This window comes from Heteronotia binoei, chromosome 14 (genome assembly GCF_032191835.1).
Source record: "Heteronotia binoei isolate CCM8104 ecotype False Entrance Well chromosome 14, APGP_CSIRO_Hbin_v1, whole genome shotgun sequence".
Classification (NCBI taxonomy): domain Eukaryota; kingdom Metazoa; phylum Chordata; class Lepidosauria; order Squamata; family Gekkonidae; genus Heteronotia; species Heteronotia binoei.
The window spans coordinates 67207273-67346975 of NC_083236.1; the positions used below are offsets into that span (position 1 = coordinate 67207273).

The 139703-nt window shown below is 47.9% G+C and overlaps 3 protein-coding genes and 1 non-coding gene across 7 annotated transcripts in view; 1 reads left to right on the plus strand and 3 right to left on the minus strand.

Moving 5' to 3' along the window:
* The window catches only part of FBXO31 (F-box protein 31), a 196873-nt gene extending 147670 nt beyond the window's left edge, over window positions 1–49203 (minus strand). Inside the window, exons 1-10 of one of the 3 annotated variants that reach the window (XM_060254213.1) lie at window positions 48852–49203; window positions 28131–28202; window positions 25717–25803; window positions 20431–20507; window positions 17405–17572; window positions 14406–14480; window positions 6991–7100; window positions 5107–5260; window positions 3374–3723; window positions 255–491 (exon numbers count right to left, since the gene is read on the minus strand). In XM_060254213.1, coding sequence (XP_060110196.1) covers window positions 269–491; window positions 3374–3723; window positions 5107–5260; window positions 6991–7100; window positions 14406–14480; window positions 17405–17572; window positions 20431–20507; window positions 25717–25803; window positions 28131–28202; window positions 48852–49197 — 1662 coding nt within the window. In that variant the 5' untranslated portion in view covers window positions 49198–49203 and the 3' untranslated portion in view covers window positions 255–268. Of the gene's footprint in view, window positions 1–52; window positions 492–3373; window positions 3724–5106; window positions 5261–6990; window positions 7101–14405; window positions 14481–17404; window positions 17573–20430; window positions 20508–25716; window positions 25804–28130; window positions 28203–48851 lie in introns of those variants that run through there. The other 2 variants (XM_060254211.1, XM_060254214.1) reach the window with 2 other exon arrangements.
* A 4041-nt stretch (window positions 49204–53244) lies between these two features.
* TRNAM-CAU (transfer RNA methionine (anticodon CAU)) lies at window positions 53245–53317 on the minus strand. Its single transcript has one exon. It is a non-coding gene; the product is annotated as a tRNA-Met (tRNA).
* An 8816-nt stretch (window positions 53318–62133) lies between these two features.
* Window positions 62134–75980, plus strand: MAP1LC3B (microtubule associated protein 1 light chain 3 beta). The gene is made up of 4 exons (XM_060253999.1): window positions 62134–62396; window positions 66241–66296; window positions 70112–70218; window positions 74721–75980. The coding sequence occupies exons 1-4, from the start codon at window positions 62357–62359 to the stop codon at window positions 74893–74895; spliced, it is 378 nt and encodes a 125-aa protein (XP_060109982.1). The 5' UTR covers window positions 62134–62356; the 3' UTR covers window positions 74896–75980.
* A 1056-nt stretch (window positions 75981–77036) lies between these two features.
* On the minus strand, window positions 77037–120188 carry ZCCHC14 (zinc finger CCHC-type containing 14). Of its 2 annotated transcripts, XR_009556183.1 has the most exons (14): window positions 119511–120188; window positions 111686–111809; window positions 95087–95160; window positions 91407–91478; window positions 91074–91183; window positions 89382–89476; window positions 89217–89271; window positions 87976–88258; window positions 86153–86244; window positions 84159–84286; window positions 83114–83254; window positions 81593–83032; window positions 79423–80411; window positions 79221–79392 (listed from the first exon to the last, which is right to left on the minus strand). XR_009556183.1 is itself a non-coding variant. In XM_060253780.1 (13 exons), the coding sequence occupies exons 1-13, from the start codon at window positions 120072–120074 to the stop codon at window positions 80356–80358; spliced, it is 3234 nt and encodes a 1077-aa protein (XP_060109763.1). In that variant the 5' UTR covers window positions 120075–120188; the 3' UTR covers window positions 77037–80355. The 2 variants fall into 2 exon arrangements, 1 of the variants encoding a protein (XP_060109763.1); XM_060253780.1 differs by having other exon boundaries at window positions 77037–80411.
* Window positions 120189–139703: the final 19515 nt, after the last annotated feature.

The window sequence follows — 139703 nt, forward strand, 5'->3', positions numbered from 1 at the left end:
TCCCCACTCAAAACACCAGCCTTTAAAAACAAAAAAAGACACTGCACAAACATGCTCGCCAGCCCTTCGACGGGCCGCCTCTCAAATATACAGAGCTATATTACAAACTATACAGAACAGGCTGGGGGAAATATAGTTAATGCTCGAAGGGGTGTGTACACGTCGGTAAAAAGGCTCTGTGGGCAAGGGAGTGCATGCGGCGTGCCGATCGGAGGGGGGGGGTTGTGGGAAAGCGGCCTCTCTTCCTCCGGCACCCCCGCAGCCCCCATCAGGACGTCAGCAGCTGAATGTTTTTCAACATGTCGTCAAAAGCCTCCCGGGACGGGGCTTCCGCGTTCTGGAAGGCGACCTTGATGCGGCTGTAGAGGCTGAAGGACTGCAGCTCGAGCCAGATGAAGCCGAAGCGGTCGTCGTCGAACAGGACGAAGACGCCGGGGGTTTTCTCGGGGCTGGTGAAGCCGTGGCCCGCGATGAGCCCGGTGCCGTAGAAGCTGAGCGGAGAAGCACACGAAGAAGGCAGTGAGAGACCCTTCCCTGGGGGACTGCGACCTCAGCCTGACAAACGAGAGCGCTCTGATACCTGCCCTTCTCTAGCAATGCTCAGAGACGGGGCCTCTTTCCACCACACCTCATCAGATCCACTGGTCCAGTCCCACTGCATGCAAATTCCACCACTTTTGGCTTTCCCTTCAGTTCTAAAGTCTCTTCTATTCATATGACCTCAGGTTGTTAATCATAGAGTTGGAAGGGAACCTCTAGGGTCGAGTCCAACCCCCTGCACAATGCAGGAAACTCACAAACATCTCCCCCTCAATTCACACGATCTTCATTGCTGTCAGAGGGCCATCTAGCCTCTGTTGAAAAACCTCCAAGGAAGGAGAGCCCACCACCTCATCACCACCATAATGGCTGATAGGAACATCCCCCCACCCGGCCTGAGCCTACTTTGACAGGGAGGGCGAGATATAAATCGAAGAAGAGATTAAATAAAAAGCAGAGAGAGTCCCACCAGGCCATTGCACTTGTCTTAGAAGAGCAATAAAACATTTTTGGCCTACTGGACCAGACCCTCGGTCCAGCAAGGTCAGCCTTGTCTACTCAGACTGGCAGCAGCTCTCCAGGGTCTCAGGCAGAGGTCTTTCCCATCACCATCATCTGGTCCTTTTAAACTGGAGATGCCAAGGATTGAACCTGGGACCTTCTGCATGCCAGGCAGAGGATCTGCCACTGAGCCACGGCCCTACTTCATGGCTCTCCAGGGTCTCAGGCAGAGGTCTTTCCCATCACCCACTATCTGGTCCTTTTAACTGGAGATGCCGGGAATTGAACCTGGGAGCTTCTGCATGCCAAGCAGATGCTCTGCCACTGAGCTACGGCCTCTCTCCATGGCTCTCAGGCTGAGGTCTTTCCCATCACCTCCTGCCTGGTTCTTTTAACTGGAGATGCCGGGGATTGAACCTGGGACCTTCTGCATGCCAGGCAGAGGATCTGCCACCGAGCCACAGCCGCACTTCATGGCTCTCCAGGGTCTCAGGCGGAGGTCTTTCCCGTCACCTCCTGCCAGATCCTTTTCAACTGGAGATGGCGGGGATTGAACCTGGGACCTTCAGCATATGCCAGGCAGATGCTCTCCCACTGAGCTACGGCCCCTTCCACTGTTGGCCCGTCACTGTCAGTGTTGCCTCTTCAAACAGGCAGCAGCTTTCCAGGGTCTTAGGCAGAGGTCTTTTAGGTCCCAGGTTCAATCCCTGGCATCTCCAAAAAAGGGTCCAGGCAAATAGGTGTGAAAAACCTCAGCTTGAGACCCTGGAGAGCCGCTGCCAGTCTGAGTAGACAAGACTGACTTTGATGGACTGAGGGTCTGATTCAGTATAAGGCAGCTTCATATGTTCATCACCTACCACTTGACCCTTTTAACTGGAGATGCCAGGGAAAGAACTTGAGATCTTCTGCCTCCCAAGCAGAGGCTGTCCCACTGAGACATGGCCCCTTCCCCTAATGCAGGGGTGGCCAAACTTGCTTAATGCAAGAGCCATACGAAAGAAATGCCAGATGTTTGAGAGCCGCAAAACAGAGAGCGAGGGAGGAAAGGAGGAAAATAGAGGGGGAGGAAGGAAGAGATGGAAAGAAAGCAACTTTAAATACATTTGCCAAGCGGCCAGCTGGCTTGGTGAAGTGATTTAAAGAGACAAATGCCTTCTCCAAGCCAGCCAGCGGGGTGGTGGGGGCTTTGAGAGCCACAAAATATTTGTGAAAGAACATATGAAGCTGCCTTATACTGAATCAGACCCTTGGTCCATCAAAGTCAGTATTGTCTACTCAGACTGGCAGCGGCTCTCCAGGGTCTCCAGCTGAGGTTTTTCACACCTATTTGCCTGGACCCTTTTTTGGAGATGCCGGGGATTGAACCTGGGACCTTCTGCTTCCCAAGCAGATGCTCTACCGCTGAGCCACCGTCCCTCCCCCAAGAGCCACAGCTTGGCCACCCCTGCCCTAATGTCACATTTTCATATTACCCATGAGAAAAACGCAGCATTTTAAAACGACTGGTACCCTTTCCTCCTTCCTATTTTTACTTAAAGCGCATCTCATGGGTTTGCCACAAGAAGGCCCAGGACGATCGTCTCTCTACGCACCCAAAACAGCCCAAGGTCATCTCCTTGAATGCAAGAAGAAGATGATGATATTGGATTTCTAGCCCGCCCTATACTCCGAATCGCAGAGTCTCAGAGCGGCTCACAATCTCCTTTGCCTTCCTCCCCGACAACAGACACCATGAGGCGGGTGGGGCTGAGAGAGCACTTGCAGCAGCTGCCATTTCAAAGACAACTCCTGCAAGAGCTATGGCTGACCCAAGGCCATTCCAGCAGCTGCAAGTGGAGAAGTGAGGAATCAAATCCAGTTATCCCAGATATACATCCTGCCCTCCACTTTGAATTTCAGAGTCTCAGAGCGGTCACAATCTCCTTTCCCTTCCTCCCCCACAACAGACAACCTGTGAGGTGGGTGGGACTGAGAGAGCACTCCCAGAAGCTGCCCTTTCAAGCACAACTCCTACGAAAGCTGTAGCTAACCCAAGGCCATTCCAGCAGCTGCAGGTGGAGGAGTGGGGAATTAAACCCGGTTCTCCCAGATAAGAGTCCACATACTTAACCACTACACCGAACTGGCTATTTATTTATTTAGAGCCCCAGATCAAGCAAGAGACTCCCAGCGAATCGTGCACCAAAGCACAAGGATATTTTTGGGGGGGTGGCGGAGAGTTGAAGTCTGGCAAGCCTGAGCAGCCCCATCCTAAGCAAGAGACATTTCCAGAGAACACAGACTGAGGCTGGAACGCACCAACAACTGGCCGGGGGGGGGGGGCGCTTACCACGCTCTGCAGGTCCGCGGGTAGTCCTCTTTCCTCGACGCGATCCCCCCTGGGAGGACGAAGGGCTGCGGAGGCTGCGGGGGCCCTTCTCCGGAGGCAGAGGCCTCCGCCCCGACTTCTTCCGCCGGGGAGGATGCAGCCGGCTGGGGCCGCCCCTCTTCCTCCGGCTCCCTGCCCTCCGGGGCGCCCTCCTCTTGCCACTGCTGCTCCCGCCTCACTTGCTCTTGCACCTCCAGGACGATCCGGGAGAGCTCGCTGAGGTTGCTCAGGCTTTCGATGTCGGGCAGGCGGATGGGATGAGCCAGCTCTATCTCCACGGTCTGCTGGCCGGCTGGGATGTTGGGGTCGCCCTGGAGTGGAGACGGGCAGGGAAGAAGGCAGAGCGATTGTGCTATGAATGGGAGGCCTTCGTACCAATGGTTGCCCTCTCCAGTGCTTGACTGGCTCTGGTAAGGAAGGCAGATCATTTCCACCTCTTGCTTCACTGCTGCTTTTGTCCTTTCCGTTCCGGAGCTCGTTGAGTAGTTTCTCTTATTTCTTTCCCTTTCCTTTCTCTCCTTCCCTTCTCAGAGGAGCCCCATCTTGAACCATAAAGGCCTTTCCTATACTTCTTTTGCCCCCCGACATTCATAGAATCATAGACTTGGAAGGGATCTCCAGGGTCATCTAGTCCAACCCCCTGCACAATGCAGGAAACTCACAAACCCCTCCCCCGAAATTCACAGGATCCTCATTGCTGTCAGATGGCCATCTAGCCTCTGTTTCAAAACCTCCAAGGAAGGAGAGCCCACCACCTCACGAGGAGGAAGCCTGTTCCACTAAGAAACCGCTCTTAACAGTCATAGAATCATAGAATTGGAAGAGACCTCCAGGGCCATCTAGTCCAACCCCCTGCACAGTGCAGGAAACTCACAAATACCTGCCCCTAAATTCACAGGATCCTCATTGCTGTCAGATGGCCATCTAGCCTCTGTTTCAAAAGCTCCAAGGAAGGAGAGCCCACCACCTCCCGAGGAGGAAGCCTGTTCCACTGAGGAACCGCTCTAAACTTACAAACGCCTCCCCCTAAATTCACAGGATCTTCATTGCTGTCAGATGGCCATCCAGCCTCTGTTTAAAAACCTCCAAGGAAGGAGAGCCCACCACCTCCCAAGGAGGAAGCCTGTGGAAACTTAGAATTACAGAATTTAGAGTGGTAGGGACCTCCAGGGTCATCCAGTCCAACCCTCTGCACAAGGCAGAGAACTCACAAACCCCTCTCCCTAAATTCACAGGATTTTCATTGCTGCCAGATGGCCACCTAGCCTCTGTTCAAAAACCTCCAAGGAAGGATAGCCCACCACCTCCCGAGGAGGAAGCCTGTCCCACTGAGGAACCGCTCTAACAATCAGGAAGTTCCTCTTGTTGAGCCGGAAACTCTTCTGATTTAATTTCAACCCATTAGTTCTGGTCCTACCTTCTGAGGCCGCAGACAACAATTCCGTATCATCCTTTATAGGACAGCCCTTCAAGTACTTTAAGAAGGTGATCCTATCACCTCTGAGCCGCCTCCTCTCCAGGCTAAACATTCGCTCCTTTCCCTTCATCCTCCCCGCCTAAAGTAGCCAGACTACTGGCTTCCTCTTCCACCGCTCTCTCCTCTGGGCCACACAATCCATCCGGTTCAACCCCACCTCCCCTCCCAGCAAGCAATCAGCCTGGGACCCCAGGAAATAGGGAGACTCGACACTCACTGTTATTTTAGTCCCTTTGGCCTTTTTCCCATGGAAACTAAGCATCACTATTTCAAGGCCGTGGCTCCCATAGGTGCCCTTGAAAAGCCCTGGCTTGATTAGGTCGTCGGGGCTACACGGAGGTAGGTAGATGCGCCTGTATGTCAAACAGTTGCTGAAATGTAAAAACAAAACCACAGGTCTATGTATACAGGCCATTTCAGAATCCACTACATTACTTAAAACAATACATACACACACCTGGGTTTCTGTTATTCCACAAACTATGTAAAACTGAGTTGTTCAGGAGAGCTTTTCTTCTCTAAGCCAGGGGTGTCAAACATGTGGCCCTGGGACCGAATCAGGCCCCTGGAGGGCTCCTATCAGGCCCCCGAGTGACTATCATCTGCTTCCTTCCCCCTCTCTCTTGCTTCCTTCTGCATAACAGCTTGCTTTGCCAGGCTTGCTCAATTGTACAGGCGCTACAGAGCAAAGCCTCTATTTTCTCCATTGGCTGAGGCTCCTCCCTTGGGGAGGAAGGTGGGGGTGGTCAGAGATTGCTTTGCCAGACTCATTCAATCACACGGCAGATCTACTGAGTCAAGCCTCTCTTTCTTCTATTGGCTAAGGCTCCTCTCCCTCCTGGTTCCCTGGAGAAAGAAGGAAAGAGCCAGAGTTTCCTTTGCCCAGTTCCCTGGATCCCATGGAAGAAATACAAAGAAAGCACCTTTAAGACCAAGGAGTGCTAAAGTTTTAAGCATGTTTTTTTTAAAAAAATAATCTTAAATTGTGTTTGTCTGTGTCCTTTATAAAGTTTATATCTCTGCTACTAATAATAAGTACACACAAGGCCTGGCCTGACATGGCCTAGCCAGGTCTCATTTAGGTCAGATTCAGCCCTCATAACAAAATGAGTTCGACACCCCTGCTCTAAGCTGTGGAGTCTCGAGAGCAAAAATTCTACTTCGTGAGCTCCTGGCATTAAAGCTGTGAGCTCCTGCATCAATGAGTGTGCTCTGGGGCCAGCCTTCCTGAGCAAAGACAAACATGTGTGAGCCGGAGGCTAAAAAATTGTGAGCTAGTTCACACTAATTCAGCTTAGAAGAAGAAGATATTGGATTTATATCCCGCCCTCCACTCCGAAGAGTTTCACAGCAGCTCACAATCTCCTTTTCCTTCCTCCCCCACAACAGACCCCCTGTGAGGTGGGTGGGGCTGGAGAGGGCTCTCACAGCAGCTGCCCTTTCAACCTCTGCCAGAGCTCTGGCTGACCCAAGGCCATTCCAGCAGCTGCAAGTGGAGGAGTGGGGAATCAAACCCAGTTCTCCCAGATAAGAGAGCTATGGCTGACCCAAGGCCATTCCAGCAGCTGCCCTTTCAAGGACAACCTTTGCCAGAGTTATGGCTGACCCAAGGCCATTCCAGCAGCTGCAAGTGGAGGAGTGGAGAATCAAACCCGGTTCTCCCAGATAAGAGTCCGCACACTTCACCACTACACCAAACTGGCTCTTTCAACCACCCTTTCAAGGACAACCTCTGCAAGAGCTCTGGCTGACCCAAGGCCATTCCAGCAGGTGCAAGTGGAGGAGAGGGGAATCAAACCCGGTTCTCCCAGATAAGAGTCCGCACACTTCACCACTACACCAAACTGGCTCTCCTTAGAGAAAGCTTAGAGGGAACACTCTTGTCAGCCACCAGCGAGCCTGCAGCAAACGTGGACTATTGCACCCTTCTTAAATCTTCGTTCGCGAAGCCAAGCCGAGAGAGAGAGAGAGGGAACACTGCCTGCAACAGAACTGTCCGGGAAGATGCTTTATCAAGGGGGAAGTTCTGTGGACTGTACTGGTGAGTACAGGATACGTACAGGATCCGGCATCCCCAAAACTGTCCCTCTCACCCGCTTACTCATATTGACTGGTGTAGATGAACTTCATCAAGATGAGCTCTTGCATGTGCTCGTGAAAGATGTCTTCCAGAGTCCGCCCCCATTCCTCCCGCAGCCACGTCCGGAATTCCTGCGGGCACCAAATTGCAAGAAGCAGAGCCGATCAATCACAGCTGCTCTGGCACCAAAGAGCCCTCTGACGGCACTCCAGGAACGCCTCGGTGCACTGCCCTATTCATTCAGCAAGGCCTGGCCTCCCACCTCCTCGCCAATCCCGTTCGCGGAACTACAAACTTCCGAATTCTGTGGGAGAAGACAGGCCAGCTTACAAAGCGACACGAACGCAGCCAGCAGCCTATTGTGACACGTAACTATGTAATGAACAATACAATAAGGTCCCATACAAAACCACAGTCTCTTCTCCTTATTCAAAATTGATAAGGAAGTCCACGCTGTTCTTGTTCTCGAAGGACTTGCAACCACTGATGCGATAAAACTCGATCACAAAAGGAGCTTGCCAACGGATAACTTCATGCAATGAGAAGGAAAAAGATCCCGTATCGCCAGAGATATTCACAGCTTCGAATGATCCTTACAATATCGTGGGCTCTATACAGTAATGAGGCGAGGTGGTAGTGAACATAACTGTTTTATTGAATACAGCATGGTATAGCACTGCCTACGAAGACTGAAAACTTGGGCCGCAGGGCCCTCTCTATATACACACACCCAAAGTTCCCACGCTGCCTGTGAGTGGACCATTCAAACCAGTCGGGGGCTCTTGATTGGAGCAGAGCAGCAGGGTTTGGATCCTGCTGCCTCCTGCTCCCGAGTCTCCCAAGCTCTGTCCTTCAAGGCCCCAGTGAGCCAGGCAAGAACTCCAGCTTATAGATACAATTCTAACCACATATACAACAATCCTCAATATCCAAATCTCTAGAAACGACTTCTTAGGGACACAAAGTCTCCAATAAGTTTTCCCTATGGTGGCACATGCTCACCATGAGAGAGACAGTTTGGTGTAGTGGTTAAGTGTGCAGACTCTTATCTGGGAGAACCGGGTTTGATTCCCCACTCCTCCACTTGCAGCTGCTGGAATGGCCTTGGGTCAGCCAGAGCTCTGGCAGAGGCTGTCCTTGAAAGGGTGGTTGAAAGAGCCAGTTTGGTGTAGTGGTTAAGTCTTATCTGGGAGAACTGGGGTTTGATTCCCCACTCCTCCACTTGCAGCTGCTGGAATGGCCTTGGGTCAGCCATAACTTTGGTAGAGGTTGTCCTTGAAAGGGTGGTTGAAAGAGCCAGTTTGGTGTAGTGGTTAAGTGTGCGGACTCTTATCTGGGAGAACCGGGTTTGATTCCCCACTCCTCCACTTGCAGCTGCTGGAATGGCCTTGGGTCAGCCATAGCTCTGGCAGAGGTTGTCCTTGAAAGGGCAGCTGCTGTGAGAGCCCTCTCCTGCCCCACCCACCTCACAGGGTGTCTGTTGTGGGGGAGGGAGATAAAGGAGATTGTGAGCCACTCCGAGACTCCTGAGTGGAGGGCAGAATATAAATCCAATGTCGTCGTCGTCTTCTTCACCAATGGCTTTGAGAGTGTGCCAGCATAGAGATTTTATGCTGTGAGCCACCTTGAGCCTGCTTCGGTGGGGAGGGCGAGATATAAATCAAATCGAATCAAATCAAATCAATAAATAAAACGTATTGGAGACTTTGTGTCCCTAAGAATTGGTTTCTAGAGCTTTGGATATTGAGGATCATTCGAAGCTGTGAAATATCCCTCGTTGATAAAGGAATTGAAACAGGTGTGGTGGAAGTCCACAACTTGTCCAGGGAATTTCATTACACAGTGGATACGGTGATATCGAATTTTTACAGGTTGCAAGTCCTTCGAGAACAAGAATAGCGTGGACTTCCTTATGAATTCTGAATAAGGAGAAGAGACTGTGGTTTTGTATGGGACTTTATTGTATCATTTCTTACACAGTTATTTGTCACTGTAACTTGTGTTTGTATTGCATACTCCACAGTGGCTTCTCTCTTGGTATTCTTATACTGTTTACAAAGCAGCCGTGCTTGTCTCACCATTCACTCTCTTTATATCTAGTCACACTCTCACAGACGCCAGCGGTTCCCAAAGTTTGTTTTTTTTCCAACGCTGTTAATTGAAGATGGAGTAATATAAAAGACAACGGTTTTAGGAGACTTAAGAACATAAGAACATAAGAGAAGCCATGTTAGATCAGGCCAATGGCCCATCCAGTCCAACACTCTGTGTCACACAGTGGCAAAAAAAATTATATACACACACACACACACACTGTGGCTAATAGCCACTGATGGACCTCTGCTCCATATTTTTATCTAAACCCCTCTTGAAGGTGGCTATGCTTGTGGCCGCCACTACCTCCTGTGGCAGTGAATCCCACATGTCAATCACCCTTTGGGTGAAGAAGTACTTCCTTTTATCCGTTTTAACCTGTCTGCTCAGCAATTTCATCGAATGCCCACGAGTTCTTGTATTGTGAGAAAGGGAGAAAAGTACTTCTTTCTCTACTTTCTCCATCCCATGCATTATCTTGTAAACCTCTATCATGTCACCCCGCAGTCGACGTTTCTCCAAGCTAAAGAGTCCCAAGCGTTTCAACCTTTCTTCATAGGGAAAGTGTTCCAGCCCTTAAATCATTCTAGTTGCCCTTTTCTGGACTTTCTCCAATGCTATAATAAGCTGTTGTTGATTAAGTTGTTGATTCCGCACTACAATGAACCCCGGCTGCTCCGAGATGCGAGTCAACGATTTCATTCCAACGAGATTTCCCTGGTGAGCCACGCTTTCCCGCCTCCACTGCCAGAGAGAGGACCTCCTCCTCCGTCTGCCCCTTAACAATGAGCAGCTCTTTCAGCAACAGGGCCGGCGCGTGGGGTTCTGTCACCCGAGGCAGAACCCCAACATGCGCCCACACCCCTCCCATGGGGGGGGGGAGATTTTCGCACATGCGCAGCATGATGATGTCATCCAGAGGTGACGTCATCACGTCAGTCACTGAAGCGCCGCTGTTTCTGGGCCCTGAGGGGCAGGGGAGTTCCTCCGACCCTTCAGCATCCAGAAACAATGAGTGGCGCTTTCAGGCCTTGCCGAAGCCTGAAAGCGCCGTTGTTTCTGGGCCGTGAGGGGCAGGGGAGTTCCTCTGACCCCTCAGCGTCCAGTCGCAGGCTCAGGGACGATGCGAGCGAGGAGGGGCACCCGCCCTCCGCCCCTGCGGGGAGCTGGCGCCCTAGGCAATTCCCTAGGTCGCCTACTCCCACGCGCTAGCCCTGTCCAGCAAGCACCTGCCACCTGAGCGTAGCAGCCCTGTAGCATTAATCCTGCATCTTCAGTCCCTCCTGGCCCTCCTCCCAAGCCGAGTCCTCAGGCACAGCCGGCAGGCATTTTGATCCCCCCTGTAGTGGGCATGCATCTGTTTCAGCGGGCAGTGGAAGACAGCAGCCTGGCATGAGCCCGGAGGGGGTAGGCGGATGTCAACAGACCCAGAAATGCAGCTTCGGTTCCAGCATGGGTGCCAGGGAGGGGTGGGGAGAAACACTTTCAAAAAGAGAATGTATAAAGTCCTCCCTGGAGTCTCAGAAGTGGTTTGCTAGAGATGGACATATGAACATATGAAGCTGCCTTCTACTGAATCAGACCCTCGGTCCATCAAAGTCAGTATTATCTTCTCAGACTGGCAGCGGCTCTCCAGGTTCTCAAGCTGAGGTTTTTCACACCATTTTGCCTGGACCCTTTTTTGGAGATGCCGGGGATTGAACCTGGGACCTTCTGCTTCCCAAGCAGATGCTCTACCACTGAGCCACTGTCCCTCCCCTAGTAATAGAACATATGAAGCTGCCTTCTACTGAATCAGACCCTCCTTGGTCCATCAAAGTCAGTATCATCTTCTCAGACTGGCAGCGGCTCTCCAGGTTCTCAAGCTGAGGTTTTTCACACCTATTTGCCTGGACCCTTTTTTGGAGATGCCGGGGATTGAACCTGGGACCTTCTGCTTCCCAAACAGATGCTCTACCGCTGAGCCACCGTCCCTCCCCTGGGGGGGACAGGGGGCCCAAGTTCACGGTGAGACGAGAACATGGGAATTATGTATTTTAACTAAAACAGTTGGACCAATTTCCCACTACCCTTGCTCCGCCCCAGGTTTCTGTTTTCCTCAGAGCAAGCGATGGATTTCCCACTAGCTGCTCTGCAGGCACATTCTTGTGTTGTTGTACAACAACAGCCTCCAACTGCAGCAACCTCCAGTTCTCCGTGTGGCAACGTGATCCTCAAGAGAGAGCATCTCAAAACAGCCCAGGGAGCTGGAAGTTGCCAAGGCTCAGGGGTATAAACAAGTTTTATTAAGTTTTAACAGGGAAGATTAGGGAATTGAGGGAAGGATCAGGGATAAGGTACAGAAAATAAAAGAGCAGAGTACATTTATTACTACATCAAGAACGAAAAAAAAATATATAATTCATTATACCTGCAAGTATCCAAAAGTAGCACATGTTACCTTTAAAGTCTACACACTTTTTGATATACTACAAAATCCTACTATTTAGTGGGAAATTCTGGATTTTTAATATCTGTGTTCATACAAAACCACATCTATATATTTTTAATCTACACCAAACAGTATCATAATGCCCCTGTAAAAAACGATGGTGCGGTCTCATTTGGAGTACTGTGTGCAATTCTAGTCACCGCACCTCAAAAAGGATATTATAACAATGGGAAAAGTCCAGAAAAGGGCAACTAGAATGATTAAAGGTTTGGAACACTTTCCCTACGAAGAAAGGTTAAAAAGCTTGGGGCTCTTTAGCTTGGAGAAAGGTCGACTGCGGGGTGACATGATAGAGGTTGACAAGATTATGCATGGGATGGAGAAAGTAGAGAAAGAAGTCCTTTTCTCCCTTTCTCACAATACAAGAACTCATGGGCATTCAATGAAATTGCTGAGCAGTCGGGTTAAAACGGATAAAAGGAAGTCCTTCTTCACCCAAAGGGTGATTAACATGCGGAATTCACTGCCACAGGAGGTGCTGGTGGCTACAAGCATAGCCAGATTCAAGAAGGGATTAGATAAAAATATGGAGCAGAGGTCCATCAGTGGCTATTAGCATGTGTGTGTGTGTGTATGTGTGTATATATACACACACACACATATATTGGCCACTGTGTGACACAGAGTGTTGGACTGGATGGGCCATTGGCCTGATCCAACATGGCTTCTCTTATGTTCTTATGTGACACAGAGTGTTGGACTGGATGAGCCATTGGCCTGATCCAACATGGCTTCTCTTATGTTCTTATGTGACACAGAGTGTTGGACTGGATGAGCCATTGGCCTGATCCAACATGGCTTCTCTTATGTTCTTCTGTGACACAGAGTGTTGGACTGGATGGGCCATTGGCCTGATCCAACATGGCTTCTCTTATGTTCTTCTGTGACACAGAGTGTTGGACTGGATGGGCCATTGGCCTGATCCAACAGGGCTTCTCTGATGTTCTTATGTGACACAGAGTGTTGGACTGGATGGGCCATTGGCCTGACCCAACATGGCTTCTCTGATGTTCTTCTGTGACACAGAGTGTTGGACTGGATGGGCCATTGGCCTGATCCAACATGGCTTCTCTTATGTTCTTCTGTGACACAGAGTGTTGGACTGGATGGGCCATTGGCCTGACCCAACATGGCTTCTCTGATGTTCTTATGTGACACAGAGTGTTGGACTGGATGGGCCATTGGCCTGACCCAACATGGCTTCTCTGATGTTCTTCTGTGACACAGAGTGTTGGACTGGATGGGCCATTGGCCTGATCCAACATGGCTTCTCTTATGTTCTTCTGTGACACAGAGTGTTGGACTGGATGGGCCATTGGCCTGACCCAACATGGCTTCTCTGATGTTCTTATGTGACACAGAGTGTTGGACTGGATGGGCCATTGGCCTGACCCAACATGGCTTCTCTGATGTTCTTATGTGACACAGAGTGTTGGACTGGATGGGCCATTGGCCTGATCCAACAGGGCTTCTCTGATGTTCTTATGAGACAAAGAGTGTTGGACTGGATGGGCCATTGGCCTGATCCAACATGGCTTCTCTTATGTTCTTATGTTCTTAAAGGAAGAAGAAAAAGAAAAGAGAGAAGGAAGTTGCCACGGCTCAATATGCACCCGCGGATCAACTGGTGGGAAATTGATCACTTGAGCTGGGGGGAAAACAGAAGCAGGGCCGGCGCTTTATGGGAAAGGGCGGAATATAAGCCTACTAAATAAATAAAATAAATAGGCAGCTGCTTCGGGCACCACTTGGCCTAGGAGCGCCACGAGGCACCCCCTTCTCCCCATGCCTGGCACCGCTGCCAGACTTTGCCAAAGTCTCCCGAAGCTCGGGCGGACACAGCAAAGTGTATGTGGGGGGGAGGCAGGGCAGCAAGCATGCTGTAAGCGTGCCCACTGCCCTGCCAGACTTTGCCGAGGTCTCCTAAGGCTCGGGAGGCCACGGCAAAGTCAGGGTGGGGGGGTGACAGTGACGTCATTGTGACATCATCGGTGCATCCGCACACTTTGCCCGCACGGAAAATAACAATGGGGGGCGGAGAAGCTGGTTCGGTTTAGGAGCGCAGGCACCCCTAGCCCTGGGCCTGGAAAGAAGCCTAGGGGGAGGAGCAACGCTAGTGGGAAATCGGTCTTGATTTTACTCGATATTACTTGTTCTAACTCTTTATAAAATTTGAAAATTGATGAATTTATCCTTCCCCCTTGCCCTTTTCTCCTTCTGTACCTCTCTTTTTCTTTTGAAAGAAATAAAATTTTAAGGAGGAGATGAGATGCATGGCTCTCTCGTTTCTGGCTACCCACTCACCCTTCAACCCACACAGAAAGGGAGCATCGAGCCGCGCCCTGCTTAGCCGCACTCCGTCCCGCCTGGTGATTCACAGAGCAGCTTACACCGTAGAGAGCACCTGGAGAGCGGCCAAGACCTGAATATAGAATCTGCAACTGACCTTTGGCTTGCAAATACAGGTGCCCGGAAAATCCAAGCTCGGAGCACTGTGCACAACTCAAGCTTGCAAGTGTTTTCTACTCAAAGCCAAAAAAGTGCTAGCTGTTCCTGAATGTGCATTTGATATGTGGTTTCAGAGAGCTGTCATGACGTCTTATGGTGTCCCCCTAGCAACCAGAAAACTACAGTGCCTTGAAAGATAACTTTCCCCCAAGCCACACTTATGAATACTTAATTCACATGCAGGGATTATTAGAAGGGCCATCTGATGCTCAGCCTAGGGTGGGGGCAGGGGGGGGGACACGGTTTTATCTCTGCCGTACTAAGTGCCTCCTAACAGTCTGAACTGATAAACACTGCAGCCCTCAGGGTTTACGGCACAAACTCCTGCCAAAAGCAGGCTTACTTCTTGCCTTCCTCCTGCCATGCGGTGATAATCCGTCTGGTTGCACTTCGTCGAAAACTCATCTTTTTTCACAATCTGTAAAATATCAAAGAACAAGGGAGCGATGTCGTTAAGTCTCCGGAAAACACAGAAAGTGGGAACTCAAGGATTACGTGACTTGTGCCACCCAACCCCTCCCCCCCTTCAATTTTACCGCTGGCCTGTAAATATCTGAAAATGTTTCAAATAGCTAAACTTCAGAAGACCTTCAGACCAGAGCCGGTGCATGGGAGTAAGCAAAATAGGCAGTCGTCTAGGGCGCACCACTGGGCACCCCTTCTCCGACACAGGACTCTGGCTCCTGACCACTGTCCCCTTGTCCTCTCCCGTCACCAAAATGCCCTCAGCAAAGCCAAGCCACCCCCTCTCCCCGATGTGTGACTTGGCCTCCCACCTCATCCTGTCCCACCACCCTCCTTCCCAGCATGGCCGGCAAGCGCTTCTGCTCACTGTTTTTTAAATAACATCACATTTTTTTGAAAAATTAAAATTAAAAATCAGTAAATTAAAAATGTGAAAAGTTTCAAGTTTGGCGCTCTTCAATTTCCCAGCACCAGCCCTGCTTCAGACTTTCAGAAAACTGAATTCATGCAAAGAGATGAGTCTAGGCACACCGTAGAGACGAACAAGATTTGCGGGGGGTGGGGCGGGGTTCAGAAAGATATACATGCAAAGATTCAAAAAGTTTTAAAATTAATTTTGGAATGAAACCAGAGACTACGCTAGCGGGAATTTTACCAGATAAAACTGAAAGAATACTTCGTGAATAGTTCAGATACATGCTGATGGCAGCCAGAATAATATGGGCAACCAAATGGAAAGCCGAGGAATGTCCAAACAATGAAAACTGGAGAGAGAAAATGGCAGAATATGCCATTATGGCCAAAATAACCAATTATATTAGTAGAAGACCAGTCAAAGAATTTGAGAAAAATGGGGAAATTACCATGCTTACCATAAGCAAAGATGAAAAATAAATGATTTGCATTAGCTGCTGAAATGCTTTCTATAGTTTCAATAAGTATAAGGTTAACACAGGCATTAATATAGCTGTAGTAATATAATTCAGGTTGTTACAGATAACATTATAATGGCATAAGTATAGGTATTTTTAAACAACGTTATACTTTATGAAATAATGATACACTTAAGATTACAAAAGTTAACTTTGATATTCGTATGAACTTACTATATCGTTACATTTTTAGAAATGCTTTTATAATACTCTCAAATTTAAATCTGACTATGATAACTGTGATAGTACTAGGATGTATTAGAATACATAAAGAAATAATGAATGTTAACAACTGTGGAGAAACGCCATTTTAGTCAGTGGTGGTGCTTCATTTGGCAGGGGTCAGTAAATCCCTCAGCAGGCTTTGTAGCCTTCCCCTCACTCCCCCCCCTCCCTTCCAGAGCCAAACCAACAACGCTAGGGGGAAAATCTCCTAGAGAGGCAGGAAGTGCTTTTGTTCTTGGCATGTGTGTTAGCAGGAAGAGAAGGGCAGTTGGAAGCCAGCGCTCGAGCGAGCATGTGGTGAGCAATGGAGGCTCCTGCCTGGGAGGCCCCAGGCAGGCAGACTAAGTAAGTAATTCACAAGACAGGGCAAGTTTAGATCAGGGCCAGCAGGACGCGTTTATAACACCTTTTGTTTGTCAGGCTGTTTGCTGTGCGTGTGCTGTGCGGTGCTAACCTTTTAAACGCAACTGTTTTTGTTTTGTTTTTCTTTTCCTATCTTTTTCTCTTTTTAAATAAATATATTTTTACTGTTTAAATGCTGGCAGTCAATCTCTGTACCACCTAGATCCCCAGACCGCTTTAGACCATGCTGTGTCCAGAAGGGGGCCCCGGGGAAGGGGGAAGGCATGCAGTTGGATAAGGTGCCAATCCTCCAGGGGTGCCCCAAAGAAGCGCTGAGGTCTCTGTGAAACCCAAGTGCAGGGTGGCAGAGGACCTTGAGGCCTGGCCTCACAGCTGGAGAGGGGGATTGGGAGTCCTGTTCCTCTCAATCTGAACCCCGGGACTGAGCAGGTGGTGGCAGCGCGCCCAAGGGGCAGGAGGAGAAATAGCTCCCTCCAGGAGTTGGCGACTCAATAGGGAGCTGACGGGACCGGGTCTGAAGGCAGAATCGGGCCGGTTCCGTCACAACAATAGTAACTTTTGATGATAAATGTTAGGTTTTAGTAACAAGCATAGTATGTAAAAATTAAACGCTTATGTTTTATACTTAAAAAGATATAGGCAGTCCCCTGTGCAAGCACCATTCATTTTTTACTCTGGGGTGACGTCGCTTTCACAACATCTTCACGGCAGACTTTTTACAGGGTGGTTTGCCATTGCCTTCCCCAGTCATCCACGCTTTCCCCCCAGCAAGCTGGGGACTAATTTGACCAACTGCGGAAGGATGGAAGGCTGAGTCAACCTGGAGCCGGCTACCTGAACTCAACTTTCACCCGGATCGAACTCAGGTCCTGAGCAGAGATCTCGGACTGCGGTACTGCAGCTTTACCACTCTGCACCACAGGACTGCTTTGTTTTATACTTACTCCGACGCTATTTGTCCTTATGACGAACAAATAACAGATAAATACGATACTTATAATTCCCCCCCTTCCTTCTTTCTTTTCTGTAACCCCATCTCAATTTATTATAATAATATATTTTTTAAAAAATTAAGGTTTTGGGGTGTATGAGCTTTTGAGTCCCTCCCCCCTCCCCAAAGAAACCTTTCTGGGTCTCTCAGATCTTCATCCGTTTGGCCTCTAAGATGCTACTGGGCTTGAATGTAGTGGTTCTGCCTCTGAATCGATCTGGATTTATACAGCTTTCCGGGACAACAGTGCAAGAGCCTCCAGTTGACAACCGGGGTTAAAGTGACCAACGCGCAGGTCAGAAGACCGGTATTCTCTTGACACCTGTGGCCCCCCGGGCAGGCTGTCAGACAAAGCGGGCCGCTCACCTGAATGTGTCCATTGTGGGGGCCCTTGTGGCCATACATGCACTCGACTGTGGCGCTCCTCCTCTCCATCAAGTGGATCCTGAAGAGGGGCTTGAACCTCATGGGGTCATCCACGTGAGGGTCGTGGGGAGGCAGATACATCCAGCCGATGATGAAAAAGCCGTCTACCTGTCACGAGCGCGATAAGGAGAGAATCAAGACCAGGGATGGCCAAACTTGCTTAACGCAAGAGTTGCATAAAATAAATGTCAGGCATTTGAGAGCCACAAGACATAAACATCAAGGCATAAACATTGGAAGGGAGGGAGAGAAGGAGGGAGGAAGGAAGAAAGGGAGGGAGGGAGGGAGGGAGGGAGGGAGGGAGGAAGGAAGGAAGGAAGGAAGGAAGGAAGGAAGGAAGGAAGGAAGGAAGGAAGGAAGGAAGGAAGGAAGGAAGGAAGGGAGAGAGGAAGGAAGGGAGAGAGGAAGGAAGGGAGAGAGGAAGGAAGGAAGGAGGGAGAGGGGAGGGAGGGAGGGAGGGAGGGAGGGAGGAAGGAAGGAAGGAAGGAAGGGAGGGAGGGAGGGAGGAAGGAAGAGGGAGGGAGGGAGGGAGGAGGAAGGAAGGGAGGGAGGGAGGCAGGGAGAGAGAGGGAGGCAGGGAGAGAGAGGGAGGCAGGAAGGAGGGAGGGAAAAAGGGAGAGAGGGAGGAAGGGAGGGAGGGAGAGAGGGAGGAAGAGAGAGAGAGAGAGGGAGGGAGGCAGGAAGGGAGGGAGGAACTTTAACTTTAAATTCTCATTCTCCAAGCTGCCAGCTGGCTTGGCAAAAAAATTTAAAGAAAGAAACCCCGCCGGGGCAGTGGGGACTTTGAGAGCCACACAATAGGTGTGAAAGAGCCACATGTGGCTCCCAAGCCGCAATTTGGCCACCAACAGCCTTCATAGGCTGCATACCATGCTTCCAAAATGGCAGCTCTGTTCCAAGGCATGCGCAGGCCCCTCTCTTAGTGTTTTCTATCTCCGGAGGGGGATAATTGCCCTCCAAGAATATGGTTCCTTCCCAGCTGTTCATTACGCATCCCTCCTTGTGGGAAGGGGAGGTCACACAAAGGGCTTTTGGGGTCTCGGCTCTTCCTGCAAAGCAATCAGCCCCCCTGGCTCTTTACACCGCAAAGCGCAGCTGTGCTGATGCGAGTGTCTCGGGCTAATTAGGCGGAAGGCACCTCACGTTGGCAGCTCCTGTGTCAGGAGGAGGGGGATCTGTTCCCCAGCTAGCTGTGAGCAACACACAACTCCCTCGGCTCTCTTGAAAAAAAGGGAAGGAGCCAGCCAGCCGCTTGGAAGGGCAGGCCTAAGGAATATGTTCTGAAGCCTGCGGCTGGAAACTCAACTGGCTCATGCTACTCAGATCAAGAGGAAAGGAAAGGTCCCCCATGCAAGCGCCAGTCGTTTCCGACTCTGGGGTGATGTTGCTTTCACAACTTTTCACGGCAGACTTTTTTTTTTTATGGGGTGGTTTGCTATCGCCTTCCTCAGTCCTCTACGCTTTCCCCCCAGCAAGCTGGGTACTCATTTTACCGACCTCGGAAGGATGGAAGGCTGAGTCAACCTCGAGCTGGCTACCAGAAAACCCAGCTTCCGCTGGGGATCGAATTCTGGTTGTGAGCAGAGCTTAGGACTGTAGTAATGCAGCTTTAACACTCTGCGCCACGGGGCTCTTGTACTCAGATCAAAGGTGTGCTCAATTTGTTAATTTTACTACTCTGTCATTGGACCTTATATTTGTACTATTTTGCATTCTAAACCACTCCCTACCAGATAATTTTACTATTCTGTCATTGGATCTTAAATTTGTACCATTTTTGCATTCTGAGCCACTGTCTATCAGCTATATGTGGCTCTGCACGCTGTACTGGATTCCTCGTCTGATAAGGGTGCTTAGAGCACACGACAGCTTACGTCCTGAATAAAACGAAGTTGGTCTTAGAGGTGCGACTTGACTCCTATTTTGTTCTACTACTTCAGACCAACACGGCTGCCCGCTTGGCTCCATCCCTTCCCCTGCAATCAGCATGGGGTGGAATCAGTGGGGGAAGTTCTCCTGCAGAGGCTCGGTTGAAACAAAGGGGATGTGAACAGGAAAGAACTTTTCAGTGCCTCCGTCCAGTTTCTGTTCTTTTTTATGGGGACTGGACCCCTTCAGCAGCGGGCCAGATCCATTTGTTCCCCCGCCCTATGCCCCGTTAGAGGGCCCCCAATTCTCCACCTCGGGGTGCATCTCAACACATGAAGCCACCTTCTACTGAATCAGACCCTTGGTCCAGGGGTTGCCAAACTTGCTTAACGTAAGAGCCACATAGAATAAACGTCAGATGTTTGAGAGCCGCAAGACAGAAAGGGAGGGAGGGAGGGAGCGTGGAAAGAGACTAAACGGAGGGAGGGAGGGAGAGGTGAAAAGAAAGCAACATTAACTTTAAATGCATTCTCCAAGCTGCCAGCTGGCTTGGGTTGCGGAAGTGATTTAAAGAGAGAAATGCCTTCTTCTCCAAGCCAGCCGACGGGTTAGTGGGGGCTGCGAGAGCCACAGAATATGTGTGAAAGAGCTACCTGTGGCTCCCGAGCTGCAGTTTGGCCATCCCTGCCCTTGACCAATCCAGGTGAGTCTTGTCTACTCAGACTGGCAGCAGCTCTCCAGGGTCTCAGGCAGAGAGGGGTCTTTCACCTCACCTGCCCCCTGATCCTTTTAACTGGAGATGCTGGGGATTGAACCGGGAACCTTCTGCATCGCCCCACCTAAACCACCTGAGGCCTTTCACCATGCACCCAGTTGTTCCTCTTCACTCCTGCCTCTTCTTCAAGGAGGCTGAAGCTTGCAGCTAACCCACCCAAGCCCAAAGGGGAAAGGTCCCTGCTCGAAGCCAGATTTGGTGCCCAACTTTAGCCCGAGCTCTTCCGGAAGAGAGGGAGAAACAGCGGCTTATGTGCAAGCAACACAGATGGGACCAGCATCAAGACGCGGCAGCCCAACATTCAGGAACCCTCCGTACTCACCACCACATTCAACAGTCCCCCATAAGGTCCAATGTCTGGTTGCCACAGCCCCAAGATGTGTCGGTATCTGTGCAGAACTAGAGAATCAAGGGAGGGGGGAAAGCAGAAGATCTCTAATGGGATGAGGAGAACACCACAAGAAAGGGAAATCCAAAGCAGCAAGGAAGGAGAGGCACACACAAGGTGTCCTAATGCTACAGTGAAGCTGACCTGGGTGTATTCCCTGCTGCACGTGGCAGGGCTGTGCCAAATAATTTGAAAGCCTCCACGAACCACCATCTTCAAGTGCTTAAAGGGCTGTCATACAGAGGATGGAGCAGAGTTGTTTTCTGTTATCCCAGAAGGTCGGATCAAAACCAACCGTTTGAAATTAAATCAGAAGAGTTTTTGACCAAACGTTAGGGAGAATGTCCTGACAGTTAGAGCGGTTCCTCAGTGGAACAGGCTTCCTTGGAGAGGTGGTAGGCTCTCCTTTGGAGGTTTTTAAACAGAGGCTAGGTGGCCATCTGACAGCAATGCTGGTTCAATGAACTTAGGGAAAGGAATCTGTGAATCTCCTGCATTATGCAGGGGGTTGGACTAGATGACCCTGGAGGTACCTTCCAACTCTATAATTCTATGTATTATGCAAATCAACTTGCATAGTATTATAATTCTCTTACATAAGGACTGCAGGTTACCGCACGCACGTGGCTAGTTCAGTCGCATTCTCTCCCGGCTTCAGAAGCATCACCAGGCATTCATTGCTCAAACGCATCTTCTGAGCCGTACGGGCTAGAAGCTTGCTTTTAGAAGCAAAAACATTCTCCATTCTCAAGACTCTGTACCTAATATGCATTCTAATGCGAGATTTGGGCACTGCGTTTGTAGAATACACCCAGCTCCCTACAGAACAGTTAACATTCCACAGCACTCCCAGAAAGATCTGTTTGGCCTTACAGGGGAAGGTGGAAGAAGAAAACTGCAGATATATACCCCGCCCTTCTCTCTGAATCAGAGTCTCAGAGCGGCTTACAATCTCCTCTATCTTCTCCCCCCACAACAGACACCCTGTGAGGTGGGTAGGGCTGAGAGAGCTCTTCCAGAAGCTGCCCTTTCAAGGACAGAGGCTCAGAGTGGCCTACAATCTCCTCTATCTTTTCCCCCATGACAGACACCATGTGAAGTGGGTGGGGCTGAGAGGGCTCTCACAGCAGCTGCCCTTTCAAGGACAACCTCTGCCAGAGCTCTGGCTGCCCCAAGGCCATTCCAGCAGGTGCAGGTGGAGGAGTGGGGAATCAAACCCGGTTCTCCTGGATAAGAGTCCGCACACTTAACCACTACACCAAACTGGCTCTGTTACCGAGAACAGCTGGAACACAACTTTAGTCACAACTGAACAAAAATCACACCTGATTGTGAACATTTTATGAAGTACCGCTCTGCTCAACTGGCAGTCATGGTGAAGTGAGAGACCAGCTGGAACTACAGATTATGAGCAGTTTGCCTTTCCATACTGATTTTTATTAGTAAGCTCAGAATGCAGCCACCAAGGCAGTTATTGAGAGGGGGAAAGGAGGGCAATGCAGCTTTCCTGTAGGCTGCGTTTATCTACCCAGGAGAAACACTACGAGCATCTGAATATCTTCTCCAGCGGGGGCCGAAAGCAGCTTTGGGGCAGTGATTCAGCATGCAAAGGACAGAAAGAGAGGGAGAGTTAATTAGCTCTTCTCCCTCTGTGCCCATCTCTACCTCTGCACAGCTGTCTCGGCAACTATGCTGTGTTCTACAAAAAGAAACACCCCTCGGAAAAACAACTGTGGACTGAAGTAGTACGTAGTTCCCTTGCAGCTGTACCACTGCAGGCAGAGCTGGGACAGAAAGGGAAAGAATCCTGGGGTGCTCTGGAAGTCCAAACTGTTCCTGCCATAGCAAAGAGAGCCTTTTATTTAACTGTGCAAGCCTTAATCCAAGTAGACCGAAGCCCACAAGAGAGGGGGACACCGAGAACAAATCAGACAGCAACCCAAAACGCCCCCTGAGAAACCGAAGACTCCTTTCCCTTCCTCTCCTTGCTAGATGCACCGCTGACAAAGTCCGGCAGCTGCTCTTTATAGATCTAATACAGAATTTTAAAGCTGGGGAAGTCTCCCCTTAGCCTGCCAACTGTGCTTAGAACACCTCCTGTGTTATAGGTGCTAGACTACCAGCAAACAAAACATCCAAACAGACATGTGATGTCCTAATACCCATGGTGCATTTCATGCCTTTCAGAGGCACTGTTGACCTAAGGCGGCCACAGCACAGCCTTCTAGAAAGGCCCAGCTGCTCCACTCAGTCCGGTCCCCAGGCTTTCGCTAAGCCAGCAGGCAGGTTCCTCTTTTAAAGGCATTAGTCCAGGTTTTCTCCCAACCCCCAAAATGGCAGTTTACTCCGTGCCATGAAAATCCCATGCAATCTGGACCTCGGCTTCGCACAGCCATCCCAAAGGACACTTCCACACACCCGAAGACCACAAGAAACAGCTTTGTATGAACCTAGCGAGCCAGGCAAACCCAGCTTCACAGGCTACTTTAGGACAAAGTAGGAGTCAAGACTCACCTTTAAGACCAACAAAGTTTTATTCAGAAGGTCAGCTTTCGTACGCATGCAGACTTCTTCAGACGAGGGGTTGGGGTACAGCGGGCTGAAATACATGTAGTCGGTGGGTTAAGAGTGTAAACTGATTTGTTGTTGTTGTTCAGTCGCACTGTCGATTCCGACTCTTTGCGACCCCATGGACCAAGTCACGCCAGGCCCTCCTGTCTTCTACTGTCCTCTGAAGTCTGCTTTAATTCATGTTCGTTACATCAGTAATGCTGTCCAGCCATCTCCTCTTTTGCCGTCCCCTTCTTCTTTTGCATTCTGAATAAAACGCTGTCTTTCCCAGCATCAGGGTCTTCTCCAGGGAGTGCTCCCTTCTCATTGGGTGGCCAAAGTATTTGAGCTTCAGCTTCAGCCTCTGACCTTCCAGGGAACAGTCTGGGTTGATTTCCCTTAGGTCTTCCAATTTATTACACTATTTTGCCATTTGATCCTTTGTATTTGTATGTCGGCCCACTGTACCCTATCCCCTCGTCTGAAGAAGCATGCATGCATACGAACGCTTGCATTCTGAAGAAAACATTGTTGGTCTTAAAGGTGCAACTTGACTCCTACTTTGTTCTACCACTTCAGACCAACACGGCCGCCCACTTGGATCAGGCTACTTTAGGGTTAGTGTGAGAGACCTTAAAGGGCAGGGTCCAGGGAAGCTGGTGCAAAACCCCACTTCATTGCACTTGTGCTCCACACGCCTGCCCCCTTGCACGGCTTTCCAGACAGCTGTGTGATGTGCAGACGCCCCCTTCCACTATCTCTGCATCTCCATGCTGGGGAAACCGGTGATCAAGGTGTCTCCCCTGCCAGGTTAAGTATAGGGAAATCTGTGCGGGTTGAAGTCTGCCCATCGCACAACTCATAAGAAGCTCAGAGCCAGCCCCCGAGAAGACCACAACCACCACAGCCCCACACTGCAGATTCCAAGTGAGCTGCCTGCTCCCCGGGACCTTCCTCTACTGCTCTCACCCCCTCCCCTTCATAACCCTGCTCCACAGCCTCTTGAACCTCCCTCTGGAGGGAGCAAGGACATCGTCACTGGAACCCGGCATCAGCCAGCAGCTCAAAGCCCTCTTCTCCGTGTTTCTTGATGAAATCCCTCAGACCTAAACTTTCCCATAGTACCTTTTGTCCAAGCAATCATTTGCTTGTGGACATGGAACCTCTCTAGGATTCTGTCTTCCTCCTAGGGTGTAGGTGGAGAGCTTTTTTGGGTAGCAGGAAGAAGATGATGATGATATTGGATTTATATCCCGCCCTCCACTCTGAAGAGTCTCAGAGCGGCTCACAATCTCCTTTACCTTCCTCCCCCACAACAGACACCCTGTGAGGTAGATGAAGATATTGGATTTATATCCCGCCCTCCACTCCAAAGAGTCTCAGAACGGCTCACAATCTCCTTTACCTTCCTCCCCCACAACAGACACCCTGTGAGGTAGATGAAGTTATTGGATTTATATCCCGCCCTCCACTCCGAAGAGTCTCAGAGCGGCTCACAATCGCCTTTACCTTCCTCCCCCACAACAGACACCCTGTGAGGTGGGTGGGGCTGAAGAGGGCTCTCACAGCAGCTGCCCTTTCAAGGACAACCTTTGCCAGAGCGATGGCTGACCCAAGGCCATTCCAGCAGCTGTAAGTGGAGGAGTGGGGAATCAAACCCAGTTCTCCCAGATAAGAGTCCGCACACTTAACCACTACACCAAACTGGCTCTCCTTTGCATATTAGGCCACACAGCCCTGATGTAGCCAATCCTCTCAAGAGCTTACAGGGCTCTTTTTACAGGGCCTACTGTAAGTTTGGTGTAGTGGTTAAGTGCCAGTTTGGTGTAATGCTTAAGTGAATGGGCTCTCATCAGGGAGAACCGGGTTTGATTCCCCACTCCTCCACTTGCAGCTGCTGGAATGGCCTTGGGTCAGTCACAGCTTTCACAGGAGTTGTCCTTGAAAGGGCAGCTACTGTAAGAGCCCTCTCAGCCCCACCTACCTCACAGGGTGTCTGTTGTGGGTGGGGGGAGGTAAAGGAGATTGTGACCAGTGTTCCCTCTGAGCTGAGTTAGCGTGAGCTAGCTCAGTTTTTTAGCCTCCAGCTCACAGATTTTTGTCTTAGCTCAGGACAGATGACCAAAAATACAATAATTTATGCAGCAGCTCACAACTTTAGTGTCAGTAGTTCACAATTTTAATGCCATTTGCTCACAAAGTAGAATTTTTGCTCCCAAGATTCTGCAGCTTAGAGGGAACACTGATTGTGACCACTCTGAGATTCAGAGTACAGTGCGGGATATAAATCCAACATCATCTTCTAATTTACAATGGAGTTCCTGCTACAAAAAAAGCCCTATGTAGGTGTGAAACGCCCAATGTCCTTTGCCTAATTCCAGATGTATAGCTCCAGAGATCCACAGCCACCCCTACATTCTTGATCTTCCAGCAACTCATCCTCTCGACTCCTGGCACAAGAAAGATTCAAGCACCTGAGAAAGGGGTCAACGGAACTGTTACTCAGCTGCAGCCGATTCCCTCTAACATGACCTGGATGCTGAGACAAGGACATTCGGCACCCCAAAGGGGGCAGGAAAGCTTTGCTTGCCATTTCAGTGGTCGGGAACACACTCCATGCAGGTTCTCGTACGTGTGCAGGGGCAGAAAGCATTCACAGAAGGTACATACGGCAGGTGTACACATCTCTGTATTCCATGTGCTCGTAGTCGGGAAGGATTTTCATAAAACGCCCCGACTTCACTCGTGGGTTTATACCTGAGCAGATACAGCAGGGCAAGTGTGAGAACGGTGGCCTCCTTTCTTAGCATTTCACACCTGCTGCTTCCACCTGGCAACACTGATGCTGAGACTGAACGCATGTTGTAGGCATTTCAGAGGTATGGCAGCGTTCTGAAATAAGGGAGAATTCTTTAAAACAGGGGTGTCAAATATGCGGCCCAGGGACCAAATCAGGCCCCCAGAGGGCTCCTATTAGGCCCCCAAGCAACTGGTTGTCATCTGCTTCCTTCTCCCTCTCTCTCGCTTCCTTCTGCATCACAGCTTGCTTTGCCAGGCTTGCTCAATCGCACAGTAGCTACAGAGCAAAACCTGTTTTCTCCATTGGCTGAGGCTCCTCCCTTGGGGAGGAAGGAGGGGATAGCTTGCTTTGCCAGGTTCTCTCAATTGCTACTGAGCCAAGTCTCTCTTCCTTCTATTGGCTGAGCCTCCTCCCCCATCCTGGTCCCCTGGGGAAGGAAGGAAAGAGTCAGAGCTTCCTTTGCCCAGGGGAGAAATACAAAGAAAGCACCTTTAAGATTGAACATAAGAACATAAGAGAAGCCATGTTGGATCAGGCCAACGGCCCATCAAGTCCAACCCTCTGTGTCACACAGTGGCAAAAAATGTTATATACACACATACACTGTGGCTAATAGCCACTGATGGACCTGTGCTCCATATTTTTATCTAAACCCCTCTTGAAGGTGGCTATACTTGTGGCCGCCACCACCTCCTGTGGCAGTGAATTCCACATGTTAATCACCCTTTGGGTGAAGAAGTACTTCCTTTTATCCGTTTTAACCTGTCTGCTCAGCAATTTCATCGAATGCCCACGAGTTCTTGTATTGTGAGAAAGGGAGAAAAGGACTTCTTTCTCTACTTTCTCCATCCCATGCATTATCTTGTAAACCTCTATCATGTCACCCCGCAGTCGACGTTTCTCCAAGCTAAAGAGCCCCAAGCGTTTCAACCTTTCTTCATAGGGAAAGTGCTCCAGCCCTTTAATCATTCTAGTTGCCCTTCTCTGCACCTTCTCTAATGCTATAATATCCTTTTTGAGTGCTAATGTTCTAAGGATGTTTTAAGGTGTTTTTTTTTTAAAAAATCTTTGTGTTTTTCTGTATCCTTTATTAAGTTTGTATCTCTGCTACCTCGTCATAATTAGGTACACACACGGCCCGGCCCAACATGGTCTCATTTATGTCAAATTCGTCCCTCATAACAAATGAGTTTGACACCCCTGCTTTAAAAGCTTCTGTTTACATCTGACAGGAGTCTATGTGCCACCCAGATCCCTTCAGACCAAAAGGGAACCCGGGGAGTCCAGTGCAAGCTCAAATTTACTGGTTTATAGATCTCATCCGCAGGCCTTTCTTGTCTGCTTCATCACAGCAGCAAATCAGCCAAGACATCTCAAGTCTGTAAATCCTGCTAGAACCACTGTCACGATCTGTGCTGTGCTGTGAGACAGAGGCTAGTGGGCCTAGGAAGCCTGTGAGGCCTGTGTCTCAGTAGAAAGAGACAGCCTTCAATCCCCAGAATGCTTGGCGCTGGTTTCAGCCAATCAGCATCCAAGTAGGCTCTGAGGGGAACTGCTTAAAAGCTCTCTCAGGAGACCAGCGCTGTTCTTTCCTCCTGAGAGGCAAAGCGGGCAGGATGGCTGCTGTTTAGGAGGAAGACCCTCACTCTGAGGGAGAGAGTGAGCAGGCCGAGGCCTGGGGCCTAACAGATTAGGAACAGTGACGTTTAGTCGCGCTAGGGACTTTATGTTTGTTTCCCTTCACCCACGTTACTATAGTTGAAAGCAGGTTATCCGTTCACTTCCCCTTTACTGATTTCCTGTTTTAAATAAACCGTTTTGTTGTTCTTCGTCACTCTGCCTGGTCTACACGCCTATTTCCTAAGCCAAAGGAAGGGATCTGAAGTGCTTGGGAGGGGACTCTGTGCCTTCCCAAGGGACCCTCATTCCAGAGTGGTGGCAGCATCAGGTGACACCCCCCATCTGGGTCATGGCAGCCACCAAAGAAAGGGGCAGCTGCTATCCGCTGAGCAACCTCCTATCTGCCGTGGATGGTCTTCAGCACAGCATTTATGTGGTTCCTGCCTGCCCAAAGAGAAGGGAGGCAGAGCGGCTCCTTATCTTGATGTTGCTGGAAGTGCCCTAAACTGTTAAAATGAGCCACGCTCATTATGACTTCACAGATAAAAAAGTCACAGCTGTTAAAGAGAGCAAGGCCGAGAATCGAGACGCTTGATTTATTCAAGTTAAAAGATTCAGTGCAATCAGTGGAATGAGAACGGAACGTAAAAAGCTCAGCACGTACGTTTGGCATACACGTCTCGGCAGGACACTCCCGTGATCTCCAGCTTCCGCAGGTTCTCGCAGACGCCGTACTCTGCAATTACACAGAGAACTTTTACTGACAAGTCGTAACAGCACATCTCGATCTTTTCTGTAACGGCATCTGCTGCCCAGAGACTTTCAGGGTTTTATGCTGCCTTTCAATAAAGAGTCCCCACAAGCTCCTACTTTTGGAAATACTGATGTACTCTTCCCAGCAGTTCCAGGAGGAGGTCAGCAAATTACGGCTTTAATAAAAAAAAAAAAATCTAAAACGTTTTTATGCCGCTTCCCATCCGATCAGGATCCCTAAAGTGGCGAACGGAACATTAAAGCTTTTCAACAGTTTAAAACAAAATTATAAAACAATTCAATAAAAGGATACAAAATATCAGAGCCGGGAAGGAGGGCCAACAACCATTGTTAGAGGTATGCCAAATGAAACAAACAAACAAAAAAACTTCATTCCTGTGTTGAACATTGATAGAGAGAGCCAGTGTGGTGTAGTGGTTAAGAGCAGTGGACTCCAATCTGGAAAACCAGGTTCGATTCCCCACTCCTTCTCCACACAAAGCCAGCCGGGTGACCTTGGGCCAGTCACAGTATTCTTTGAACTAAATCAGACCCACCAACCTCACGAGGTGACTGTTGTGGGGAGAGGAAGGGAAAAAAGCAATTGTAAGCTGCTCTGAGAATCCTTAGGGGAGAGAAAAAGTGAGGTACTATCACAGAATCACAGAGTTGGAAGGGACCCCTAGGGTTGGAAGGAACCGCCTTTCCCCACATGTTCCCCAGAGAGCCCTTCGGTCTGGATCGCAAAATCTGCTCTCAATCTCCGGCCCTAAGGAGGCCAGGCTGATGGCAACTAGAGCCAGGGCCTTCTCTGTAGTGGCCCCACGCTGGTGGAATGAGTTGCCGGAAGAACTTAGGGCCCTGCGAGAGCTCATGCAGTTCCGCAGGGCCTGTAAGACAGCACTCTTCCACCAGGCATTTGCAAACTAGATTGCGGGTCACTACAGTTCTTAGGAAACAGCTGGACCACCTCTCACAAGCTGATCTATAGCAGCAGCAGAAAGGACCTTCTAAGGTCTGCCTACTGAGAACATAAACTTCAAAACTGAGATCATGGCATCAATGTTTTTTTCTACGTTTTTAACTGTTTTTATGGTTTTATGTCCATTGTATGTTTTATACTCATGCATATCACCATGTGAGCCGCCTTGAGCCCGATTCGGCGGGGAGGGCAGGATATAAATGGAATTAAATAAAACAATTAATTAAATAAACCCCCTGCACAATGCAGGGAACTCCCAAATACCTGCCCCTAAATTCACAGGACCTGCAATGCTGCTTCTTCTACAGATGACTATCGCCAGGGATGGAATGCAGATGTTTTGTTTCCATAGACGCTCGACCTCCCTTCTACCAATATCATGGTCTTTGCTGATGATTCTAAGCTGTGAGCTTTGTACGCATGTAAAAAAAACCCCCAGACTGAACAGTTCCTTTGCTGTATCGGTAATAGTGGTACACTGATGTTGGTGTGCTTTGAACACAGACACAATGGGTACATGCTGCAGGCATACACAAATTGTGAGTTACAACTTTTATTTTATTTTTTTACAAAACTGCTTTTGGGGTAGGGTTGCCAATCCCCAGGTGGGGGCAGGGGATCTCCCAAATTGGAGGCCCTCCCCCCGCTTCAGGGTCATCAGAAAGCGGGGGGAGGGGAGGGAAATGTCTGCTGGGAACTTTGTTATTCCCTATGGAGACTTATTCCCATAGGGAATAATGGAGAATTGATCTGCGGGTATATGGGGCTCTGAAGGGGCTGTATTTTGCGGTAGAGGCACCAAAATTGCAGCCTAGCATCCAGTGCCTCTCCCCAAAATACCCCCCAAGTTTCAAAAATATTGGACCAGGGGGGTCCAATTCTATGAGCCCCAAAAGAAGGTGCCCCTATCCTTCATCATTTCCAATGGAAGGAAGGCATTTAAAAGGTGTGCAGTCCCTTTTATATGTGATGGCCAGAACCCCCTTCTGAGTTCAAATATGCTTGTCGCACCCTTGCTCCTGGCTCCACCCCCAAAGTCTCCCGGCTCTACCCCCAAAGTCCCCAGATATTTCTTGAATTGGACTTGGCAACCCTATTTTGGAGGGCCTGCCTTAGTCTGCAAATGTGGTGGTAGGCAGGGGGAGATGTTGTGCTGCCCAAACCGCTGACAGGTCACAGCACACGCCTGCTAAGCTGCATTTGGCTACGTCAGTCAACAGGACTAGAAAACATATTTCCATATTTTAGTTTTTAGCATCAAAGTTCTAACTATCCAACAGTGTTCTCCTGTATGAACCAGCCCTTCCACTCTGGTCATCTTTGGAGGCCTTGCCATCTGAAGCCAGACAGATGGACCATTGGATACTTAACATGAAGGGTCCTTCTCCTCTGGGGAAAGGAGGATATCTTGATTGGATGACAGGAACTATTTTTTCCAGTTTCCTATCTCCAGACTTGTGCCTCGCTTGGTGGGAATCACCCAAGCAAAATGTCCTCCACCTCAGAGGGATTACAGCCTTCTTGGTCCTGGCACCAAAACTCTGGAATATCCTCCACAGGGAGAGTCATTTGTCTACCTCTTCAGCCAGCAAAAAACACTTCTTTTTCTTAATGTAGAGCCAGTTTGGTGCAGTGGTTATGTGTGCAAACTCTAATCCAGGAGAACCGGGTTTGATTCCCCACTCCTCCACTTGCAGCTGCTGGAATGGCCCTGGGTCAGCCATAGCTCTTGCAGAGATTGTCCTTGAAAGGGTGGTTGAAAGAGCCAGTCTGGTGTAGTGGTGAAGTGTGCGGACTCTTCTCTGGGAGAACCGAGTTTGATTCCCCACTCCTCCACTTGCAGCTGCTGGAAAGGCCTTGGGTCAGCCGCAAGCTCTCAGCAGACCTGTTCTCTCACAGCTCTCTCAGTCCCACCTACTTCACAGGGTGTCTGTTGTGGGGAGGGGAAGGGAAAGGAGATTGTAAGCCGCTCTGAGATGCAAAGTGAAGGGCGGGCATAAATCCAATCTCCTTCTTCCTCTTCCTTTCATTCAGCATGCCATAATAACAGATATTGGCTTCCTCGTTGGTTCTGGTGCTATAAATTTGTGTGTTTTTATTACAATATTTTATAATTTAAAATGTTTTTAATTGTTCAAATGTTTGCCACCTTGGGGACCTTGATTGGTTTCCAGTCCATTAGTCAATCAATCTGTTTTCCACTCCACTTATATAATAAGGGGCTTTGGAGTCATAAGAACATAAGAGAAGCCATATTAGATCAGGCCAATGGCCCATCCAGTCCAACACTCTGTGTCGCACAGTGGCAAAAAATGTTATATACACACACACACACACACACACACACTGTGGCAAATAGCCACTGAGGACCTCTGCTCCATATTTTTATCTAACCCCCTCTTGAAGCTGGCTATGCTTATAGCCGCCGCCACCTCCTGTGACAGTGAATTCCACATGTTAAACACCCTTTGGGTGAAGAAGTACTTCCTTTTATCCGTTTTAACCCGACTGCTCAGCAATTTCATCGAATGCCCACGAGTTCTTGTATTGTGAGAAAGGGAGAAAAGTACTTCTTTATCTACTTTCTCCATCCCATGCATAATCCTGTAAACCTCTACCATGTCACCCCACAGTCGACGTTTCTCCAAGCTAAAGAGCCCCAAGCGTTTCAACCTTTCTTCATAGGGAAAGTGTTCCAACCCTTTAATCATTCTAGTTGCCCTTTTCTGGACTTTTTCCAATGCTATAATATCCTTTTTGAGGTGCGGTGACCAGAATTGTACACAGTATTCCAAATGAGACCGCACCATCGATTTATACAGGGGCATTATGATACTGGCTGATTTGTTTTCAGTTCCCTTCCTAATAATTCCCAGCATGGCGTTGCCCTTTTTTATTGCAAACGCACACTGTCTTGACATTTTCAGTGAATTATCTACCACGACCCCAAGATCTCTCTCTTGGTCAGTCTCTGCCAGTTCACACCCCATCAACTTGTATTTGTAGCTGGGATTCTTGGCCCCAATGTGCATTACTTTGCCCACCAATGTTCCCTCTAAGCTGCAGAGTCTTATGAGCAAAATTTCTACTTTGTGAGCTCCTGGCATTAAAGTTGTGAGCTACTGCATACATTATTGTGTTCTGGGGTCATCTTTCCTGAGCTAAGACAAAAAGGTGTGAGCTGAAAAACTCTTACACTAACTCACACTAACTCAGCTTAGAGGGGACACTGATGCCCACTGGCCTTTCCCTTGTACCAAATCCACTGGACAACAGCAAGGGGAACCTGCAGAAGTCGACCGCACAAAGTTCTGCTTCAAACAGACACAGAGCAAAACTGCTTGCGCTGTAGTTCTGAAAAGAAATGACGTTAACGGATCAATAGAAATGCCGCAACATTAAGGGGTGGGTGTGTATGTGTAGGAAATAAATTACAATGGAATATGTGCCGCTTCAAACAGATCAGATAAGTTGCCTTCCAACGTCGAAACCAGCCAGTCGTGTTTGTCCCAACCTTTGGTGTTCTGGGTAAGGCAAGAGTAGATTAAAGAGGCAGATTTACACTTGGAGCACCTGCCAGATATCAGACACCAAAGAATCATCTGACCTGAAGCTCGTGAGCCCACGTGCACGAGGCGAATTGGACTGCAGCCTGCCAAATTCAAAATGAGCTCTGATTGGCTCTTCTTGCAGAGTCTGACTGAGTTACACATTTAACTGTGGCACACACAAAGGAGACCAAGCCATTTTTTAAAATAACAATATAGCTGCTTGCAAGTTTCATTCTGCTTTAGGGAATGAAAACACACCTATGCACTGGCTGTGGCTCATACACTTAGAAGAAGAAGAAGAAGGTGATTTTGGATTTATATCTGCCCTCCACTCCATAGAGTCTTAGAGTGGCTCACAATCTCCTTTATCTTCCTCCCCCACAACAGACACCCTGTGAGGCAGGTGGGGCTGAGAGAACTCTCACAGCAGCTGCCCTTTCAAGGACAACCTCTGCCAGAGCTCTGGCTGACCCAAGGCCATTCCAGCAGCTGCAAGTGGAGGAATGGGGAATCAAACCCGGTTCTCTCAGATAAGAGTCCGCAGACTTAACCACTACACCAAACTGGCTCTACACCAAACTCAGCACTACACCAAACTTAGCATTAATGGGTGGATTTATTTCGTCAGTACATTTTTATCCTGCCTTCCACCCAGGGAAGGAACTCACAGCAGCAGAGACAGTTCTTCTCTCCTCCGTTTTATCCTCACGATGTCCCCGTGAGATGTTAGGCTGAGAATGAATGACTGGTCTCAAGCCACCCAGCGAGTAGGGATTCAAAACCAGTCTCCTTCTCTTGGGCGCAAGTTCAGAATCTGAACTGCAGCTTTCCCCAAGAAACCCCTCCTTGGCCAGAAAATGCTGGGGGGACACACAGAGGTTTCCCATCCGCTGAGCAACGTATGCCAGTGAACAGAGTTCTCAGTTGGGAAGACGCCCACTGCACCAAGCAAAGTGCTGAAGATCTGCGGACGGAGGAATTGCAGGAGAATCTGTTTCTCGGCAACAAAGGAGATTCCCATCCCCATTCTCCAGGTGCCGTCCCCGCAGCTTAACTGCACGTCATGTCATTTCTTGGGAAGCGCACAGCTCAGTTTATAAACCACATGAGAACAACACGCGCTCTCAACTCTTCAGGGCTTTGTTGGCTTTGCTTTTCCTCGCGAGAGGCAAAACGCGAGAGGATGCCTTATCGGATCGCTGTTAAAGAAATGCAAGGAAGTTTCCCTAGATTACACCCCTTCAGGATGGTGGCGAAGGAAAGGGCTGCCAAGTCGCAGCTGGAACTACGGCAACCGCTAATGGGGTTTTCAAGGCATGGGAAGACCAAGGGTGGTTTGCCTCTGCATAGCAACCCAGGACTTCCGCTAATGGGGTTTTCAAGGCATGGGAAGACCAAGGGTGGCCTGCCTCTGCATAGCAACCCAGGACTTCCCTGGAAGTCTTCCCTCTCTGTATTAACTAGGGTTGACCCTGCTGAGCTTCAGCTAGCCAGGGCCCATCCGTGTCAGGGGTTGCTTCCAACGGGGCCACAAAAATCTTTAAAAATCATTCATGTTTTTGCTTCCTTCAGCAACCAGGAGGGACTCTTCTGGGAAACACGGTCTCTCTTGCCTTTATTTTTTAAAAAGCTTTTGCTGCTGCAATTCACCAGATGCATTAAACGCTGAAACTGAGTCGGTCTTAAAGGTGCAATCGACTCCTGTTTTGTTCTATAGAGTTCGTGTGAGTGGAAACCACACCCCTGGTGAGAGATAAGGCTTTGCATGTTAGATTGCAGAAGAGAATGAACTCTCTGGCCGAAGATCGTAACCTGGAAGATTCCCGATTCCGGAAGCAACTGGGAAACTTTGTGGAATCAGAAGCACACAACACACACAAATGCAAACACACCGGAAGCCTGGAAAAGCAGCCATGCCGAAGCCATTGCTAACTGGAATGTCTTTCAGCAAGGCAAGACTCTCCACCACCAGTCCACTGCAGGCTGCCGGTGGAAAGCGCTATCAAGTTGTAGAGACACACGGCAGCCCTGTAGGGTTTTCAAGGCAAGAGACTTTCGTGAGTAGTTTGCCATTGCCTACCTCTGTGTAGCAACCCTGGTATTCCTTGGTGGTCTTCCATCCAAATACTAACCAGGGCTCAACCCTGCTCAGATTCCAAGAACAAACGAGATCAGGTTAGTCTGGGCCATCCAGGGCAGGACAGCAACAAACAGAGGGGGCTTGCCATTGCCTGCCTCTGCATAGTGACCCCTGACTTCCTTGGTGGTCTTCCATCCCAATACTAACCAGGGCCCACTCTGCTTAGCTTCCGAGGTCTAACGAGATCAGGCTAGTCTGGGTCATCCAGGTCAAGCCAAGAGACTAATAACGGTGGTTGGCCATTGCCTGCCTCTGCATAATGACCCTTGACTTCCTTGGTGGGCTCCCATTCCAATACTAACCAGGGCCCACTCTGCTTAGCTTCCGAGGTCTAACGAGACCAGGCTAGCCTGGGTCATCCAGGTCAAGCCAAGGAGATGAACTGAGAGGTCCAGGGCAGGCCAGTCACCAAATCAGGACAGCTTTGGACTTTCAGGACTCAATCAAGCAAACCAGTCTCTCAATATTAACAGGCTCTCCAACAGGAAAAAACAAGTTAAGGACTGGCCAAGCACTCCAAACACTGTAGTATCTAATGAGACGATATGCCACAAAGAGAAATATTAAAACCAATTCACATTGCATGCAAAATGGGAACTGGGTACATGTTGGGAGATGGGAAAAGAAATGTCAAGAACTTGCTTTTAAATAGACACAGCGCCAACAACTATTCATAACTTCCAGCAGGGCTTTTTTGAGCAGGGACGCCGTTCCAGTTGGCTCTGCATCTCGGGGTATAGCCTAATATGCTAATGAGTTCCTGCTGGGCTTTTTCTACAAACCACCACCACCCCGACTTCTAGTACATATCTGAGGAAACGCAGAGGACAAAGGAGGACATAATATGATGCTGGTGGTTTGGGAATGGACTGTGGAAAAAATAACACAGCAATCCAGGGATGACTGTTTTTTGTGCACCAGGAGAACAGAAAGTATTAACTGCCAACTCCCCTCCCACTTGAGGCACACAGAATATACACAACTATTTGCATCTCACACTTGCAAATGCGAATACTAGGCTTCAAAGGCAGCATTACTATCATGGATCTGGGTTTGTAGTGCATTCCCATAAATTCATTTTGAGGAAGACTAGACTATCTCCGTCTGAAGAAGTGTGCATGCACGCAAAAGCTTACACCCAGAATTAAACTTGGTTGGTCCTAATGGTGCCACTGGACTCAAACTTGGTTCCGTGGCTTCAGACCAACACGGCGACTCACCTGAATCTATCCCCATGACATGTTGCAACAGCTTAAGCCACTCAAATTAGTGTAGGAAGGCAGTAGCATAAATAATGTCTATGGTTACCCTACACTCAAAGAAGAGTTCCTTAAATTTAAAAAAAAGACACTCTTTCTGGTGTTTATCTGCTTGCAGCACTTTGCATGCCTGTGGCCCCAAGTCTACTATCTTGCATGTCAAGCACTGCAGCTCAACCATCCACCTAAACTAGAAGTCTAAAAGTACACTCTTGTGTACTCGCACACACAGTGGACCAAACAGCTACAAAGCTGTTTCTGTAGTCTTGTATTACCTAGCCATACTTGACAGGGTTAGAGTTCTACGACCCTAATTCTACTGCACTGTTTACTGAATGCTCTATCCTGTCAATTATATTGACTCACTTTATGTGTTTCTGTAGTCTTATATTACCTAGCCATGTTTAGAAGAAGATGATATTGGATTTATATCCCGCCCTCCACTCTGAAGAGTCTCAGAGTGGCTCACAATCTCCTTCACCTTCCTCCTCCACAACAGGCACCCTGTGAGGTGGGTGGGGCTGGAGAGGGCTCTCACAGCAGCTGCCCTTTCAAGGACAACCTCTGCCAGAGCTCTGGCTGACTCAAGGCCATCCCAGCAGGTGCAAGTGGAGGAGGGGGGAATCAAACCTGGTTCTCCCAGATAAGAGTCTGCACACTTAACCACTACACCAAACTGGCTCTCTACACAAAACTGGCTTTCTACATGCATTTCACACAACATTTGCTCCAAGAGAGAGCCTTCTCTCTGCATTGTGAAAAACAAGCATCTTTCCCACCCTGCTACAACAAAACAAAGTACTCTAAGTGGGAAACAATATGATGTATATATGCAAGACTGTCTCTCCCTTTATGCACCACCACAACAGTTTCACTCATCTGAGCAAGGTCTTCTGCAGGTGGCAACCTGCAAATGGGCAAAATCAACAACTGTGTGGACACGTGCCTTCTCTGTTGTGGCCCCCACCTTACGGAGCAGCCTGCCTGAAGAGGTCAATAAGGCCCCCGCTCTCTTGGCTTTCCACAAACTATACAAAACTGATTTCTTCAAGAGGGCTTTTCTATACAGGCAACAGACTAAATGATCCACAAAGTTACTGGGATAAATTATTAGGGACTACGGTCTCTATTACAGTGTTTAGCTTGCTGAAACGAGGACCCTACTGTGTAATTTTTGCTTCACTTAATGTGTCATGTTAATAGCTACGTTTTGCCTCAGTTCTGTTTTTAGACTTCTGGTTGATTCTACAACCCTAATTCTACTGCACTGTTCACTGCTCTACCCTGTCAATTATATTGACTCACTTTATGGGTCATCTGCCTTGAGACAATGAGAAAGAAGGACTATAAATCTAAGTAAAACAGAGAGACTCTTAGCACCTACTGAAGAGAAGGCTAAAAGGATGGGCAGGCCCGCCGCGTGGGAGTAGGCAAACTAGGCGATTGCCTAGGGTGCCAGATCGCGGCAGGGGCGGGCATCCCCTCCCCGCTTGCACTGTCCCTGAGCCCTGCTCTGCCTTCCTGCGCTGCCGGAAGGTTGGGGGGGGGGCATTTGCACAGAGGGCTCCTCTGGCCCCGCTCAGAACTTTTTGCATTGCAGGAAGGTTGAGCGGGGGGGGGGGGGGCGTTTGCGTGGAGGGCTCCTCTCAAGGGCCCAATTTGGTCTCATGCTGGGGGCCCTCCCCCACGGGAGGGAGGGGGGGGCAGAGCCTGCCTGAGGCAGCAAAAACCCCAGCCCCGGCCCTGAGGATGGCATGACAAGAAGAAGACTTTAAAAGGGCCTCATAAAAAAAAATAGAGGACACGACAAAAAAGCAGGCATTTATGCACACAGCCACGTTTCATTTGAGGTTCTGCCCACAGAATCATAGAGTTGGAAGGGACCTCCAGGGTCATCGAGTCCAACTCCCTGCACAATGCAGGAAACTCACAAATGCCTCCCCCTAAATTCGCAGGATCCTCATTGCTGTCAGATGGCCATCTAGCCTCTGTTCAAAAACCTCCAAGGAAGGAGAGCCCAATTTCATAAAATCATAGAGTTGGAAGGGAGCTCCAGGGTCATCGAGTCCAACTCCCTGTTCAATGCAGGAAACTCACAAATGCCTCCCCCTAAATTCGCAGGATCCTCATTGCTGTCAGATGGCCATCTAGCCTCTGTTCAAAAACCTCCAAGGAAGGAGAGCCCAATTTCATAGAATCACAGAGTTGGAAGGGACCTCCAGGGTCATCGAGTCCAACTCCCTGCACAATGCAGGAAACTCACAAATGCCTCCCCCTAAATTCACAGGATCCTCATTGCTGTCAGATGGCCATCTAGCCTCTGTTCAAAAACCTCCAAGGAAGGAGAGCCCAATTTCATAAAATCATAGAGTTGGAAGGGAGCTCCAGGGTCATCGAGTCCAACTCCCTGTTCAATGCAGGAAACTCACAAACGCCTCCCCCTAAATTCACAGGATCTCCCCCCCACCCCGTTCCCCCCCCAACTCCAAGCAAGCCATTCTCTGTCTTGGGAGGCCAACGAATCTCAGCCTTGAAGAGTTAAGAATATCTAAAGCAGCTTGCTGGCTGAGTTGAGCTGAGTGTACACTGTCAGAGGGGTGCCCTAGACAGGGGTCTCCAACCTTTCTGAGCCTGCAGGCACCTTCGGAATTCTGACACAGTGTGGTGGATGCAGCCACAAAATGGCAGTTGCAGGAGGTGGAGCCAGCTAGAAAATGGTTACTTCAGGAGTTGAAGCCAGATGCACGCAAAGGACTAAGCACAGGGGAGAAGAGGGATGACTTAAAAAAAAAATACACTGGGAAAGAGGAGTGAATGAGAATAAAACCAAGACTGCGGTGGCAACAGCAGCTGCTGCTGCTGGAAAAATGATATTTTAATCTGCCCAGTCAATCAGATCTGGCCACGGTTAAGCAAAAGCCCTACCTTGTCCCGTCCACTTTCTAAAAACACTTGGTGGGAACCAGGAAAGGTACTGGTGGGCACGGGTCATTTTATAGAAAAATAGGTGGTGGAGCTCATTAGCATATGCCCCCCCCAGCCAAAAGCAACCCGATGCAAGAAAGGAGAGCCCCAGGTGAGCGAGGCCTGCTTGGGCTGGCTAGAGATCCAGCCAGCTTAAGTAGGCCTCACTCACCTGGGGCTCTCCTGGGCCACACACACCCCCAGTCAAAAGGCCAGCAAGCAACCCGCCTCCCAAAATCACATGTGGAGAAAGGGTGGCGTGGGCTTCTCCAGGGGTTAATGAGGGCTGCTGGGGGCTTGGCAAAGCCCCTGGTGGCTGGCTGGCTGCCCGCTCTCCTAATCCAGGGATTGTTATGCAGCTGCACCTACTATTCAATGGACAAGGTAGGTGGGGAGGAAGAGGGGGAACTCTCAGAAAGATTCAGGAGCTTAGCTCCTGTGAGCTTTTGCTGAATCTGAGGCCTGCTGGTGGGCATCGTGTCACCCCCAAGCTACAGGTTGGGGACCCGCCCCAGACTGAACAAGTAGATTCCTCCAATAGTGTGTGTGTGTGTATGGGGGGGGGGGAAGCTTTGGAAAGAACACAGCTTGCTGTGAAGCCGAGAACACTTGAGAGGGCTGCTGGTAGAACTACCATGAATTCAAGAGCCTACGCAGGGACCCTTTCTGGACTTAAGAAGATGGCATCTGTCCAAAAGGCAAGGACAAACTGCAGCAGGCAGAGGAGACTTATGAAACGAAACCTATTTAGAGTGTTCCAAGCATCATCCTGTCTATAAGGATGAGTCAATCCTGGCAAATACCCCAAACAGAACTCATTTGTACGACAGAAATCAGACCTCGCAGCCGCAGACTGTGCCCTCGGGGCGCCCAGAGAGTGTCTCTCTGCAAATGCAGTCGTTGGCTGCGCTTGCACAATGAACTTCAAAAGCTTTCTCTGGTATGTCCAAAACCTACGACTTCATAGCTGGCAGCAGATGTGGCTGGCACGGGGCTAGGAGGAGAGAATGGCACGGGCCCTCACTGACGGGCCACAGGGCGTGAATTCATGTCTGGCGCAGGAGAAAACGGAACACCACAAAGCAGAATATGTCTATGTTAGGAAATGTTCAGGAGTCACACACTGCAACGGACAGGTGCCCCGAAGAACCTCTTGTATGACTTGTTCATGGTTCCTAATTTAGCAACAAGAGTATGAATTGGAGAAACAAGACCAGTGGCTACTGGTCAGCATCAATATATCGTTCCTCTCCGACTTTTGCACTCAAGCCCTCCGCTTGGGTCTATCAGCTCTGGAATGCATCCCCACCAACGTTCCCTCTAAGCTGCAAAGTCTTGTGAGCAAAAATTCTACTTTGTGAGCTGCTGGCATTAAAGTTGTGAGCTCCTGCATAAATCAGCGTGCTTTGGGGACAAAAAATGTGTGAGCTGGAGGCTAAAAATCTGTGAGCTAGCTCACGCTAACTCAGCTTAGAGGGGACACTGATTCCCCACGTATGTTTCCGACAACTGCCTATCAGTGACAGTATCACCTTTTTATGCCCAAGGATGAAGATCAAAAAGCAAGAGTCAAGTCGCACCTTTAAGACCAACACGCTTTTATTCAGAATGTCAGCTTCCGTGTGCATGCACACTTCTTCAGACGAGGAATGAGGTACAGTAAGCAGAGCTACATATAGCTGGTGGGGTTTAGAATGCAAAGTGGTACAAAGTTAAAAGCCAATAGCAGAAGAGCAAAATTAAAATTAACGAATTCAGAAAAACCTTTGATCCGGGTTGCATTAGTGTGGGTTGCCTGAATGTGTTAATTTTACTATTCTGCCATTGGATTTTAACTTTGTACCACTTTACATTCCGAAACCACCAGCTATACGTAGCTCTGCTTACTATACCTCATTCCTCGTCTGAAGAAGTGCGCATGCGCACGGAAGCCGACATTCTGAATAAAAGTTTGTTGGTCTTAAAGGCGCGACAGGACTCTTGCTTTGCTCTACTGCTTCAGGCCGCCCACCTGGATAGATCAAAACGGAGAGCCATGCTAGTCTCTCCGGAGCAACAGAAAAGAGCCAGAGTCCAGTAGCACCTTAAAGACTAACAGAATCTGTGGCAGAGGATGAGCTCTTGCGACGTCACTGCCCTGGAAAAAGTGAGCAGTGACTCATAAAAGCTCATCGCCTGCAGCCACAATTTTTGTTAGTCTTTAAGATGCTCCTGAGCTCTGGCTTTTTTTCTATTCCAGCCATTCCAGGCACTGATGGATGGGGGAGACTTGTCTTAGCAGTAGTGTGTGCGAAAAGGATCTAGGGGTCTTAGTGGATCATACGCTGAACATGAGTCAACAGTGTGATGCGGTGGCTAAAAAGGCAAATGTAATTTTGGGCTGTATCAACAGAAGTCTAGTGTCCAGATCACGTGATGTGATGGTGTCGCTTTACTCTGCTCTGGTAAGACCTCACCTGGAGTCTTGTGTTCAGGTTTGGGCACCACATTTTAAGAAGGATATAGACAAGCTGGAACAGGTCCAGAGGAGGGCAATGAAGATGGTGAGGGGTCTGGAGACCAAGTCCTATGAGGAAAGGCTGAAGGAGCTGGGCATGTTTAGCCTGGAGAGGAGATGGCTGAGATGTGATATGATTACCATTTTCAAGTACTTGAAGGGCTGTCATAGAGAGGATGGTGTGGAATTGTTTTCTGTGTCCCCGGAAGGTAGGACCAGAACCAGTGGGTTGAAATTAAATCAAAAGACTTTCCAGCTCAACATCAGGAAGAACTTCCTGACCGTTGAAATTAAATCAAAAGACTTTCCGGCTCAACAGCAGGAAGAACTTCCTGACCGTTAGAGCAATTCCTCAGTAGAACAGGCTTCCTCGGGAGGTGGTGGGCTCTCCTTCCTTGGAGGTTTTTAAACAGAGGCTAGATGGCCATCTGACAGCAATGAAGATCCTGTGAATTTAGGGGAGAGGTGTTTGTGAGTTTCCTGCATTGTGCAGGGGGTTGAACTAGATGACCCTAGAGGTCCCTTCCAACTCTATGATTCTATTATGTGATGAGGACACCCCCTGAAGTTGTTAAAGGAGAAACCCGCCACGCCTGGGACGTTCTGTCTCATTCAACTGAGAAAGTAAGGTTGTTCTATAACCACGGCGCGAGCAAATGCACACTGGATGGAAACTTGACAGACACCTGCACATTGCAGCCTATGTGGTCCCCTCAAGAGCTTAGTGGACTACTGTTGCCACCTAGCATTGCAAAAACTGCAGGGGAGTTACAAAACACCCCCCAGTACCTGCCTGTGGGGTTTGTGGGGGGGGGGGGCCAAGTCACAGAGGCATGTGTCATGCATTAAAGGTATTTCTACCTCATTCTATGATTGGCTACGTAACCACAGCCGAGCTCTTGTTTTCTGGCCTATCAGATGAAAAACAAGAAAAAGCTGTTTATAAAAGGGCCACTGAGTGTAACTGCACTGAACTTGGACTAATCACTGCACACTTTACTCCTACATCAAGAGCTCTCAATACCCAGCATCCTCTGACCAACAGCTGCATGCTACAGTTTGTTTGTTTTCTGCTTCTCCAGTTACAAGTTGGACACAGCCAAGCCCTCACTGAAGGCCCACTTTCTTGTTCCTGAGCTGGAAACTCAAGTCCGACTGACGGTTTTTCCCCTTGGAAAGTTCATTTTTGTACAGCAGAGTCCGTGCGGAATCACCTAAGCCAGGGGTGTCGAACTCATTTGTTATAAGGGCCAGATTGGACATAAATGAGACGATGCTGGGCCGGGTCACGTCGGGTTGGGCCGAGACATGTTGGACTGGGCCATGTGTATACCTATTTAAGTTTAGGTAGCAGAGATATAAATTTTATAAAGAACACAGACAAAATCAAATATATATATATATTTTTAAACTTAAAACATTAGCATTCATTGGTCTTAAAGGTGCTTTCTTTGTATTTCTCCCATGGGATCCAGGGAACTGGGCAAAGGAAGCTCTGCCTCTTTCCTTCCTTCCCCAAGAACTGGGTGGGAGGGGGAGCCTCAGCCAGTAGAAGGAAGAAAGGTTTGGCTCAGTAGCTCTGCTGTGATGCAAACCAAGTTGTGATGCAGAAGGAAGCAAGAGAGAGGGAGTAGGAGGCAGATGACAGCCAGTTGCTCGGGGGCCTGATTCGGCCCCCAAACTGGATGTTTGACACCCCTGACCTAAGCCTTGTACCTTTACAGCCAGTCTCTTACACCTTGCCTGGTTTGTCTGTTCCTGACTTCTCCTGTCTAACATACGCCATCCACTCTTGGGGCAGGAAGCAGAATACTTCTATGCTCCTGGTATGCTGACAGCATTAAATTTGTAGTCATAATGCCCATTATAGAACTGAAAGGAGATCACCAAGTCCAACCCAGAACACTCCACACATCAACACCACAGCTAAAAAACCAAAAAAGTGCAAGAAAAGAAAGGAGCAAAAAGTGGAACACATCACGAAGAAGAAGAGTTTGATTTTATACTCTACCCTTCACTACCTGAAAGAGTCTCAGAGCGACTTATAATCGCCTTCCCTTCCTCTCCCCCACAACAGACACCCTAGGAGGTAGGTGGGGCTGAGAGAGCTCTGAGAGAACTGTGGCTGGCCCAAGGTCATACCAGCAGTTGCATGTGGAAGTGGAGGGGGGAATCAAGCCCGGTTCTCCAGATTACAATTCGTTGCTCTTAACCACTACACCACACCGGTTCTCAGGGCATATACGCAGCACACAGCTGCAAATGATTCAAGAGAATGCAAAGCCATAAGGAACAAGAAGAACTCTTCACACAACAATCCTCTTTGTTGCTCGTGTCAGTGCTCAACACAAAGACCGTCATCTTCTTCCTCATCTATGGCCTACTTTTAAAAGATCACATCTCTTTTCCCCATTGGATGTATTTGATTATACTCTCATTCATTAAAAGGACTCCCATACTCTTTTCCGTTTTGGTCTTCTGAAAAAGGTTACACTTCTGAAAAAGATTATCATTAACTTGTCACAATAGGCAGGATTTGGCTGTGGTTTCCCGTACACTTATTGTTATGTATTGGACTTGATGCATGGCGGGAAACTTCCACGTGCAACCGCGGGAATGCTAACAATGCGATATTTCTGTCTGAGATCTGGATTCTTTTAAAGAAACCAATGAGCGGTCAGGGCGCGAAACTTGACTGCTGTGATTTGGTAGGGAAAGTTTGGGGGGGGGTCTTTTTGCATGCATATAAGCGGGGGCGCAGCCCTGCCATGTTGTCTTAGTATGTAGTTACCAATAAAGCCAGTTCTGCGTGAACTCCAAATGTATCGAACCCAGTATTTAACACTTATCATAGGAAGGTCTGATGACTCTATGTGGGACCGCCTCCAAAGCTTCAGTTGGTACAGAATGCGGCTACAAAATTATTACATGGGATGGGACCAACCACAAGCAACACACCTTGCTTATGTGAGCACTACTTTCCCAGCTTCTGGGACCAGTTCAAAGTACTTGCCAATCTCTTTAAAGCCCAAAATGTATTGGAACCAAGATATCCAAAAAGGGATTATCTTTCTCCTGCCCATCCACTGATACTCCGTCTCCCTCCCTTTTGGGAAATAAGTTGGCCAGCAGCTAGACATTATGTCCTTTCAGAGAGCCAGTTTGGTGTAGTGGTTAAGTGTGCGGACTCTTATCTGGGAGAACCGGGTTTGATTCCCCACTCCTCCACTTGCACCTGCTGGGATGGCCTTGGGTCAGCCATAGCTCTGGAAGAGGCTGTCCTGGAAAGGGCAGCTGCTGTGAGAGCCCTCTCCAGCCCCACCCATCTCACAGGGTGTCTGTTGTGGGGGAGGAAGGGAAAGGAGATTGTGAGCCGCTCTGAGATTCTTCGGAGTGGAGGGTGGGATATAAATCCAATATCTTCTTTTTCTTCTTCTTCGGTTGCGGCACCTTAACTTTGAAATTCTTGGTGCCTGAAAACCCTCCAGGCACTAGATTTGCCACTTTCTTGCCTCAAGCAAAGACTTATTTATTCTCACAGGCTTTTAGTTATATTCAGGGTGATAGCTGTGTTGGACTGAAGCAATAGAACAAAGTCTGAGTCCAAAGGCAAAGTTTAATTAGACTTTGTTGGTCTTAAAGGTGCCCCTGGGCTCAAACTCGACCACTTGAATTCTTTTAGCTCTCTGTTATTATTGTTTTATCAGCCTAAGAACTTGTTTCTAGTACCAGATGCATGAAGAAATAGAACAAACACTTAAAATAAGTTTTAAAAGCCTGAACAGCAGAACTCAGAAGGCAGGCAGCTACATTAAGAGCTCACCCATCCCAGTCTTCTAGTTACACCATGTACCCATTTGGCGCCACTGCACACCTCAGCTCTTTTATGTTCTCCTCTCCACCCCCCACTGACATAAATCTTTTTGCATCTGAAGAAATAAACTCCTGCTTATACACAGGCACAATCCACGCCACAGTGCAACTGAGTGTTGTTTGCAGGGTGCCCTCCAGCCTCTGTCCCTTGCAGACACACTGCTGCTGGGCGTGGCTCAGCTTCTAACTCGCAGGTCACCCCGTCCAAACATTTGAAGCGATTCATGTACATTGCATTGTAGGCATTACAAACAACCCTGCAAAAACATAAGAACATAAGAGAAGCCATGTTGGATCAGGCCAACGGCCCATCAAGTCCAACACTCTGTGTCACACAGTGGCAAAAAATTTTATATACACACATACACTGTGGCTAATAGCCACTGATGGACCTGTGCTCCATATTTTTATCTAAACCCTTCTTGAAGGTGGCTATACTTGTGGCCGCCACCACCTCCTGTGGCAGTGAATTCCACATGTTAATCACCCTTTGGGTGAAGAAGGACTTCCTTTTATCCGTTTTAACCTTTCTGCTCAGCAATTTCATCGAATGCCCACGAGTTCTTGTATTGTGAGAAAGGGAGAAAAGGACTTCTTTCTCTACTTTCTCCATCCCATGCATTATCTTGTAAACCTCTATCATGTCACCCCGCAGGCGATGTTTCTCCAAGCTAAAGAGTCCCAAGCGTTTCAACCTTTCTTCATAGGGAAAGTGTTCCAGCCCTTTAATCATTCTAGTTGCCCTTTTCTGGACTTTCTCCAATGCTATAATATCCTTTTTGAGGTGCGGCGACCAGAACTGCACACAGTACTCCAAATGAGACCGCACCATCGATTTATACAGGGGCATTATGATACTGGCTGATTTGTTTTCAATTCCCTTCCTAATAATTCCCAGCATGGCGTTGGCCTTTTTTATTGCAAACGCACACTGTCTTGACATTTTCAGTGAGTTATCTACCACGACCCCAAGATCTCTCTCTTGGTCAGTCTCTGCCAGTTCACACCCCATCAACTTGTATTTGTAGCTGGGATTCTTGGCCCCAATGTGCATTACTTTGCACTTGGCCACATTGAACCGCATCTGCCACGTTGACACCCACTCACCCAGCCTCAACAGATCCCTTTGGAGTTCCTCACAATCCTCTCTGGTTCTCACCACCCTGAACAATTTAGTGTCATCCGCAAACTTGGCCACTTCACTGCTCACTCCCAACTCTAAATCATTTATGAACAAGTTAAAGAGCATGGGACCCAGTACCGAGCCCTGCGGCACCCCACTGCTGGCCAGCATTTTTATTCCTTGTGTCATCTTGCCAATAAGTTATCTACTCTGGGTTTTTTTAAGTTTTCCTTTTCTTTGGAGGGGAAGGTGGGGGTCCCTCATAGAGATCAATGACTTTTGTTTAAAAGGGCTTCTGCCCTTCCACATACCCTTCTTTGGCCCAAAAGCCTCTTCTCTCTACAGCCCGCTGACTGGAAGGGGCCGAAGGCAGGATTCTGCAGTCCACTCCCCAATGAATCACGGCCTCTAAACTGCAGAATCTTGTGAGCAAAAATTCTACTTGGTGAGCTACTGGCATTCAAGTTGCGAAAAGGTAAAAGTAGACCCCTGTGCAAGCACCAGTCCTTTCCGACTCTGGGGTTATGTTGCTTTCACAACGCTTTCACGGCAGACTTTTTTTACGGGGTGGTTTGCTATTGCCTTCCCCAGTCATCAAGTTGTGAGCTACTGCATAAATTAGCGCACTCTGGGGTCATTCTTTCTGAGCTACGACAAAAATGCATGAGCCAGAGGCTGCAAAACTGTGAGCTAGCTCACGCTAACTCAGCTTAGAGGAAATACTGGTCACAAATGTGATGGCCAGAACTCCCTTTGGAGCTCTCTTATTTGTCACACCCCTGCTCCTGGCTCCACCCCCAAAGTTTCCAGGTAGTTCTTGAATTGGACTTGGCAACCGTAATTATTTCCAAAGGAGGGACAGCATCTAAAAGATGTGCAGTCCCTTCAAATGTGATGGCCAGAACTCCCTTTGGAGTTCACTCATATTTGTCACACCCTTGCTCCTGGCTCCACCCCCAGTGTCTCTTAGCCCCACCCCCAGTGTCTCCTGGATCCACCCCCAAAATCCCCAAATATTTCTTGAATTGGACTTGGCAACCCTAATTATTTCCAGTGGAGGGAAGGCATCTAAAAGGTACGCAGTCCCTTCAAATGTGATGGCCAGAACTCCCCTTGGAGTTCAATTATGCTTGTCACAACCTTACTCCTGGCCCCACCCCAGGGTCTCCTAGCCCCACCCCAAAGTCTCCCACCCCCACAGTCTCCTGGCCCCACCCCCAGTGTCCCCTGGGTCCGTTCCAGTGACTCCCATCCCCATCCCCAAAGTCTCCCAGCTCCACCCCCATGTCTCCCGACTCCACTCTCAGTGTCTCTCGGCCCCACCCCCAAAGTCTCCTGGCTCCACCCCCCGTGTCTCCTGGCCTCACCCCCAAAGTCTCCCGCCCCAGTGGGAGACTTGCAAGGTGCCCTCCAGCCTCTGTCCCTTGCAGACACGCTGCTGCTGGCGTGGCTCAGCTTCTAGCTCGCAGGTCACAACCTTACTCCTGGCCCCACCCCAGGGTCTCCTAGCCCCACCCCAAAGTCTCCCACCCCCACAGTCTCCTGGCTCCACCCACCGTGTCTCCTGGCCGCACCCCCAAAGTCTCCCGCCCCAGTGTCTCCTTGCCCCACCCCCAAGGTCTCCTGGCCCCACCCCCAAAGTCTCCCGCCCCAGTGTTTCCTTACCCCACCCCAAGGTCTCCTGGCTCCACCCCCCTGTCTTCCGCCCCCACCCCCAAAGTCTCCCGCCCCAGTGTCTCCTTGCCCCACCCCCAAGGTCTCCTGGCCCCACCCCCGAAGTCTCCCGCCCCAGTGTTTCCTTACCCCACCCCAAGGTCTCCTGGCTCCACCCCCCCTGTGTCTCCCGCCCCACCCCCAAAGTCTCCACCACCCCCCCGTGTCTCCCGGCCCCAGTGTCTCCCACCCCCAGTGTCTCCCGCCCCGCCCCACAGTCTCCTGGCTGCACCCACCGTGTCTCCTGGCCCCACCCCCAAAGTCTCCCGCCCCAGTGTCTCCTTGCCCCACCCCCAAGGTCTCCTGGCCCCACCCCCCGTGTCTCCCGGCCCCACCCCCAAAGTCTCCCGCCCCAGTGTCTCCTTGCCCCACCCCCAAGGTCTCCTGGCCCCACCCCCAAAGTCTCCACCCCCCATGTCTCCCGGCTCCGCCCCAGTGTCCCCCGACTCCACTCCCAGTGCCTCCCGGCCCCACCCCGAGTGTCTCCCGCCCCCGCCCCAAAGTCTCCCGTCCCCCCCCCGCCCTCCTACCTTCCCTGCAGCGCCGCCGCCAGATGGTGTCGGTGCGGAGGATGCGTCGGAAGGCGCTGCAGACGAGGGCCAGGCTGGGCAGGTCGGCGCCGGGCAGCGAGCCGAAGATCTGCACGAGGAGCTCCGGGGGCAGCTGCAGGAGGGAGAGCGGCGCGCGCGGCTGCGGGGGCGAGGGGGAGGGGGAGGCCGCCACCGCCTCCAGCCCCGCCTCCGCCTCGCTGCCGCCGCCCTCCTCCGGGTCCGTGTCCGGCCCGCTGCTGTCGCCGCCGGCCCCCTTCCGCTGAGAGCCCCGCCGCCGGCAGCCCCGCGCCGGGCCTACCCCGCACAGCCGAGCGCACACCGCCATGGCCGCCTCCGCCTCAGCCGCCGACTCCGCCGCTGACAGACCCGCCGCCCCGCCCAATCGCCGCGAGGCGCCCGCCCCCCGCGCGCCGCCGCTGGCCAATCGCAGGCCGCCTCTGCCCCGCTCCGCCTCCGCACCTGCTGCGGCTTCTCCGGCTCGCGTCCTCGCCCCGCCCCTCACGTGGTCGACTGTCACCTTCCCCGCGCCGCTATTGGCCGCCGCGTATCCCGCCCCTCTCCTAGGGCCACGCCCTCCCCCGCCTCGGGTACGTTACCCTAAGGAGGGCTTGAAGGCCACGCCCTCTCCCCAGCTCCGCCTTCGGAAAGGGTCCTGCCCCGAAGAGGCTACAACGTGAGAGCCGCAGAGATTAAACGTCAGATGGCTGAGAGCCGGAAGACATGAACTTCAGATGTTTGAGAGCTGCCAGACAAAAGCCTCAGGCGTTTGAGAGCCGAGGAAGGAAGGAAAGCAAATAGATGGGGGAGGGAGAAGTGGAAAGAAAGCAACTTCAAATGTGTTCTCCAAACCACCAGCTGGCTTGGCTTGGAGAAGTGATCTGAAGAGACAAATGCCTTCTCTAAGCTGACGAACAGGCCCGGTGGGGGCTTTGGGAGCCACACAATATGTGTGAAAGAGCCACATGTGGCTCCCGAGCCACAGTTTGGCCACCCTTGGGCTACAGGGACAAGTAGGGAAAGTCTCCAAAGGGACCCAGAAGAGTCGTAGGGTGACCAATTCAATTCAATGACCTTTATTGGCATGATATTGAACATAACGGGGAACCCATCCATCCATCAAAGGGCAATTTGCAAATACATTAAGAACCTCCTAGATGCTAGATATAAAAAAATTTCAACAGTTTCAACTACCAGTTGGTTCCGAGTTGACAACAGGAAGACAATTTTATATTTGTCAGGCTTCGCTCACTCAAACAGGGGTCAATGAGTATGGAGCACAGGTCGGAGTCAAGACTGGATCTACATGTTTTTTTGAGGGGGGGGGGAGTATTTAAAAATGGTGCCCCCTTATGGGCCCATAGAATAGAATGGACTCCATACCCAATTTGGCACACACACCCCTCTGGTGGCTCCCAGGGCAAGCGCCCCCCCTCTGCTCCCCCCTAGATCCAGCCCTGGTCAGAGTAAAAAGTACAGTTTAAGAACACACGTTCTAAAGTTTCTATCTCTGGACATGCACAAGTGCACAATCCATTAGCATAGGGAGTTTTATGGAATCTTCCAAGAAATATGGCAGATGGTAGCACATTGAACCTAGCTTGCGAATAGGCTCTGCATTGCCAAGTGGCCCTTAGGCAGGTTTGATATTCAGCCCTAGGGTGACCATATTTTGACCAGCAAAAAAGGGGACTTATATCTCCTTCAAACAAAATAGTAAAGAGTCCAGTCACACCTTGAAGACTAACACATTTTATTGTAGCTTTCAAGAAACACAGCTCTCTTTGTCAGATGCATGTAGAAACTGGCCAAAGATATATAGGTGGTAAGGGGAGGAGGAGAGGATGCAGGACACATATTTCCTGTGATCTTTGTGATACCTCTTCTATTTAAGCCATGAGCATGGCTACTAAAACTAGGAATATTTATTCCTAACTTTCCAATCCAACAAGAGGACCTTTTCACCAGTTTTTTGGGTTTTTTTTTTTTAAAGAGCTCAAAAGAGAATCACAGAATCATAGAGTTGGAAGGGATCTCCAGGGGTCATCTAGTCCAACCGCTGCAGGGCCTGCACAGTGCAGGAAATTCACAAATACCTCCTCCTCCCACACACTCACACACACACACAGTGACCCCTTCTCCATGCCCAGAAGATGGCAAAAACCTCCAGGATTCCTTGCCAAACTGGCCTGGAGAAAAATCGCTGTCTGACCGCAAAGTGGCAATCAGCATTTCCCTGGGTGTGAAAGGGCATTAAAAAAAAAGGCCATACATCTGGTAACCCTAGAACTGATCTAACCCTGGCAAAAATGACACCAATGGAATGGCATTGGGCTGCTTTGCAGGGTTGTTGTAGGACTGCAATGACATAATGAAGCGTTTTTGAGCACACCAGGAGGGGCTGTGGCTCAGCCTCTTCCTTGCATGCCAGACTTTCCAGGTTCAGTCCCTGGCATCTCCAGCTAAAAAGGGCAATATGAAAAACCTCCAACTGAGTCCCTGGACAGCAGCGCAGCCAGTTGGAATAAACAGATGGAGGAGAGAGAGGTGGAAAGAAAGTAATTTTAACTTTATATGCATTCTCCAAGCCACCAGCTAGCTTGGCTTGGATAAGTGATTTAAAGAGACAAATGTCTTCTCTTTGGAGAATGTGGAATTTATTGTACCATCATCACATAAAATTGTGTCAAGATGAGTAACATCAAGATTGTAGCACCGAATTACATAATTTATTGGTTTTAAATCTGATGGTTTTAATTAGGTGGTTTTAATAATAATAATAATAATAATAATAACTTTATTTTTGTATCCCGCCCTCCCCCGCCAAAGGCGGGCTCAGGGCGGCTCACAGACATGGAATTCCATGATTCAATAAAACAATATAAACAACAATTTTAAATACAATCAATTACATAAATAAATTAGTTAAAAATAGATAAAATAGGTGCTATAAATACTGTACGTCATAATCATACATAAGATGGCTAGATGGCTACAAATCAGTTTAGCCAGGTTCTGTCTTAAAAGCAAGCTGAAAAAGAAATGTTTTGCAAGCCCTGCGGAATTGGTTCAGGTCCCGCAGGGCTCGCACCATCTCTGGAAGTTGATTCCACCATCGAGGGGCCATTGCTGAGAAGGCTTGCTCCCTGGTTGTCTTCAATCTAGCCTCTCTTGGCCCAGGGATTTACTGTCACAGTACATTTAATTGAGTAATATATGATTGCTATGTAATTAGTGCATTTTTATTATTGTATTATTGTAATGGTTGCATTTTATGCCATGTAAGCCGCCCTGAGCCTGCTTCGGCGGGGAGGGCGAGATATAAATTAAAATTTATTATTATTATTATTATCATCATCCAAGCTTGCTGACAGGGTGGTGGGGGCTTCTGAGCCACACAACATCTATGAAAGAGCCAGTTTGGTCACCCCTGGTTTGTTAACTGGCCTGAAACAGTTGGGGTCTGGTGTTTGTTAGTTTATGTTAACTGGGCTGAAACAGCAACAATTAAGTTGGAATAGCAGATTGACGTCCATGTACTAAATCCATTCATATCCTGGGTGTGAAGTGCAAATAAATGAGAGTCTGTTGTGAAGTTAGCTCTGGGTTAAAATAAGGGCACAGGTTTCTCAAGGGTTTGATTTAAACATGTCACACACCCAGAAACACAATTCTAGTTTGCTATTAGAAAAAAAGAATACATTAAAATATAGAGGAAGGTGGGCTTAGTATATGTAACGAGATAAGCTGCCAATATCCCTTATTTGAGTATGTCAATACAAAAAGCATTATTCTGATAAAGTATTCTTAAAGAGAAATACATCGGAATACTGTGGGTATATAGCTATACTTGGTGAAAGTGGGTTTATTACAGGGGTGACCAAACTTGCTTAAGGTAAGAGCTACACAGAATAAACATCAGATGTTTGAGAGCCGCATATATGCCAGATGTCAGAGCTGCAAGGAAGGAAAGCAAATAGATGGAGGAGGAAGAGAGCGGTGGAAAGAAAGCAACTTTAACTTTAAACGTATTCTCCAAGCCACCAGCTAGCTTGGCTTGGAGAAGTGATTTAAAGAGACTTTTAATTACCTTTTAAATTAAATTACCTTTAAATTGCCTTCTCCAAGCCGGCCAACAGAGTGATGGGGCTCCGAGCGCCACACAATATGTGTGAAAGAGCCACAGTTTGGCCACTCCTGGCTTAGTATATGTAATGAGATTTTTAAAAACCCAACATCCCTGTTCACAAACATCTCCCCCGGCTCCCCACCCGCCACCCTCTTCGGTTCAGCAGGAGTGGAAGAAGCGAGGCGCAAACTGCAGAGTGCAGAACAAAAACGAAGAGGAGAGAAGGCAAAGAAAAAGAACTGAGCCTGCCCCGTGTGAGGCTCGAACTCACGACCTTCAGATTATGAGACTGACGCGCTGCCTACTGCGCCAACGAGGCTCCCGTTCGCAAGCTCCCGGAGATGGTTCTTTATACCCGTCAGCATAACACGCACGCTTGCAAAAGCACGAAGCAGGATTTTTCATTTGTTTCTGAATCTTTTGCTTTTCGCCTGAGCTGCTTCCTGCAAAGCGAAAGAAGACAGAAATGCTTCGGACTTCAGAGCTCTGTGCTATTGCAAATCCGGCGACAAATCATTCTTTTTTTTTTTTTTAATCTTGGGTGTTTTGTTTTTAAAGGAAAAACGGAATAAAATCCGAGGCTAAATTTAATTTAAATTTAAAAGGTAATATTGAAAAGGTAATATCTAAATTCAAAAGGTAACATCGGGTGTTTCTAATCATACTTGATCTCAAGGCAACTGCAGACTCCAAACCACATCTGGAAAAAAATGGCTGCTTTGGAGGGCAGCCTATGCTGCGTTGATTGGACCCTGCTGAAGCTCCGCCCCTCCCCAAGCCCCTCCTTCCCCAGGCTCCACCCCCTCGCAAAAAAATCTCCAGGGGAAGATTTTTCGCATCCCGAAGCTAGGAAGCCCCTTTAGACACATACATCAAAATAAAAACCTGATTCTTTCTGCACACAAGCAAAAATCCTTCTAACTTTAGGATTATGACATTTTTTTTTAAATCACTGATTACATTGTCTAGCCCAGGGGTGGCCACACTTGTTTAATGTTATGTAAGAGCCACATTGTTCCAGAGCCGCAAGACGTGAACATCAGATGAGGAAGGAAGGAAGGAAGGAAGGAAGGAAGGAAGGAAGGAAGGAAGGAAGGAAGGAAGGAAGGAAGGAAGGAAGGAAGGAAGGAAGGAAGGAAGGAGAATATATGGGCAAGGAGGAGGGAGGGAGAGGTAGAAAGAAAGCAACTTCAAATGCACTGAAAATGTCAAGACAGTGTGCGATTGCAATAAAAAAGGTAAACGCCATGCTGGGAATTATTAGGAAGGGAATTGAAAACAAATCAGCCAGTATCATAATGCCGTTGTATAAATCGATGGTGTGGTCTCATTTGGAATACTGGAATACAGATTACAATTCTGGTCACCGCACCTCAAAAAGGATATTATAGCATTGGGAAAAGTGCAGAAAGGGGCAACTGGAATGATTAAAGGTTTGGAACACTCTCCCTATGAAGAAAGGTTAAAACGCTTGGGGCTCTTTAGCTTGGAGAAACTTCGACTGGGGGTGACATGTTAGAGGTTGACAAGATTATGCATGGGATGGAGAAAGTAGAGAAAGAAGTACCGGTACTTTTCTCCCTTTCTCACAATACAAGAACTCATGGGCATTCAATTAAATTGCGGAGCAGTCGGGTTAAAACAGATAAAAGGAAGTACTTCTTCACCCAAAGGGTGATTAACATGTGGAATTCACTGCCACAGGAGGTGGTGGCGGCCACAAGTATAGCCACCTTCAAGAGGGGTTTAAATAAAAATATAGAGCAGAGGTCCATCAGTGGCTATTAGCCACAGTGTGTGTGTATTTTGCTTCTACGAGCTTCCAAAGGCATTTTACAGTTTAAATACTAAAAAGTCTTTTGAAGCTCGTAGAAGCAAATGCGAAATGTGGGACAAAGTACGACTGCGTCGCATATGAATTCTGTGTGCCTATCTGTACTGAAGAAGTCGTTTGGAGCAGTGGTCTCCGTGGAGAACTCTAGCATTGGAAAAGTCACCTGTACCCATCTAAAAAGAATACACAGACATTTATCTGCATTTTAAGAGACTCTGGGTGCGGGGGTTGATGTTCCTTGGTTTGTCTCCAGGGGTAGGGAACGTTGGCTCTCCAGATGTTTTTTGCCTACCACTCCCATCAGCCCCAGCCATTGGCCATGCACGAGGCACCTAGGGTTGACAATCCCCAGGTGGGGGCAGGGGATCCCCCGGTGTGGAGGCCCTCCCACCTGCTTCAGGGTCATCAGAAAGCGGGAGGGGGGAGGGAAATATCTGCTGGCAACTCTTATTCCCTATGGAGACTGATTCCCATAGGGTATAATGAGAATTGATCTGCGGGTATCTAGGGCTCTGGGGGAGCTGTTTTTTGAGGTAGAGGCACCAAATTTTCAGTATAGCATCCAGTGCCTCTCCTCAAACTACCCTCCAAGTTTCCAAAAGATTGGACCAGGGAGTCCAATTCTATAATCCCCAAAAGAAGGTGCCCCCACCTCCCAGTATTTACAATGGAGGGAAGGCACTGAAAAGGAACATGGTCTCTTTAAATGTGAGGGCCAGGACTCCAGAGTTCAATCGTGCTTGTCACATCCTTGCTCCTGCCTCCACCCCCCATAGCCTCCTGGCTCCACCCCCAAAGTCCCCAGATATTTCCTGAGTCAGACCTGGCAACCACTCAGGCTTCTAGCCCAGGGCCTTATTCCAGTCTAAAGTAGGGCCATAACGGGGGGGGGGGGGGCGGGGAAATGGGGGCAGCGCCCCCCCAAATCTGCCAGACATACCCTCTCCTGGTCCTCCAACCCCCATCTCCTATTGCAGGGGTGTCAAACATACAGTTTGGGGGCCAAATCAGGCCCCCGGAGGGCTTGTATCAGGCCCCTGAGCAACTGGCTGTCATCTGCTTCTTTCTCCCTCTCTCTTGCTTCCTTCTGCATCACAGCTTGCTTTGCCAGGCTTCCTCAATCGCACAGCAGAGCTACTGAGCCAAACCTCTCTTCCTTCTATTGACTGAGGCTCCCCTTCCCCCAGTCCCTGGGGAAGGAAGGAAAGAGCCAGAGCTTCCTTTGCCCAGTTCCTTGGATCCCATCGGAGAGATACAAAGAAAGCACCTTTAAGACCAATGAGTGCTAATGTTTTAAGCATGTTTTAAGTTTTTTTTTTTAAGTATTTGTGTTTGTGTTCCTTATAACATTTATATCTCTGCTACCTAATCTTAAATAGGTACACACATGGCCCAGCCCGACATGGCCCGTCCCCTCAAGGTCGCATTTCTGTCAGATCCAGCCCTCATAACAAATGAGTTTGACACCCCGGTCCTCTGCTTCTCTAATTAAATTAGCTTCCTCCAGCGCCCCCTGCAGGGGGAAAAAACCCCCTAGATTCAAGCCTGCTGAATTGTCTTCCTAAATTCTGCACCCACTTCCAAAGCTCAGCTAAGCCTAACCTTAGCCCTAAACCTAACCCCAGGCGTATCGAATGAAGTGTGTGTCCAGAATTAAATGTTAGTCTTCGAGGTGCCGCTGTTGCATCAGGCCAATACGGCTTCCCACTTGGATCTATTTGCTTAAGGAGTTACAGTGGATATCGATTTGGGGACCTTGCAGACAAAGAATAAAGAATACAATTAGTGCTGCTGCGAATGATCTCCATATTTTGTTCATTACATCTGGCGTTTATCTAGTTGGATCTCACCCTATGGCTCTTGCCTTTCATGGCCTTTTAACCCAGCTTCTTGCAGTTGTTTTCCTTCATATATATGTGTGTGCGTCTGTCTGCCTAGTGAGGACGCTGTCAAACGTGTCTGATGAAGTTGGCTCTAGTCCAGGGCCGTAGTCAGGATTTTACAAGTCAGGGGGCTTTTTAAAAAGTCAGGGGGGCCCCTTTCCCATCCACTAGAGGTCTTGCCACTTCTCAGAAGCTTTGTAGGGTAGGGGCAAAAGCTGGAGGCTCTGAAAGTGGCCAAGTTGAGGCTGAAAACCCTAAAACTTTGGGCTCCGGAAGGGAGTGCATCTTGCGTGCAAGCAGGGGGGTGGGTTTCTTCCACCTCCCTCTCCCCCACCCCAACGCTTTGCAGCCAGCAGCTCCATCTGTCCCCCTCCCGCCCTGGCCCATTCCAGGTGGCTTCCTCTGTCTCCTGCTCCTCTACCTCCCTCCTCTACACCTGCTGCTTCTGCAGTGCACTGTGCCCTGCTCGGCTCTCCCGGGACTGGCTGTCGCTGATGGTGCTTTGCTGGCTCAGTAGGCTTCCCAATCCCCAGGTCCCAGCAGGGGATCCCCCGGTTTTACAGGCTTTCCCCCTCCCCAGCCAGCTGGCCAGCGGGGGAAACCCCACCCCCACAGCCATCACGCACCTCCATGAACAATTCCCATAAGGAATGATGGGGAATTGATCCGCGGGTATTGGGGGCTCGGGGGGGGGGCTGTTTTTTGAGGTAGAGGTGCCACATTTTCAGTATAGCATCTAGTGCCTCTTCCCCAAATACCCCCCAAGTTTCAAAAGTATTGGACCAGGGGGTCCAATTCTACGAGCCCCAAAAGAAGGTGCCCCTATCCTTCATTATTTTCTATGGAAGGAAGGCATTTTAAAAGGTGTGCTGTCTCTTTAAATGTGATGGCCAGAACTCCGTTGGAGTTCAATTCTGCTTGTCACACCTGTGCTCCTGGCTCCGCCCCAATGTCTCCTGGCCCCACCCCCAAAGTCCCCAGATATTTCTTGAATTGGACTTGGCAACCCTAATCTCATAACAAATGCGTTCGGCCATCACTGATTAAATCTCCCCTGACTTCTTGTTCCACTTAACGCTTTGATTGTTGATGCGCAAGTGAAACTTCCAAATGCAGGCAATGTCAGTTGTCCTTTGCTGGGTGTCTAGTAACGATGCCCAGACTTCGAAACCCTGGCACTTATGTCCTTGACTCGATGAACATCTACTCAGAAGTAACGCCCACTTTTTTTTAGTGGGACTCGCATTTTAACTCTCTCGACCAACTGTGTCCAGGACGTCCTTCCTTTTCTAATTTTGAGCTTAGTTGTGAGCCATCCCAGCCGCTATGGAATCCACAGGGCAGGAGAAAACAGGTTCCGCTGGTGATGAAATGGATGCCAAGATAGACCTTATTAGACCTTGAGGATGTCTCTCTCTAACACAAGCAACCATCACGTAATTCTATGATTATACCCTTACCGGAAATACTTGGTTTTTGACTAATCACCAATTAAATGTCTGGTGATCTTTTGCTGCAGACTGAGACCGGAGCATTCTGCAGTCGGCCTCGAGCTCTCTTCTTATCCACAAATGCAATCTTGCTGCTATCCATGCCAGAGAGCCTAGAGACGGAAATTTAGGATTCCCCAAGGTACATTAGCATGCGCTCATCTTAGGAATGCACAATGCAGAGCTTTTTTAGATGTTGATTTGGCTCTTTCAACAAACTCAGAATGACTTCATCAAAGGGTCTCAAGACAGAAGATCTAGGCTCACGGCTGTCAAACTCATTTTGTTATAAGGGCCGAATCTGACATAAATGAGACCTTGTCGGGCTGCGCCAGGAACCAGGAAATTACTATGAAGGCAGCAACATTTGCTGTACAAGCCATAAAAAGGTAAAGGTAGTCCCCTGTGCAAGCATCAGTCGTTTTCAACTCTGGGGTGATGTTACGGTTGCCAATCCCCAGGTGGGGGCAGGGGATCCCCCGGTTTGGAGGCCCTCCCCCCGCTTCAGGGGCATCAGAAAGCGGGGGGAGGGGAGGGAAATGTCTGCTGGGCACTCCATTATTCCCTATGGAGACTGATTCCCATAGGAAATAATGGAGAATTGATCCGCGGGTATCTGGGGCTCTGTGGGCCCTGTTTGTTGAGGTAGAGGCACCAAATTTTCAGTATAGCATCCAGTGTCACTCCCCAAATACCCCCCAGGTTTCAAAGTGATTGGACCAGGGGGTCTAATTCTATGGGCCCCCAAAGAAGGTGCCCCTATCCTTCATTATTTCCTATAGAAGGAAGGCATTGAAAAGGTGTGCGGTCCCTTGAAATGTGATGACCAGAACTCCCTTTGGAGTTCAATTAGGATTGTCACACTCTTGCTCCTGGCTCCACCCCAATGTCTCCTGGCTCCACCCCCAATGTCTCCCAGCTCCACCCCCAAAGTCCCCAGATATTTCTTGAATTGGACTTGGCAACCCTAGGTGATGTTGCTTTCACAACGTTTTCACGGCAGACTTTTTATGGGGTGGTTTGCCATTGCCTTCCCCAGTCATCTACACTTCCCCCCCAGCAAGCTGGGGACTCCTTTGACCGACCTCAGAAGGATGGAAGGCTGAGTCAACCTGGAGCCGGCTACCTGAAGCAGCTTCCGCTGGGATCGAACTCAGGTCGTGAGCAGAGGACTCCAACTGCAGGACTGCAGCTTTACCACTCTGCACCACGGGGCTCTTTGTACAAGCCATAAGACTCCGTAAACAACTAATTGATAAAAATATTTAAACGTTTATGAAATATTTTATTTTACCTTTTATAACTAGAAATTGAAACTGGATTTTTTATGTATAATATTTTATATTGTATCCAGCTTAGTTGTATACCTTGTTTTTCCCCCCCCTAATGTCACTTGTTAATTTTCTTTCTTTCTGGATGGGTCTCTGAACATATTCAACTTGACTTTACACAGACAAGCACTATTTAAGATTTATTTTAAAAAAAAACAGGCTTAAAACTTTAGCACTCATTGCTAAAGGTCTTAAAGGTGTTTTCTTTGTATTTCTCCCACCATGGAATCCAGGGAACTGGGTAAAAGAAGTCTGCTGTGAAAACATCGTGATGCGGCTTCACTCCAGAGTCGGAAACAACTAGTACTTGCACAGGGAACTACCTTTTTTTTAACCATGCTTCAACCTGTATTTTTATTAGCAGACCTAGGCTGCAATCACACACACTAAATAATGCACTTTCGTTCCACTTTCAAATTGGATTTTACTGCGTGAACTGGCAAAATCCAGTTGGAAAGTGAACTATTTCGTGTGTGTGTGTGATCACAGCCCTACTGTCGGTTGGTCTACTCAGATGTGTTCAAACCCACTTTCTCCAAGGAAAGTATTCTGACTTTCTACAGGTTGTCCTGTAGATCCAATTTTTCCGTTAATCTAACCTTTCCAGTCTATCAAGAGCTGGGCATCCATCCTCACTCTAATAGTTCGATTACCCTTTTGACTGGATTCTGCTTTAAACTGGATTCTCTTTGTAACATTTCCCCCGTCAAAGGTTTTGTTTTGCAGCTGTAAGGAACGCTGTCTGCCTGGAGAATGGACGACTTAATGCATCCGAGGAAGTCAGCAATGACTAATACTTTTTGCTGAAATAAGTTTTACTGATATTTAATGCACCCCTGACTTGGCTCCCGCTCAGTTTAGCTGAGCTAACGTCTCTCGGAAACCATAGGGGTCGCACTGGGCCTTTAAAGGACTGGGGCAGCAGGGAAACCTGGCAGTCCTCATATGGAGGAAACTGGAGGCTGGGTTTTGTGATGGCACTAGACTTAGGGTTGCCAACACCAGGTTGGGACGTTCCTGGAAATCTGGTGTGGGGGGTTGAAGTCTGGGGAGGATGGAAGTTTGGGGAAGGGAGATATTTCAGCAGGTGTTGAAGTCATTTATTTTGAGGGCCACAACTGATATGTGGCCTTGTTGGGCCAAACCATATTGGGCTGCGCCATCTGTGTACCTATTTAAGATTAGGTAGCAGAGATATAAACTTTATAAAGGACACAGACAAACACAATTAAATATATATTTTTAAAAAACGTAAAACATGCTTAAAACATTAGCACTCCTTGGTCTTAAAAGTGCTTTCTTTGTATCTCTCCCCTGGGATCCAGAGAACTGGGCAAAGGAAGCTCTGGCTCTTTCCTTCCTTCCCCAGGGGACTGATGAGGAGCCTCAGAAAGGCCTTTTTCTTTTGAGCAGGTATGCACAGGAACGCATTGGCATTATGGGGTGTGGCCTAATATGCAAATGAATCCATTGAGCTTTTTGTACAAAAAAAGCTCTGTATGAAACAATGGTGATGTCAGGGTGTGTGCTCTAATATACAAACGAGTTCCTGCTGGACTTTTTCTACAAAAACAGCCCTGAGCCTCAGCCAATAGAAGGAAGAAAGGGTTGGCTCAGTAGCTCTGCTGTGTGATTGAGAGACAGGGCCGGATCTACATGTTTTTTGGGGGGGGCAAAATTAAAAAAATGATGCCCCCTTTTGGGCCATTCTGTCTTATGGTCCCATAGACTACAATGGTCTCCATGTCCAATTTGGCGCCCCCCCCCCCGGGGCAAGCACCCCCCTCTGCCCTCCCTCGATCCGGCCCTGTTGAGAGAGTCTGGCAAAACAAGCTCTCCCTCCCTTCCTTCCTCCCCAATGGAGGAGCCTCAGGCATTGGAGAAAACAGAGGCTTTGCTCTGTAGCTCCTGTGCGATTGAGCAAGCCTTGCAAAGCAAGCTGTGCTGCAGAGGGAAGCAAGAAACAGGGAGAAGGAAGCAGATGACAGCCAGTTGCTTGGGGTGGTAATTATAATTATACCCTGATAGAATGCTTCCAAATTCGCCAGGGGGGAAAAACCCCCTTAATCTTTGTCATTCCAGAGCTCCAGGCCCCTCCTGGAGGTTTGCAACATTATCTAGAGTCAATCAACAGCGCCAACGAAGAAGATATCTCAAAACTGGTGCTGCGAAAGAAACTCGTGAGATTTACATTCACACGAGCCCCGCCCCAAGGTGCCGGGGTTGGGGGCGAAGAAATGTTCCAAACAACGCCGTCTAGGGCAGCGGTAGGCCCCGACCAAGGTCTCCCGTGGGTCACCATGGAGACGGGTCCGGCGCCGTTTGTGCGCTTGCGCCAGCCCCGCTCGTTGACCAGCAGCGCGGCCCTGCAGCACTTCGACGTCTCCGCTTTCCCCCGCCCAACCCGGGGCCTAGGCCTGTTCTGCGCAGGCGCACTTTACCCGCTCCTGGCGTTGCTCCCCCCCCGCCTCTCCTTGTTTTACGCAGGCGCACTTCACCTGCTCCTGGCGTTGCTCTCCCCGTCTCTCCTTGTTCTACGCAGGCGCACTTCACCCGCTCCTTGCATTGTTTTTATTTCCCCCGCGCCTCTCCTCCCCGCGGCTTCCGTCACGCAGGCGCAGTGGCGCGCGGGGAGGCGGCCGCCGAAGGCACGCCCCCTTCCTTCCGCCCTCCCCCTCTCGCGCCCCCCGGTGTGACGCAAGAATCCCGGAGGAGGCGGGGCCGCGGCGGGTCAGCTGATCGGCGACGGGGCTGCGGGGTGGATGGTCCGCGCCGCCGAGGAAGGAGAGACTCGGAGGAGGAGCCGCCGCCGCCGCCGCGATGCCGTCGGAGAAGAGCTTCAAGCAGCGACGCACCTTCGGTGGGGCTGGGGGAGGGGCCTCATCGGCGGGGGGGGGAGGCGACCTTGAGGGGAGCCGGAGGGGGGCGACGAGCTTGATGGGGGCCCCCGGGGAGGGGGGGGAGACAGGCTGGATATAGGGGGAGGTGGGGGGAGACGAGCTTGGGGCTATGGGGATAGGTGGGGGGAGACAGGCTGGATAAGTGGGGGGCTATGGGGGGAGGTGGGGGAGACTAGCTTCATGTGGGGGCTATGGGAATAGGTGGGGGGAGATGAGTTTCATGTGGGGGCTATGGGGTAGGTGTGGGGAGACAGGCTGGATAGGTGTGGGGGTTATGGGGGAGGTGGGGGGAGATGAGCTTCATGTGGGGGCTATGGGGATAGGTGTGGGGAGACAGGCTGGATAGGTGTGGGGGCTATGGGGGGAGATGAGCTTCATGTGAGGGATATGGGGATAGGTGGGGGGAGATGAGCTTCATGTGGGGGCTATGGGGATAGGTGTGGGGGCTATGGGGGGAGGTGGGGGGAGATGAGCTTCATGTGAGGGATATGGGGATAGGTGGGGGGAGATGAGCTTCATGTGGGGGCTATGGGGATAGGTGTGGGGAGACAGGCTGGATAGGTGTGGGGGCTATGGGGGGAGGTGGGGGGAGATGAGCTTCATGTGAGGGATATGGGGATAGGTGGGGGGAGATGAGCTTCATGTGGGGGCTATGGGGATAGGTGTGGGGAGACAGGCTGGATAGGTGTGGGGGCTGTGGGGGGAGACGAGCTTCATGTGGGGGCTATGGGAATAGGTGGGGGAGATGAGTTTCATGTGGGGGCTATGGGGATAAGTGTGGGGAGACAGGCTGGATAGGTGTGGGGGCTATGGGGGGAGGTGGGGGGAGATGAGCTTTGGGCTATGGGGATAGGTAGGGGGCGATGAGCTTCATGTGAGGGCCATGGAGATAGGTGGGGGGAGACGAGCTTCATATGGAGGCTATGGGGATAGGTGGGGAGAGACGAGCTTCATGGGGCTATGGGGATAGGTGGGGAGAGACGAGCTTCATGTGGGGGCTATGGGGATAGGTGGGGAGAGACGAGCTTCATGTGGGGGCTATGGGGATAGGTGGGGAGAGACGAGCTTCATATGGGGGCTATGGGGATAGGTGGGGAGAGACGAGCTTCATGTGGGGGCTATGGGGATAGGTGTGAGGAGACATGCTTGAGGGAGGCTGATCCAGGGCCATTGGAGGGGGAGACGACCTTGAGGGGAGCCATGGGGGGAAGGGGGTGGGGGGAGAGACAGACTTGGGTGGCCATGGGCTAGAGGAAACAGGCTTGAGGGGGGGGGCCCACGGGGATAGGTGTGGGGAGACGGGCTTGAGGGGGTCTTTATGGCTGGGGAAGGGGCCTGGTGGTGGGGGAAGCCCTGTGGCTGGGGACTTTGGCCCGGAAGGGTGAGGGACGTGCACAGATGGGAAAGATTTTCCTTTGGTGGAGGGGGCTTTTCCAGAGGAGAGGGGGATGACTGTGAGGAATGAGAAGTGTCCTGGCTGGGGGGAAAGGTGTGGGGGTGGGAGGAGACAGCCTCCTGATTTCCAGGTGAGTTCTTCCCTACCTGGGCTTCTTCTCTCTTCTTTGGTGCCCCAATTAGAGGAGGGCTGGCATCTATGGAGCAGTGCGCAGGGCATTACGCTTTATGCCTCTCTTGGCTTTGGGCAGGACCAAGAGCTAGAAGAGGAACAGACAGACCCTTTGGGGCCTGTGCTCTCCTCCCTGGCTGGGAATGTGCCCTTGGGGGGCTGGCAATGGCGCCCTTCCCTTGGCATCCCGAGGGAGCCAGTTCAATGGCCGTCCCTTCCCAGGCCTGTGGTGCTTTCGTCTTTGTTGAGCATCCTTGTCTCTTTTTGGGGAGGGGCTGGGAGGTGGCCTGCAACTTCACCCCCAGCTGCTCCACTCAGGTTCCTGTCTATGGCTGTGCCCTTCTGAGCCAAATGTTTTCTGGGTTTGTCTGACTGACTGGCTCAGCTGTGTCAGTTGGCTGGGCCGAAGAGGCAGATGTGAATCATTGGGCGACAATTTTCCTAATGTCCTTAATGAGCAGATCTGCTCTGGAGAGTGACCTGAGCAGGAAGAATGGAAGAAAACACTGGAGGCCCCAATTGCACAGAAGTGTGGAGTGGCTAGGCAGCAAAAAACGTTTCATTTTGCAGAAAGCAGGCCCAGCTGCAATCCAGGAAGCCTGATGTCACAGGCCCTGGAGAAGTTTAAAGGTTATTATTTTAAAAAAAAATCAATATCCTGCTTTTCTCCTTGATCAGGGACTCATAGTTCCCTCCCTCACTGTGAAGTTCTCTTTGTGGGGCTCTCTGTCCCTTTAAAAAAAGAACTCCGAAATAATCTGGCTGAATGTTTTGTTGCTGGTTTTCTTTGCGGCCTGAACTGGTTCTCCGGCTTGGGTGCTGGAGAGGAACAAGAATCATGGCTTTGTTGTGCTGCAGAAAACGAAAGTAAAGGTCAGGCTGGCTGTTTGTTTTCCTTCACAAAGCCGTGTCGGGCGCTAGAACTCGCCTGAGCTAGCTAGACGGAAATTCTCAAACCGAGCTCTTGGCTTACCTTTAAAAAGGCAGGTAACTCTCTCAAGAGACTTATGCAAATTCTTCGAAGTTAACGTTGGATTTTTCCCATGCACTGCTGCTGACCCCTCCCTCTGAAGTCAGGTTGATGTTCCAGGGAAAAGCTTTTGACTGGATCCCAAACATAGTTAACTTCAGGAAGGTGGCCATATTTTGCCTTTGGTCTTTGCAAGCCTGGGAAATCTTTCTCAGTTGTACTTCTGAGTCCAAGCGCCTACGTTCCAATGATGTTTGTTTAGCACCTCACTTCCTAGATGCTGAGGGTACGGTTACAAGGTCCATGATGCCACCCCCAAAGTCTCCAGGTATTTTCCAACACAGACCTAGCAACCCTAGCGCTTGGACGGGAGCTGGTTTGGTGTGGTGGTTAAATGCACAGACTCTTATCTGGGAAAACCAGGTTTGATTCCTCCATTTGCAGCTGCTGGAATGGCCTTGGGTCAGCCATAGCTCCCGCAGAGCTGTCCTTGAAAGGGCAGCTTCTGTGAAAGTTCTCTCAGCCCCACCCACCTCACAGGGCTTCTGTTGTGGGGGAGGAAGAAAAAGGAGATTGTGAGCCACTCTGAGATTCAAAGTGGAGGGCAGAATACAAATCCAATGTCGTAGTCATCTTCTGGGAATCCTCCCCTACCTACCTTGAATTCCATAGTGGAAGAAAGGTGGGATGTACGTGTAACAACAGGTACAGGAGCTAGAAACTTCTTTACCTTGCCTTCAGAATAAAAAAAGGATAGCAGGTGAAAGAGAGACCTTTCTAAATGGGAGGTGCAGCACTTGGGTTTTATATGTGAACGGCTTTCAATGGAGAATGCACCAATTGATTTCAGTATCTCTTGCGGAAGCAGTATAAGACTTGGCAGCCCCAGCTATTTAATGAGAAGCATCAAATCCTCCTTCTGATGCAGAGGCAAATGGCTTCCATTAACTAAGAAGACAGCAGCAAAGTCTGTCTGAGTGATGCTCTTTCTTTGCCTATGTACGTTATGCTGTTAACGAAAGGGTTAGGTTGCGCTTTGGCATGCCAGCCCCAGATATCAGCGTTTATTTATGTCGCCAGTGGGCTCATTTCTCTCCCTGCCCGGCCTGATAACAAACTTCACCGCAGGTCTAGTTCTGCTAGAAAAGCAGCCTGTGAACTATACAGCTGCAAAGGTTGTTAAACCCTGCCTCAGGTTGTCTGTAGGGCGATTTGAACATTTCCCATTCTAGATTGCTTAGCCATTTTCTTTTTTTCTCCTCTGCAGAACAGAGAGTAGAAGACGTCAGACTTATTCGAGAGCAGCATCCAACGAAGATACCAGTGAGTAGATTTTGAAAGGCTGATCTTATCATGCTGAGATTAAATCAAGGAGGAAACCTCCTGGTAGATAAAGACAATCTCTTCCAAGAGTAACAGTCAATTGGGCTAGTTTATATGGTCGATTCTGGCAGAATATTCCTTTTGCTGCCCCCTTTGTTCCTTTTCTTCCCCCACTCCCAGAAATAAAAGGATGGGGTGGGGGGGGGAGACACTCCCCTATTCTCTACCTTCAGGGGAAAATGGTGTTATCCTCCTCAGAGAGGGGTGGAGTTCAAGGTGAGCCTAGGTGTGGCCTGCCTTTATTTTGATTTTCAAAGGTGAGCCCCGGGAGCAGCTTAATTGCTGTTTTCTTGTGGGTTTTGTTGAATCGCTCACTTGTGTGAGGTTAACAGAAAGCAGTAGAAACGCTCAGGGAATTAAATCCATTTCAATTCATTTCTAAAAATCTTATTTTGATCCTTCCTGTTTTATGCTTGCACACCCTGTGCTAGTTTGGTCAAGATGGGTAACCGTGCGTGGAAGATACCAAAAGGACTTAAAAGTATTAAAATTCATGCCCTTGTGTAAGACCCCTGGTTTTCAGCAGGGTTTGGACAAGGGGTTTGTGATGCTTCGTGCCCCTTGCTAGACATCAAGAGGGTAAAAAGAGCCAGTTTGGTGTAGCGGTGAAGTGCGCGGACTCTTATCTGGGAGAACCAGTTTGATTCCCCACTCCTCCACTTGCAGCTGCTGGAATGGCCTTCGGTCAGCCATAGCTCTGGCAGAGGTTGTCCTTGAAAGGGTGGTTGAAAGAGCCAGTTTGGTGCAGTGGTGAAGTGCGCGGACTCTTATCTGGGAGAACCGGGTTTGATTCCCCACTCCTCCGCTTGCAGCTGCTGGAATGGCCTTGGGTCAGCCATAGCTCTTGCAGAGGTTGTCCTTGAAAGGGTGGTTGAAAGAGCCAGTTTGGTGCAGTGGTGAAGTGCGCGGACTCTTATCTGGGAGAACCGGGTTTGATTCCCCACTCCTCCACTTGCAGCTGCTGGAATGGCCTTGGGTCAGCCATAGCTCTTGCAGAGGTTGTCCTTGAAAGGGTGGTTGAAAGAGCCAGTTTGGTGCAGTGGTGAAGTGCGCGGACTCTTATCTGGGAGAACCGGGTTTGATTCCCCACTCCTCCACTTGCAGCTGCTGGAATGGCCTTGGGTCAGCCATAGCTCTGGCAGAGGTTGTCCTTGAAAGGGTGGTTGAAAGAGCCAGTTTGGTGCAGTGGTGAAGTGCGCGGACTCTTATCTGGGAGAACCGGGTTTGATTCCCCACTCCTCCGCTTGCAGCTGCTGGAATGGCCTTGGGTCAGCCATAGCTCTTGCAGAGGTTGTCCTTGAAAGGGTGGTTGAAAGAGCCAGTTTGGTGCAGTGGTGAAGTGCGCGGACTCTTATCTGGGAGAACCGGGTTTGATTCCCCACTCCTCCGCTTGCAGCTGCTGGAATGGCCTTGGGTCAGCCATAGCTCTTGCAGAGGTTGTCCTTGAAAGGGTGGTTGAAAGAGCCAGTTTGGTGCAGTGGTGAAGTGCGCGGACTCTTATCTGGGAGAACCGGGTTTGATTCCCCACTCCTCCACTTGCAGCTGCTGGAATGGCCTTGGGTCAGCCATAGCTCTTGCAGAGGTTGTCCTTGAAAGGGTGGTTGAAAGAGCCAGTTTGGTGCAGTGGTGAAGTGCGCGGACTCTTATCTGGGAGAACCGGGTTTGATTCCCCACTCCTCCACTTGCAGCTGCTGGAATGGCCTTGGGTCAGCCATAGCTCTAGCAGAGGTTGTCCTTGAAAGGGTGGCTGAAAGAGCCAGTTTGGTGTAGTGGTTAAGTGTGCAGAAGTTGTCTTTGAAAGAGCAGCTTGTGGGAGAGCTCTCTCAGCCCCACCCTTGGGTCAGCCACAGCTTTCTTATCTGGGAGAACCGGGTTTGATTCCCCACTCCTCTACTTGCAGCTGCTGGAATGGCCTTGGGTCAGCCCATAGCTCTTGCAGGAGTTGTCCTTGAAAGAGCAGCTTGTGGGAGAGCTCTCTCAGCCCCACCCAGGGTGTCAGTTCGGGGGTGGGGAGAAGATATAGGAGATTGTAAGCCTCTCTGAGTCTCTGATTCAGAGAGAAGGGTAGGGTATAAATCTGCAATTCTTCTTCTAAAAACTGAAATGGTTGTCGAAGGCCTTTAAATATTCACAGAAGGGAAAGACTTGACAAGTGGTTCCTGTAGTGAAAAGTGACATTATGGCTTCTAAAGCAGAAGCAAATGGAATATTAAACATTAGAGAGAATTCTTTTTGGCGCCAACATATTTCCTCAGCAGCTAGACTATGGTTAGGAAAGATGGATATGGCTCCTGGTTTATGCAAAAAGTGCTGTGTTTGATGTATAATTTCATATATTTTCGAGAAGAAAGTTTGAGTCTAGTGGCACCTTTAAGACCAGGGGTGTCAAACATGCAGCCTGGGGGACAAACATGCATCAGGCTCCTGGAGGGCTCTTATCAGACCCTCAAGCAACTGGCTGTCATCTGCTTCCTTCTGCATCACAGCTTGCTTTGCCAGGCTTGCTCAATTGCACAGGAACTACAGAGCAAAGCCTCTGTTTTCTCCATTGCCTGAGGCTCCTCCCTTAGGAAGGGGAGAGAGGAGGAATAGCTTGTTTTTCCAGGCTCTCTCAATTGCACAGTAGAGCTACTGAGCCAAGCCTCTCTTCCTTCTCTTGGCTGAGGTTCCTCCCCTTCCTGGTCCCTTGGGGAAGGAAGGAAAGAGCCGGAGCTTCCTTTGCCCAGTTCCCTGGGTCCCATGGGTGAATTACAAAGCAAACATCTTTAAGACCAACGAGTGCCAATATTTTAAGCATGTTTTAAGGTTTTTGGGTTTTTTTTGATGATGATGATATCGGATTTATATCCCGCCCTCCACTCCGAAGAGTCTCAGAGCAGCTCACAATCTCCTTTCCCTTCCTCCCCCACAGCAGACACCCTGTGAGGTAGATGAAAATATTGGATTTATATCCCGCCCTCCACTCCGAAGAGTCTCAGAGCGGCTCACAATCTCCTTTCCCTTCCTCCCCCACAACAGACACCCTGTGAGGTGGGCGGGGCTGGAGAGGGGTCTCACAGCAGCTGCCCTTTCAAGGACAACCTCTGCCAGAGCTATGGCTGACCCAAGGCCATGCCAGCAGGTGCAAGGGGAGGAGTGGGGAATCAAACCCGGTTCTCCCAGATAAGAGTCTGCACATTTAACCACTACACCATTACTGGGGCTAAAAAGCCAGGGGAAGGAGAGAACGTGAATCCCCAACTCCCTGAGCAGAAAAGAGTAAGTGGGAGGGTATACCCAGTTTTTTTCCAGGATGCTCTCTTTTAATCTTTAGTTGTGTTTGTCTGTTCCCTTTACAAAGTTTCAGTCTCTGCTACCTAATCTTAAATAGGTCCACACACGGCCCGGCCTGACAAAGTCTCATTTATGTCAGATTCGGCTTTCATAACAAATGCGTTTGACACCCATTGAAGACCAATGAAGTTTCATCCCTGGTATAAGCTTTTACATGCATGCACACTTCATCAGATGCAGTGAAAACCGTTTCCTCAACCCTTACGAATAGGGGGTGGGATGTGGGGTTGCTGCCAGCAAGGGCCACTTAGAATCAAGACGCATCAAGCGCTGGTTGATTACAGCTGAGACTGGATGCAAGAAAGATCCGTGAATGGAAATAAATTAGCGTGCAAATACAAGCGAGAAGATGCCACTGGACTCAGACTGTTCCGCTGCTTCAGACCAACACAGCTATCCCACCCGAATTTTATCTTTTCTAGGTAATTATTGAAAGGTATAAAGGAGAGAAGCAACTTCCTGTTCTGGATAAGACCAAGTTCCTGGTCCCAGATCATGTCAACATGAGCGAGCTGATCAAAATTATCAGGTACCTAATGTATTTGCAATGTCCAACTCTTTATTTCTTCTGGGAGGGTCGGTGGCTCAGTGGTAGAGCATCTGCTTGGTAAGCAAGACCCAGGTTCAATCCCCAGCATCTCCAACTAAAAAGGGTCCAGGTAAATAGGTGTGAAAAACCTCAGCTTGAGACTCTGGAGAGCCGCTGCCAGTCTGAGTAGACAAGACTGACTTGGATGGACCCAGGAGGGTCTGATTCAGTAGAAGGCAGCTTCATATGTTCATATTTGGAGAGGGACGGTGACTCAGTGGTAGAGCATCTGCTTGGGAAGCAGAAGGTCCCAGGTTCAATCCTCAGCATCTCCAACTATAAAGTGTCCAGGCAAATAGGTGTGAAAAACCTCAGCTTGAGACCCTGGAGAGCTGCTGCCAGTCTGAGTAGACAAGACTGACTTTGATGGACCCAGGGTCTGATTCAGTAGAAGGCCGCTTCATGTTTATTTCAGTTGTTATAATTTATTACAGTTCAGATATTATTTATTTTGAATATGTACTGGCTGCTCTCACCCTTAAAAATATAAAAAATATTATATACATCATGAAATGCCAGTGAGTGTTAAAAAAATTAACTAGTGGTATATAATCTCAGAAATGGAAATCCTGAGTGATACCTACAGCAGAGGAATGGGCGGTGAAGATGATGGAACTTGTGGAGATGGCTAAATTGACTTCTTTGATCAGAGAAAAGACGTTAACTACATTTATAGCAGGAAACACGAGGGGCTTTTTGCACAAAATGGGGAAAAAATGAACATCATCTATGGGTTTGAAAATTAGGACAAGAAAATAATTATAGATAAAAGGGAAAGTTTCTTTTTATTCATGCACATATAGCGAGAACGAACAGAGAATTAAGTTGTACTAGCCGTAGATGAAAGTTGAAACATATTCCCTTTATTTTCCAAATTCCTTTTTGGGGGGAGCGGGGTGTGTTCGTATATTCTTTTATGAATTGCTTGAAACTTTAATAAAGTTTTAAATGGTTGAAAAGAATTAACCAGGCAAGTACTGGGCACGCCGTGAGGAGGGCATTCTGGTATTGCGGCGCCACCCACAGAAAAAGCCGTCTGCCGATGATGCCCATCTTAAGTTGAAAGGCAGACACGCTTTCGGAACAGTCCCCAGTGGTGTTCTGAACTGGTGGGGAGTGTCATTACGGCAGTAGGTGGTGGTTCTTCAGCCAAAAAATTGGCTCCCAGAGCAGCTTACAGCAATGTGAACTGCCAATAAGGATAAGCTTATCATGAAGGGTTTGGGGGAGGGGGGGGATACAATGAGACTGGATCCAGGCAGGATTAATCTGCCGGGGTTGGCAGCAGTGCCTGGCTGCTTCCCAGGTGCTGAACCTGAGGCGTGGTGCACAGGCCTGTCTGCCACAGATCTGTGACCTCGTAACAAAAAGGAAAAAGCGGTATAAAAGTAACCACTGTGATAAAAGTAACTGCAGAGTGTCTTAATGCCCATCACCCTTGCTAGACTTACAGAGTTTGCTCACTTGGAAGCCTTTTCCATCTGCTTGACACAAGGCGCTATTAACCCTGGCCAGAGGGAGCAGCCAGGTCACAGCCCCACCCACCCTCTCAGCCCCACCCACCTCACAGGGTGTCTGTTGTGGGGGGAGAAGATAGAGGAGATTGTGAGCTGCTCTGAGTCTCTGATTCAGAGAGAAGGGCGGGGTATAAATCTGCAATTCTTCTTCTTTGGGTCAGCCATGGCTCTTGCAGAGTCGTCCTTGAAAGGGCAGCTTCTGGGAGAGCTCTCTCAGCCCCACCTACCTCACAGGCTGTCTGTTGTGGGGGGAGAAGATAGAGGAGATTGTAAGCCGCTCTGACACTCTGTCCTTGAAAGGGCAGTTGCTGTGAGAGCCCTCTCAGCCCCACTCACCTCACAGGGTGCCTGTTGGGGGAGAGGAAGATAAAGGGGATTGTGAGCCGCTCTGAGATTTTATTTATTTATTTAACTTATTTTATATCCTGCCCTCCCCGCCGAAGCAGGCTCAGGGCGGCTCACAGTATAAAACCACAACAATTAAAATCCATGCATATTATAAAATTACACATTCCATAGTTAGAACAATCAGAGTAGTTGGGTGCTAATCTCTTTGATATTATGTTCGGAGTGGAAGGCGGGATATAAATTCGATATCATCTTTTTCTTCGACAGAAAGAGATGGCTATACAGAAAAGTGATATTGTAATAAAAGGAAAAAAACTGTATAGAAGTAACCACTGTTGATACAAGTCTTGGCTTGCTACTCTATATTTTGAAACAAACGATTTATTATCAATAGTATTGACAGGAAAACACTACACACTAGATGCCACATTTTAGCAACATTGGCAAAATGACTATAGAGGGTGGATGTTACAGCAGCAGCAATGGATTGCCTCTAGCTTTTACAATTGTATAGACTGCTGCAGTTGTGCTAAGCACAGAGACATTTTGAATCTGACAGAGGGTAACCCCTAATGAAAGACTGTGGCTCTCTGAGGCTCCAGCTGGAACTGTCTATACAACAAATGTCAAAAGCTGGAGAGTGTCTAAATATAAATTTGAAGGAAATCCTGGGCGTTCCATTATTGAATTCAAGGCTTTACCTACTGTACTACTGAAGGGCGGATGAAATGGATAGTTACCTAGGCAATCCATTGCTGCTGCTGTAACATCAACCTTCTATTGTAATTCTGCCAATGTTGTTAAAAACTGGCATCCAGTGTTTTCCTGTCAATAATATTGATAATAAATTGTTTTTCAAAATATAGAGTAGCGAGCCAAGACTTGTATCGACAGTTATTACTTTTATAGTTTTTTTTCCTTTTGTTACAAGACCACTTTTCTGTATAGCCATTTCTTTCGGTATAAGATGATACTGGATTTATATCCCGCCCTCCACTCCGAAGAGTCTCAGAGCAGCTCACAATCTCCTTTACCTCCCCCCCCCCCCCACAACAGACACCCTGTGAGGTAGATGAAGATATTGGATTTATATCCCGCCCTCGACTCCGAAGAGTCTCAGAGCGGCTCACAATCTCCTTTCCCTTCCTCCCCCACAACAGACACCCTGTGAGGTAGATGAAGAGATTGGATTTATATCCCGCCCTCCACTCCGAAGAGTCTCAGAGAGGCTCACAATCTCCTTTCCCTTCCTCCCCCACGACAGACACCCTGTGAGGTAGATGAAGATATTGGATTTATATCCCGCCCTCCACTCAAGAGTCTCAGAGCGGCTCACAATCTCCTTTCCCTTCCTCCCCCACAACAGACACCCTGTGAGGTAGATGAAGATACTGGATTTATATCCCGCCCTCCACTCCAAAGAATCTCAGAGCAGCTCAAAATCTCCTTTTCCTTCCTCCCCCACAACAGACACCCTGTGAGGTAGATGAAGATATTGGATTTATATCCCGCCCTCCACTCAAGAGTCTCAGAGCGGTTCACAATCTCCTTTACTTTCCTCCCCCACAACAGACACCTTGTGAGGTAGATGAAGATATTGGATTTATATCCCGCCCTCCACTCCGAAGAGTCTCAGAGCGGCTCACAATCTCCTTCCCCTTCCTCCCCCACAACAGGCACCCTGTGAGGTGGGTGGGGCAAGAGAGGGCTCTCACAGCAGCTGCCCTTTCAAGGACAGAGTCTCAGAGCGGCTCACAATCTCCTTCCCCTTCCTCCCCCACAACAGGCACCCTGTGAGGAGGGTGGGGCTGTGACGGCTGCTCCCTCTGGCCAGGGCTAATAGCGCCTTGTGTCAAGCCGATGGAAAAGGCTTCCAAGTGAACAAACTCTGTGAGCCTAGCAATGGTGACGGGCATTAAGACACTCTGGGCAACCTACCCCAACTTGCTGGTATGTTGTGGTGGAAAACGCCGCCTAGTCGTGGCCGACTTCTGGGTTTTTTTCACGGTCTGGGACTGACAGGTGGTTTGCCCTTGCCTGCTTCTGCGTAGCAACCCTGACCTTTCTTGCTGGCCTCTCTTCCGAGTACTTGCCAGTTTAGCCTTGCTTAGCTGATGAGAGATCCAGCAAGAACAGGATCCACGTCAAGGCCAGGATTCAGTGGCTGTTTTTGGCAGCTTCTCAGTGCCCCTCCCCCCCCAAGACTTCTGTGGAGCGTGATTATTTGGGGTGCAGAAGAAGTTGGGCAGGAAGTTAGAAATGGAGTAAACCAAGGTGCCTTGCAGTCGGCATGGGCTGACTGATGCTTGAGTTCACATAAAGGCTAATGGACAGGCTAATGTCCTTCTGCCGTAGGGCCAGAAGCACAAAGTGCACACAGCCTTCACCGCTTCCTTTTGTCTCATTTGCATCATTTCGAGGGCACCAACATGCTGGAAGACCATCTGAGTGGCCCTCACTCCTCTCTGCTGCTACCTTCCAAGGGTCCCCATATAACTTAACATTGTGCACTAAAGTACTTAGCTTTCAGCGCGACGGGGGTCCAGCCGCTTCCCTGAAGACTTTTCTATCTTACAGGCGCCGCCTGCAGCTGAATTCCAACCAAGCTTTCTTCTTACTGGTGAACGGACACAGCATGGTGAGCGTTTCGACGCCCATCTCGGAGGTGTACGAAAGCGAGAAGGATGAAGATGGCTTCCTGTACATGGTGTATGCCTCGCAGGAAACGTTTGGCACGCTGCCCTCCATGTAAATCATAACCCGTGGCTTGTAGCCTAGGATAGTTTTGACCCCTCCCTCCCACAGGAAAAAGAAAGGGACGTCCTCCACCTGCTCACCGTAGTCGTGCTTAGCGGGTGTTCCCATCGTACCTTTGTTTTGTTTGTGAATATTGGAACAGAGGAGTGCCAGGACGGACAGACGGGGCCCAGCTTTGTCGGCCTGCTCCAAGTTCTCACGGGCAGGCTTGCTTTGCAGTCTCTGGAATCAGATGGAAATCATACCACGTGTATTAAAGTTGCCAATAAAAAAGGGATGTTTAAGTTACTGTAATCCTAGGAGCTGGGCTAGCACTTAATAGCAAACTGAAACGCTTCGGCGTGACATCTCCTTCTGTTAAGTCCTACTCAGATCTCCCAACTTTTTGTTGTCGTTCTCCCAGAGAGGGAAGGAGTCAGGGTCTCTCTGCCTGGCCTTCTTTGCCAAGCTTTATGAGAACAGAACAGAAAGGAGGCTAGTGTGGCACCCTTCCTGGAAGACGCTGGTTTCCAGCAGCATGAATCCCAAACTCGACCACAGAGTTCATCCTGATTAGTTGCATGACATTTGATTTTAATGGGAGGGTGAGTTTCCCCTTGCCTAACCATGAAGGAAACCTAAACTTGCGTGAGAGCAGGTGACCGGTTGGTCACTGAAGCTTCCTGGTGGTTGTATGGGGGGGTGGGGTGGGGGGGCTAACCATTAACGTTGCTGCGAGCAGGATTTTATGTCCTATGCAAAAGGGAAGATACTTCAGCTCAATGTCCTGCTTCCAGCTGATTGTACAGTGAAATGTAGCAGGGTGACTAAAACTGAACTCTTGTATATTACTGTGTGTGAATTTAAATGCATCTGTAATAGAAACCTAATTTTTTGCTAAGTGGGTGGGGCAGGGAGAGCAACGCTACATCTTGGCACACTGCTGGACATCAGTTATGTCTACAGGTTGTACCACTTGCATGCATCTGTTTAGTGCTCGCTTCTGATTTTTAAAGCATTCACTGTGAGCTTTCAAATTGACTGTAAAATTTTATGAATAGCTTGTCTTCTGTTCAGTTAAACAGTTTCTTGATAGACAAACGTGCATACATGATCAATTTCTTAAAGCGCTGATCCGGATTATTCCAATTCAAACCGGTGGCCCTTTCACTGTCCTGTCTTTAGAAAAGCTGTCTATTTTGGCAGCAAGGAGGATTCCAAATTCAGATCCTGTGCGGCTAGAACGAAAATCACCTGCGTTCCGAGTGGAGGGAGTCCCCCTGGCGCTGGCCACCGTTGCAAAAGAAGCAAGCTTTGAGAGAGGTTTACAAGATTATGCAGGGGGTAGAGAAAGTAGATAAAGAAGTCCTTTTCTCCCTTTCTCACAATACAAGAACTTGTGGGCATTCAATGAAATTGCTGAGCAGTCCGGTTAGAACGGATAAAAGGAAGTACTTCACCCAAAAGGTGATTGACATGTGGAATTCGCTGCCGCAGGAGGTGGCGGCGGCTACAAGCATAGCCAGCTTCAAGAGGCGATTGGATAAAAATAATGGAGCAGAGGTCCATCAGTGGCTATTAGCCACAGTATATTGTTGGAACGCTGTCTGGGGCAGTGGTGCTCTGTATTCTTGGTGCTGGGGGGGGGGGTGGGCAAAGTGGAAGGGCTTCTAGCCCCACTTGTGAACCTCCTGATGGCACTTGGGGTTTTTTTTTTTTTTTTTGGCCACTGTGTGACACAGAGTGTTGGATTGGATAGGCCATTGGCCTGATCCATCATGGCTTCTCTTATGTTCTTATGTAAGCTTGTTCAAGGATTGGATTCAAAATGGCTACAGGTAGCCTAACATTAAGAGCTTCGCAAAAAAGAAGAGATTCAATTTATATTCCACCCTTCTCTTGGAGTGGCTTACAATCTTGCCTTCCCTTCCTCTCGCCACAGTAGGCACCTTGCAAGGTAGATGGGGTTGGGCTGCCCTCATGAGGCGAATTCAGGCTGGAAGTCCCTGCAGATAAGCAGTCCAAGCTTTTGCATAATCCCTTCGGCCACCTCCGCCATTTTTTTTTTTTGCGAAAACGACTCTGGTGAAAATGGTGGTGGTGGAAATACTAATCATTGCGGATGTCTGAAAAGACACTACAATGGCCTTTAATTGCTTTTTTCAGTACATTAAATCTTTACTCAGATAAAAACATCCTAAAAATGTACAATTTTTACCTTTAACAAAGTATAATAAAACATAAAAATCCCAATACCAGAATACTTGACATTTACAATTCCAAATCAAATTAAGTGGATATTAAATATTTACAAAACTTTTTATTTATAAAGTTACATGCACATTCCCCCCCCCCCCCAACCCCCACATAATACTAGATGTAAAAAGAAATGGCTCAAAATGGGCTGAGGAATTTCCTTCATTCCTAGAGGGAAGTTATGACCTAAAAGAAATATGCCCACCTGCCCTATGAAGCAGGTTTCTCTCTGTGTGTAAGAAATGTGGAAATAGTCCCAAGGGTTGGGTACAACACTGACAATTATTTGGATGTTGATAGCATTTTGAATTAGTGCTGCTTTTACTCCTACCTTTGGCCACATCCAGCAAAGCAGTTTAGGCTGGTATAAATATGGTTTTTTTAAAAAGTTCTTTACCAACTTTACAGCAAATTGGAGACGAGAGCTGCAGCATGTGGTATTGGGGCGGGGCGGGGGGGGGGGGAGATGCTCTGCGATGGCCTGACATACAGAATGGCCCTCCCTTCATCAGGCGGACCTAAGACAGCTTGTAGACGAGTTGCAACGTTTCCCAGGAGTCGCACGGTGCAACCACAGACCTCTGCGTCGGTAGGCTCTGAACTACTTCTAATGAAGTTTGCCATGCCACAGTTAGGTTTATAAGTAAAAGCCGTTATTTCATCCCATCTAGGCCAGGACTGCTGGTGGTTTTGCATGCTGTTTCATATTTTTTCACAAAAGGAGCCAAACTGCCTCTTCCTAGATCCTTTTCGTACACACAGATTCAAATCAGACAGTATCATTTTTAAAATGTTCATTTCTTTATATGCTTGAGGTCCTATGTATGTTCCTCCTTGGTAATTTTTGTTTAAAAAAAAAACAGCTCTTAGGCATGCCTTATACAGCTTCAAAGAAATATTTTTGGGAATGAACAACGCTTAAAAAAGTTTTCCTAGGGGTATGGTTCACTTGCCCAAGACAGTTTCTTCTGAAAGAAGGGGTAGTTAAGAAAATGACTATTTTTAGATGAAGGAATAATCTCAAATTTCTAAAGCCCTGATTGTAAGACATTTTAGCCAGTTTTCCCAGTTACAGATGCCCAGTCAAGTTCATGATGAATATTCATACACCACCGTTTCCAAGAAAAGTGCCACAGGTTTTTGCTGCTCTAGAAAAAAAAAAGAATGCTCATTTGTTTTCATATGGGAACATCTGGCTTTCAGTACATAATTCCATGCCTTCCAGAAAAGCTAACCCTTCCGTGGAAGGTGCAAAACAGAGTGGCAATGTGTTCCTACTATTAAGGCAAAAGTAAATTGCTCTGTCAGGTTTTATCCACCCCACCCCACCCCTTGTGACAAGATATTACATGTCTCCTCCTGGCCACCGTATTTCACATTCAGTCATTCATGGCAAGTGGTTGCTTAGATGTACCTTGCTTAAGCCAAACTCTGGGTGCAAACTTGCATAGAAGTGACAAAACGTTATTGTGGGCTACTAGAAACCAGATGATACAGCTTTGGACTCGGTTTCCGTTAAGCCAGGAAACTGCATGAATCTCATGCGACGCTTCCTCCCAGAGATATTTTTTAAAAAAAAAAATTGGATGCCTCTGAGCAAAGGAATACACCAGGTTGTTTTTCAAAGGCAACAAGGTAAGACATGCTGCCCTGAAGAATATGCTAGAGCTCACCCCTGCATTACGGAAGGAAACAAAAATCCTGGCCCCTGCTGCTACACCACCACATCTACCGCCATCCGCATTGCTGTGTCCAGAGCCCCTACCATACCTGGCCACAGCAAAGGAGCATTTATTACCACATGTACTTGCAGAAAGGAGGCGTGGCCAAGGCCCCGGCACCTGTCGTTGCTATCAACAATACCCATTTGCCATAACCACACCAGCTTATGTGACATGACCTGGGGGGTCACAGCAGTTTTAAGTTTCAGCTCCATCGCCGACCCAACACAGCGCGTGGCATTTGCACATGAGATTTCCCTCCTTTTTGTAAGGAAGGTCCATATTGTTTCTAGGCTGCTGTATGCACCAGGCTGACTTCAGCCGAAAGCTAATTTAAAGTGAGTGGAGATGCACACGCAGTAGCTAACGTCGAAAGCTTTGTAGTGTGTTTTGATCAAGGAAGATGGGTGGGAACCCGTCATGAGAAGGACAGCAACACAGCTGCCGCCTCTTTCCTGTAGTGACTTCTGCTTCCTGTAGTGAAAGGCGATGCAAGTTCTGCTGTGTCCACTAAAGCAACAGGTTGCAAACTACAGCTACAGTCTGAAAAGCTTAAAATTTGTTACTAAGGCAGAGTACTGTTTCCAGCAAAGGAAACCCGAGATATGAGCGACACGATTTTAGAAGTCCGAGAGGAATAACTTTTGAAAAGGAAAGGGGGGGGGGGGGACTTTACAATTTTCAGCTCTGGCCACAGACCCTTGGAAACTACATTGAAGCTGCTGCTGGTTAACAAGAGTTCTGTTTAGGAATAAATGCTGACAAGCACAGCATAACCGTTTCCAGTGTTAACTGAAACTTCCACCATCGTTCTTTTGGGAGAGAGGGGAGAGAGAGGATTAAGATTTCTTTATTAGAAGTTCACATTGTCTGCTGGTGCCCGTTTTGCAACGGTTGGAAATGTGTCTCTCCCACTCTGATCTCCGCATATCCGCCTGCTAAAAATGCAGACATTCAGAACAGAATCATACATTCTTCTGTAGTGCAATCCTTTAAAATCCCAGAGTTTAGTGCCTGATTTGCGTGGAGGAAAAAAGTAGGCATTTTTAAAACCTAGCCTTGGTGTGTCAGCGTTCAGCCCACAAACGGCTACTGTGCCATCCACCTCTTCCTCTCCCTCCAGCTTCCAACATAGCTGCCCAGGAGTTTTTGAGTTTTCAGCCCTGGAGGTCCAAGTATGGCAACATTCTTCAGCGAAAAAAAGTGCAGGAGCTTGTTTACATCAGAAAAGGGTGGTAATTGGCCAGTTTCACCTGCCACCTGGAAGGCCCAACATTTAAGATCCATATTACAATTTGGCAATCAGTAAAAATGGGTTGGAGAAGCCCCTAAACTTCAATCCCTTCCTATTGTAGTGAAGTAGAGCACCTTTGGATTAAAAAAAAACACAAAAAAATATTACGCTCAGCAAAACGGACTTTTCGGATTCCAATATGAAGCTTCCTAACGAGCCCAGGGGTTTTTTGCCACCACAAAGTATGAAGTCTGTGGAGTCAAGGTCAGTCTGTGGAATCTAGACTTTCAGCGGGCGGAGCATATTTTAACCTAAATGTACCTGTGGGAAGAAGAAAGAGAAGTCAGCACCGCCCACGTTCATATGGGGAAGATCGCACAGCAGTTCAGACCCAACTAAAGTGGCAGACAGATATATGACACAGGCATTCCTAAAAAGAAACTGAAAAAAGATGGCTTATTGGTTTGGAAGCCTCCAATGCCGAACCCTCCAGGGCCAAGAGCCAAAATTAACCCCTTCCAAACCCACAAGGCTAGCTGAGCTGTGAATCCTCCTCTCCCACCATTCAGAACTCTCAAGTTTACTTCTGGGCTCTTACTGCTGATGCTTAGGAAGGACAAGAGCACAAACAGGAAGCCACTTGCAGAACTCTAGTGACTGCCAATGAGTGTTCCCTCTAAGCTGAGTTAGTGTGAGCCAGCTCACCGTTTTTTAGCCTCTGGCTCACACGTTTTTGCTTAGCCCAGGAAAAATGGCCCCAGAGAAAACTAATTGATGCAGGAGCTCACAGTTTTCATGCCAGTAGCTCACAAAGTAGGATTTTTCCTCACAAGACTGCACAGCTTAGACAGGGAAGTTGAACTCATTTGTTATGAGGGCGGGATCTGACGTAAATGAGACCTTGTTGGGCCGGGTCATGTCAGGTTGGACCGAGCCATGTTGGGCTGGGCCATGTGTGTACCTATTTAAGATTAGGTAGCAGAGATATAAATTTTATAAAGAACAGAAACACAAATATATATTTTTAAAAACTTAAAACATGCTTAAAATGTTAGCACTCATTGGTCTTAAAGATGCTTTCTTTGTATTTCTCCCATGGAATCCAGGGAACTGGGCAAAGGAAGCTCTGGCTCTTTCCTTCCTTCCTCAGGGGACTTGGGGGGGGAGCCTCAGCCAATAGAAGAAAAGGCTTGGCTCAGTAGCTCTGCTGTGCAACTGAGAGAGCCTAGCAAAGCAAGCTATTATGCAGAAGGAAGCAAGATATAGGGAGAAGGAAGCAGATGCCAGCCAGTAGTTCGGGGGGCTGATAGAAGCCCTCCAGGGGCCTGATTCAGCCCCCAAACTGCACGTTCGACACTCCTGGCTTAGAGGGAAGCTTCTGCAGACCTGTCCTGTGTTTGAATTACCAGCAGACATTCCCCTGCCCACTTCCCCCCCTTCCCCAAACAGGGAGATGTGGATGTTCTGAACAGCCTCCCAGCCCTGCTAAGCATAAGCCTCACCTTGTCTGTTGAAGTCCATCGGGGGCTGTTTACAGTCTTGAGCTCTGTGCCCGCTGGCTCCACAGTTGTAACAGGACAGGTGTCCATTTTTTTTGTGGCTTGAACCGCTGTTGTTGCCCATCATCCCCTGCGCCTGATACACCCCTGCCGTCCCCGCCATGAAGCTCTGCATGGGCGGCACCGCGAACGTGGACTGCCCGCTCATGACTGAGTCCGGGGTGATGCCGCTGCTGTAAGGAGAGGGGGCCACGGGGAAAGCGGAGCTGCTGTTGTACTGCTGCGTGTTGATGTAGCCGTTACTGCACAGCGGGCTGAAGGGCAGGAAGGGGAAAGGGAACATGGACGGGCCGGGGAAGGGGTGCTGGAAGTAGTTGGCGTAACTGACCGTCAGGCCGCTTGAGCCGCAGTTGCCGCTGCAGCCGCAGGAGCTGCAGACCATGCAGCTGGGGGGCTGCTGCTGATGGTGGTGGTGATGGTGGTGCGTCTGGCTGGGCACCGGGATGCTGCCTGGCGAGCCGCCGCCCCCGTTGTAGTAACTGTTCTCGGCAGGAGCGGAAAGCGTGGGGCTGGAGCTGGGAGCGGGGCAGCTGGGCAGGTTGGTCATGTTTGGGAAGGCGGTGGAGGGGTGGCTGCTGGAGGAGGCAGTGTTGCTGTTTGCGCAGAAGCTGCTGCTGCTGGGCAGCGGGGCGACTGGCAGGCTGCTCATGGCAGAAAAGGCCACTTTGGTGTTGGCTGTGTAGAGAGCAGTCCGGGGAGCTATTATTGCTGGGGAGACGCTGAATTGCATATTGCCGGGGCAGGAGCTCTGCCCCGCCACTGTCGAATCGGTGGGAATGGAAGAGGACACCAGGAGCTTGATGGGCTGTCGCGCCACGTGGAAGACCGTGCTGGAGGTGACGGGGGCCGTGGTGCTCGCCTCCGCCATCATTCCCGGCTGCTGGGCTGCTTTCGCCACTCTGTCGAGGGTGGAAGCATGAACCACTTTGGTGCGTGGGCCAAAGTTCATGGAAGGGGCGGGTCCGTTTTCCAGAACTCCTGAGGGCACCTGCAAGGACTGATGGGCCGAGGGGGACATCCCGTCCATGATGGTGTTTCCAAAGCTCTTCTCTATCTTGATGCTGCTCCGAGGGGGGGGTCCGGGCGGGAATTTTGTCCTGTCGTCCAAAGACAGGAGCGAGTGCATAGAGGACGAAAGGAGCTTCATGTCCGTGCTCCCTCGCTCGGGCTTGTGCAAAGAGTTTAGTATCCTAATTGGGGTGATGTGCGGGGAGCCTGCAGCCGTCACCTGCATGGGCAAGGGGTGGTGAGCGGAGGGACCGGAGCCGGCGTCGTTCTGCACTGGCAAGACCTGTGCGGTAGGCCGGGCGGAGCTCGAGTTGAAGTGATTCAAGATCATGACTGGCTTCTCCTTCTCCGAGGCTTCCAAGTGGATCTCTAAACCTATGGGACAGACAGAGGTCAGACAGGGCTCGTCCCTGAACGGAGGTGCATGCTGCAACGCTCAGGGACAGCTGTACGTACGTCTCTCGTTCTCCTCGGCGCTGTCTGAACTCTCTTCCCGGGTCTGGATCCCCATTGGGCTTGAAGAGGAGCTGGAGTATTCAGAAGAGCTTCCTTCACGGGGCACTGTGGTGGACGGCTGATCCACATCTACCCGCAGCTCTAAAAAGAAGCCCGTAGATTTATACATATGAACATATGAAGCTGCCTTATACTGAATCAGACCCTCTGTCCATCAAAGTCAGTCTTGTCTACTCAGACTGGCAGTGGCTCTCCAGGGTCTCAAGCTGAGGTTTTTCATGCCTACTTTCCTGGACCCTTTTTAGTTGGAGATGCCGGGGACTGAACCTGGGACCTTCTGCTTACCAAGCAGATGCTCTACCACTGAGCCACCGTCCCTGCCCTTCTCTCTGAATCAGAGTCTCAGAGCGGCTTACAATCTCCTTTACCTTCCTCCCGCACAGCAGGCACCCTGTGAGGTGGGTGGGGCTGAGAGTGCTCTCACAGCAGCTGCCCTTTCAAGGACAATTCTCATGAGAGCTCTGGCTTACCCAAGGCCATTCCAGCAGCTGCAAGTGAAGGAGTTGGGGATCAAACCCAGTTCTCCCAGATAAGAGTCTGCACACTTAACCACTACACCAAACTGGCTCTCAGAAAGAGGAAGGAGGAGAATGCCTTAGACATCAAGGAATATAGCTGCTATTTCTCCTAATATTACCTGGGCAGAAGGAACGGCAGCAAAATACACCTATAAAACAGCATTTGACTGCAAATACAACAGACAAATAAAAACCATGCGATCTTGGATAAAAAAAATAGTCTGACCCATGGGGTGATGTCACATGAGGACGTTTTCTTGGCAGACTTTTATGGGGTGGTCTGCCATTGCTTTGGATAGCCAAGTCCTACTCTCACTCTCTTGGAGCCAATGCTTTTAGCCACCAGCAGCTCAAGAGATAGCAGCAACCTGTCAGGCTACAATTATGGGAAAGAGCTAGACTGCAAATGGTTTGGATCTCTTCTGTATAAGATGCTGGCTCACCCATGCCCAGCAGCATGTGCTTACCTGCTGCATGGTTTCCACGGATACTCTGGATCGGTCCAATGTGAGTAGTAGGAGGAACTCTGGCCACCCCACTGCTGCTCACAGAAGAGGAAACTGCTGGATTTAGGGTCCTTTTCTCAGACTTTTCCCTAAAGCAAAAAAGTAAGTAACTGATTCAAATAAACTTCCATTATCGGCACTCACAGGATGCTGATCCACATATACAGAACGTCTAATAGCTACATCCCATCATTCCTCCAAAAAGGGAGCAAAGTTTGGGTTTTACGGCAGTCTGGCAAAATATGTTACCAGGACAGAATCAAATCTCAGCTGTGAAGGCAATCAAATCACTTCCACCCAATTAACTTCCACAAATGCACAGGTTTGGAGTATAGGAAGGAGTTCTATATTTAATTCCCTTGTGCCCTGTCTTTCTCCTTATGGGGAACCAATGTGGCTTACATCCTTTTCCTAGCTTCTGTTTTATCCTCATAACAATCTTGTGATGTAGATCAGGCCAAAAGTTTGTGACTGGTAAAACGTTACCCAGCATGCTTCCATGGCAGAGTGGGGATTCAAACCTGGGTTTCCCAGATCCTACAGTCTGGCACTGTAACCATCACATCACACTAGCACACCAAGGAGCATGTCTATTACCACAGAAGTCTCTTTAGCTGCTGAAGGACTTATAAAGCATGCTTTCTGTTTCAGCATCTAAAGCAATTTTACTTCATCAGGCCCCAAATACAGTCTGACCCAATTGTGCAAAGACAGCATTCTCTGCAAAATTAGTTCTGCTATCTATAAAATTGTGGAAGGGGAGGCTTCACAGTTCCTCCTCCGCCCCTGAACTTATTGATCGAGGTCTACAGAGCGCTTGGGCTACTGATGCTACAACAGCCTTGTATTTGACCCAACTGGGATTTAGCCCCAAATTCAATCAGCCTACAAGTTACAGACTGGCAATGAAGCCCAAGGCCTTGTCCGCATAATGACCACGTGCCACTGTTTACGGTGCCAGGGCAGTGGGGAGCCCCAGCTGCCCAAATCTTCTCACTGCAGCCCTTCCACTAAGCTTTTGTGTCTTGGCTGGATCTCCAATCTTGACCAACGATCACAACTTTAATTGCTGAGCTTCCCAAGCTGCTCTGTCTCTACAGAGGAGACCAAGGAGAGGAGCAGAGTTGGGCAATACTTGTTACTGGGTAGGTCTGCTCGAACTGAAAGGCGTACAAACTCACAAGAAAAATGACTGGAATATTGCTCAGTAATTCAATCCAGATCTTAAAAAATTACAAAAAAATTCACAATAGTAGTATATGTAAAAGACATACTACTCAAAATCTGACTCTATGGGATGTGTACAAATACAATGCCTATGCTACATGCTGCATTAAGCCACAGGTCAAAGTGCATACAATGAAAATTCACAATAAAATTCCAGCAGCTGGAAGTGGAGGGGTGGGGAATCAAACCCAGTTCTTCCAGATACTTAACCACTACTCCAAACCGTCTCTCAGAAAGGGGAAGGAGGCGAGCACCTTAGAAATCAAGGAATATAGCTGCTGTTACTTCTAAAAATATTACCTGGGCAGAAGCATAATTAGCATATGCCAGAAGAATCAAGACAAGGATTCTGGAGGGTCAGTTCTACTCAAATGTACAGTTTCACACGAGAAATCCCAGATACAAGCCTTGTTCTGATACCCTTTATCAGTGAACCCACTGGATATACAAGGTAGCAAATGACCACCAAAACTATGCAGAGTTCTGTGTTGTCAATCCACAGGAAAAAGCAATGTATTTTCTCTTGGGCACCATCACAACTTCAAAGCTTGACTACAGCACTCTTTCCAGCATGGCAGAGCCTCCAAACTGAGAGGCGGGCTTTTATGACAGAATTTCCTGAGACTTACACCTTCTTAAAAAAAACCTGATTCCTGCTAACGCCTGGAATGGGGAAGAGCTAAGAAGAAAAGAGAGGCAATTTCCCCTGTGTGTTCTTTAACACCTACTTTTCCAGCTCCAGCTGGGTCTTCAGCTTCTTCTTAGCACCCATGGTGAGGGATTCAAATTTATTCAGGTCTTCTTCAGTAAGGCTCAAGAACTTGCCCATGAAAAAAGAAGCAAATATATTGCTATGCAATACCAAGATGTATGAAAGATGCATGCTGTCCATTATTTGGCTATGAAACAGAGTTGAGGACAACGTTAAATGTATGCAAACCCAGTCTAGAATGCTGATGATGCTCAGCGATGCTTACTTATTTGTCCCTGTCTTTTGCAAAGATGACAGAACTATGAAAAACAAGCGACATAACTGGGAAAGGAGAAAGAATTGCCCAGGACAGGACAAGACTTCTTAGCATGCATTACAGTATTGACTATAGTTACATACAAACTCCAGATTTCAAAATAGCTATGCATGGTCTATCTCGACCTCTTATTGAACGTTTATGGCAATTTACCATCCTTCACTGCTGAAACAGAAGCAATATGAAAATGCCAGCTAAGAAGGCACCAATATGGACAAAGAGCACAAAGGGTCTTCAGCGTTCTTAGCTGCATGACAATAGCCCTTGCTTCAAGGATTATCATAGAATACATCAAGTTGGAAGAGCAGGGTTAATGGCATGTTATGGACCTGCCCAGCAGAAACAGAAATATGTGCCTGCCATACCTAGCTGGCTTTTAAAATTTGCTTTTTTTAGCAGTTACTGCAGACGTATGTCCTTTCCTACATTGATCCTGCCACAGTAATTCTTCCCACCCACATATAAGCCCATCTCTGTTATCAAATTTCCTGGTTCTTCACATCAGATTATTCCATCACCACATATCAGCGCACTAACCTACTGGTAAAAAAACAAAAAAACCCTCTGAAAATGTGAATTTTATTGCTTCTTAATTTGAATTGCTCGAGTTTATTGCTTCTTAATGTAAAGAAAAATATCAGAAAGATAAAACCTCAACCTATTCCTTATTCAGTCTGTCACCATTTGGAGATAAGGGGTTTAAACAGTAAATAATTAACCCAGCAGAGGGCAGCCCAGACAAAAAACCCACAGACCAAAGTGACGATTAACTTTCCAATGCACTGGAGAATGATTGTGAATAAAGCCACTTAAGCAGAGAGTCATCTGAACAGAACACACATGTGGTCTTTGGAATGTTTTCCAGGCCATACACAGGACTGCTTTGCAGGGACCAGAGCTATGCACCCTCTGAAGCCTGCAACCGAGGAGCTTGTAAAACTGCTGCAGGGTCAGTCAGTGATGAACACCTGAAGCCAGCTTATGCTGAACCAGATCACCAGTCCATCAAGGTCAGCATGGTCTACTCAGACTGGCAGCGGCTCTCCAAGATCTCAGGCAGAAATCTTTCCCCTCGCCTACTGCCCAGATCCTTTAACTGGGAGTGCTGGGGGGTTGAACCTGAAACCTTCTGCATGTCAAGCTGATGCTCTAGCACTGAGCCCTGGCCCCGCCCGCCAAAAGTCACTTTTTACGAATGAGAAAAAGGAGAGGAGCCAACAAGGAAGAGAAATGCCAGCAGTGCACAAAAAGTGGCAAACCGCTCCAACTGGCTTCTTCAAAATAAGCCGCTAAGTGAAAGACACAGAACTCAAAACTGTTTGTAGAAGGATACAGGCTCTTATGGAGAGAGAGTGGTAATGTAATGTATGACTTCAAACAATGGATTAATCCAAACTAGATGAAAGAGTGCACCGGCGCATCCGCTCTGAGGCACAAAGCCTTTTCTTGCTGTTTGCACCCTCTGTGCTCTCAACAAGACAAAGAAAAACCCATTCCTTTTCCTAACAAGGACAGCACTCTACCTTCTCCATTGTGAGCTGTTTGAAAACTGGGTAGTACTTGTGCAAGCGCAGCTTCCGCAACCAGTCCAAAATCCCGTTTTGCTCCTGGGCCTGGGGGATCTGAGGACTGGGCGTCATTAACACAGGTGAAGTGTTCTCCAGCTGAGAGCGGCAGGCTAGCGAGGATCCAGCCCCACCTGAGTGTGAGCAGTGGGGAAGTGCAACTGGGGGAGCGTTCGGATGCTGGACGTGATGCTGGAGGTTGTTCTGCGAAGACTGGATGCCAGCTACACCACAGACAGGTCTGCAGAGGGAGGAAGAGGAATGGTTCTCGTTATCATTTGTGGAAATAAGCGGCATCCACATCCGCTTTTAATTACTGCAAGTTTCCCCCAAGGAAACAGAACCATCTCATCCCCATCAGTGCCCTGGGATCCAGAGTCACATCTTTCTGAAGCACCAGTGCAGCTGTGAAGGTTCAGAATGCTGGCAGGCAGGCACAGGGCTGGCACTTGCCCTAACTGCAAAATTTAAGATTTACTCACCTAGCCAAAGATATGCAAGAAAAGGGAAAGGGTGAGAGAATTACGACGCTATAGTGAACAACTGACCATCCACAGTTCTACCAACCTCACACTCATCTATGGAAACACCGGGCCTGATTTCAGCTCCCTCTCCCCACTTTTAGCTGCCTCTCCCCTGCCCCCACACACACTCCCCAACAAGATCAACTTAGAATCAAGGAATCATAGAGTTGGAAGGGATCTCCAGGGTCATCTAGTCCAACCCCCTGCACAATGCAGGAAACTCACAAACACCTCCCCCTAAATTCACAGGATCTTCATTGCTGTCAGAGGGCCATCTAGCCTCTGTCTGAAAACCTCCAAGGAAAGAGGTTGTAAGTTTACACAGAGCAGCATGCATAGAAAATGCTCCATGTGAATGGAAAACCCACATGGATTTTCAGTGGCATTTTACCACCTTCCACTTGAATTCGTTTCACAGAATTTCTTCTTGAAGCACTGCTGTGAAGTAAAATGCAACCAAGACAGATTCAGGTGGGGCAGCCATGTTGGTCTGAAGCAAGAGAACAAAGTTTGAGTCCAGCGGCACCTTTAAGTCCAACAAAGTTTTGTTCTGGGTATAAGTTTTCTGATGCATGTACACTTCTTCAGATACAATGACAAAAACACGCTGCGCAACTACACACCAATGACAAACTCTATAGCTTTCTCCGCATCCACGCACCAAACATATCTTACCTTCCAGAAGCGCCCAATGTAGTGCTTGCTTTATAAATGGAAGTGCTGCTGGGACCTTAAAAACAAGGAGATCAGAAATTTGGACAGGCACTGACTTGGCTGAAGCTGACTTGCACGTGTGTGCTTTTGGTGAGCGGGGAGAAAAAAGGTAATCTTTACACTCACTTGAACTCTGAAGCTGTTGGGAGTGAGACGAAGAGCTGAAAAACTTCTTGACATGATCATTTTTCCAGACGTGGGATGGTAACGATGCCAAATACCTGAAAAATGATTTCAACTACGTAATATTGTCTTTGCGTTTGGACCATAACGATCAAGTCAGGGTTAGGGGAAGAATCCCAGAGCAGAAATTTAAGCACACGCAGATGTGAACAAACCAACTACCTCATACAGTATCAAAACAGCAGCTAAATGCCCTGACACCGCCGCTGCTGCCGTAAGGCACAAAAGATATTGTAAGCTTCTTAACTGCACGTTCCTGCCACAAGTATCCCCCTAGCACATAAAACAGTCAACAAGAATCTGGCACTTTCTTGTTCCAGAAAACATGATTATGCACCATGCGGTGATCAGGGAAATGTGAAAATCATAAATATGACATATGGAGATGCTACTGCAGTTGGAGCCTCAAAACGTGTCCTGAATCCAGCGTTTTAAGAAGCTTGGATTCTAGTTCTGTTAAGGAACAGCAAACGCTGTATGGATCCAGCAGCTGATCCAGCAAAGATGGACCAATTAGTACTGGTCCCTGCAACTCCGGAAACCTTCCCCCCAACCACTAGTAAGTCAATGAGAGGCAAAGATCCAAGTGACTTTTTTCCATTACATTATTCCTGTCCGTATGAACTTCAAATAAGAAATTATCTAAGCATTAGTCCATTATTTGGATTTGGTAACCAAAAGCACCTACTTCCCGCTGCAGGCATGGCAAACCAATTACGCAGTTCTGCCAATTCTAGCAGAAGCTGATGAAAACTTGGACGTGGGCCGCTCTTGAGACCACTGCCTAACTCCCGCTAGAAGAAATTTCTCACTATGCCAGACTCATCTGTTCTTAAGGGCCCAGATGATATATCCAGCAGGGGTCTAAAAAGGCACAAAACCAGTCCTTGAGACAGGCTACAGTCTGCTTTTTCTGGAATTACAATGCGATTTCATGTTTCCACAGTCAATGTTGCTGGCCAGGAAACCCACCCTAGTGTTACTTTGACTACTATGGTTTGCAGAGTGCCAGCCATGCAATCAACAGGACCACCGGGCACCACCCAAAGGAGCCCTAGAACAATTGTTAGGGGATTACTCAAGGGTACGTGGCAGCAAGACAAGGACTGGCGGTGCTGCTGGGGATGAGCCTGGAAGATGCTAGACTATGTTATTCCCAGGGGCCAAAACACAGTTGATCTGTGCTCAACCGGGGGGGGGGGCGGGCGTAGAAAAGCCCAGCAGGAACTCATTTGCATATCAGGCCACACCACTTATATCACCATTGTTTCAGAAAGGGCTTTTTTGTAGAAAATCCCAAGAACTTATTTGCATATTAGGCCACACCCCCTGACGCCAAGTCAGCTGGAACTGCGTTCCTGCGCAAAAAAAAAAAGCACTGGTGTTGAATAACAAAACAAGGAAAATGTCATATTCAAGAAGGATGAAATCATTAATACATTTAAAAGGTTAATTTTATTACAATTCTGGCTTGTTTGGGGGGAGGGATTCACGGACTTACAAGCAAATGCAACAAAACTGCAGCCAGCACATCATGAAATTTGGCTGAAACAGTCCACCTCTTCTTTCTCTTTCCACCTTTTTTTTTGGGGGGGGGGGGGAGGAAATAGGTTTCTTAACACTTGCAATGCATACCTAAGGTCTGATTCTCGGTCCATGTGGTTTCTTTCCAAGTAAAATGAATCAGGACTGGCTAGGCAAGGAATGAATTTCTCCAAATTTTCTTCTGGATACAGCTGACATAACTAAGAAGAAATCAGAGGTGACAATGAAAGGCAAAGACTGAAAAGGACAAAAAGCAAAAAGAGACAATAGCAACACACTTACTGTGTGCACATAATTTATCAAGAAGGATCCTGCAGTTGTACATGTATGCATGAATCCCACCTACTCCCAACTGGGTCAGAGTGCTTTCAAAAAATCACACAAAAATCACTCTCAAGGAACACCATCTCTTTATTATTTTACCTTTGAAACAAATTCAGTCACTTCTGCAGACGACTTTGTTACCAATGTCACTGAAGAATCAGACCAGAATACCTTAAGGAAACGAGAAGAGCTATTTTAATACACTGCATCATGAACATCTGGAGCTGGTTTTGCTAATATGGATTTTCAATAATGTCCTCTCACTAACTATGTGAGAAACAGGATTTGGGGCCATCTTTGCTGCAATTCATTCCAAAACACACTGTTCTCAGCCTTCTCCCAAGGGTGGTCTCAGAGAAGGGCTATGGCCCAGTACAGGAGCTCATGTCTATGTGCAGAAGAGTCCCATTCAGCCACCTGCATCTTCTGCTACGGGTCTCAGGAACTGGGAGCCAGGAAAGAGCCTTCTCTGGTTGAGACCCTGGAGACTGCCACTGTCGGTCAGCTGGACCAATAACTGGACTTGGTATGAAGGCTGCTTCAGATGGTTAAGGGCAGAGTGGCATTCTGCAAGGCTGCAGCTACACTGCAGTGTAACAGAAGTAACTTTTTTTTCTCCCCTGCTATCACATGAACCACAACTTTGGTTGAATTTTAGTGCCAAGTGCGTCGCAAGCACTGCTCACAAGCTCTGTGCAATGCAATGGCAGAGCTTGAGGAACAAAAAAGAAAGAAACAGATACATTCCGCAGGCAATTTCTATAATTACAACCAGTGAGTATTTAAATGGTGGCTAATGAGTTTCCTCATGTCCTACACATTAAATCAGGGTGTCAAGCATACGGCCCAAGGGTCGAATCAGGCCCCCGAGCAACTGGCTCTTATCTGCTTCCTTCTCCCTCTCTCTTGCTTCCTTCTGCATCTCAACTTGCTTTGCAAGGCTTGCTCATTCGCATGGGAGCTACAGAGAAAAACCTCAATTTTCTCCATTGGTTGAGGCTCCTCCCTCTCCTGGTCCCCTGGGGAGAGAGGGAAAGAGCCAGAACTTCCTTTGCCCAGTTCCCTGGATCCCATGGGAGAGATACAAAGAAAACACCTTTAAGACCAACAAGGGCTAATGTTTTAAGCATGTTTTATTTTAAGAGTTTTTAAAAACCCTTTTAAAAGTTTATATCTTTGCTATCTAATCTTAAAGAGGTACACACATGGCCCAACCAGGCCCAACTAGGTCTTCGTCCCTCATAACAAATCAGTTTGACACCCCTGCATTAAATAGTTACCAAAGAGACTACTATCTGAGTAAACAGACACAATCTGTTAAAGGCTGCTGGGTCCCAGAATGCAATGTAGTTCCTGCAGATCACATCAGTTGATCTATGAAGACACAGGCAACTGAATGTGTGGATTTGTGCAAAGCACACTAAAGCCAAGAGCATCTGCTTTCCTCTTTCTGCACTTTCAATAAGCTATTAAGTGCTTTCATCACAAGTTGGTGGTTGACCAAACTGTAAATGAATTTCAAAGACAATGCGATGCACAAGAGAAGAGATTATTCAGCATCTGAACATTATTATGGGCTGGATCTAAAGGTGCCATTTCATGGTGGCATAATGTCACCGGGGTGGATTTTTGCTGATTCCAATTGCAGGCTCTTGCTTCACCCCTCATTATGTACCAGGGTCCCCTGAACAGCAGGATTTCACGAGATTCAGTCGTAGAGATGAGGAGGGACAGTGGCTCAGTGGTAAAGCATCTGCTTAGTAAGCAGAAGGTCCCAGGTTCAATTCCCGGCATCTTCAACTAAAAAGGGTCCAGGCAAATAGGTGTGAAAAACTTCAGCTTGAAATCCTGGAGAGCTGCTGCCAGTCTGAGTAGACAATACTGACTATGATGGACCGAGGGTCTGATTCAGTAGAAGGCAGCTTCATATGTTCTTTCTCCATGTTTTATTCCGGTTGTGGTAATTTGGACCCAAACCTATTTTTTTTAATTTGGAATTTATAGGAAAAGACTGCATTTTTGCTTAATAAAAAGGAGGGGGGGGGAGAAGAAGCAATATTTCCACATGACACTAGTATCAATGACAACCAAACACACACATTTTTCCAGCCCTGAGGATGCTGCCAAAAGCACTGGTGAGAAGAGAGAGTTTCAAAATACATTACGTAATTGAGGAATTTCCTCTTTCCCCGTATTTGTTACTCCAAAACCAAGAAACAAAGCAGACAGACAGTTTCTAGCTCTGCTTCTGACTTTGTTGATCATTTTCTTCCCACTCACATCAGAAGTGAACGATGCAATGGGAAGAACAAGCATGACTGGCAGAATTATACCTCCAAAGTTGCAAGAACTACAGTTCAGTTAAGTCAATCTCTTCTTATACCTCCAGACACTGGAAATCACAAGCCAAGGAGCCAGTGCCATGCACACTAAAGGGATACACATCTAAAGTCACAGGAGTATTCATTACAACCAGTTTAGTTTGCATACAGCACCTGTGGCCGCAGTTCCCATTGTCATGTTAACACAAGCCCCATGTGTCAATCATGTGGTATTCTGCTTAGGAAAGATGATCATGCGTGCAACTCTTTTGCAATGCTGCTGTAAGGCAGTCAACAAAAGCAGCCAAGCCTATGTATTAAGCCAAGTGAATAGTTGGAGAAGCACACTGATGGGACAGGGGCTGCTTCTATACTGGGCAATCCAAGGTCACGGAACTGCATCCTTCTCTTGTCCCATGTGAGCAGCACTAAGAAATAAGAGACTCATTTTGCAGCTGTAGCTTACACTGAAAATAAAGTGTATTCAATATATTGGAATGAATATTTGAAGGGAAGCCATTCAGAATCTCCACACGTGTTGTATTTTCTCTGCCTTTACACATCCCATCCACAGTAATGAGACATACTTTGAAGAGCCAAACATGTAGTCCAAGAACCATGGGAAATTGTTACCCTCTCTGTGTTTCCAAAGGCATAAATTCTCTGTTTCCCCAACGGTGTACCCAAGGGCACCGCAGTGCCTGTTGAAACCTTCCCCGGCACCCGCCATGTGTTTTGAGAAAGTGGGTGGAGCCAGCTGGGTTTTTTGCCCAGCAGGGCTTTTGACTGGCTGTGCAGATGTTAAAAAAACAGTTCTTTCTTAGCAGCTGTTGCTACTGCGCAAGGATCTTCACTGTGTGACTGAAGGTGAGCTGTGTGGAAGCAAGAAAATATTTTAAGCAATACGCTCATTTTAAAAAGGCATCCTGTTAAGCTGAATGTTCACCTGAAATGTTGAAGAGTTACTGTTAAGAGTCAGGGAAAACCTCACCGCCTGACATTTTGTGGTGCCTCTGCCTCTTGCAATGGCCATAATAAGGCTGCACCCAACCTCATGTCACAATTCAATAGATGCTCACAGACTCGAAAGGGTTGGGGACCCCTAGCAGAATGGGATACAAAACCCCATAGTACACGCCAACCACTTTCTTGGTCATGCAAGCAAAGGGAGTAGTTGTCAATCTTCCAACACATTTTCAATACAAATCACACTAGAACTCACAGGCATATCAGTGGCATGAGAGTAAATGACAGCAACAGTTCAAAAACAAGAACAGCTTTTTGCAATGGCTCCAAGGCTCTGACGAACAGGGCACAAGACTGAAACAGGCACTATAACTTGCTTTGAGAGAAAAAAAATCATGGGCGGATTTCCCGCGTGTTATGACAAAGTACTTTAGGAGGCAAACGTCTCAGGCACCCTCAATCCCACCCACACTGGAAATCCTTCCAACTTACCTCAAAGGAATATTCCATGTTCCTATCATTCTTCGTATGCAATAATCCCTTTAGTTCCACTTTTTCAACACTCACTGTTAGAAACGAAATAATAAGACAGTGTATCAATAGCACATTCCCTTAAGAGGCTCAGCGGTCCTATACTGTATTTCAGGGGTGGCCAATGGTAACTCTCCAGATGTTTTTTGCCTACAACTCCCATCAGCCCAAGCTAGCATGGCCAATGGCTGGGGCTGATGGGAGTTGTAGGCAAAAAACATCTGGAGAGCTACCGTTGGCCACCCCTGCTGCATTTGATCTGGTGTGTGTTTGGTGGTTTCAAATCAAGCATGGCCCAAAAGGTAGTTAACAAAGGTTTAGGAGCAGCAGACTAGGAAGAAAATGTCATACCAGCAATAAAATCTATCACCTCCTTGCTCACAGGACTACTTTTCTATTCAGAATTTATATTACCTAGACCTACAGCTTGGAAACACTGCACATTGTTAAGAACCGTGTCCTCACTCCTGGACACAACACAGCAGCAATTATTGTGTTTGCAGAGTGAGCTTACCATCCTAAGCTGCAATGGGTTGGATTCGACCATTTTCCCCCCAACCCTAAACCTTTGACTATTCCAAAAGGCTACGCTGGTGGATCATGGGTTCTGCACAGATGAAAGCATTGCTTGCAACTTGCAGGAACACCTCTACCAGCTCCACAGCACCATTACAGATCATGTGGAAATGTTTTTGGCCATACCATACAATTGTGCTTAAGATTTCCCCCCCTCCATAACCACGAGGAATGGAGTTTCACAGAGAGGGAAGGGTTTTTATAGTTTTATATAATCTTTGCCACCCAACTATATCTTTCAGCCGTCTGCTGTGCACTGATTGAGCCACTGCCTTTAACTTCAGATGATACTGGGAAGAGGCATTTCCTGGTTCACAGTTCCTAAACAGGCTTCTATGGGGGCTCCTTGCCTTTTCCTCTAAGGAATTAGGTTACTACAAAGCAGAGTGTACTCCTCCATTGCCATGCAGATGCAGAATGGGAACTAAATTGCCTCGTGTATTTTAAAAAGCCAAGACAGAAAAGGACAGTTGTCAAAACATAAAAGGGGGGACATATATACATTAGCCTGAACAGTGGCTATCGACTTGTCCTCTACCGTGTGTGAAAGAGTCAAGTATCTTCTTGCACTTCCAGACACCAGAAATCACATTATTACCGTAACTCAAAGGTGCTTGTCATTCAGCCCTGAGATGGCTTGGCTGTTTTTTCAGAACTCTGTGAATGACCTGCAAGCTAAAGAGGTGCACCCCGCCCCCCCGCCCCCGCTGCATTTTAAGCCCTAACTCACATTCACTGTTCTTTTCTGACACAGCAACTAGCCAGGAAGGACTCCTTTGGCCAAGCAGACAGCCACAAACGGCTCTCGGCAGACCTACCAAATGTCTGCGAAATTCAATCACAACCAGAACTGGGCTAGGATAGCTCATACAGAACTCGTCAAGAACGCCACCAAAGTACCAAAAAGGAAAGATCTGAGGAACTCTTTGAAGCTTGAAACAGAAAGCCATTATTAACCATGGCTAATAATGACAGAAAGCTACTTTAAAGCACAGTTGTTGGTTGGTATAGCGCTAGAATTGTGAGCACCCTGAAGCAAGAGTGGCAGAGTTTTAAATGGTTTGGAAGATGCTCAGCCTTGCACTGGCACTGAACTGGAGCCCAGAAATGTTCCAAACAGACTTTCCAAAAAGGAAACATCACTCACAATGGATTGTTCCCTTTTGCAGGAACATTCAAAGAACTACACAGCCTATCAAAGCCCTGATATAACCAGCTCTTACTCACAGGGTAACCCCCTTTACAATTGAGGCATACTGAAATGATCATTAGGGGAAGAAAAAAGGCAAGCTGGGTAACACAGACAATTTTAAAAAAACTATTATATATTCTAAAGGTTTTGAACAGACATAAAACACTCAGCTTTAAAAATGGAAGCACCTTACCAAAATGTAAGAGTTCTTAACGTGCTGGAAATATGCCAACAGGCAAAACCAAAAAGCTATACATAAAACTACCCATGTTTGCACAATGAATATGTGCTGCATTAAGGCTCTCTCCCTCTGTTTCTTTTTGCCTAACACACTCTTTTTCTACCTAGTAAATACCACATACTAAAGTCCCAGAAATGGAAAACCCCTTTTTGTTGATCTGATCCTTACACAAAGACTGGCCAAACCCACGCAGCTGTCACTGAAGCGGCCTCTAAGCAGCCAAGATTATGGCAGTAAAATGAGAACTCAACTACAGTAATGTCCAGCGCCATCAAATGCTTTCACGTTACCGCAGATATTTTCATATTTATCTTCCTCTAAGAAATTAACAAAGGATGAACCCATAAGGACTCACACACATGCCTGGATGTTCAGTAAGCAGTTGTTTTTTTAAAAAAGAAAATGCATAGACAGTGGCATGGTTATCTACAGAAAGAAATCCTAAAGTAAATTTACTTAACGTATTTTATCCCAACTTTCCCTATCAACAGGCTTATAGCCTATAAACAACGCCATAAAAACACACAATCTTGTAATAAAACCCAGAATCCCTCAACTTCCAGGAGCCATAAATCAACCCCCATTTGAAAGCCCCGGTAAACACCACCACCTCATAGCTCTTCTTCAGCAATGGAAGAAATGACACCGTCCTCTATGACAGAAGCCTAATGGAAGAGAAGACTCTTCCCCCCCATAACAGCTTTTAAGTGCTACACACGGTGATGTGGGGAAGACAACTTTCAAAACGTAAAGTCTTCTGATGCTATCCTCTTCCAGGGAAAAATTTCCACCCTGAAGACATAAATGTCGCCTGTTTAGCTATAGCTGATGTCTTCACAACAGCCCTGGCATGTTAAATGGGTGAACGTGGGGTGTGAAGCATGGACAAACCCAGCACGTGAGATGGTCCAGGCTTGCACATCGTGCATTTGCCACCTTCTGTTAACATTACCTGACAAAGGGAGTTCTGGCTCTTGAAAGCTCATACCTCCAAAATCTTGTTGGTCTCTAGACTCAAATCTAGCTGTTCTACTGCAGCCCAATGCAGCAGCCCTCAGAAACAGTAATAATAATTTTGCTAACATGACTTAAGGGAGCCCATGGCACAGAGCAGAAAGCTGTAGTACCAGTCTAAGCTCTGCTCATGATCTGAGTTTGATCCCGGTGGAAGCTGGGTTCAGGTAGCTGACTCAAGGTTGACTCAGCCTTCCATCCTTCTGAGGTCGGAAAAACGAGTACTCAGCTTGCTGGGGGTAAAGTGTAGATGACTGGGGAAGGCAGTGGCAAATCACCTCGTAAAAAGTCTGCCAAGAAAACAGGGGACTATCTTTACCTTCAACATGACTTAGACCCAGAAAAGCCACATTACCGACTCCATGCTAGCCAATGCCACTGAGACACCAATCCAGTCCAGAGCAGAAGAAGACCAAAAGCACCAGCCAGCCCCATGCTTGGGGTGGGGGTGGGGATTTCAAGCAAACTGGCTTCAACATGAAACAGCTGAGGCCTGGTTCAACAGCTCTAGGCTCACCTGCCTTATCTTGCAACAACAACAACAACAACAACTTTTATTTGTATCCCGCCCTCCCCGCTGGAGCAGGCTCAGGGCGGCTAACAACATGATTCATACACTGATTATACAAAATTAAATAAAACTACATTTAACAGTTTAATTAAAATTCTGGTTAAATTTTAAAATTAATAAAAAGTGCTAATGCTATGTTTACTTTTATGATGGCGGTTTTCTTAACAATTTCCTTCTTCTTCAGCGAAAGCCAATTGGAAGAGGATGGTCTTACAGGCCCTGCGGAACTGTTCAAAGTCCCGCAGGGCCCGTATTTCCTCTGGAAGTTGGTTCCATAGGCTTGGAGCCATAGAGGAGAAAGCCCGGTTACGGGTGCTTTGCAGCTTCACCTCTTTCGGTCCGGGAATGGTCAACAGGTTTTTCCCGGCCGACCTCAGTGCTCTCTGGGGTTCATATGGGGAGAGACGGTCCCTAAGGTAGGCAGGTCCTCGACCATATAGGGCTTTAAAGGTAATGACCAGCACTTTGTAACGAACCCGGTATACAACTGGCAACCAGTGCAGTCCGCGTAGCCCAGGCTGTATGTGGTCCCACTTGGGGAGCCCCAACAGCAGTCTAGCCGCCGCGTTCTGCACCAGCTGCAGCTTCCGGGTTCGGTACAGAGGCAGCCCCATGTAGAGGGCATTACAGTAATCCAGTCTCGAGGTGACCGTTGCATGAATCACCGTTGCCAGATCTTGACGCTCTAGGAAGGGAGCCAGCTGCTTTGCCCGCCTTAGATGGAAAAAGGCTGACTTGGCAGTGGCTGCAATCTGGGCCTCCATTGATAGTGAAGGCTCCAGTAAGACTCCCAGGCTCCTGACCCGGTACGCCGCTTTCAGCGGCGCCCCGTCGAAGACTGGGAGAGGTATTTCCCCTCCCCGAGCGCCCCGACCTAGGCAAAGGACTTCTGTCTTCACTGGATTCAGTTTCAGCCCACTCCGCCTCAGCCAGGTTGCCATAGCCTGCAGAGCCCGGTCTAAGTTCTCTGGGACGCAGTCAGGCCGGCCGTCCATTAGCAGGTAGAGTTGGGTGTCATCTGCATATTGATGGCACCCAAGCTCATGTCTCCTAGCAATCTGGGCAAGGGGGCGCATATAGATATTGAATAACATTGGTGAAAGAACTGCCCCCTGAGGCACTCCACAATCCAGTGTGCGCCTCTGGGACCGCTCGCCCCCAATTGCCACCCTTTGTCCCCGATCCTCAAGGAAGGAGGAAAGCCATTGAAAGGGCCAAAGATTCATTGCTGCCATTTTCAAACAAATGTTCCTGTAACTTTCTTTACTGCCACCTACAAATAAGGGAAGAGCTTTTACATATTCAGGCGACTTGTCAAGTACGCAGATGAATCTGAAAAAGGAAAAAGCCCCCCCCCTCCCCGGACTGGCCCAGAGAAGACAGAGTATGCCTACAGTATTGGAGGCATGAAACATGGAAGGCAGCTGAACATTAACAGGAAAGGAAAACCACGGGGTGTATGTGTGTGTGTGTAGAGAGAATTGGCCAGGTATGAACTGTTCCTAGTCTGCTACGGCAAAAGGATTACAGTGAACCACTGGAGTCTCCCATGTCCATCCACAGCCAGGTGGCATTGGGTGTGGCCAGGAGTGCTTTTGACCAGCTTGCACTAGTTTACCACCAGCAGCTATTTCTGCAGAAGACAGAACCGGCGTCTACAGCCACACATGCTTTTCTAACATCCAGTTTGGATTGATGAAAAATGTTCTGCACTGGGCTTCCTTTGAAGACTGCCCAGAAACTTCAGCTGGCACAGAAAGCAACAACTCGAATGTTAAGTGGGGCTCACTACAGTGAGTACATACCAATTCTATACTAAATCCACTTGCTTCCAGTTACAAAATGCAGGTTGGGTCCAAAATACCCAAAAGACTGCTTCCACTCCCATGTGTGCACCAATGCTCTGTGTTACGTTTACTGGAGACTTGCATGAAGGCCTTTTCTGAAGCCATCTCTAAATTTTGGAACTCCCTTCATCCGGGCATGTGTCTGGGCCCCTCACTACAAGCCTTCCAGTAAAAACTAGAGACTACTCAAAGCTCCTCCAAATTGGGGGGGGGGGAGAGTTTTTACTCCTGAGTTCAGTCTATTTTAAAATTGCTATTATGACCACATTTTACATTTCTCTTCTTTTGTGAACCATCATGAGAAAATGTTAAGGAAAGGAAGCATAGAAACCGTTCAAACAGAAACATGCATAATTCATAGTGAATGCTTCTCTGGGCTTAGAATATAGCTGGCATTACTAAGCCATCCACAAGGGCTCAGAGAACACTCTACGTGAAAAGAACACACACAAGATAGCCACCCACAACCACCATTTAGATAAATGCTCAACTAAACTTTCTACCACACAACCACCTATGTTCTAAATCATTAAATATTAAGAGATGGCACAGAAACCTTTAGACCTAAACTTTACTCCATTTAATACTCAGCACACAAGTGACACAAGATTCTTCTGACACACATTAACTCACCCCACAAACAGCCCTGCACGCTGCTCAAAGCAAAAGTCATTCTGTCTCCTTGGAGATGTTGCAGAACCAGGTAAAGAAGGAGGCGGAGAGTGGAGACTCTCATTGGGAAAAGTAAGCAGTGCTCCTAATAAGTCTTTCCTTTTCCTTACGTGAACACTGGAGAAGATGCATGCTAACCACCAGTGTTCCCTCTAAGCTGAGTTAGCTCACAGATTTTTAGCCTCCAGCTCACACATTTTTGTCTTAGCGCAGGAAGGATGACCCCAGAGCACACTAATTTACACAGGAGCTCACAACTTTAATGTATTTATTTTATTTATTTATTTTATGATTTATATCCCGCCCTTCCCAACAAGTGGCTCAGGGCGGCTCACAACATAAGAATTTGACATAAATAGAATTTAAGCATAAAAACAGTTAAAATAATTAATACATTTAAAATTTTAAGACATTTAAACCATTTAAAACATTAGGGACAGCAGACATCTAGTGTAACTACACTCAGTTTCTTGTACCAGCTAGTCATAGGCCAACTGGAAGAGGGTTGTCTTACAGGCCCTGCGGAACTGGGCAAGGTCCCGCAGGGCCCTCACCTCTTCCGGCAGCTGGTTCCACCAGGAGGGGGCCGTAACAGAAAAGGCCCGGTCCCTTGTAGATTTTAAGTGGGCTTCTTTTGCCCGCTTAAAATCGGGCTTCTAATGCCAGTAACTCATAAAGTAACATTTTTGCTCACAAGACTGCAGCTTAGAGGGAACACTGACAACTGCCTAATACAACCACTCAAGCCAAACTGTTCAATTTACCAGAAACACACTCAAGGTTTTGTAGAATTCTTCATATTCTTTGCTTGGTGTTCCTGTCATCAATGCTACCTTTTTCTCTGGATGCTTCTTAGAAATTTACTTGCGGAGTACAGTTGAACTGGAGACAGAGTTTCAAAGCTCTCTGGGGAAAACTTCTGGCTATTCTCTTTCCTTCCCTCCCTGCCCCGTTGACTTATGAGTGTCTCAGAGAGAGACCAAGAGCCTCAAAAGACTAACACAATAATTGCTAAAGAACATAAGAGAATATGGACCTCTGCTCCATATTTTTATCTAACCCCCTCTTGAAGCTGGTTGTGCTTGTAGCCACCACCACCTCCTGTGGTAGTGAATTCCACATGTTAATCACCCTTTGGGTGAAGTACTTCCTTCTATCCGTTTTAACCCGACTGCTCAGCAATTTCATTGAATGCCCATGAGTTCTTGTATTGTGAGAAAGGGAGAAAAGGACTTCTTTCTCTACTTTCTCCATCCCATGCATAATCTTGTAAACCTCTATCATGTCACCCCACAGTTGACGTTTCTCCAAGCCAAAGAGCCCCAAGCGTTTTAACCTTTCTTCATAGGGAAAGTGTTCCAAACCTTTAAGCATTCTAGTTGCCCTTTTCTGGACTTTTTCCAGTGCTATAATATCTTTTTTGAGGTGCGGTGACCAGAATTGAACACAGTATTCCAAATGAGACTGCACCATCGATTTATACAGGGGCATTATGATACTGGATGATTTGTTTTCAGTTCCCTTCCTAATAATTCCCAGCATGGCGTTGGCCTTTTTTATTGCAATCGCACACTGTCTTGACATTTTCAGTGAGTTATCTACCACGACCCCAAGATCTCTCTCTTGGTCAGTCTCTGCCAGTTCACAACCCATCAACTTGTATTTGTAGCTGGGTTTCTTGGCCCCAATGTGCATTACTTTGCACTTGGCCACACTGAACCTCATCTGCCACTTTGACGCCCACTCACCCAGCCTCAACAGATCCCTTTGGAATGCCTCACAATCCTCTCTGGCTCTCACCACCCTGAACAATTTAGTGCATTCTGCAAACTTGGCCACTTCACTGCTTACTCCCAACTCCAGATCATTAATGAGCAACTTAAAGAGCATGGGACCCAGTACTGAGCCATGCGGCACCCCACTGCTCACCATCCTCCACTGTGAAGACTGCCCATTTATACTCACTCTCTGCTTCCTATTATTTAGCCAGTTTTTGATCCACAAGAGGACCTGTCCTTTTACTCCATGACTCTCGAGCTTACTAAGGAGCCTTTGATGAGGAACTTTGTCAAAAGCTTTCTGAAAGTCAAGCAGAATGATAACTGTCCCCAAATATTTGTAAAATGTTGTCAATATGTGTCTATTGTGCAGTAGGCAGGGTGGAAGATCACATCTGAACAGAAAGACTAGGACCGATTTCGCACTCAGCTTACCCCGATGGACTGTTAATCTGAGACTAAGTGAGAAAGGCAGACTGTAAACACATTAAACAAGTGAAAAGATTCAAATTCTAGACACCGTGGCACGGTACAGTAGAAACAGCAACAGCTAAGCAAGGCAGAGAAGAGAATTCTGAGGAGTTGCCACTGAACAGTTACTTGGAATCTGGGCTGAAGGGGGAAATGTCACTTTTCTCCCAAAATAAAACCTCTGGATCCATTAAGGCTTTTTTTCTTTTCTTTTTTTAAACAGAATGATAACAATACTCAGAGAAGAAACATATGGAAAGCTCAGTATTTTTAGTTGAGTTTTCTCCACTTCCAACCCATATTATTACCATGCTTTCATTTGATTGGTTCCCCAGCTTGGATCATTTTATTTTCAGACTGTGAATAATGCTTTCATGTGCTTCCAAAAACAGGATCTAGATTAAAAGAAAACCTTGGTTTCATTTCCTTTCATTCTTAAAAAAAGTTAAAAAATAAAAACAAAAGTATGAATTCAATGACCAAAGAGCAGAGCAGTCAGCGTTTTAGTTTGCCACAAAGCCCCGGTTAATAACTATTCCAGAACTTTATTAGTATACTGAAGGGGGGGGGGGGGAGAGAGCTCAGAGATTTAAATCGGGAATGACTCATATTTGGAACTGGAAATCCTAAAAACCAGATGAATATGCTTTTTGCCCAAAACAGCTGAATAAAATATACCATGTTTTGATGCTAGAAGCTAAAGAGATGAAGTTTCTGAATAATAGCGCTGTGTCTCATGCTAACAACATACCTATTCTACAGAAAGATCTTTTTAAAGAGCAGATTTTAACAAACTAACGTGAGAACAATATATGCAGTGCTGTGTGTCTGTTCTAGGCATTAACAATAAGTCTGGGAAAAACATGCCGACTGTTATGCTCAACATGTTGCTCATGCAAAGGTTTACTCCAGATGCACTATGCTTGAGCTATGAAATCAGGCAGAAAGATGTAGTTTTTAAAAAGAGGTCAAGCAACAGAGTTGACAATGGAAGCCTAAGCAAGTAACTTTAACTTACTGATAACACTCCTAACTAGCTTTAAAAGTGTTTTTAAAGTTTCTTGTCTGCACTAAACAAAAAACAAAACATGAATCCTGAAAAAAATATGAACAGTTCAGAAGTGAATTCACAACCTGAAAATTTAAAAAAAAAAGGCATTCTGGATAGTGTCGGGTGAGTAGCTGTGTTGCACTGAATCAGCAGAACAGAAAAAAAAATTGAGTTCAGTGGCACCTTTAAGACCAATAAAGTTTTATTCCGGGTACAAGCTTCTGTGTGCACACACTCTTCAGATATGAACTTCAGAGGAAGTGTGTGTGCACACAAAAGTTTATTCCCAGAATAAAACTCTGTTGGTCTTAAAGGTGCCACTGGACTCAAACTTCATTATTCTGGATAGTGGGGAAGTTTAGAACCTGATCCTTTGGCAGAGCAAGCTGCAACCAGAAAGAGACTATGGCTAACTATGAAAATAATATTTTGCATATTTTTCCTAAAGAGGTATTTTTGCCTTGCTTGTTACACAGAGTCTACAAGCACAACATGTAGGCCTGCAAGGTTTACTCGAACTGTAAAGCAAGGAACGTCTGTATGGGGTGGGGGTAGGGAGAGAGAAATTACAACTGTGGAGTGTTTGCAGTTAATAGCCATCTGCTGTCTTTGCATGCAACCAGTCACTTGGTGTGGCCTTATTTAGGGTGCAGTGCACAGTTCTAGCCAACAAGCCATCTCAGGAGAAATATCCCAAGTACTGTAAACAGTACACATAAGGGGGAACTATAACTGTTAAGGGATGTAAGAATGGCCAGGGCTGATTAGTACAGAAAAAAGAAAAGATAAGAGGTTATGAATGGGGAAGAGAGATTCCACACACAAAGAATGATAGATGTCTAACAAAACAGTGATGTGGGGTAGAAAATTTTCCACCCCATGCATGAAAATACAGGCTGTCTAAAGTCGTCAGGGCTGTTGTGCTGCACACCAATCATGCTTAGGTGAAGCTAGATGTGGAAGATCCCACTCTTTGTCCATGGTGTATTTGCCTTCTTCTGCCAACATGATTTTAAATCAGAAAATTCTCCTGCAACTAAAAGGTCCTAGTTCAGCCTGATATGTTTGGTGTCTATGTGCAGGGATTCCCCCACCCCACGGGGAGCCAAATAATCTCTACACACACACACCCCCATTTGCATATGCAGTCCAAACCTAAAACAACCAGCCAAACAGTGCAATGACAGCCACTGCTTGAGATGGCTTTAAAAGCAGACTGGGCCAATTCATGAAGGAAGAAGTGAGCAGTGTTTATTTCACAAACAGGCCCTTGACAGAATCCGTCAGTTCAGGACCTGAAGCAGAGGCAGTGAGTCGCAGTGAGTCTGCGGGCAGGCCTCTGATGCCACATGGGAGCAAACTCGCGGATGGGTCAGTGGGATTACAATGTATCGGCAGCTGCTGGGCCAGCATGCTTTGGACAACTGTCTGATGATGGAATGGGAGATCAGATGGCAGTTTGAAAAATCGTCGTGCAGAGAAACGTCTATGGCTCAAGCTGGAGACTTGTAATTCCAGAAACAAGATGGTACAAGAGCCACGTTAAGATCATGAGCAGAGGCGAGTGCCTCCTTGCCCGCAGGTCAGGATGACTGTGATGTTAGGGATGCATTTAGATGGCCCCCCGGAATTCCTTACTACGTCCCACATTTAAAGCAAGAATATGAATGCAAATACAAGGAGCCTATTTTAAGCATTGTAGTACTCCACACGAGTATCCAGCCAGCCTCTCCAGTGGGATTACGCTCATCAAATCAAGAAGTCTGGCAAGTGTTGCAAAACCTTTCTCTTGGAGCTGGTACAGAAGATGATAATTTATTAACTGTTACAGTAAATTCCAGTTACAGTTTAAATGTAATATTACATGAATGTGTCTTTTAATCTTCGAGATGAGACAGAGGAAGTATTTTAAATACTCAAGACTTCAGCAAATGACAGCAACGCATCCCGGAACTTTGTCAGCTAAAGTGTTGTTTTCCTTTTCAGGATTTTTAAACATTTTTTCCCTAAAAATATCTTTTTAACTTATTTGAACACCTGCATAAACAAATTCTAGGCTTAGCAAAAAAAAAAAGATTAATCACTCATGCTCTGCTTTAAATAAAAAGTGCAAGGGAAAAGATGCAGGATTTAGAGCAAGAACAGCTAATACATCTGGGAAGCCTACGATACCTTTGTTCCTTATTTCTTTACAGCTTCCAAGAATTAGGACCACACACAACTGCAAGAAAGTCAACACAAGTTACTACCCCACAAATCAATTTGCTGGATCATCCACATGTAAGTATTTGTGGCCAGCAACAGCCTGAAAGAACAAACCAACTTTCCACACTTTACAAAGGTTTCCTGCACAACTGCCTCAAGATAGTCCCCCTACTGGATGGAAGAACTACTTTGAACATCTGTCCTAAGCAGTAAACTGCTGCCTTCCAGAAATCAAATGGATGCCAAACCACTCCAGATTCTAGCCCTCTGGTCTCTCTTTCGCCAGGACCTCTTCTCAAGAACTTTAAATAGCAAACAATTATAAAGCCAGGTTTGAAGGGAAAGGAAGATGAACATCAGCAACGTATCTTCCATAGACCATTCAGCACGCATTGCACAGAAAATCTGCCACAAGACCTATAGATATTGGCTCCCAACAAGGAACACCTGCCTACATGCTATCCAGGTGCTGGCAGACCTTATGCCACTGCTGTATCGGAGCACTATATCACCTTGGATCATCCAAGAGCACAACACACAAATAGTCTCTTGAAATTATCTTTATGATTTATATGACTGCCTTTCAGCTGTCCATGCAAATTATGTAATTTCATCAGTGCTGCCCCTTCAAGTTAATGTTAAAAATAGCACAGGCATGATACACTGATGAAATGGATCCACTCAGTGCAGTGAGGTAATGCCATAAATCAATGGCCTTTCCTAAGGAGCATAACTAAAGGAAGGAAGGAAAAGCAGCTTTACCTTTTCTACTTGGCCTGGATTTTTTTTTGGTTGAGTTATTTGTTTAGAGAAAACAGTGATGTTTATTCTAGTTCTAACTAGAATGTTAAAAAGATGGTCCCAGTTGATTGAGAGAGGTAACTAACTAACAGTTGATGTTTAGTCATTCCCACTTTTACTAAAAAAAAAGCTGTTTTGCTGCCTTCTTCATCCAACTAACTAAATGTGATGGTAAGTTCACCTCAAAGGTCTTCCACTCAGGAGAACAGTTATCAATTCGCCCCCTCCCTGTTCCTTCCTGAACCAACCTGGCTTTTGACCTCTTTTGCTCCGTGACTTCATACTTCTGAGGACAGATTCAGGTGGGTAGCCATGTTGGTCTGAAGCAGCAGAACAAAATTTGAGTCCAGTGGCACCTTTAAGACCAACAAAGTTTTAATCAAAGTATAAGCTTTCATGTGCGAGCACACTTCTTCAGCTACAAACAGTGGAAGAGCATTGTTTGAATCTGAAGAACTGCGCTTGCACATGAAATCTTTTACTTCCCATACTTCTGAAGTAGATCATAACTCCAGTCCAGTCATACAGAACAAGCCTTGAATTCCAAGTTGGAATCAGAATGCTGCAAAAAATACTTCCTAACAGATATGCATTCTTACACCATCACCCCCAAACCAACTTAAGACCTCCTGACATAAATCAAACTTTCCACTTCCATCAATGGAAATGTTTTATGCTGTGTAATCAGTTACTTCTGCTGCTTGTATTTTGCCACTGCTTATCTATTCCAGTTTTAAAAGTAAATCTTGTAGAGAAACAGGTGCCCATACAACAAAGAGTACTTGGTGGATGAATGAAAGATGGGGGGAGACTATCTAGGAAGTCATCGGCACTGGTGTTATTCAAAAGATTTATATCCTACGTTATCTCCACAGACACAAGGCAGTTAACAGTGCAACACCAGATTAAGAGTCATAAGTTTTAGAATACCAAACATTTGTAAGAAAACTGAATATCAGCCAGTTAAAAATGCAAACAGTCATTTCAAGAAAATGCGCAGGAGGGGGGGGGGGAATTGGTTTGCTTCGAAACCAAGGCACAGACCCCAAGTCCATCTCACTAATACAAGACTTTTCTGTACTCACTCTCTGGAAACAGAAGGGAAGCCCCCTGCACCTGCCTAATGCTAAAGTGAGGAATCTTCCTTCAGAACAACAGACTCCTCTCTTTGGGTCAACAGAACCCAGCTCCAAAATATTATAAAACCTGCTGAAGATGCACATGGAGAAGGATGCCACATACATATAAAAAAGTGTCTATTTTGTCATGATTCCACGAGCTTGGAAACTGTCACAATTTTCACATGGCTGCACAGATTTTCTACATGCTTCTGTGCACATGTTTAAAAATGTCATTTGTAAAGGAATTCCTTATAGCAAGAATAGGGATAGTTTTAATAGTCTGTAGATTCTATAGTTTGCCACTCTATTGTAAGACCTTACTGAATGCTGACTGCATTCTGACATCTGGTTTAATGTACTTTATCCCACACTCTGCTTTTTGGAAAATATGCTGTGGTCAAGACCACATCTGGTGCAGGGCTAGGAAGACAGGATACAGTCACAGCGCAATGCTACTTGCTGCTCATTCGATTTTGTCCTCACGAGATGAATCATTTTGTTTTGAACTTTTGTCTTCAAGAACACTAATCGCATATTTGCTAACAGCAGGAATTACATTTATTTACCAATTACTGAACAAATTAATATTTACTGTTTTTATCATCAAGACAAGGTCTAAGATTAGTTCTGATATTCCACCATTCTTTGTATTACTGTCAGAAAGACAGAGATTCTAGTTGATTTTGTTTAGCATGTGTTTCCATAGGCATGAAAATATCATTTTAAACTCTTAAAGAAATTCACTCAGTTTACTATGCACACAAAAACGCAGAAGATGAACTTCAGCACCAACAAAATGTCTCGGAATCATTAAACATAGTCAGAATTAACTCCTACCCTTCGAAAACAAACTCAGGAGGTTTAATGCCCACATATACTACACAGTAAAAAATAATAATATTAACAAGGAGAACTACGCCTACAACAAAGATTTAGATTTTCCATTACAAAGCAACAGCTGTGTCAGATATGAAATGCAAGTTATTTTAATTAGATTCTGCACAGAGTTCCTTCTCCATTCTCCTTACTTTCGTAAAGGCTTTCTCTTTCTTACACTATAAGGTTGCAGGCAATGCTGTTTGCTTTCAATTTAATTTCTGTGCCATACACCTTGTTTTTAAAGAGGTTCATCAATAATATGTCCATTATTGTTCAGAAAGGGGAAATATCAAAAACTTTCTAAGATGTTATGGAAAGGCTTTTGCAATCTGCCATTTTAAAATGAAATACTGAAAGCCTCGATGCCTTTCCAGAGCCAGAATAAGTTAAACGTTTGTTTAGTCAAACATTGTTATAAAATTCCAATGCAAATAGAACCGACCCTCTTTATACAAATGCTGTACTGATGTAGGGAGCGTGTAACTTAAAGGAAAAATGCATCAGAAGCACGAAGATGGACAGGTTCAATTAGAAATCAGACACTAAGGACTAGGACACTTCCAGGCACAATGGAAAAGTGCTAGACTGACAAGTACCGGAACACTCTGAAGGGGGCAAAGTGGAAGCTCATTTAGACCCTGGCTAGTCAGTACTACAGGGCTCTGGGACAAGTTTAGCACTTGCCAATGCAAGTCCGTTCTTGAGCTGTGGCAACTAAATCAGAGGATATTGACTTGACTATAGCTCTATCTGCATGAACCAGAAACAATGAAGGCAGATCTGGCACTTGGCCAAGAAATAAAACCAGGAAAGCCTCACAGCATGTTCCCAGGTTTTGCTCACTCCAACTACAGACTACAGAGTTCCAATTTAGGTCTTCTGAAAGAAAGAGGGGGAAAGAATGCAAGGCAGATTGTGGAAAACAGACCCTTGTGTGTTAGCATGCCTTCTGCCAGTTACTCGGAAACTGTTGTGAGCACCTGGAGAGCCGCTGCCAGTCTGAGTAGACAATACTGACTTTGATGGACCAAGGGTCTGATTCAGTATAAGGCAGCTTCGTATGTCCATATGTACTGTAAGTCAATTCATCATGCTTTAGAACCGGAGAAACTGAAGCTATCGTTACTGACATCTTGAAATGTAAATATAATGGGATACAGGAAAACAGTAAAGGGAAAATAAGTTTTCTCTGTATATTGGTATCTTGGTGAACAAGCCAAAAAGAATAGAAGCAACCATCTCCTGTTTTTATCAGAATTGAATCAACAACACAAAGCGTAAACAGGCATCAAGCAGCACCTTAATGACTTATGCTGGATTAAATATTATTAATTTTCATAAATCATTTAGAGCCCATTTTATCACAACCATGTAGTGGGTCCTTACCTCATTTATATACAAGGTTATAAAAATACACTAAAGTCAAGGGACTCATGCTTACTTTTGCTACATCAGACTAACAATGTTCACTCCTTTGGAGTTATAGCAAGGATAGCTGTGCTCCGTTACACATTCTGGGATGGATCCCACAGATGTGTTTTTTAGTCAACTGTGTCAAGGGAAGGTTCCTTTCACTAGAGGATAGTTCTACTGCAGGGGTGGTCAACGGTAGCTCTCCAGATGTTTTTTGCCTACAACTCCCATCAGCCCCAGCAATATAGTGGAACAGATACGCAGGATCCAACCTTCGCTTTTGAGTTCCTGATAGTATTTACAAATTAACAGACCGACGTTTCAGTAGGAATGCTACGCCTGCTTGTTGCAGTACAAATTTCATAGGCTGTGTTACGAGTACAAATAGTCAATCAAGAAGAACAAAAGGGCTTAAAGCAAAGCAGAATTTTAGACTGAAATCCTTTCCAGAAAACTATCAGCCTGGCCCAGCATTCACTGGATATCTAGCTGCTATTTGAGGGTTATGTGCAGAAATGTTAAGCACTCCTGAGCAGTAACAACTTTGCTGACCAACAAAAGTCATGTGCGTGAATCTTCCTACAAGCAGCAGGTATTACTTCTTTGTTTAGTAATCAACACCGTAACCACAGTTTTTATCAAGCATCAGTAAAGTATTTTAAAGCAGCCGGAACTAGTCTAAAAAATGCACGCAACACCACAATATTTTGCAAAACCTGTGGATGCACCTTTAGAGTGTTTCCCTGAAGGCCTCTTGGGTAATGACTCCTCAATGGAATGTGCTGATGTATGTAGTGCATTTTCTAAACTGTTACCAACACTGTTTATGGGGGTCTCGGATCGTGGAGTGACCTGAAGGAGAAAGAAAACACAAGAAAACAAACCAGTCAGCTTCATTTCTCAAAGCTATAATATTATCAAAGTCCACAGGTTTAGTTTATCTGTTTACTACAAAGCAGTTTTTTTTAAATTTATAAGCACCTTTGTAAAGCACAGAAAAGTGATGGTGGTGGAGATTTGAGACAGAATGCGTGCAATCTGCTTATGTTGGAAGTCTGGTCTGCACTCAGGTTAGGCCTGGTTTTACAGTTTGCCTAGCTGCAAAAGGATGCTTCACTTACCCCATTTAATTCTACCAGGAAAATGTTAAATCTTGCTCATTTCATAACCACCATCAGTTTAACCGATATGCTGTCCGACTCACTCTTTCAAAAACCCACACACATAACAGAAACAAAAGAGCCTGATGAGCTCCAAATGCAGCACTTTAAACAACTTGTGTTTGGGTTGGGGCTTGCTACAACTGCCTCGTAATTTTTTCCAAGTGCCATATTCTCTGATGCAACATGCGTTTGAGATTCCTCCGAAGGATGAAGAGCAAGGGAAGAAAAGCCTACAGCACAGACTGTGTCTTCCTAGGCTCTTCCCTGCTTTGAAGTTACAGAACACAGAAGTTAGAACACACAAGTTAAAGGTGTGCTGCATCCCAAAACAGTTCTATATTCTCCAAAGGCTCATTTTTACTACCTGGAGCCACAAAAGGTCTTCTGCATCCAACTCTGCGCTACGTAAAGGAAAGCCAGCCTGCTCACACTGGGATCCCTGGCTGCCCATTGTGAGAAGGAAACCTGGCCCCAGGATCCAGACAAACTCTTATTTCACATCCACCCACACTTGCCAACAAAGACTTGCCATCTCTCTCACTCACTGCTGCTCTTATCCTTCACCTGCTGAAAACCTCTGCCTTTCCTTCCATGAAGCACCAAAGCCTTGCTCTTCCTTGGGGCACCAACCATTCCTTAGCTACAAACACATGTGCACCAAACAAAGTAGTGCTTGGCTATGCGGTCTCGCTCAAGATCAAGCCTCTACTGCTGATTCTCCTCCCACCCTGCTTTCTCACGCATTTCATTTATTGTTTCAAAAGTGGGTTGTAATGGCTTTTCTGACTTAGGATGGCCACTCTGCCATGAAACTCACTGGATGGTCTGCAACCATCTACCTCACAGGGCTGTTGGGAGGATAAAATAACAGAGCGAAGACAACAACTTCTGCATCATTCAGATCCTTGGAGGAAACATGAGGTTAAAAACTGCACTAGATAGACACAGCACCAGTTTGTCCAGCACAGACAGGTAAACCACCATATTAGTGGGAGGAATGGAGTTCATAAAGTGGTTGGCAGTGCTTTGCCATTCTTGGCTGCACCAAAATGTAAAACAGGCCTCTCCGCCACATCTTGCAAACATGGGGAGCTTTACGATTATTCTCATTTCCATTTGGGGGGAAAGAGAAAGTGCAGCAACAGAAATAAGGGTTTGATTTCTGCCCTCCCCATGACCTAGCTGCCCCGACTGAGCTGCCCTCAACAGTGTCCCTCAGCATGACGCCTTTCCGCAGCATGGACCAACTGGTGAGCTTTGGAGGTGCAGTCCCCACCCTCACTTCTGGAGATTAGAAGGGAGAATCACTGCTGGTCTTCCTCCTCCTCCACCACCTGCTTGCCCCACAGAGCTTGATTTACAGGTTATTGTTATTTATTCAACTTGATGAATCGCCCCATCCTGGCCAAAGCCGGGCTCTAGGCGACGTACAACAATAAAAACATGCTATTATCACTAAAACCAAGTACTAAAAAATAGGTTACAAACCCAAAGATGTCTGTTATGAAGTGCTGTCAGTTCCTATTTTCTAGATGCTGTGTTGGGGCAGGGAGCCCCCTTGGGATGCCTCATCTTTACTACCTCCCCTTACAGCCCCAGCAAGAACCTCTCCAAGCCACTCTCGGCACTTCCCACTGCTACACAGCACTCAGAAAGTGAGCTGCTGTTGGTGCCCCACCGCTCCACACCCTTGGCCCCGTCAGCCCAGACCAATGGGGTCAGGAATGCACTACTGGTGGAGGGCCACAACAGCTCAGGGACTGAGTGCTACTTAGTGCCAAGAGGGGTTGGACGTGCTGGAACTCAGCAGCTAGGAGGGGCATGCAAAGTTCAGTGGAGTGCTGCGTGAGAAAATGCTTTTCATTCCCATTGTTATATCACTGTGCTAATGACAAAAGTAGATATATTTTAAAAGATACCACGCGGTTTCATTTTGGAGTGGGGCTCCTCAGAGATGAGCCAAAGGAAGCCAGTTAAGGAAATTATATCCTAGCAGCGGCTGATTGGAGGGTCCAATCCTGAGCACATTTTCTACATACTAAACCTCACTGAACTAATGGGATTTACCTCTGAGTAAGCCTATTTAGGATCATACAGTCATACTGCTCTGTCCACATTTTTCTTTTTTTAACGGGCCCAGACTCTATGTAATTACTATGCAGTATCCCCCTTTGAGTAATGGTGAGTGGAACTATAGTTATAATCCCATTTCCACACAGATGCAGTGCTTCTGGATCCTACTGCAGAAAGGACTCCCAAAACGTCACTGCAAGGTAGGAACACAGTGGCAATCAACAAGCTGAACAGAATGGTCAACATCAGGAATGCTGATCCTCGCCCTCCAATATTAAAACAGGTATTTTAGGTAAGGAAAAGAGGCTAAAATGGACTTTGCTTTGAAACAGAAGCAAAACAACTTAGCAGCACACACAGCACATTAATAAAGCCAAGCCTTAACTACAAGGACATTTGGGGTAAAAGCTGAACATTGCACTGGTTTTCAGAGTTTTAAAAACCAACAATCTTATCAAGGATGGGACGCAAAGGGCAAAGAAGGTGGTTTTCCAAGGATCTCTTTAGTGATATGCTGCTGCAGTTTAACATTCATCTGCTAGAGAGAGAGAGATGGACAATCAAGTACTACTTGCAGAGAAAATCCGCAGACAATCAAGTACTACTTTCAGAGAAAATACTGTGGCGCCTTAAAAACCAACATGTTTGTTATGGTGACATAAACTTCTGTGTACTGCAGACCACTTCACCAGGTTCATGCCACCTCTGTTTGCTTTGTAGCAAAAGGTCACCTAGGGGCAGCCCTCAAATTTGCAGAGTATATAAAATGAGTCAAAAAGAAAGATTTTTAAAAAGCAGATTTAAATGGGAAAAAACCCTCAAAGGTCATTGCCAACTTCTTAGAAAAGTTGACATCACCCAGATTAGCAAATCACAGTGCAATAGGTAAATGCAGGGATGGAATTCTAGCAGGAGTTCCTTTGCATATTAGGCCATGTACCCCTAATGTAGCCAATCCTTCAAAAGCTCACACGGCTCTTTTTTGTAAGCTCTTGAAGGATTGGCTACATCAAGGGGGTGTGGCCTAATATGCAAAGGAGCTCTTGCTAGAATTCCAGCCCTGGGTAAATGTAATTACTTTGATTATCTTTTTAGACAACCATGGCATCATTTAGGCCCAGAAGAGGTTTACAGTTTTCAATCTCATAACCACAGTTAGGATGCCAAGAGTATTCTGCGTGGTTCTCACCTTCCATTAGTTTGTTTTAGCCATGATGTAGCAATATGCCATCTTTTGGTATTGTGATTAACATTAACCAGAGTCTGCTTAACTACATGATCTGCATTACCGATGCTTTGCACCAATGCAAATATTTTAACACACTTAAAGCAAATTATGAAAGGAATCGAAACAGAATAAGGAAGGATGAGGGAGTGTGCATGTGCACCTGCAGAATGCTCATCTCCTAACCTTGGCCAGAAAGCGCAGCAAGGTGATCTTTACAAGGCCTTGGCAAGGCACTTAGATGACTCCATTCCAAACAGACAAGTGTTCCATTAAGCGGCAATTTCATAGTATTTTAGATAATCAGAACTTAGTACACTATCATGATAGTGCATGTGTTACTGCTGACAAAATTCTTTTCAATTGGCAATGATCTGGAGTATCTAATTAAAGCTTATAAGAACCAATTGTACTCCTGCAACACACCACATTTCTTCTCCAGTTCTTCCCCAAATTCTGCTGCACTGCTCTCCAATACTCCTTATTGATCTTATCTTCTTTTCACTGCTTTGAAGAGTACAAGACTTTCACATTTGTCTTTTTAATTCAATTGCCAACAAGCAAAGGTTGTCCAAAAATCCTAAGTTACAGAACAGACGGGTTTTTTTAAAAAACAAAATTTAAAAATACTTATTTGTTATCTAAACAGAAGCTGGCTGTCCTAGAGAATGGAAGAGGAAAGGAACTATCTCCTTAGAAAACTCCTGAAAGGATGGGAGTTGTTGACAGGAAGGTGCATCCAGCCATGAAAGGCACAGTTAAGGTAAACAGGACAGCTGCCACTGCTTGTTTCCCCTAGGCTTCTGTGTTTTGAAGACATAATTCAAAAGAACTTCTTTAAAGAGCAGAAATGAGTCCAGAGGAACTGTAAACTATCTGCTTCACATGAAATATTTTTTATTGCAACAGGACATATCATTGTGGCACGCAATCATATTTTTAATGCAATCAGGAGGTAAACACTGGGGGAAGACAGTAGATTTTCTGTCCTGTTTTATAAAGCCAAAAGGAAGCTCTTTGTTCAAACAGTCCCCAGTGCAAGGATTCCCCTTTCAGAGTCCCCTGTTCAACTGCCCATATTTCCTGACTGTTCCTGCAAGGATATGGCATGGAATGCACTTCACCTCATATTTGGCAGTGCTTCAAGTAAAGAAAGCTAAGCTTCCATTTTTTCCCCTTCTGAAATAAAAAAATTTCACAATGAGGGATGGTTCAAACACCATGTAAACAACACGTTGTACAGAAGATAACCTGAATGGACCTTTGGGATATTGCTGTGCTATTTAAACAGGGTTTGAGTAATGCAAACAGATTCTCCGGCTACTGATCCAAGCCAAGTTTCTAGTCTCTTAAAAGTGACACACTTAATTAACCATTAGTATCTGATCTCAAGAAGTCAGTTTGTTCCAACAAGTGATGCTCTATCCTTTTTACAAAGGAAAGAACAAGCAAAATACTTACGGTGGCGATGGGAAATCCTACTTTGTTTTATTAAAACACTTGAAATAAAGCATACTGAGCATTTGAGCTATCAGGATTCATCAATGCTATGTGTTTAGTTCTATTTTTATACACCACCCACAGCGAGTCTTTGTTTCTCCACTCTTTGGCTTATAGTGGGAAAATGAGTACTCCAGCAGAAGTAAACATAAGTACAATCAGGTGGAAGTTTACACTCAAATACTGTCAGTCAGCCTTACCATCAGACTGTCTGGACCTCCTGAACTGGAAATCACATTTGCACAGTGTTAAGCCCAAAACCATAGACCTGGGAAAGCCTTGACATTTATCTCCCCTATTCAAGGTCTTCTGGTGTAATTTCCACAGATCAGAATGATAAAGGAAGAATCTGCCTGTTTTCAGGCCAGTTTTAAAGAAGGGAAGATGGGAATTTAGTGCACACACGTATTCCATCTCTAATTACAAGCTCCTTCTTTTATTCCTATGCATTTTACCTGCAAACTAAAAGTAACTCAAATGTCTTATTTGTACTTGCTGACCCCATAGATTTTGGCACAAGTTACAAAAGAAGATGCCAAAGTGTACATGGGCCGGACAATGTACTCATTCAAAGAATTCTTCTTTTCTCCCCGGCCACCTACACCAGCGCCATGTCTCGCTACTTGCGGCCTCCCAACACCTCGCTCTTTGTGCGGAACGTGGCCGACGACACCAGGTGTGTGTAAGTGAGGAGGGGGGGCGGGACGGGAAGGGCTGGCGGGAGGGGGACGGATTGTCCCGGGGGCTTCGGCCTAGATGGCGCCCGCGCAGGCGGCGATTTGGGCTCGCCGGGCCCATCTTCTCCAGTAGCCGAATAAGCGGCGTTATAAGAGACCTTCCCGCCACTTGCCTTCATTTTTCATCGCGGGGGGGGGGGGGGGGGAGAAAAGTTATGGTTCGTTTCCCGCCCGATCCTCAGGCATGCTTTCTCATGTTCAGTGTTACGTGCAAGCACACCCGCAGGCTCGCAGCTTTGATGTGCGCTTCACTCTCGGTTTTTAAACTTAGACTTTTTACCCTGGAAAAGCTTTAAATTAAGATATATGTCGAGAAACGAGTTAATAGGATATGTTATGTGTCTCGGTCGCGTTAGGAGGCCGTCTTAACGTAGTAAAGTGCACCCCCCCCCCCAAAAAAAAAACCCAGCTTAAAATCTGTGTTGCTTTTTAATTTTGTAATATCTGGCCTGATGAGTTCTAGGGAACCCTAAAGTTTGCGCACTGTTTATCTGTCTCAATTTTTAAACTTTATTTACCTCATTTATACTCTACTGATCCTTCCAATGGAGACCGTAAGTGGTTTTCAACATTTTCCCCTCTGATTTGCCCTTACAGAAATCCTGCTAGACATAAGGGGAGTGATGGTGGCTCAGTGGTAGAGCATCTGCTTGGTAAGCAGAAGGTCCCAGGTTCAATCCCCGGCATCTCCAAAAAAGGGTCCAGGCAAAATGGTGTGAAAAACCTCCGCTTGAGACCCTGGAGAGCTGCTGCCAGTCTGAGAAGACAATACTGACTTTGATGGACCAAGGGTCTGATTCAGTATAAGGCAGCTTCATATGTTCATATGTTCATATGCTTCATATGTTCAATTCAACTGAAGCCATGACTAAGAAACTGCAGTTCTCAGGACATCTATACAAAGTATCTCCAACCTGTCACTCCACTTCATCAGAAACAAAGTACATAGAATTTACTCCTCTATCCCAAGTCCTTAATTATTTCCAAACACAACTGCAAGTCTGTTTGGCTGAGAGGTTCCTCTTCAAGACACAACCAACACACCTTCCCAGGCCAGTTTACTACTTAATGATATTTGCTCTCTACTCCCTTTGAAAGACTGATAAATTAATCCAAGTTCAAAACAAAAGCTTTTTATCGATCCTCTTCAAGAATCTAATCTGAGCAGGCAATCAGTCCACACTTATTCCATGAGTGCCAGCAGCAATTGGTTACACATTCTACAGTGCAGCCACTGTTGACCAGCTGCTGACCCTAAGATATGGGACCCCCCAGGCCCTACCAGGATTTAAAAGGCTTGTCCATTTCTATAATGAGGAAATAGCAGGAAGAAGATTAGAAGACGTTGCTGCAGCTTCTTCCTTCTTAATGCTTCAGAAATGGAGGAAGCTGCACCTGTTGAGCAGACACATTCTTCAAAGTTACGTTTTGGCGCACCAAATGTTCTTACACACTTTGTACACTTGGAATGTTTGTGCCTGAGTTTTGAATGCCAGGACAGCTGTCAGTCAGTGAGGGCTTCAAAACCAAATCCAGATCCCAAAGCAAAGCTACCGGCTCTTTCACACACATGCACACAGCTGTCAATCCTCCTCTCCCTTATTCCACACATGGTGGTAGTTTCAGGAAGTACATACGAGAGTGTGGGGGAGGGGGCAACCATGGAAAATGGTGAAGCAGACTGACCAGGAAAGGAGTTGGATCAATGGCAAGACCACCCATCAACCAGTTGTAATGAACCCTTTGCCAGTTACCATGTAAAGGGCAGACCCCCTCCTCAGAAGAGCATCACCCTTGTCCTCTCTACAGACCCTGGAAGAAGAGCCCAGGGACACAGTCATAAAGACATACCCACCTTGTGGCAACCAGGACATGTTCCCATGGGGCTCGCCGTAGAAGTGTTGTGGCTCTTGCTGGTATTTGCAACGATGTTCTGGATCTTGGTGAGCTCCTGTCTCAACACTTGCTTCTGGTGGAAACTGAAGGCGGGATGGTTGGAGGCCATGGTGAACAGCAGCAAAAACTCATCCCCAGTCCGGCCCTCGTTGAGCTGCAGTCCATAGTTGTGAATGACAGAGTCAATGTGGGTGAGAGTCCGGAAGAGGACCCCCGCCGCCTCCCGGTGGGATGACCCCAGGAGAGCCAGCGAGACCAAGAGCTTGCTGCGCACCACCTCATCCGTCAGGTTGGTCAGGCTGCCCAGGTCGGCGGGGTTGTTGGCCTTGATCTCGGAATCCCGCAGCGAGTGGTAGTCCTTGCGAGCCAGGTCTTCCAGGCAGGCGCCCAGGAAGCGCAATTCCAAGGGGATACACAGGTCCAGCAGGCCACACAAGAACTCCACCCGCTGAGGAGAGGGCAGCTCGGAGAACCAGCGGTACACACTCTCTCTCTGCAGCCGTGGGCACCGCTTCTCTACCATGCTGCTGGCTGACGCCACCAAAGGCAGCAGACCCTCCCCTCCCAGGTTAGAGGGCAACTGCAAGCAGACAGGGCCAAGCAGAAGAGGATTGGATCGGACCCCACTAGAGAGACTCTGCTTCTAGGGCTGCAGCCTCTGGACCCCACACAGGCCTAACTATTTAGACCAGGCAGATCTGGCTCAGGGGGCCAGAGAGGAGAACCCAGAGATCCCCCCCCCTCCCTGCTACGAGGTTCAAGATCAGGAAGAGGCAGCAAGACCTGCCACAAAGGTCAAAAATCCAGCCCTCCCCAACATCACCATCCCCCCAAAATGGGAAGAGGTGAATTTTTTTTGTTGGGGGAGGGGGGGGGAGACAAAGGTTTACTTATGGGTGAACGGGGCCACACCTGATAAGGCGGGGGGGGGGGCAAGAGGAGCTCTTGAAAGCGTTATTAAAGGGGGGAGGAATAATGCTATTTTTGGGGTGAGGATGAGGAAGCCTCGGCAAAGGCCCTGAGGTGGGGAAGATGTAAGGATGGCGGGGGTAAGGGGAGGAGCCCAGGCGGGGGGGGGGGGACACAAAGGTTTACTTATGGGTGAACGGGGGACACACCTGATAAGACGGGGGGGGCAAGAGGCGCTCTCGAAAGCGTTATTAAGGGGGGAGGAATAATGCTATTTTGGGGGTGAGGATGAGGAGGCCTTGGCAAAGGTAGGGGAAGATGTAGGGATGGCGGGGGAGATGTAGGGATGGCAGGGGTAAGGGGAGGAGCCCAGTTTGGGGGGGGACAAAGGTTTACTTATGGGTGAACGGGGGGGGGGGCACAAAGGTTTACTTATGGGTGAAGGGGGGGCACACCTGATAAGGCGGGGGAGAGAGGCACTCCTGAAAGCGTTATTAAGGGGGGAGGAATAATGCTGTTTTTGGGGTGAGGATGAGGAGGCGGGGGAGATGTAGGGATGGCGGGGGTAAGGGGAGGAGCCCAGTAAGGGGGGGGGCAAAAAGGTTTACTTATGGGTGAACGGGGCCACACCTGATAAGACCGGGGGAGGCAAGAGACGCTCTTGAAAGCGTTATTGAGGGGGGAGGAATAATGCTGTTTTTGGGGTGAGGACGAGGAGTCGGGGGAGATGTAGGGATGGCGGGGGTAAGGGGAGGAGTCCAGTTGGGGGGGGGACACAAAGGTTTACTTATGGGTGAACGGGGCCACACCTGATAAGACCGGGGGAGGCAAGAGACGCTCTTGAAAGCGTTATTAAGGGGGGAGGAATAATGCTATTTTGGGGGTGAGGATGAGGAGGCCTTGGCAAAGGTAGGGGAAGATGTAGGGATGGCGGGGGAGATGTAGGGATGGCAGGGGTAAGGGGAGGAGCCCAGTTTGGGGGGGGACAAAGGTTTACTTATGGGTGAACGGGGGGGGGGGCACAAAGGTTTACTTATGGGTGAAGGGGGGGCACACCTGATAAGGCGGGGGAGAGAGGCACTCCTGAAAGCGTTATTAAGGGGGGAGGAATAATGCTGTTTTTGGGGTGAGGACGAGGAGTCGGGGGAGATGTAGGGATGGCGGGGGTAAGGGGAGGAGTCCAGTTGGGGGGGGGACACAAAGGTTTACTTATGGGTGAAGGGGGGCACACCTGATAAGGCGGGGGGGCACGAGGAGCTCCTGAGAGCGTTTTTAAGAGGGGGGGAGAGATGCTATTTTGGGGGTGAGGGTTTGGAGAGGGGGCCAATGGGGCACAGCGGGGGGGGGGGGTGAGGATGAGGCGGCCTTGCGAAGGCCCTGGGGGGGAGGAGGGGGGAAGGCCCGAAGCAGGGGAGGGGCCTCTCAGGCGGCCCGGGGTGGGCCTCGCGCGTGTCGCCCGCTCTCGTGTGAATGCGCCCCCCCCCTCCTCACGGGGCGGCTCCTTCCCGCCGCCTCGCCCCGGCTGCCTCCATCCCTCGCTGCGGCCGGGCTGAGGGGGGAGCCCGCCTCCGTCGCTCTCCTCGCCTCGCCCCCTCCCGCCCCGGGGCCCTCCGCTCGCGCGACAAATAATCCCCCGCCCCCACCCCGCGGTCGGCAATAGAGGGCGGCGGAGGCGCACGCGCTGCTGCTGCTGCTGCCGTTGGCGCTGCGGCGGCGGCCGTTATGCGCGCGCGAGCGGGAGGCTTCCAAGGGCGGAGGGATCCCTTCTTCTCCGGCTGGGAGTGAAGGAGCCGCGGCCGCCGGCTGGGAAGGAGGAGGAGGAGGAGGCCGGGACTCGACTCGACTGGCTCGCTGGCGCGGGAAGCCCCGCCCACTCCTCCGCCCGGCGCGCCGCGATTGGCCGCCTCTCCCCCCTGCCCTCATTCCTCTCGCTTTCCCTCAGGCTGACATGCCCTCCTCGGCGCCCACCTAACGGTACAAACGGGAGATGTCAATCAAGAGCCCTGGGTTAGTAGCGATTGGACGGAGCGGGGGCTGGGCGGGGCCAAGGGCGCGCTCTGTGTTCTCTGGGTTTTTTGGGGGCACGTGCTGCCTTGCCCTTGGGACGGCAGAAAGGGAAGCGCCTGGGCCAATAGGGAGCGCGGAGGGACGGAGAGCGCGAGCGCTGGTTGCCCGGCAATCCGGGGAGGCGGGAGAACCGCCCTTGGGTTGAGAGGTTGCTGGGTGATGGCAGGGGAGGAGTGGAGGTTGCCTAGCAACCAGGGCTGCTAGTGACAGAAGGGACAGGTTGGGGGGGGGGAATAGGAATTCGGGGAAGGGAGCGCACTCGGGGTTGCCAACCTCCAGGTGGGGTCTGGAGATCTCCCAGGATTGCAGCCATTCCCCAGTCTACGGAGATCAGCCCCCTTGGGGAAAAAAGGAAAGTGTTGAAGGATGGATGCCATGGAAGCAAATCCTAACTCTAAGGCCCTTCACCCCTAAGGCTCCCAACTCTGGGCTCTGGGTTGCCAGCCTACAGGTGGGCACCAACAACAGAAGCCCAAAGGTTGCTGTGACCAAAATTACTAAAATACCTACAATATTTATTACAGTAAAGACGAACAAACCATAGAAATATTATTCTCACAAAGAAATTCTCAGTCCAGTCCTTCTGAATACAGTTCACAGTACTCCTGTAAAATTCACAGTCGTAGAATCATAGAGTTGGAAGGGACCTCCAGGGCCATCTAGTCCAACCCCCTGCACAATGCAGGAAACTCACAAACCCCTCCCCCTAAATTCACAGGATCTTCATTGCTGTCAGATGGCCATCTAGCCTCTGTTTAAAAACCTCCAAGGAAGGAGAGCCCACCACCTCCCGAGGAGGAAGCCTGTTCCACTGAGGAACCGCTCTAGCGGTCAGGAAGTTCTTCCTAATGTTGAGCCGGAAACTCTTTTGATTTAATTTTAACCCATTGGTTCTGGTCCTACCTTCCGGGGCCAGAGAAAACAATTCCACACCACCCTCTATATGACAGCCCTTCAAGTCCTTGAAGATGGTGATCCTTACTGGACGCTTGCAATACCTGTGTCTAGCAGCTTCTACTGTTTCCTTAGCCACTTGGAGATTGCAAAGATAAAGCGGGGTATAAATAAGTAGAGGAGAAAACTTAGGGGGAGATTACATCACAGTGATTACTAATATAGAATTTTTCCCACTCCAGATTTTTTTAAAATGGGTGGCCTTCGAATCATTGTTCCTCTGTGACAATAGAATGGATCTCCTTCCTGCTCTATGCTGCCAAAACAGTCATCGCCAAAAGCTGGAAAAGTTCCTCAACTCTCAATATATCTCTTTGGCATAAGAAATTATGGGAACTTTACACAATGGCAAAGCGCACTGGTAATATTACTGTAAAAACTTGGTTCAGCCTCTAACTTTGATTCAATATGGTTTCCTATTCTAGGTTATTTGATATCCCCACAAGAAATCCCCAAGCACATAGATAATCTCTTTCTGTGGTAAACTCTTATTACTACATATCTTCCTCTTAGTACATCAGAGTAATATTGTGAAGCTCAGGTTCTTTGATATAGATTGGGTTTATCAGGGCTTTTTTTGTAGAAAAAGCCCAGCAGGAACTCATTTACATGTTAGGCTACACCCCCTGACACCAAGCCAGCCGGAACTGTGTTCCTGTGCATTCCTGCTCAAACCCCCCCCCATGAGTTTTATATATTATTGTACCTATCAGATCTTTAGATCTAAACTGTATTGCACTATCTCTTTAATGTTTGTGAAAAGTAATAAAACATTAATTCCTAAGGGGGAAGATTACAAAGCAAGACTGCTGAACTTGCATTCATTCACAAAGTCAGAACAAGGGACCCCCCAGGGCTGAATAGAGATGTAGGATTCTTATCTTACTAAAAAAAAAGGTAAAGGTAGTCCCCTGTGCAAGCACCAGTCATTTTCAACTCTGGGGTGACGTTGCTTTCACAACGTTTTCACGGCAGACTTTTTACGGGGTGGTTTGCCATGGCCTTCCCCAGTCATCTTCACTTTCTTCCCAGCAAGCTGGGTACTCATTTTACCGACCTCGGAAGGATGGAAGGCTGAGTCGACCTGGAGCCGGCTACCTGAACCAGCTTCCGCTGGGATCGAACTCAGGTCGTGAGCAGAGGGCTCCGACTGCAGTGCCTGCAGCTTCACGACTCTGCGCCACGGGGCTCTTTCTTATCTCACTACAGGTGCTAATTTTCTGTCCCAAAGCGTTTCTTCTCTGCTCTAATCAAGCTGGTCACAACGTGCACTGTACCTTTGCATCCTGACGGTTCTTTGCTACACCCCTCCCACCTTCAGATTAGGATATAAGGTAGGGTTTGCCAATCCCCCAGGTGGGTTTGAAGCTCACAAGCAACACTGTGTATAAAGCATTTCAAATAATCATGCTACGAAGATTTACATACACATGCTGTTCTCTATGCTTTTGCAAGATACATAATTCATACCACTTAATTCAACTTCAGTCCATAAATCATATAAGTGACAGTCCAATCTAGGATGCAGAAAAAGAAGGTACCAAAGCCTGCTGTACAATGCTTCTTGTATTTTCAGATGCAGGAAGTACCAGCTTGAGACTTGACAAAATTCTTGAGGCAGCAGTCCTCTATTGAACCGGTGCACCATTTAAACGGCGCAACATTGAAATTAAGTGGTACGAATTATGTATCTTGCAAAAGCATAAAGGATGGGATGGGAAGGTAAATCTTTGCGGCATGATTCTTTGAAATGCTTTATACACGGTGTTGTTGGTGAGTTTCAAATTATCTGTACACTGTGCTGTCCTGTTGTTTTAATCCCCAGATGGGGGATCCCCAGGTTTGGAGACCTTCCCCCCACTTCAGGGTCATCAGAAAGCGAGGGGGGCGGAAATCTCTGCTGGGCACTCCATTGTTCTCTCTGGAGACCCATTCCCATAGGATATAATCGAGAATGGATCTGGGGCTCCGTGGGGCCTGTTTTTTGAGGTAGAGGCACCAAATTTTCAGCATAGTATTCAGTGCCTCTCCTCAAAACACCCTCCAAGTTTCAAAATGATTAGACTAGGGGGTCCAATTCTATGAGCCCCAAAAGAAGGTGCCCCTATTCTTCATCATTTCCAATAGTGGGAAGGCATTTAAAATGTCTGCGGTCCCTTTAAATGTGATGTCCAGAATTCCCTTTGGAGTTCAATTGTGCTTGTCACAACCTTGCTCCTGGCTCCACACCCAAAGTCCCCAGATATTTCTTGAATTGGACTTGGCAACCCTAAATGGACTCTTGCAGCTTCCTTTGTGCCTCGACTCAGAACTGCTCGATGCCTCCTTCTGTACCTCTTGAGGCAGCAGCCCTGACAACTCACCTGAATATTGCTGTTCAGTTCAAGCCTATTCATCTAGGAAAGCTGTCTCCCCTTTGAATTTGGCATGGATGGATTCTGTCTGCTGCCAGACTAACACCCAGATAAGTCTAGCAGTCAAGATCCTGCTATATTACAATTTTCCCTCTTGGGCTGCTGTCAGAAATGGCATGCCGTTTGTGCATTCCAGACTTCTAATCAACTTCTGGGTTTGCTAATGCCTGGATTATCTATTACTGGACTCAGAAGAGAAACTCAGATTCGTAATCTGTTGTGTCTCAGCATCTGCATAGCTTTTCACTTTTATGGGAGTGAAATTCCCCTGGCATCAATGTTCCCTCTAGGCTGCAGAGTCTTGTGAGCAAAAATTCTACTTTGTGAATTACTGGCATGAAAGTTGGGAGCCGCTGCATAAATGATTGTGCTCTGAGGTCATCCTTCCTGAGCCAAGACAAAAATGTGTGAGCTGGAGGCTAAAAACCTGTGAGCTAGCTGTCTCTAATTCAGCTTACAGGAAACACTGGTTGGCATATGTTGTTTGCATGTTTTTCTATAAAGTAAAACATGCAAGGTTCCTAACCTCTAGGTGGTGACTGGAGATCTGGGATTTCAACTGATCAGGTAACACATATCACTTCCCCTGGAGAAAATGGCTGCTTTGGAAGGTGGACGATGGCACCCCACTGAAGTCCCTTTTTCTCCCCAAATGGGGAGGGACGGTGGCTCAGTGGCAGAGCATCTGCTTGGGAAGCAGAAGGCCCCAGGTTGAATCCCTGGCATCTCCAAAAAAGGGTCCAGGCAAGTAGGCGTGAAAAACCTCAGCTTGAGACCCTGGAGAGCCGCTGCCAGTCTGAGAAGACAATACTGACTTTGATGGACCAAGGGTCTGATTCTGCATAAGGCAGCTTCATAAGTTCATATGTTCAAACCCTGCTCTCCCTAGACTCCACCCCCAAAGTCTCCAGGAATGTCTCAACCCAGAGCCGACAACTCTATCAAATAGAGCAAAGCAAGAGTCAAGTGTCACCTTTAAGACCAACCAAGTTTTATTCAGAACATAAGCTTTCGTGTGCTCTAAGAGCATTTCATCAGACAATAGGATGGAATGGCAAACAGTCCTAAATATAGAGAAAGTGGGCTGTGAGTTAGTATGCAGAGTCATGGAAATGCTTTTTAGCAGATTAAAAGAAACACAAGTTGGTTGGTTGTGTTGTTTGTGTTTGTTAGTTAGTGTTAACTGGGCTGAAACAATAACAAGTAATATAAAGCAGATCAATGTCCATGTACTAAACCCATTAAGTATCCTGGGTGTGAAGTGCAATAAATGTTGTAATGTTTTTGTTGTTCAGTCCCTGGGTTAAAAGGAGGGCATAGGTTTCTCAGAGGTTTGATTGAAACATGTAACACACATATAAATGTCATTCTAATTTGCCATTAAGAAGACTACATTAAAATATAGTGGATACTACAGTGGAAAAAGAATACATTAAAATATAGTGGGTTAGTATATGTAATGAGATAAACAGCCAGTATCCGTATTTGAGTATGTCACTAAAAAGACCATTATTCTGATACACTATTCTAAAAGAGAAATACATTGGAATACATATGAACATGAACATATGAAGCTGCCTTATACTGAATCAGACCCTCGGTCCATCGAAGTCAGTATTGTCTACTCAGACTGGCAGCAGCTCTCCAAGGTCTCAAGCTAAGGTTTTTCACGCCTATTTGCCTGGACCCTTTTGAGTTGGAGATGCCGGGGATTGAACCTGGAAATACTGTGTATATTCTGGTGAAAGTGGGTTTAGTATATGTAATGAGATAAAAAACCCCAATATCTCTGTTCAGTCCCGGGGAAGTGTTTGTTTCAAGTTTCATAATAACTTGCAATTCAGCAATTTCCTTCTCCATTCCCTCTATCAGATGAATGTATATGTGTCATTTTGGAGCCTTATGGGTTGTGAGAAAACATACTGAAACTAGCTGTCTGGCTGCCATATTACATTTCAGGCAGCTTCAGGTCCTCAGTCTGAGGCAGTTGATAAAGACCAGCTTATGGTAAATCCATGAACCTTAGTTTAGAGCAGGGGTGGCCAACGGTAGCTCTCCAGATGTTTTTTTACCTACAACTCCCATCAGCCCCAGCCAGCATGGCCAATGGCTGGGACTCATGGGAGTTGTAGGCAAAAAAAAATCTGGAGAGCTACCGTTGGCCACCCCTGGTTTAGAGGAAAGAACAGTTGCTTAAAAGCATATCATGATGTTTGAGTTCACTGTCACCTTTAAGACCAACAAAGTTAAAATCTGGGTATAAGCTTTTGTGTGTATGCACACTTCCGAAGAAAGCTTATATCCAGAATTAAACTTTGTTGGTCTTAAAGGTTCCACTGGACTCAAACTTTATTCTGTTGCTTTGCTTCAGATCAACACAGCTGCCTGCCTGAATTTAAAAATGTACAGTCCTTATAGTGCAAACAACAGGTTAAGACCAAAGAGCACTGGGGGCATGCAAGTCTCTCTGTGTGTGAACACCAGCGCCCTCTAGTGAGCAGTTTGTGCCAGCATCACACAAATGTTTCCCTATGTGGTTGCTATCTGTAGTGTCTTAAAAAAAAAAGGTCAAGGTAGTCCCCTGTGCAAGCACCAGTCGTTTCCGACTCGGAGGTGACGTTGCTTTCACAACGTTTTCACGGCAGACTTTTTACGGGGTGGTTTGCCATTGCCTTCCCCAGTCCTCTACACTTTCCCCACAGCAAGCTGGGGACTCTTTTGAGCGACCTCGGAAGGATGGAAGGCTGAGTCAGCCTTGAGCCGGCTACCTGAAAACCCAGCTTCCGCCGGGGATCGAACTCAGGTCATGAGCAGAGAGCTCAGACTGCAGTACTGCAGCTTTACCACTCTGCGCCACGGGGCTCTTCAAGAAAGGTCCCTTGTGCAAGCACCAGTCGTTTCCGACTCTGGGGTGACGTTGCTTTCACATTGTTTTCACAGCAGACTTTTTAACGGGGTGGTTTGCCATTGCCTTCCCCAGTCCTCTACGCTTTCCCCCCAGCAAGCTGGGTACTCCTTTGACTGACCTCGGAAGGATGGAAGGCTGAGTCAACCTGGAGCCAGCTACCTGAACCCAGCTTCCGCCGGGATTGAACTCAGACCGTGAGTAGAGCTTAGGACCGCAGTACTGCAGCTTTGCCACTCTGTGCCACGGGAAAACAGCAGCTATTAATACCCTCACACCAAGCCTGAAATGCTTCTGAAAGGGATGACATATGGGCATCCTCACAGACCAACCCCAGCTTTGTATGTTGCAATGATAGCAGCTGCAACACATTCGCAGACAGATCCTCTCAGAGCAGGGGTGTCGAACTCATTTGTTTTGAGGGCCGGATTTGACATAAATGAGATGTTGTCGGGCCGGGCCACGTGTGTCATAAAATATAATGCCAGGTAGCAGAGATATAAACTTTATAAAAGGACACAGACAAACACAACAGGAGGAAGGACTGTTTTCAACATCCTGGTGGCAACGAACCCCAAACCTCCTTTGGAACTCTTCTGGAGGGCACATATAGATGTCACATTAAAGCCAGGGGTGGAATTCTAGCAGGAGTTCCTTTGCATATTAGGCCACACACCCCGATGTAGCCAATCCTCCTGGAGCTTACAGGAGGCCCTGTACGAAGAGCCCTGTAAGGAATTCTAGCAGGATCTCCTTTGCATATTAGGCCACACACCCCTGATGTAGCCAATCCTCCTGGAGCTTCCAGCAGGCCCTGTACGAAGAGCCCTGTAAGGAATTCTAGCAGGACCTCCTTTGCATATTAGGCCACACACCCCTGATGTAGCCAATCCTCCTGGAGCTTCCAGTAGGCCCTGTACGAAGAGCCCTGTAAGGAATTCTAGCAGGACCTCCTTTGCATATTAGGCCACACACCCCTGATGTAGCCAATCCTCCTGGAGCTTCCAGTAGGCCCTGTATGAAGAGCCCTGTAAGGAATTCTAGCAGGACCTCCTTTGCATATTAGGCCACACACCCCTGATGTAGCCAATCCTCCTGGAGCTTACAACAGGCCCTGTGAGAAGAGCCCTGTAAGGAATTCTAGCAGGAGTTCCTTTGCATATTAGGCTACACACCCCTGATGTAGCCAATCCTCCAAGAGCTTACAAGGCCTAACATTAACAGGATCCAAACCACATTTTACCAAACTTGTGAACAAGATTCCGCATGCTATCCTTGCTGACAAGTCGGTAAGATGTGGTTTGGATCCTGTTACTGTTAGATGGATCTGTAACTGGTTGACGGATTGCACCCAAAGAGTGCTTGTGAATGGTTCCTCATCCTCTTGGAGAGAAGCGACAAGTGGAGTGCCTCAAGGATCTGTCCTGGGACCTGTTTTGTTCAACATCTTTATCAATGATTTGGATGAAGGAATAGAGGGAATGCTTATTAAATTTGCCGATGATACTAAATTGGGAGGGGTTGCAAACACAGAAGAAGACAGAAACAGGATACAGGATGACCTTGACAGGCTGGAAAACTGGGCTAAAATGGATAAAATGAATTTTAACAGGGATAAATGTAAAGTTCTGCATTTAGGTAATGCAGCCTGACGATGCACCTATTTGTTTTATTGTTTTATTGAGAGCCAGTTTGGTGTCTGGAGAGCCAGTTTGGTGTCTGGAGAGCCAGTTTGGTGTAGTGGTTAAGTGTGCGGACTCTTATCTGGGAGAACCGGGTTTGATTCCCCACTCCTCCACTTGCACCTGCTAGCATGGCCTTGGGTCAGCCAGAGCTCTGGCAGAAGTTATCCTTGAAAGGGCAGCTGCTGGGAGAGCCCTCTCCAGCCCCACCCACCTCACAGGGTGTCTGTTGTGGGGGAGGAAGGGAAAGGAGATTGTGAGCCGCTCTGAGACTCTTTGGAGTGGAGGGCGGGATATAAATCCAATATCTTCATCTTCAATATTTTCTTCTGTTGTTTGATTTGCTAATCTTATCATATTGTTTTACATTTAAAGGGTAGGTTTTTATTGTTGTTCAGTTTATGTTGTGATCTGCCCTCAGCCCGTTATGGGAAAGGGCGGAATATAAGCCTACTAAATAAATAAATAATAAATAAATAAAATTTGGGGGTGGAGCTGGGAGAGGGCGGGGTTTGGGTATGGGAGGGGCCTCAGCAGAGTGCAATGCCCTAGAGTCCACCCTCCAAAGCAGCCGTTTTCTCCAGGGGAGCTGATCCCTTCCAGTGGGAGATCAATTGTCAAAGCAGGAGATTTCCAGGTCCCCCTGGAGGCTGGCAACCCTAATTTCTGCATTAGGATTGGCGATGTCTCAGTAGTGGGCAAAAGGGCCCTTAATCCTTTCTACCCATGCTAGTTTCTCAGTCTCAGCATCTCAGGAGAAGAAGAAGAAGAAGAAGGCTGCAGATTTACACCCAACCCTCCTCTCTGAATCAGAGACTCAGAGCAGCTTACAATCTCCTATATCGGGGTGGCCAAACTGTGGCTCAGGAGCCACATGTGCCTCTTTCACATATATTGTGTGGCTCTTGAAGCCCCCACCACCCCGTTGGCCAGCTTGGAGAAGGCATTTGTCTCTTTACATCACTTCACCAAGCCAAGCCAGCCAGCGGCTTGGAGAGTACATTTAAAATTAAAGTTGCTTCCTTTCCCCCATCTATTTTCCTTCCTTCCTTCCTTCCTTCCTTCCTTCCTTCCTTCCTTCCTTCCTTCCTTCCTTCCTTCCTTCCTTCCTTCCTTCCTTCCTTCCTTCCTTCCTTCCTTCCTTCCTTCCCTCAAACATCTGACGTTCATGTCTTGTGGCTCTCCAACATCAGACGTTTATTCTGTGTGGCTCTTATGTTAAGCATGTTTGGCCACCCCTGTCCTATATCTTCTCCCCCCACAACAGACACCCTGTGAGAGGGCTCTTACAGCAGCTGCCCTTTCAAGGACAACTCTGCAAGAGCTATGGTTGACCCGAGGCCATCCCAGCAGGTGCAAGTGGAGGAGTGGGGAATCAAACCTGGTTCTCCAGGATAAGAGTCCGCGCACTTAACCACTACGCCAAAATGGAGAATGCATTTAAAGTCAAAGTTGCTTTCTTTCCACCTCTCCTTCCTCCCACCTATTCGCCCTCCTTCCTTGCAGCTCTCAAACATCTGACCACCTCTTACGGCTCTCAAACATCTGATGTTTATTCTATGCAGCTCTTTACGTTAAGCAAGTTGGGCCACCCTTGCTTCAGACCAACGTGGCCGCCCATCTGAATCTATACGGGAGGTGGGAATTCTTGGATACGTCGACTTCTTAGATAACATTGCTCTTAATGAGTGTTTCGAAGATCTCAGTCCCCATCGTTTATGTACATGTTGGTTTCAATCAGGCCTCGGATTCAGTGGGAGCTCCCAGGAGCACAGCTCCTGAATCTTTCTGAGAGTTCCACCTCTGCCTTCGGAGAGTTCCACCTCTGCCTTCAGAGAGTTCCACTTCCTCCTTCAGAGAGTTCCACCTTCTCCTTCGGAGAGTTCCACCTTCTTGGCCATTGAATAGTAGGTGCAGCTGCATAACAATCCCTGGATGAGCTCCACCACCTATTTGTCTACAAAACGACCCCTGGTTCCAATCCAGGATTTCAGCCTCCGTAACTCAGCGAGGGCCAACAACTCAGATTTCAAGGTGTATTTATCAGGGGCAGTTGCGCTCAGTAAAAGTGTTGAAGAAGCCATTTCCTATGAAGTCCTGAGCTACTTTTCAGCCTCAGCAAGACACCAAGTGCTTGGCAACGGGGAAGCCAAGGAGTGCATCTCAAAGCCCGCCCGGTTCCTTCTCCTTTTCAAGGCTGCGGGTTCCCTTTTGTTCCTGCCTGCTCTTTTCACAAGGCCTACATAGCTAATATTGCCGCTATAGATCAAGGATTTATTTATAGACCCAAACTCTGCAAGGAACACCATTGGCCGTTGCCATGGGAACTGGGATTCTAAAAGTATTCAAAAGGTTTGTTCAGGAAGGTTTTCGAGCCAACACATATGGGCTTCAAAAGCGGGAGTCTGTTCTAGAAGCACCGATCTGGGTTCAAGAGGTTGCCTGGCTGAGTGTCTCCTCTGTTAGACAGTTATAGGCAAACCTCCAAGTCCCTTTGCATGTAGGGTTTGCACATATTCTCAAAAGTGGGCCCTCTTGAAGTATAGCAGGGGTGGCCAACGGTAGCTCTCCGGATGTTTTTTGCCTACAACTCTCATCAGCCCCAGCCAGCATGGCCAATGGCTGGGATTGATGGGAGTTGTAGGCAAAAAAAATCTGGAGAGCTACTGTTGGCCACCCCTGAAGTATAGAATGCAGCTCGCCTTCTTGAAGGATGCAACGCAGCTGCTGCAGCCAGTCTAAAGAGCCGCGCTGGCAGGATCATTCGTACCGAGCCTCTTTTGTCGGTTCTCTGGTGCACCAGGAGCCCGAGGATGAGTTAACGAAATAATAAAAGCAGCCTCGCAAAGAGTTATTGAAGCTCACCCTCCCAGCTCCACCTCTCCTCCATTCTCATCCTCTGCACCAGGGGTGGAATTCTAGCAGGAGCTCCTTTGCATATTAGGCCACACACCCCTGATGTAGCCAATCCTCCAAGAGCTTGCAAAAAATAGCCCTGTAAGCTCTTGGAGGATTGGCTACACCACAGGTGTGTGGCCTAATATGCAAAGCAGCTCCTGCTACATGAAAAAGCCCTGGTAATAGGAATAGCGGGCGTGCATTTTTTGAAGAAAGACAACTCCTTCCTTGAGGACTTCTCAGCAGCTGCTCCACAGCCATGCAATTTGGACTGCCGCTGAATTTCATTCATTGCAGGTTTCAGACCCACGTTTGCCGTTCAACCAAAACTCCAAAATTATAGAAAGCCTGAAGTCAAGACAGACAAAAGGAAGCAGCGCACGATCCCCACGCTCTCTATTCTTTTGCAGTGTTTTGGTCTTGTGCCAAACGGTGTTCATTTCAGTCTTCGGAGACCGTCAATACTGGTTCGCAATGGTGAATGCGTATTCTGCTGGAGATCTGTGCAGTTTTATGACGACACCCGGGGGTTGTTTTGTAGAAAAATAGGTGGTGGAGCTCATCCAGGGATTGTTATGCAGCTGCACCTACTATTCAATGGACAAGGAGGTGGAACTCTTAGAAAGGTTCAGGAGCTGTGCTCCTGTGAGCTCCCACTGAATCCCGGGCCTGATGACACCTCTTATGATATCGCATAACCTTGAGTTAAATGCACACATGTGAGGACAGGCTGTATGCGTAACTTGACGACTGTAGAAACTGTGATGCCTACTGGCCACGAGGAAAATCCCTTCTATTAAACCATCCAAGGGCTTGAATTTGAGCAAGCAATTAAGAAACCAGCCAGGATTAGAGGCAAATGTGGAACGGTCTGATTTTTTTGTTCACTCTTTCTTTGCATTTCCATGCTGACCGAGTTACTCAGATGACGAGTAGCTGCCCACCAGCGGAAAGCACGCCCTAACGGAAAGCTCCAAGAACTTACAAGCCTCTTTTTTGTAAGCTGCAGGAGGATTGGCTTCATCAGGGATGTGTGGCCTAATATGCCAAGGAGCTCCTGCTAGAATTCCTTACAGGGCTCTTAGCGCAGGGCCTACTGGAAGCTCCAGGAGGATTGGCTACATCAGGGGTGTGTGGCCTAAGATGCAAAGGAGCTCCTGCTAGAATTCCACCCCTCCTCTGCACAGTCCTTAGGATAGCAGCCACTCAACGTCTCTGGCCACTAAGACACTTGGAGGTGTCCTCTTTCCCACTCCCGGGGTTGCCAACTCTGGCAAATTTTCTAGAGATTTTTGGAGTCCAGCCTGGGGAAGGTGGGTTTGGGGAAAGGGAGGGACCTCAAAGGGAGATAAGGCTATCGAGTCCATCTTCCAAAGGAGCCATTTTCTCACGGGGAACTGACCTCTGGGGATCAATTGTAGAATCATAGAATCAACGAGTTGGAAGGGACCTCCAGGGTCATCCAGTCCAACCCCCTGCACAATGTAGGAAATTCGCAAATACCTCCCTCAAATTTCACAGGATCTTCTTTGCTGTCAGATGGCCATCTAGCCTCCAAGGAAGGAGAGCCCACCACCTCCCAAGGAAGGCTGTTCCACTGAGGAACTGCTCTGTCAGGAAGTTTTTCCTAATGTTGAGCCGGAAGCTCTTTTGATTTAATTTCAACCCACTGGTTTTGGTCCTACCTTTTGGAGCCACATAAAACAATTCTGCACCATCCTCTATATGTTGCAATCCTAGACGATCTCCAAGCTTCACCTGGAAGTTGGGAACCCTGCAGAAAGACCAATTCCAGCCTGAAAACTGCTTCACAAAAGTATGTTACAACCCCCCATGCTCCCTTTGGTCATCGTCTAAGGGCCTTTTGCAGGTGCTGGCACAGGTAGCTGTCACCCGGGGAAGAAGAGCCTTCTCAGTTGTGGCCCCTACGCTGTGGAATGCACTCTCAGATGACACCCTTGCCCTGACAGACTTGTTTAGTTCCCACAGGGCATGCAAGACTGAAAGGTTTAGGTTGGCCTTTGGAGGGTAACCATAAGTTTGGGCTGTTTCAATAGTGGTATGGCCAGGGGTGGAATTCTAGCAGGAGCTCCTTTGCATATTAGGCCACACACCCCTGATGCAGCCAATCCTCCAAGAGCTTACAAGGCTCTAGAGTCAGGGGTGTGTGGCCTAATATGCAAAGGAGCTCCTGCTAGAATTCCACCCCTGGGTATGGTGGTAGCCACATAATTTAATAATATATTATTTTAATATTAATTTTAAACAGGGGTCATTTTGTAGAAACATAGGTGGTGGAGCTCATCCAGGGGTTGTTATGCAGCTGCACCTACTATTCAATGGACAAGGAGGTGGAACTCTCTGAAGGAGGAGGTGGAACTTTCAGAAAGATTCAGGAGCTGCGCTCCTGTAAGCTCCCACTGAATCTGAGGCCTGATTTTAAAAAATATATATTTGTCATTTGTTTTTATGCTGTTTTACCTTATTGGTTGTAATGCTGCAGGTCACTATGAGACCTCTTGGGTGAGAAGTGACTAAAAAAAAAATCGAACAAATAAATTTACAAAATCTAACAAATAACTAAAATGCCTTGCTACTGACTGGTGCAATGGTAGCGAGAGGCAGTTTAGAAATTTGGTTCCACTAGTGTGGGTCTCTTGAGAATTAAACTGTGATTGGCTAGGCAGGCTCATCTCTCTCTGTCTCTGTCTCTCTCTGGAGAGCCAGTTTGGTGTAGTGGTTAAGTGTGCGGACTCTTATCTGGGAGAACCAGGTTTGATTCCCCACTCCTCCACTTGCACCTGCTAGCATGGTCTTGGGTCAGCCATAGCTCTGGCAGAGGTTGTCCTTGAAAGGGCAGCTGCTGTGAGAGCCCTCTCCAGCCCCACCCACCTCACAGGGTGTCTGTTGTGGGGGAGGAAGGTAAAGGAGATTGTAAGCCGCTCTGAGACTCTTCAGAGTGGAGGGCGGGATATCAATCCAATATCTTCTTCTTCTTCTTCTTCTTCTTCTTCTTCTTCTTCTTCTTCTTCTTCTTCTTCTTCTTCTTCTTCTTCTTCTTCTTCTTCTTCTTCTTCTTCTTCTTCTTCTTCTTCTCTCTCCTGCCAAGGAGTACTAGGGAGTTGGCATCCTGGATAGCAACCTGGCAAGGGTCTGCTTCTCGACAGATCTCTGGACTCAAAAACAGTGCTGGATTAAACCCTGTGGAGTCCTCTAGGCCAGGGGCGTCAAACATGCAGTTCAGGGGCCGAATCAGGCCCCCAGTGGGCTCCTATCAGGCCCTCGAGCAACTGGCTGTCATCTGCTTCCTTCTCCCTCTCTCTCTTGCTTTGCCAGGCTTGGTCAATTGCACAAGAGCTACAGAGCAAAACCTCTATTTTCTCCATTGGCTGTGGATCCTCCCTTGGGGAGAAAGGGGGGGGAGGAATAGCTTGCTTTTCCAGGCTCTCTCAATTGCACTGCAGAGCTACTGAGCCCAGCCTCTCTTCCTTCTGTTGGCTGAGGCTCCTCCCCCCAGTCCCCTGGGGAAGGAAAGAAAGAGCCAGGGCTGCCGTTGCCCAGTTCCCTGGATCCCATGGGAGAAATACAAAGGAAGCACCTTTAAGACCAATGAGTGCTAATGTTTTAAGCATGTTTTAAGTTTTTAAAAAAAAATATTTGTGTTTGCCTGTACTCTTTATAAAACTTATATTTCTGCTCTCTCTCTCTCTCTCGGCTTGACTTCGCGAACGAAGATTTAAGAAGGGTGCAGTAGTCCACGTCTGCTGCAGGCTCGCTGGTGGCTGACAAGACCAATGCGGGACAGGCAGATCCGGCCACAGTGGCTGCAGGGAAAAGTCTGATTTGGGGTTGGTGCTGTAGCAGTGCGATTCTTCCTCAATCTCCTTTTGTCCTCAAGACCAGCTATGCATGCGTTCTCAAAGGAAGAGACAGCCTGGTGGATGGTGTGCCTCCATCCTTTGCGATCTGAGGCTAGGTCAGACCACTGGTGATGGTTGATGCGACAGGTGCCAAGGGATTTCTTCAAAGACTCCTTGTACCTCTTCTTTGGTGCCCCTCTATTTCGATGGCCGGTGGAAAGTTCACCATACAGAGCAATCTTGGGAAGGCGGTGGTTTTCCATCCTAGAAATATGCCCTGCCCAGTGCAGCTGCGTCTTCAACAGCAGTGCTTCGATGCTTGTAACCTCCGCCCTCTTGAGGACTTCGATGTTGGTCACAAAGTCACTCCAGTGGATGTTGAGGATGGTGCGAAGGCAGCGCTGATGAAAGCGCTCAAGGAGTTGCAGGTGATGACGGTATAAAACCCACGATTCGGAGCCGTAGATGAGGGTTGTCATCACAACCGCTTTGTAAACATTGATCTTTGTGCCTTTTTTCAGATGCTTGTTGCTCCACACTCTTTTGTGCAGTCGGCCAAAGGCACGGTTTGCTTTTGGCAGCCTGTTGTCAATCTCCTTGTCGATCTTGGCATCTGAGGAGATGATGCACCCCAGGTAGCTGAACTGCTGGACTGTCTTCAGTATTGATTCACCCACAGTGATGCAGGGAGGGTGATAATCTTCCTGGGGTGCAGGCTTGTGGAGAACTTCTGTCTTCTTCAGACTAACTTCTAGGCCGAATAGCTTGGCAGCCTCTGCTACGTAATCTTAAATAGGTACACACACGGCCCGGTCTAACATGGCTCAGCCCAACCCAACGTGGCCCGGCCCAACCAGCTCTTATTTTTGTCAGATTCGGCCCTCATAACAAATGAGTTTGACATGCCTGCTCTAGGCAGTCAAAATCTTGGGAGGCCCCCTGCAAATTATCTCAGAGTCGGAGCACCCCGCCCCCCGCCACCCCCCCATCCCCATCCACAACCCCCACTGCAGTCTGCAGGCCCCTTCTCCAAAGCCCCTTTGACTAAGCTGCAGGAGAGAAGCAGAGAGAGGCAAACTTGGTGGCAACGCCAGCAGCAGCCGCACCAGGCAAGTCGGGCAAAAAGCTGCTCAGTTGCTGGCTGCTCGTGTAGGCTGGGAGGGCTGCAAGCAGGGGGGAAATGGGGGGGGGAGCCAAAGGCGTGGGGGCCCATAGGCCAGTGCCTACTTAGCCTAGTTGTTAATCCAGCCCTGCTCAAAAAGCGCTGGTGGTAGGCGCTGGGTGGTAACATCAGAGCATTGCTGTAGCAGCCCCCATAAGAACATAAGAGAAGCCATGTTAGATCAGGCCAATGGCCCATCCAGTCCAACATTCTGTGTCACACAGCGGCCAAATATATATATATATATATACACACACACACACACACACACACTGTGGGCTAATAGCCACTGATGGACCTCTGCTCCATATTTTTATCTAACCCCTTCTTGAAGGTGGCTATGCTTCTGAGAGCCAGTTTGGTGTAGTGGTTAAGTGTGCGGACTCTATCTGGGTGAACCGGGTTTGATTCCCCACTCCTCCACTTGCAGCTGCTGGAATGGCCTTGGGTCAGCCATAGCTCTGGCAGAGGTTGTCCCTGAAAGGGTGGTTGAAAGAGCCAATCTGGTGTAGTGGTTAAGTGTGCGGACTCTTATCTGGGAGAACCGGGTTTGATTCCCCACTCCTCCACTTGTACCTGCTGGAATGGCCTTGGGGCAGCCATAGCTCTGGCAGAGGTTGTCCTTGAAAGGGCAGCTGCTGTGAGAGCCCTCTCCAGCCCCACCCACCTCACAGGGTGTCTGTTGTGGGGGAGGAAGGGAAAGGAGATTGTGAGCCGCTCTGAGACTCTTCAGAGTGGAGGGCGGGATATAAATCCAATATCTTCATCTTCTTCTTCTTTTTCACAGTGGGAGGAGAGAAGGCAAAGCAATGCCCCAAGACAGGTGAGTAGAACACCATTTGCACTCCAGGTATAAGCCAGGTAGCCGTTGTGCCTAAACCAGAGAAAGCTGCCTGTTGGTCTGTTCATGCCCCCCTCCCCAATGGCTGTAGCCAGGGTCAAATAAGCTCCAGTCCCCTGACATGCCCTTGATATTTGATTGGCACGTTTCTTCGGACGCTTGCCTAGCCTGGGAGTTATTGCTGTGAGATTTGTTGTCGTTGTCCAGTCGCACAGTCGAGTCCGACTCTTTGCGACCCCGTGGACAAGGTCACGCCAGGCCCTCCTGTCTTCCACCGTCCTCCGAAGTCTGCTCAAATTCGTGTGAAAAATGTGAGATTACAGAGGAGGAAATAGACGTGCAGACAGGAAGCTTCAACACGCTTGCAATGGCTGCTTTTTTCCATCAGAGGGAGCCAGGGTCCTTCGCTTGCAAAAGGGACCCTCTTGAAGAATCCGCGCTACTTCCTGAACAACCTCCT

Coding starts and splice junctions, on each gene's coding strand:
- MAP1LC3B (XM_060253999.1), top strand. CDS start 62,357: ATGCCGTCGGAGAAGAGCTTCAAGCAGCGACGCACCTTCG. Junction 66,297..70,111: donor AGCATCCAACGAAGATACCA/GTGAGTAGATTT, acceptor TATCTTTTCTAG/GTAATTATTGAAAGGTATAA. Junction 70,219..74,720: donor GAGCTGATCAAAATTATCAG/GTACCTAATGTA, acceptor TCTATCTTACAG/GCGCCGCCTGCAGCTGAATT.
- ZCCHC14 (XM_060253780.1), bottom strand. CDS start 120,074: ATGGTAGAGAAGCGGTGCCCACGGCTGCAGAGAGAGAGTGTGTACCGC. Junction 91,184..91,406: donor TGACTGAATTTGTTTCAAAG/GTAAAATAATAA, acceptor ATTTCTTCTTAG/TTATGTCAGCTGTATCCAGA. Junction 83,255..84,158: donor CCGTGGAAACCATGCAGCAG/GTAAGCACATGC, acceptor GCTTCTTTTTAG/AGCTGCGGGTAGATGTGGAT.